Source organism: Balaenoptera acutorostrata, chromosome 1, assembly GCF_949987535.1.
Source record: "Balaenoptera acutorostrata chromosome 1, mBalAcu1.1, whole genome shotgun sequence".
Taxonomy (NCBI): Eukaryota; Metazoa; Chordata; class Mammalia; order Artiodactyla; family Balaenopteridae; genus Balaenoptera; species Balaenoptera acutorostrata.
Window position 1 is genome coordinate 120,731,023 of NC_080064.1, and position 144,179 is coordinate 120,875,201.

General features: G+C 37.6%; 2 protein-coding genes and 1 pseudogene across 2 annotated transcripts in view; 2 read left to right on the forward strand and 1 right to left on the reverse strand.

Annotated features, from left to right (window-relative positions):
• RGS4 (regulator of G protein signaling 4) overlaps positions 1-2,543 on the forward strand; it is a 6,980-nt gene extending 4,437 nt beyond the window's left edge. The window contains exon 5 of the mRNA XM_007191066.3: positions 249-2,543. Coding sequence (XP_007191128.1) covers positions 249-488 — 240 coding nt within the window. The 3' untranslated portion in view covers positions 489-2,543. The remainder of the gene's footprint in view (positions 1-248) is intronic.
• A 45,848-nt stretch (positions 2,544-48,391) lies between these two features.
• On the reverse strand, positions 48,392-100,263 carry RGS5 (regulator of G protein signaling 5). Its single transcript, XM_007191067.2, has 5 exons — positions 100,143-100,263; positions 71,737-71,847; positions 65,799-65,860; positions 57,859-58,025; positions 48,392-53,493 (listed from the first exon to the last, which is right to left on the reverse strand). The coding sequence occupies exons 1-5, from the start codon at positions 100,184-100,186 to the stop codon at positions 53,332-53,334; spliced, it is 546 nt and encodes a 181-aa protein (XP_007191129.1). The 5' UTR covers positions 100,187-100,263; the 3' UTR covers positions 48,392-53,331.
• On the forward strand, positions 92,833-93,324 carry LOC102997571 (biorientation of chromosomes in cell division protein 1-like; annotated as a pseudogene).
• Positions 100,264-144,179: the final 43,916 nt, after the last annotated feature.

The window sequence follows — 144,179 nt, forward strand, 5'->3', positions numbered from 1 at the left end:
CTCAGATGATCTCCCGCCACAAATTTTTTTGGAGGAATATCCCAGGTTTGTGAGAAATCATTGAAGTTATTGCCCTACCCACCCTGAAGCAGATGAACATTTTATGTTCTCTCACATGTGCCAGGATGGAGCCAAATGTCCTTTTTTTCACTTCTGGGGTATAGAGAGTGCACACTTAGTACAAAGCATGCAGCCTCCCATCCTTATGGGGTAAAATGTCTAATGAAGCCTTGGACTCTGCCCCTTAGGTAAACCTGGACTCTTGCACCAGGGAGGAGACAAGTCGTAACATGCTGGAGCCTACGATAACCTGCTTTGATGAGGCTCAGAAGAAGATTTTCAACCTGATGGAAAAGGATTCATACCGCCGCTTCCTCAAGTCCCGATTCTATCTTGATTTGGCCAACCTTTCCAGCTGTGGGTCAGAGAAGCAGAAAGGAGCCAAGAGTTCTACAGACTGTCCTTCCCTGGTGCCCCAGTGTGCCTAATTCTTGCTCAGTGGTGGAGGCTGAAATGCCAAGACTCTATGCCTGGAAAACCTGAGGCCAAATATTGATCTGTATTAAGCATCAGTGCTTTCTTCACATTGTAGCCTAGTGTTCATGCTGCTGGCTATGTGTGAGTCACTCCCGTACAAAAACTAGATTTTGTTTGGTGTTTCGGTGTTCATCAGGGCAGGACCTCATTCCAGTCCAATTTTCCCAAATTTCTTTTAGGGTGACATGTGAGCGAGTATCCAAATAATGGCCTTGTGGGTCTGGATTTTCTCTCCTGCCAACAGTGTGACCTCAGGTTGGTTGGTTGGTGGTTGGGACACTTCATGTGACATCCACAGGCACATGTGTTCTGTTAACCAGCACTTTCTCCAAACTCGAGATGTTTAGATGAGGTTGATCTATTTTATGTACATATGTGTGTGCACGTGTGTGTGTCTGTGTGTGTGTGTATATATATATACATGTATATATGTACACACACACATTCTGTATATATGTATGTATATATACGTACATATATATTTTTGCAAGAATGGCAGGAAAGACCCTAGGTGCTCATAACTAGAGTGTGTGTACATACATACATGCGTGTTCTGATCCCCAGTCTTTCACTCTGCAACTGAACAGGGCAAACTAAACCAGCTGCCCTGCAGGCTAAGAAAGGAATGCTAACCTGTGGAAAGTTGATTCTGTAAAACTCCATGAGTCTTGCTGGAGAAACATCCCAGGGATTTCATGATTAGTTTAACCACCGACAGCCTCCAAGTTGGACAGTATTCTAAGGAGCAATCATAAAGAACCTTATGCCTGCCTGACACAGGACTGTCTTTAGCTGGTTATCACTAATGGCACTTTTGAGTCCCCAAGCTGCTGGTCTCCCCTTCCTTGCTTGGGTGCTTGGTGCATAATAGTGGCAGCCGGATTGGTATGGAGTTGGAGATGAGGTGCTTGAACAGAATGAAGAAACTTAGGTAGGGCCTCGCCAGCTCTACCTGCTATAAGATGCTGGCTGAGTAAAGGCACAGGATTTAAAGGTTAATATTCTTATCCCCTACTCTTTTTTCCTCTCTTGATTAAGGTGCTCTTCTCATTTTGTTTTTCCCTGAGAACTTTAACCATCAGATTAGGCTCCTTAGTTCACTGTGGTTGTTTGTTTCCCCATAATGGCTCTAGGCTATTTGCCTATTCCCTATAAACCAGTATCAGGGGAGAGATTGTATTTTATAAGGGGGGAACATCCTTTCACAAACTGAAAAGCCCTCATAAGTTTCTCTTTTGAAGGTAGAATCTGGTCCATTCCATCCCAAACATCAGGACTAACAGAGACTGAAGGCATTTCTTTCTAGGCTCTGAGATGAAATAAGAGAGAAAAGGAAAAAAAAAAAAGGAAAAAGGGATGCCAATTTTTAGAACTACTGTTTAGAACTTTTCTCGAGGCACATGAAATACTTGAAAATGTCTCCTTTATGTTATTTATGATGTTTTGTACAATGTTTTTATTACTGTATCGTTTTATAAATGGAGGTGCAGGATATCACCTGAATTATTAATGAATGGCCAGGAAGTAATTTTCTTCTCATTCTTTTAAAACTACTGCCTTTGAAGTGCACACACATGCATACCTGAACACTGAAAGGATTTTTCCAGTATAGATTACATGCATGGGCACCTTTGTGGCTTTTAAGCCAATAGACTTGGCTGCAAAATGAAGACACCGGAGTGTGTGTATACAAAGCTCATTGTATTAAATGTATAGGTTTCCTCAATTGTACCCTTTTTGTCTCTCTGGCAGTCTTGCTTTCAATGTTCCCAGAGTTCCTCATCAGTGCCCCTTTCTTTTATATGCAGTTCCACACTTTGTCTCTAGTTAACTCCAGGATCCAAACATGGTAACTCTATTGGTCTTGCCCTATTAGAACTGTCATGACTTTCAGATTGTATCTGTACTCACAGACTGCTGTCTCACCAATAGGTCTGGGAAGTCATTCTGAATGAGAAGTAAATTATTTTATGTAATACTTTTCTCAAGTGTGTTTTTCCATTGTATTTCCCCCTTATTTCGTCACTATTTGGCATGCTGAGCTTACCTGCTTGTGGTCCACGGACAGAATACTCCTTCCATATGCATGCCTATTTTTATCATCATGTGCTTTAAAGGCCTCAGAGCAGATGCTTCCAGTGAAACACACGCATCTTAATAATAAGGGTCAATAAATGCTTCATAAAAAACTATCTGCTTGTAAACACATTAATCATCCACAGAGACATGTTATGAGAGATAGCATGGTGTGGAGTGATTATAGAAAATGACTCAGACCCAGTTTTTATCTCTCCCATGCCAGCTCTGGGAAAGAAAGCAGAAAAAGAATATTGTATATTCTTTGGTTCCTGCCACTGCTCTGCCTGCCTTTATTCACAGAACCAAGGCAGTCTTTGGAGACTTTGCTGAGCAGATTTGGTGGGTTACTTGCAGGTCCTTAGTAAGTTTTCAAGAGATAGGGTTCACCTTCCAGAGCAGTGCTTCTTCTACTTCCAATTCCCTGCCTGACTGAGAGAAGATGGGAGCAGTAGGAGACTGAGGAGGAGGAAGGGAGATACAGATGGCTGAGAGATAGATCCCTGCCAAAACTTCTCAGAATCCTTTCTCCTTTTACAAATTCTTTCCCCTAGAAAAGATGTCATAGAACATTCACATTCACAGTCATGGGTATTACGTCTATTATGTCATGAGATGCCCACTTCTGTCATGTTTACAACGTGTTAGGAACAGAGTGTCTTAAACTATTTTGAGGAACAGATCCTCTTAAGGATCTGATGAAAACTATGGACCATTTCGTGAGAAAAGTACACAAAGAAATCCAAATTCTTCATAAATATTTAAAAGAAACTCTTACAACTTCACTTCAAAATGCACAAAACTATCATCTCTCTCACACACTATAGGTGTGTCAGACTCTCACAGAGAGTGTGCTGTTGCAGCTCATACAACTCAACATCAAAAAAACAAACAACCCGGTTAAATAATGGGCAGAGGATCTGAACAGACATTTTTCCAAAAAAGACATACAGATGGCCAACAGACCCATGAAAAGATGCTCAACATCACTCATGATCATGGAGATGCAAATCAAAACCATGAGATATCACCTCTCACCTGTCAAAATGGATATTAACAAAAAGGTAACAAATAACAAGTGTCAGTGAAGATGTGGAGAAAAGGGAACCCTCGTGCACTGTTGGTGGGAATGCAAATTGGTGCAGCCAAAATGGAAAACAGTATGGAGGTTCCTCAAAGAATTAAAGATAGAACTACCATAGAATCCAGCAATTCCACTTCCAGGTATTTTTCTAAAGAAAAAAACCCCATTAATTCAAAAATATGTATGAACCCCTATGTTCATTGTAGCATTATTAACAATAGCCAAATATGGAAGCAACCTAAGTGCCCATTAATAAATGGATGGATAAAGAAGATGTGGTATATAAATATACAATGGAATATTACTCAGCCATAAAAAAGAATGAAATCTTGGCATTTACAACAACATGGATGGACCTAGAGGGTACTACGCTAAGTGAAATACATCAGACAGAAAAATACAATTTCACTTATATGTAAAATCTAAACATAATATGTAAACAAAACGAACAAACATAACAAAACAGAAATAGAGCCATAGGTGCAGAGAACAAACAGGTGGTTGTCAGAGGAGAGGTTTGTGAGGAAATGAGTGAAATAGGTGAGGGAAATTAAGAGGTACCAACTTCCAGTTACACAATAAATGAGTAATGAGTCAGTCATGGGGATGAAATGTACAGTGTGAGGAATATAGTCTAGAATAATGTAAAATTTTTGTATGGTGACAAAGGTGGTCAAAAGGTACAAACTTTCCTTTATAAGATAAATAAGTACCAGGGACATAATGTACAACATAATTAATATAAGGAACACTGCTGTATGTTACATACAAAAGTTGGTGAGAGTAAATCCTGGTTCTCATCACTAGAAAAACAATTTTTTTCTTTTATTTTGCATCTATATAAGATGATGGATATTCACTAAACTTATTGTGGTAATCATTTCATGATGTATGTAAGTTAATCCTTATGCGGTACACCTTAAACTTAAAACAGCGCTGTATGTCATTTATATCTCAATAAAGCTGGAAGAAAAAAGTACATGATCATATATGTATACGTATGTAAGTATCGGTAATTTCCATTGTTCACTTAAAAAATATCATGAACATTTTCCCAAGGGTATGACTATCTACCAATTATTTTTAATATAGCTTAATTACATTCCATAGTTTGAATGTACCATATTTGATTCAAGAAGTTTTTACTGACTTGTAATTGATAAAAATACATTTTTAACAATTAACTTATATTAACAATATATGTTATCAATAGTAGACATCCTTGTACTCTATCTTTATGTATTGGTATTTTCTGGGATGGATTCCCAGAAGAAGGATAGGATCACTGAGATAAAGAGTAAATACATTTTAGGTGCTAAAAATCCACATTCTTATGAACAGTATAAAAGAATGTCAATTACCCCATATCCTTACTAGCTTTAGATAAGTCCTTTCAGGTTTACCAATCTGATGGGGTAAAGATGACATCTTAATGTTTTCAATTCTGTTATCCTGACCAGTCATGAAGTTGAGCATATTTATAAATTTTCACTGTCCATATCTCCATTTTGCCTACTGTTCATATCCTTTCCAAATTGTTTCTTTTTTCTTTTTATTAATATGCTAAAGCACTTTACATGAAAATTATATTAGTTTTCTGTCTACCATATTTTTGAAAAATTTTTTTGCTTCTGTTTATGGTGTCTTTTGCACATGAGAATGTTTTACTTTTTATAAAACAATCTGTCAATCTTTGTTTTATGGATAAAAGTTTCTTACCAAGATTACAAAGACCAATTCATCAGGGTATTTTACTAACATTCTTCTATGTTTTATCCTAATATTTTTAAATTCGATTGTTTTTAGTTTTATGTATGTTAATATATTTGGAATTTTAAAAAAAAATTATTGAAGTATAGCTGATTTACAACGTTGTGTTAGTTTCAGGTGTACAGCAAAGTGAATCAGTTATACATACACTATATCCACTCTTTTTTAGATTTATATTTCCTATATAGGCCATTAAAGAGGCCTTTAAACTACATGATGACCAACTAAATTGTTCATCATCAAAACCTGTTGTTGTAATATGTATTGCTTTGCTTCTCTGATGCCTAGATGTTACGTAAAAAGATGGCATGAGAAAAGAAAATACTGGGTTTTGTCCTTTTGGTAATATAGAAAAGAGGAAAATTTGAGAGAGATGACTCAGGAAGGGTTCACCTAGAAAAAGAGTCCAGTGTTTTAGAGTTTGTATGCAAAATGATAATAAGAGAGCTGGGGCCAGGGACTTCTTAGTCACATCAGTGGAGGTAAACAATGCCTGGAGAAAGAACTGGGTTTCCAAAAGAAACCTAAAATTTAATAGTAGCATCTTACATTATGCCATGCTTATTAATTGCCAAGTCTATGCTGAGTGTTTCACATGATCTCATTTAACCCTTAGAACAAAACTCTGAAGTAGATGTGCTTAGTATCTTTCCATTGCAGATGGGGAAAATGTGATATAGGAAAGTCCAGAAATTTACCCATGATCATATACCAAAGAAGTGGTAGACTTCACACTGTTTGCAGATGACATGATACTATACATAGAGAATCCTACAGATGCCACCAGAAAACTACTAGAGCTAATCAATGAATTTGGTAGAGTTGCAGGAATCAAAATTAATGCACAGAAATCTCTTGCATTCCTATACACTAATGATGAAAAATCTGAAAGAGCAATTAAGGAAACACTCCCATTTACCATTGCAACAAAAAGAATAAAACACCTAGGAATAAACCTACCTAGGGAGACAAAAGACCTTTATGCAGAAAACTATAAGACACTGATGAAAAAAATTAAAGATGATACCAACAGATGGAGAGATATATCATGTTCTTGGATTGGAAGAATCAAGATTGTGCAAATGACTATACTACCCAAAGCAATCTACAGATTCAATGCAATCCCTATCAAATTACCAATGGCATTTTTCACAGAACTAGAACAAAAAATCTTAAAATTTGTATGGAGACACAAAAGACCCTGAATAGCCAAAGCAGTCTTGAGGGAAAAAATTGGAGCTGGAGGAATCAGACTCCCTGACTTCAGACTATACTACAAAGCTACAGTAATCAAGACAATATGGTACTGGCACAATAACAGAAATATAGATCAATGGAACAGGATAGAAAGCCCAGAGATAAACCCACACACCTATGGTCAATGACATGACGCACCTTAATCTATGACAAAGGAGGCAAGGATATACAATGGAGAAAAGACAGTTTCTTCAATAAGTGGTGCTGGGAAAACTGGACAGCTACATGTAAAAGAATGAAATTAGAACACTCCCTAACACCATACACAAAAATAAACTCAAAATGGATTAGAGACCTAAATGTAAGTCTGGACACTATAAAACTCTTAGAGGAAAACATAGGAAGAACACTCTTTGACATAAATCACAAGATCTTTTTTGATCCACCTCCTAGAGTAATGGAAATAAAAACAAAAATAAACAAATGGGACCTAATGAAACTTCAAAGCTTTTGCACAGCAAAGGAAACCATAAAAAAGACAACCCTCAGAATGGGAGAAAATATTTGCAAATGAATCAACGGACAAAGGATTAATTTCCAAAATATATAAACAGCTCATGCAGCTCAATATTAAAAAAACAAACAACCCAATCCAAAAATGGGCAGAAGACCTAAATAGACATTTATCCAAAGAAGACATACAGTTGGCCAAGAAGCACATGAAAAGCTGCTCAACATCAGTAATTATTAGAGAAATGCAAATCAAAACTTAAATGAGGTATCACCTCACACCATTCAGAATGGGCATCATCAGAAAATCTACAAACAACAAATGCTGGAGAGGGTGTGGAGAAAAGGGAACCCTCTTACACTGTTGGTGGGAATGTAAATTGATACAGCCACTATGGAGAACAGTATGGAGGTTCCTTAAGAAACTAAAAATAGAATTACCATATGACCCAGCAATCCTACTACTGGGCATACACCCAGAGAAAACCATAATTCAAAAAGCCACATGCACCCCAATGTTCATTGCAGCACTATTTACAATAGCCAGGTCATGGAAGCAAACTAAATGCCCATCAACAGATGAATGGATAAAGATTTGGTACATATATACAATGGAATATTACTCAGCTATATAAATGAATGAAATTGGGTCATTTGTAGAGACATGGATGAATCTAGAGAGTGTCATACAGAGTGAAGTAAGTCAGAAAGTGAAAAACAAATATTGTATATTAATGCATACATGTGGAACCTAGAAAAATGGTACAGACGAACTGGTTTTCAGGACAGAAATTGAGACACAGAAGTAGAGAACAAACCTGTGGACACCAAGCAGGGAAAGCGGTGGGTGGGGTGGTGGTGGGATGAATTGGGAGATTGGGACTGACATATATACACTAATATGTATAAGATGGATAACTAATAAGAACCTGCTGTATATAAAAATAAATAAAATTAAATTAAAAAATTTAAAAAAAAAGTGGTAAACTTCAGTCAAACCCAGAAATCTGTTTGAACTCCACACGTTTAATTAGTCTAGTCAAGAAGAAAGAGAAAAGAGGGAAGATAAGGAAGGAGGAATCAAAACAGGCAAGGGAAGAATGACAGGAAGAAATATAAATGGAGAGAAGAGGTAAAAAGATTAAAGGAGTGGAGAAAGGTAAGGAAGGAGAGAAGGGAAAGATGGGAAAGAAATGTGAAAGAAATGAATATGAAAGATATAGTAGAAGAAAAGGAAATAAAGATACACATTGTGAAGGACAAAATGCCAGACACTCACCAGTCCTCATATTTGGTTTTCTACCCTCACCCTACAACATCGTGCTGCTACTGCGTTGTCTTATACCCTGCCTGAGCTGGGGCAGGTGGAATATCTCTCTGGGACTAGTAAAAAGTGAGTTTGGGAAGCAAGCGATAAATACTAGCTGAGGTTCCTCATTAAGAATCATTTCTCCATTTCCTTTTATTTCTTTCTCTAAATTTGCCAGATCCTAAACCATTCTCCAGAGCAAGTCTTTGTTTGTTTTTTAAATACCTGAAGGAAGAAGAAAAGAGGAAACAAGAACAGCTCGACTCTCCTTTGGTTTCAGCTCACCTCTGCTTTGGGGTGACATTGCACAGGAAATCCCAATCATTCAGCCCCTGTTGGAGTCACACACAGCCAGGACCCCAGATAGAAACAGGCATTTGACATGAGGTCCTGGTCACATTGCTCCTGCACCCCACCCCCACCCCCAAAAAGATCTTGTTGTGAGGGAAGCCAGTGATGACCGCAGAATCTGGGTTAAAGGGAACCAACCCTCACATGAGTCTGATCAAGGCAACAGCCTGTGCAAATCAGCAGAGTTAGACTGTGGGAATTAGTGAGCTGTGAACTCTTGAGAGTGACCTTCCAGGGTCGACTTTGGGGGCATTGCTTCTAAAGAAAGTAAAATAAGAGTCTTGTTGATTTATAAAAGTACTAGTTGTAAAATTCCCAGATTATTCCACCAATCCATCTGGACTTTCTGTAGCTGTCTTCTCCTAGGACAGCATAAGCCTGAGATATCTTTTCAGTAGCAACAACAAATCCTGCTCGTTTTTTTCTCTCACCACCATGCCTGTAAGCTCTGCCTTCCTCCTCCTCTTCTCATTTCTTCTCGGTAGGACATGTTATTTTTGCTACCCTTGCCTTGTTGCTAATAATTACATACCTCTGAGGTGTTAGAAAGGCCACCTGTGAGAGCAGTTTGCAAGTTCCAGATCAATTTCTCTTCCAATTCCTCTATTGGAGATGGCCTTACCTTACATGGAGTCCCTTAAACTAGAAACTGCAGAATCATCCCTCTGCAAGTCTTTCTCACTCACTCCACACACCCAGTAGTTACCCAGCTCTGCAGAATTCCTCTGGGTGAGGTCTCTCAAAGCCCATTCCTCCATCTCCACTGGCATGGCCATAGCAGGCCCTCATCACTTGTGGCCTGGTTTATTGCCTTGGCCTTACTCTTAGTCCCTCTACCTCTAGTCTGATACCCTCTACTTCACTCCAAATAACTGCCAGGCTGCTTTAAAATGCACATTTGCTCTCTCACTCTCCTGCTTAAAATTTACAAAGCTCCCAATTCTAGGCTAGTACTCAAGATTCTTTATAGTTTTGAATTCTTTCTATCTTTCTGGCCTCATCCCTTACAACTCCTCCTTTGATCCAGCTATAACGATTCATAGTTCCTAATGTGGCACGTTGCTAACTGCCTCTGTTATCATCCAAGTCAGTCTTCCATCCCTGTCCTTTATCTAGCTAAACTCCAACTCTTTATTTTTAAACTCAGCTCAATACCTACCCACATTGAGAAGTCTTCTCTTAATGATTCAAATGTTCCCTTCATATTCTTTCATGTTTTTATTATTACTAGCACATTGTCCTGTAACCACTGATTTATAAGTGTGTCTTCCAAACTATACTGCTTGTTCCTCGAGGTTGCCAACCATGTCTTGTTTGCTTTTATAACTCCTGCACCAAGTAAGGAGCCTAATACATAGACGGTGACTATTTGTTGACTGAGTGATTGACTTCTGTTTTACATACTCCTGGATCCATCCAGCTCTTCCTATTTATTGAGTGCTTACTGTGTACTAAGTACTTACATGACCTCATACTCTCAGAGACTACTGTACCCTGGACATTTTCCTCTTGGAGAATGCAAGGATATTTCTCCCAGGCTTGTGCTGGAGGCTGGGGGTGAAATAACCAGAGTAAAGAAGAATTGGTTGGAGCCACTTTACAGAGAAAAGAAGATTTAAAAAAAGAAGTTACAAGAGTGCAAGCAGTGCGTTCCTATACCTATTTTATATATACAATTAAAGCTTACATATACTTTATGTAATTTTATATATAATTAAAATCGGTGTGCTCCTTTATATGCACAACTTTCTCATTTATATCAATGGCATAAAATAGCTAACATGTATTGTTTTCTTTCTGCTAATACCTCTCTATGTGTATTAATTTATTTAATGCATGTAACAACCTTATCATGAAGAGGCACTAAAATTTATCACCTTCCTTTTATAGATGATAAACGAAGTCACAGAAAGGCAGGTACCTCGCCCAAGATCGTGCAGCTCAGAAGCAGAGGAGCCGGGAGTTGGCCCCAGGGCCTGGGGTCCAGAACCCATGCTCTCTGCTACACTGTCTCTCACATAATCCTGAAGCTCTGTCTACCTGGTGATCACTCAAAAAAAAACTAGCTTAATTGACCACTCTGCCCTCAAAAAATGTTTCTTTGAAAGTTTCTTCTGCTAATCTTGTATCACACTCATTTCTTGGTATGCCTCTGTTTCTGTTTGTCTCCCCTGTTTCTTGTAAAAAATTTTAACAGCTTGCTTCTGACTGTGTCTTCTAACACTCTACCCGATGTTTCCTTCAAACCCTTCTCCCATGATCTATACAAGATATTCCTGTCCTTGGAGTGACAGTCAAGACTGCTAAAACCAAACTAAATCTAGACCAGTGCTGTCCTGGTATGCCCAACATAACCAGCTCACTCAGCTGCCTCCTTAATTTCTACATCCCCGTTGACATTTGGACTCAGTCTGTGGAATAATTATAGACTGAATAATTACAGACATCCCCCCCTGCCGGTGGGGCAGTCTCCACACCTGCCTCTGATTCTATTCCCTGATTGATGGCTCTTCAGCACACTGATAATTGAGAAATAAGTTGAGCATTCTGTGACCTCAGCACTAAAAATAAATGCTCAAAATAGGCTCTCAGCATTATTAATTTCTTAGGATGAAATCTTACAGAAAGTTTGAGTCAGATGAATAACCTTAAGTATAAACAGAAAGACCAATGCAAAGCAAAGGGAATAATTAAAGCAAATGGGGAAGTAAAGGTAAATGTTTAAGTCCATATTTTCGAAGTAATAATAATTTTCACTTACTCAGGGCTGATGTTTAACTTGGCACTGGAATTTGTGTTTTACATGTTATCCCCTTCAATTCTTCCAGTATTTCCACTTTGCAGATTAATAAAGCTTTTCAGAATTGAGTGAGGTTGAGTCATTTGCCCAAGATCTCATGACCAATCAATAACAGAATTGAGATTAAAGTAAGGTCACTTTGAATCCAGAGCTCTTCCAGTCTTAATAACTCCTAATGGTTGTTCCCCCAAATTATATTGCTTTTAATAATCACTTCAAAACCTCTTTCATAAAGGGATACCAGTATTTTGGTGTGACTTATGTGAACTTTTACTCGGTCCTAGATAACTGATCTGGGACAAAAGAAAATTCTTGACAGAAGCAGAAATTAGGGAAGCTTTACATAAATGACAGATTTCCAGGCTCAACTCCAAAGATTTGGTGTTCTAAGGATGTATACCATAAAAAAAAAAAAAAAAAAAAATCTACATTTAACAGTCTCTCTAAATAGTCAGTTTGGAAACCATTGACCTAGGGTACTCAGCCTAGAATCAGGAATCTGAGATTATACAATCCATTCATATAATAAGTTCCTACCACTCTCTGTATCTTAGTTTCCACATTGGCAAAATGAACTTAATAATACATTATGGAGAACAGTATGGAGGTTCCTTAAAAAACTAAAAATAGAGTTATTATATGATCTTGCAATCCCACTCCTGGTCATATACCCAGACAAAACTATAATTCAGAAAGATACGTGTGGGAATTCCCTGGCTGTCCAGTGGTTAGGGCTCCGAGATTCCATTGCAGGGGGCATGGGTTCAATCCCTGGTGGGGAACTAAGATTCCACATGGCACAGGGCACGGCCTAAATAAATAAATAAATAATAAAAAATTTAAAAAAGAAAAGATACCTGCACCCCAATGTTCATAGCAGCACTATTTACAATAGCCAAGACATGGAAGCAACCAAAATGTTCATCCACAGATGAATGGATAAAGAAGATGTGGTATACACATACAATGGAATATTACTCAGCCATAAAAAAGAATGAAATAATGTCATTTTCAGCAACATGGATGGACCTAGAGATTATCATATTAAGTGAAGTCAGACAGAGAAAGACACATATCATATGGTATCACTTATATGTAGACTCTTAAAAAATGATACAAATGAACTTATTTATAAAACAGAAACAGACTCACAGACATAGAAAACAAATGTATGGTTACCAAAGGGGATAGAAGGGACAGGAGAGAGATAAATTAGGAGTTTGGGATTAACATATATACACTACTGTATATAAAATAAACAACAATGCCCTACTGTATATCACAGGGAACTATACTCAATATCTTGTAATAACCTATAATGGAAAATAATCTGGAAAAGCATATATTATGTATCTATCACCTATCTATATTTTAATAAGTGGTGGTGTTACAACTGGCTACTTATTCTGCAATTCATCTTACAGTCAAAATGAAAACACCAGGGTTTAACAATATTCTCCGAAAAAAATCAGTTTCAATACTTGGTGATATTTCTCTGAATTCACACTTTCACTTTGTTTATTGGCTTTTAAGATTTCTTTTTGTATGCCAACCTTCTGATGCATTTTGTAGGATTTATTTTCTATGTTATTCAGCACTTGTTATCGTTCCTATGGAATATTTGTTTAGTATATCCAGTCCACCATAGGAGAATACACCCATGGCTTTTTATGTGGGCTCGTGGTCTTAAGAGCGTGTGATGCAACAACAGTTAAAGAAACTGACATAAAGCAGTGTTTTTGCAGCAAAGAGCACTCATGCAGGAGGAAATGTAGAGGGTTTTCTTTATTAAATGTTCATGTAATTTATCTACTAGGACAAAGATTAAGATAAAGATGGCTGTAGAATTTGAGTTAATCAACACCAGTTGAATATGCTCAGCATATCAATGAGTAAAGCTATAAATACATGTTAAGAATATAGAAATGAGTCTTTGATATGAATAAAGATTAGTAAATGTTACTTATTATAGTGAAAGTGTTGAAAAGCTACTCTAAAATTTTAAACCAGAAAGACCCAGATGTAGAAAGATAACAAACTGGAAGAAAACTCATTGTCTTCTTGTTATTCTGTTCCCCCTTCTCAACCTGGTTACACCCTCTTTCATCCTCCTTTTCCAATTTCCTAAATTCCTATCTGTATTTTCTAAGCCAAGTGAGGTCTCACTCTTCAAGGAAAATATTAATGGCCCCCATGTTCTCAGTGATTCACTTCTTTATGCACAACATGCACAGCTTCAATAAAAATCAATATTATGTTGCCTTGTCAGTCTTTGATGTTTTCCTAAATCCTTGTTCATTTTCTCTAAAACAAACAAACAAAACAAAACAAAAATGAGTAAGGCTTTTGAAAGCATATCCCACATGAAGATTTCTTCTGTATATCCCAGAGCTCTAGAACAGTGGTAGGCATATAGACTAGTGCTCATAAATGCTTTGGTGATATTTATAGTGACATTTATTCACAAATAGATAACTTTAAAATATGACGTTAATTAAGATGTATCTCATGCAAGCACCAGAACACATCTGAGACATATTCCCTGCACTGCAGGACTCCTTAAACTCTTGGAGCTCAGTTATAGTCTTCTCTGGAAAACCTAACACAGGATCAGAGTAGGTGTTCAATAAATGTTTGCTTGCCAAACAAAGGGAAATTGAATGCAAAAAAAACACAAAAATAACAAAAGAGAGGGAGAGAGAGAGAAAGAAAAAGAGATATAAAGAAAAAGAAAGAGAGAGAAAAAGAAAGAAAGAAGAAAGAAAGAAAGAAAGAAAGAAAGAAGAAAGAAAGAAAGAAAGAAAGGTCAATTGATTTAATTCCTTATTGATTTGTGAAAAGAGAATTTCAGAGAAAAAAGGCAAATTAGGGAATAAGAAAGCTAATATTAAAAAAGAGGAAATATAAGGAGGGTATGTTTAAGTCAGAAACATTATGTGCTTCTTAATCATTTGGTACTCAAATGAACATTCTGATTGCCCTATTGGTTAAATGAACATTAAAGGTGTTCATTAAGAGATGTTGTCAGATAGCCTGCTTACTGGAAATGGTGAATTGGTCATCTGAATTTCACTTTCGCAGATCACTAGAAAAAAAGTTGTTCCAATAGTTCCAATCAAGCAGATGCTCTTTTGTGTACAAGATTCTCTCTTGAATTTAATTAGTCTTTACCTGAATTAACTTATTCCAGGAACTGGACTATTCCAAATAATCTTAAGGCACATTGGGCAGTTATATTGATTATTTTAGGTGACAGATTGTCCTTTAATCAGTTCTTTTTCTCACTGAGGTCTGCTGACTTCAAAGTGGGGAAAAACCCACTCAGGAACATTGTCTTTATCAGTGAAAAAACCTACGGAATTCATTCTGATGGTTTTTCACCATCCATCAGCTGACGGCAATGATGAAGCCAGTATTGTTACCTTAAAAACCTAGGTATATCTGTTACTCAAGATGGTTCTCTTTAAGACATTGAGACATTAAAATGAAGTTTTCCTCCCTATCCATCAGTGTTCAAAATGAAATGAGAGCCAGAGAAACAAAATGAAGAGAGAAAGGGAGCTTATTACCTTTACAAGCTGAAATTGTAACTATAATAAATCCCTTTTATTGTTTGTAGTTCATCAGTTTTAATTTGGAATGGAATGGGGCAAGTGATGGAATAAAGATAAGCAGAACATGTTTAATCTCCAATGAGTCATGTGTATGAAAAATCTTTGCTACCTGGGTCATTTAGTCATGGCCAAATTATCATCCATTCTTGTTAGAAACATTTCTTCACTTCTTTAAATAGGCACAGAAAGTCCTTTGAAATTCATATCCACAAATTAAAGTGGAGACAATGTTATAGAGGCCCAAGGTGGATATTTATATCCTTGTCCTCAGAATATAAAGAGCCCCTTACCTGCAGCCTGAGAAAACAGGAAGAAAAGATAATAGATAACACAATCTATACTTTCCAGAGACTAGTCACAATTTATTAAGAAAAAGATTAGAGGGGTTTCCCTGGTGGCACAGTGGTTAAGAATCCGCTTGCCAATGCAGGGGACACGGGTTTGAGCCCTGGTCCAAGAAGACCCCACATGCCGCAGAGCACCTAAGCCCATGTGCTACAAAAACTGAGCCTGTGCTCTAGAGCCTGCGAGACACAACTACTGAGCCCATGTGCCACAATTACTGAAGCCCACGTGCCTAGAGTCTGTGCTCCACAACAAGAGAAGCCACCGCAATGAGTAGCCTGTGCCCTGCAACAAAGAGTACCCCCCACTTGCTGCAACTGGAGAAAGACCACACGCAGCAAAGAACACCCAATGCAAGCATAAATAAATAAATTTAAAAAAAAAAAAAAAGATTAGAGATGGGCAGGGAAAATAGTTTTAAGGAATTTTTCAAAAATAGTCATCTAAATGGAGCTGGGGGAATCAGGCTCCCTGACTTCAGACTATATTACAAAGCTTCAGTAATCAAGACAGTTTGGTATTGGCACAAAAACAGAAATATAGATCAATGGAACAGGATAGAAAGCCCAGAGATAAACCCACACACATATGGTCAACTTATCTTTGATAAAGGAGGCAAGCATATACAGTGGAGAAAAGACAGCCTCTTCAATAAGTGGTGCTGGGAAAATTGGACAGGAACATGTAAAAGTATGAAATTAGAACACTCCCTGACACCATGCACAAAAATAAACTCAAAATGGATTAAAGACCTAAGTGTAAGGGCAGACACTATCAAACTCTTAGAGGAAAACATAGGCAGAACACTCTATGACATACATCACAGCAAGATTCTTTTTGACCCAGCTCCCAGAGAAATGGAAATAAGAACACAAATAAACAAATGGGACCTAATGAAACTGAAAAGCTTTTGCACAGCAAAGGAAACCATAAACAAGACCAAAAGACAACCCTCAGAATGGGAGAAAATATTTGCAAATGAAGCAACTGACAAAGGATTAATCTCCAAGATTTACAAGCAGCTCATGCAGCTCAATAACAAAAAAACGAACAACCCAATCCAAAAATGGGCAGAAGATCTAAATAGACATTTCTCCAAAGAAGATATACAGATGGCCTACAGACACATGAAAGAATGCTCAACATCATTAATCATTAGAGAAATGCAAATCAAAACTACAATGAGATATCATCTCACACCGGTCAGAATGGCCATCATCAAAAAATCTAGAAACAATAAATGCTGGAGAGGGTGTGGAGGAAAGGGAACACTCTTGCACTGTTGGTGGGAATGTAAATTGATACAGCCACTATGGAGAACAGTATGGAGGTTCCTTAAAAAACTACAAATAGAACTACCATACGACCCAGCAATCCCACTACTGGGCATATACCCTGAGAAAACCATAGGTCAAAAAGAGTCATGTACCAAAATGTTCATTGCAGCTCTATTTACAATAGCCAGGACATGGAAGCAACCTAAATGTCCATCGACAGATGAATGGATAAAGAAGCTGTGGCACATATATACAATGGAATATTATTCAGCCATAAAAAGAAATGAAATGGAGGTATTTGTAATGAGGTGGATGGAGTTAGAGTCTGTCATACAGAGTGAAGTAAGTCAGAAAGAGAAAAACAAATACAGTATGCTAACACATATATATGGAATCTAAGGGAAAAAAAAAAAAAAAAAAAGGCCATGAAGAACCTAGTGGCAAGACGGGAATAAAGACACAGACCTACTAGAGAATGGACTTGAGGATATGGGGAGGGGGTGGGGTGAGATGTGACAGGGTAAGAGAGTGTCATGGACATATATACACTACCAAATGTAAAATAGATAGCTAGTGGGAAGCAGCCGCATAGCACAGGGAGATCAGCTCGGTGCTTTGTGACCACCTAGAGGGGTGGGATGGGGAGGGTGGGAGGGAGGGAGATGCAGGAGGGAAGAGAAATGGGAACATATTGTATATGTATAACAGATTCACTTTGTTATAAAGCAGATGCTAACACACTATTGTAAGGCAATTATACTTTAATAAAGATGTTTGGAAAAAAAAAAAAAAGAAAAAAAAAATAGTCATCTATACTGGAATCAAAGAAGGCAAGCTGGAACTCAGTGGGATTCCCTGAGAACTAAAATATTTATTGGCCATGGAACCCTTGAAAAGTATCAGGTTATATACTTATGTAGGGTGCTATTGATAAGCCTATAAGGAATGGATACAGTACTGGATGACCTCAAGTAAAGATGCAATGGAGTCTAAGTATAAAATCCCGTGTTATTTCTGGACTAGACAATAACAACATTCAAAGCACAATGAATTTATGTAGTCATAAGTAATCTTTCACTATGATTAAAAAATTGTCCCCCCCCAAAAAAATCAGGCAACATCCTGATTTGATGCAACTCTGATGCAAGTTGGAACATGATGCTGTGTCTTAATATTGAGATCTTTGGGTAACTTGCTGATGGAAAATATTGACAATAAGAGAATAAGAATTTATCAAGGCCATTCAGTTGTGAGAAGACTGTTAATGATCAATTGTCCTTCCTCTATTCCACGTGTTCCTAATGGGGCTATCAGTCATAATAACATGGCCGCTTCTCCCCTCCATGCAATTGGACACATGAAATAAACAGGGTTAATCAGGCTCTGTCACTTGAAATTTGAACATGAAAATGTCCATGAGTTCCTGCTGCTAAGATCTGTGAATCTTCCTTGGTCCTGAACTTTTCAAAGCTTGATTATTCAGCTCTTCTTTCGATACTGTAAACCATATAGCACTTTTGATACATTCTCTTTGAGTCTCCTTAAGTTTGCCAAAGGTGTTTTCTAATCTTTAAAACCAAAGGCCACTACTGATGATAATATTGTCACTGGCAGAAATGTGTTCTGGCAGGTGGAAATCTTATATAAAATTTGCAGACTCTCTTTGTTTAGATTTTTGTATGTGTACTTCAAGAAAACTCTGATTACCAATTTAATTTCCTTGTTTCTTGAACCAGGGAGGCAGTTCTCCAGAATGTTTAGAAACTCATTTATTTCTACATCAGTTAACTTTTTCTGCATAACAAACCACTTCAATATTTGAAACTCAATGACTTAAAACAACAATTACAGGCATACCTTTTTCTATTGTTCTTTACTGCGTTTCACAGATATTGCGTTTTTTACAAACTGGAGGTTTGTAGCAACCCTGCGTCAAGCAAGTCTATCAGAGCCATTTTTCCAACAACTTTTGCTCACTTCATTTTGGTAATTCTCTGTGTCACATTTTAGTAATTCTCACAATATTTCAAACTTTTTCATTGTTAATATATTTGTTATGGTGATTTGTGATCAGTGATCTTTAATGTTACTACTACAACTTTCTGAAGGCTGAGATGATGTTATTATATGATGATGATGCTATTAATAGATGATGCTATTAGCTATTATAATAGCTAAACGGTTATTAGCCTTTTTAGCAATGAAAAAATTTTAAATTAAGGTGTATACATCTTTTGCACACTTGGTAGACTACAGGGTAGTGTAAACATAAATTTTATAATGCACTGGGAAACCAAAAATTTGTGTGACTCCCTTTATCATAATATTTGCTTTACTGCAGTGGTCTGGAAAGAAACCCACAATACCTCCGTGGTCTGCCTGTACTTATTCTAACCTGGGTGTCTGTGGAAGTGCTGAGGGTCCTCTAGTCTAAACCAGGCACTGTTAGACTTGTCCTTAGCTTGCGTGTTGTGTCCAGGTCTTCTCCACATACTTTCCTCCTATCCTTCTTGACCAGTAGGTAATCCACATGATATTCTACTCATGCAGATGGCAGAAGTGCAAAATGGCAAGACCCACTTTATAAATATATTTCAAGTCCTTCCTAACATCTTATCTACTAACATCACATTGACCAAAAAGTCACATGGTCAAAGCCATGTCAGTAAGCCATGCTGGGAACTATACTTTGCCCATGTAGAAGAGAGAAGGAAATGAATATTTGTTGTGAAACAATCTAAGTTATCACGTTACACCTTTTATTCATATTTTAATATGCCTTCCACACATAAAATATGCTCACTCCATCGTAAGACCCTTAAAAGTCTTATGCAATTCTAGCCTCAAGCTTAAAGTTCAGAATCTCTTGATCTACTTCATGTTCAGATAAGGTTCATCTTATTCCATAGGTCTATAAATTTACAAGAAGATCTGCCCTCCACACACATCAGTATAAAATGGTATACAGACATAACTATAATAAATACTCCTATTTGGAAAGAGAAAGAATAAAAGGCCATAGTAGTCACTGGTCAGGAGAAATTCTGAAATCATGCTGAGCAAATATGGCCACGTCTCTCTCCACTGAGGGTAGAAAAGTTCATTTATTAAATACGACATCATTGTCTTCCACAGCTCTTAGGACCAGCCTCTGAGACTTTTTCCCTTTTCCATCAAGCTCCTTGGCTATTTCTAAAGAAGGTATCAGTAAATCTATTACCCTCTTTGTCACTGAGCAGCTTTCTCTGCCTGCTTTCCACCTGTAGAGAGTTGGGAACATGGAGGTCTTTTTACATATTAAACAGTATCAACATGTTTATCATCTAAGTTAGCAGCACTTTTACCAATACAACTCTATTAAAACTTTATGGCTTTGGCGGTGAGGGACTGGTTGTGACGAAAGGGAGGGACAGAGGCTGCCTGGGGGGGTTGGCTGTGAAGAGGGGGATGTGGCTGAGAACCGTCCACAGGCATCTGCGTTAAACGATAAGTGAATTTCAGATGTCTGAGAAGTCCAAGATCAAGGTGTCAGCAGATTTGGCATCTGGACTGATTTTGAAACTGTATGAAGAGCCGCCAGATTCTGTCATCACTTGGACAGTGCCTTATAAACAGTTCTCAACTGGCCAACAAAGAGCTGCTTGTTTTATGGATGGCAGTTGTAAGCAGAACTTCTCAAACTTTCATGTTTATATGAATAACCCCAATCACCAGGGGATCTTGTTAAAATGCAAATTCTGATTTGATGGTGGAGTAGAAGGACGTGCTCTCACTCCTTCTTGTGAGAACACCAGAATCACAACTAACTGCTGGACAATCATCAACAGGAAGACACTGGAACTCACCAAAAAAGATACCACACATCCAAAGACAAAGGAGAAGCCACAATGAGATGGTAGGAGGGGGGCAATCACAGTAAAATCAAATCCCATAACTGCTGGGTCAGTGACCCACAAACTGGAGAACATTTATACCACAGAAGTCCACCCATGGAGTGAAGTTTCTGAGCCCCATGTCAGGCTTCCCAAGCTGGGGGTCTGGCAATGGGAGGAGGAATTCCTAGAGAATCAGACTTTGAAGGCTAGCAGGATTTGATTGCAGGATTTCGACAGGACTGGGGGAAACAGAGACTCCACTCTTGGAGGGCACACACAAAGTAGTGTGCACATCGGGACCCAGGGGAAGAAGCAGTGACCCCATAGGAGACTGAACCAGACCTACCGCTAGTGTTGGAGGGTCTCCTGCAGAGGCAGGGTGTGGCTGTGGCTCACCGTGAGGACAAGGACACTGGCAGCAGAAGTTCTGGGAAGTACTCCTTGGCGTGAGCTCCCCCAGAGTCTGCCATTAGCCCCACCAAAGAGCCCAGGTAGGCTCCAGTGTTGGATTGCCTCAGGCCAAACAACTAACAGGGAGGGAACCCAGCCCCACCCATCAGCAGACAAGTGTATTAAAGTTTTACCAAGCTCTGCTCACCAGAGCAACAGCCAGCTCTACCCACCACCAGTCCCTCCCATCAGGAAATTTGCACAAGCCTCTTAGATAGCCTCATCCACCAGAGGGCAGACAGCAGAAGCAAGAAGAACTACAACCTTGCAACCTGTGGAACAAAAACCACATTCACAGAAAAATAGACAAGATGAAAAGGCAGAGGGCTATGTACCAGATGAAGGAACAAGATAAACCCCAGAAAAACAACTAAATGCAGTGGAGATAGGCAACCTTCCAGAAAAAGAATTCAGAATAATGATAGGGAAGATGATCCAGGACCTCGGAAAAACAATGGAGACAAAGATCGAGAAGATGAAAGAAATGTTTAACAAAGATCTAGAAGAATTCAAGAACAAACAAACAAAGATGAACAATACAATAACTGAACTGAAAAATACACCAGAAGGAATCAATAGCAGAATAACTGAGGCAGAAGAATGGCTTAGTGACCTGGAAGACAGAATGGTGGAATTCACTGCTGCAGAACAGAATAAAGAAAAAACAATGAAAAGAAATGAAGAAAGCCTAAGAGACCTCTGGAACAACATTAAACACAACAACATTTGCATTATAGCAGTCCGAGAAGGAGAAGAGAGAGAGAAAGGACCCGAGAAAATATTTGAAGAGATTATAGTCAAAAAATTCCCTAACATGGGAAAGGAAATAGCCACCCAAGTTCAGGAAGCACAGAGAGTCCCATACAGGATAAACCAAAGGAGAAACACGCCGAGACACATCATAATCAAATTGGCAAAAATTAAAGACAAAGAAAAATTATTGAAAGCAGCAAGGGAAAAATGACAAATAACATACAAGGGAACTCCCATAACGTTAACAGCTGATTTCTCAGCAGAAACTCTACAAGCCAGAAGGGAGTGGCATGTTATACATAAAGTGATGAAAGGAAAGAACCTACAACCAAGATTACTCTACCCGGCAAGGATATCATTCAGATTCAATGGAGAAATCAAAAGCTTTACAGACAAGCAAAAGCTAAGAGAATTCAGCATCACCAAACCAGCTCTACAACAAATGCTAAAGGAACTTCTCTAAGTGGGAAACACAAGAGAACAAAAGAAGCTACAAAACCAAACCCAAAACAATTAAGAAAATGGTAATAAGAACATACATATCAATAATTACCTTAAACGTGAATGGATTAAATGCTCCAACCAAAAGACACAGGCTTGCTGAATAGATACAAAACCAAAACCCATATATATGCTGTCTACAAGAGACCCACTTCAGACCTAGGGACACATACAGACAGAAAGCGCGGGGATGGAAAAAGATATTCCTTGCAAATGGAAATCAAAAGAAAGTAGCAATGCTCATATCAGATAAAATAGACTTTAAAATAATGTTACAAGAGACAAGGAAGGACACTACATAATGATCAAGGGATCAATCCAAGAAGAAGATATAACAATTATAAATATATATGCACCAAACATAGGAGCACCTCAATACATAAGGCAACTGCTAACAGCTCTAAAAGAGGAAATCGATAGTAACACAATAATAGTGGGGGACTTTAACACCTCACTTACATCAATGGACAGATCATCCAAACAGAAAATTAATAAGGAAACACATGCCTTAAATGACACAATAGACTAGATAGATTTAATTGATATTTATAGGACATTCCATCCAAAAACAGCAGATTACACTTTCTTCTCAAGTACGCAAGGAACATTCTCAAGGATAGATCAAATCTTGGGTAACAAATCCAGCCTCAGTAAATTAAGAAAATTGAAATCATATCAAGCATCTCTTCTGACCACAACGCTATAAGATTAGAAATCAATTACAGGGAAAAAAAATGTAAAAAACAGAACCACATGGAGGCTAAACAATATGTTACAAAATAACCAAGAGATCACTGAAGAAATCAAAGAGGAAATCAAAAAATACCTAGAAACAAATGACAATGAAAACACGAGGACCCACAACCTATGGTATGCAGCAAAAGCAGTTTTAAGAGGGAAGTTTATAGCTATACAAGCCTACCTCAAGAAACAAGAAAAATCTCAAATAAACAATCTAACCTTACACCTAAAGGAACTAGAGAAAGAAGGACAAACAAAGCCCAAAGTTAGCAGAAGGAAAGAAATCATAATGATCAGAGAAGAAATAAATGAAATTGAAATGAAGAAAACAATAGAAAAAATCAATAAAACTAAAAGCTGGTTCTTTGGGAAGATAAACAAAATTGATAAACCATTAGCCAGACTCATCAAGAAAAAGAGGGAGATGACTCAAATCAATAAAATTACAAATGAAAAAGGAGAAGTTACAACAGAAATACACCACAGAAATACAAAGCATCCTAAGAGACTACTACAAGCACCTCTATGCCAATAAAATGGGCAACCTGGAGGAAATGGACAAATTCTTGGGAAGGTATAACTTTCCAAGACTGAACCAGGAAGAAATAGAAAATATGAACAGACCAATCACAAGTAATGAAATTGAAACTGTGATTAAAAATATTCCAACAAACAAAAGTCCCAGACCAGGTGGCTTCACAGGTGAATTCTATCAAACATTTAGAGAAGAGCTAACACCCATCCTTCTCAAAGTCTTCCAAAAAATTGCAGAGGAAGGAACACTCCCAAACTCATTCTATGAGGCCACCATCACCCTGATACCAAAACCAGACAAAGATACTACAAAAAAAGAAAATTACAGACCAATATCACTGATGAATATAGATGCAAAAATCTTCAACAAAATACTAGCAAACAGAGTCCAACAACACATTAAAAGGATCAGACACCACGATCAAGTGGGATTTATCCCAGGGATGCAAGGATTCTTCAATATACACAAATCAATCAATGTGATACACCATATTAACAAATTGAAGAATAAAAACCATATGATCATCTCAATAGATGCAGAAAAAGCTTTTGACAAAATTCAACACCCATTTATGATAAAAACTCTCCAGAAAATGGGCATAGAGGGAACCTACCTCAACATAGTAAAGGCCATATATGACAAACCCACAGCAAACATCATTTTCAATGGTGAAAAACTGAAAACATTTCCTCTAAGATCAGGAACAAGACAAGGATGTCCACTCTCACCACTATTATTCAACATAGTTCTGGAAGTCCTAGCCATGGCAATCAGAGAAGAAAAAGAAATAAAAGGAATACAAAATGGAAAAGAAGAAGTAAAACTGTCACTGTTTGCAGATGACATGATACTATACATAGAGAATCCTAAAACTGCCACCAGAAAACTGCTAGAGCTAATTAATGAATTTGGTAAAGTTGCAGGATACAAAGGTAATGCACAGAAATCTCTTGCATTCCTATACACTAATGATGAAAAATCTGAAAAGGGAAATTAAGGAAACACTTCCATTTACCATTGCAACAAAAAGAATAAAATACCTAGGAATAAACCTACCTAGGGAGACAAAAGACCTGTATGCAGGAAACTATAAGACACTGATGAAAAAAATTAAAGATGATACCAACAGATGGAAAGATATACCATGTTCCTGGACTGGAAGAATCAATATTTTGAAAATGACTATACTACCCAAAGCAATCTACATATTCAATGCAAACCCTATCAAATTACCAATGGCATTTTTTACAGAATTAGAACAAAATATCTTAAAATCTGTGTGGAGACACAAAAGACCCCGAATAGCCAAAGCAGTCTTGAGGGAAAAAAATGGAGCTGGAGGAATCAGACTCCCTGACTTCAGACTATACTACAAAGCTACAGTAATCAAGACAATATGGTACTGGCACAAAAACATAAATATAGATTAATGGAACAGGATAGAAAGCCCAGAGATAAACCCACACACCAATGGTCAATGACATGATGCAGCTTAATCTATGACAAAGGAGGCAAGGATATACAATGGAGAAAAGACAGTTTCTTCAATAAGTGGTGCTGGGAAAACTGGACAGCTACATGTAAAAGAATGAAATTAGAACACTCCCTAACACCATACACAAAAATAAACTCAAAATGGATTAGAGACCTAAATGTAAGTCTGGACACTATAAAACTCTTAGAGGAAAACATAGGAAGAACACTCTTTGACATAAATCACAGCAAGATCTTTTTTGATCCACCTCCTAGAGTAATGGAAATAAAAACAAAAATAAACAAATGGGACCAAATGAAACTTAAAAGCTTTTGCACAGCAAAGGAAACCATAAACAAGACGAAAAGACAACACTCAGAATGGGAGAAAATATTTGCAAACGAATCAACGGACAAAGGATTAATCTCCAAAGTATATAAACAGCTCATGCAGCTCAATACTAAAAAAACAAACAACCCAATCCAAAAATGGGCAGAAGACCTAAATAGACATTTATCCAAAGAAGACATACAGATGGCCAAGAAGCACATGAAAAGATGCTCAACATCACTAATTATTAGAGAAATGCAAATCAAAACTAAAATGAGGTATCACCTCACACCATTCAGAATGGGCATCTTCAGAAAATCTACAAACAACAAATGCTGGAGAGGGCATGGAGAAAAGGGAACCCTCTTGCACTGTTGGTGGGAATGTAAATTGATACAGCCACTATGGAGAACAGTATGGAGGGTCCTTAAAAAACTAAAAATAGTATTACCATATGACCCAGCAATCCCACTACTGGGCATATACTCAGAGAAAATCATAATTCAAAAAGACACATGCACCCCAATGTTCATTGCAGCACTATTTACAATAGCCAGGTCATGGAAGCAATCTAAATCCCCATTGACATATGGGTGGATAAAGAAGATTTTGTACATATATATAATGGAATATTACTCAGCTATAAAAAGGGAAGACATTGGGTCATTTACAGAGATGTGGTTGGATGTTGAGACTGTCATATAGAGTGAAATAAGTCAGAAAGTGAAAAACAAATATCGTATATTAATGCATACATGTGGAACCTAGAAAAATGGTTCAGATGAACTGGTTTGTAGGGCAGAAATTGAGACACAGATGCAGAGAACAAACGTAGAGACACCAAGGGGGGAAAGCGGCGGGGGGTGGGGGTGGGGGTGTGATGAATTGGGAGATTGGGATTGACATTTATATGTGATGTGTATAAAATGGTTGACTAATAAGAACCTGCTGTATAAAATAAATAAATAAAATAAAATTCAAAAATTCAAAAAAAAAAACAAAAACTTTATGGGTTTTCTATGTATTTGTTTCCAGACAACTCCATGATGCCAAAATTATACCCACTACTACTTTTTAGATATGCCCCATTGTTAGGCCAAATTACTGCTACTTTAGGCACATCAGACTGCTGTAGTACCATGTCATTAAGCTTTCTATCACCCATTTTCTTCAATGATGGAATCCTAATTTCTAGATTTTTAGGGGCAATAATAAAAATCCACAAGTATATATCTACTGCAGTGCATGCCACACAGCACATGCTCTATAAATATTACTTAGCAGTCCATTCTTATTTCATATGGCTTTTAAGTCCATATCTTCAATTTGGTTTAATGTTAACAGGCATGCCCCAAGTAAAAAATTGCTTACAGTCTAGCCATCCAAAGAGAATCAATAAAAATGAAAATTTTGGGCTTCCCTGGTGGCGCAGTGGTTGAGAATCTGCCTGCCAATGCAGGGGACACGGGTTCGAGCCCTGGTCTGGGAGGATCCCACATACCGCGGAGCAACTAGGCCCGTGAGCCACAACTACTGAGCCTGCGCGTCTGGAGCCTGTGCTCCGCAACAAGAGAGGCCGCGATAATGAGAGGCCCACGCACCGCGATGAAGAGTGGCCCCCACTTGCCACAACTAGAGAAAGCCCTTGCACAGAAACAAAGACCCAACACAGCCATAAATAAATAAACAAACAGCTAAATAAATAAATACATACATACATACTAACATCAACATCATTAAAAAAAAAAGTTCTTATAAAAAAAAAATGAAAATTTTATATCTGCAGAGCTGAGAACTAGACCACTATTACAGAAGTGCACCAAGATGTCACCTTTACAGGAGGAACGTTCCAAACTACCTTTCTCATGCTTTACAACACGGCTAAAAGTCAGCAAGACATTTATGGAGGAGTTTCATAAGTTTACATTTTTGTACCCTCTCTGGTTTTACATTTAGAGAATAGCATCATTATCTGCCATTTAACTCTAAAGTATTCAACCCTGAACAAAACAATGATTGCTGATTTGTGCAACTGAAAAGAGGATGCTGATAAACTCCAGAAAGAAGGCACAAGAGTCTCTCATTAGAGACTCATTAATGACTCGAATCAAACCACTTTCTGAGCCTCTGTTTCTTCATCAATTCAGTGGGCATAATGGTACCTACCTTACAGTGGTTTTGCAAAGATTGAATAAGGTTATGCACTAACACGTGCCTAACATAGGATGCATAACTGTCAGCAACAGTTCTCATCCCCTTGCAACTTACCTTCCAGTCTTGATAGCTTGGAAAGCTAAAGAACTACATTTCTCAATTCCCTTTACAGTAAAGTTTCTGAATGTGATTTGGGCTCCACCAGTGAGATGGATTTATATGAGTCTTTGATACAGAATGGAGTTACATAGGGAGACAGGATATAGAGCAGTCACGTTGCTGGCAAAGATCATGGTAGTGGTGGTAAAATTCTGGATCTAGGACCCCTGGTGTGACCTTCCTGATTCAGCAGCTTTCTGTTCATAGCAAAGGTAGTCTTGCCTTGAATCTAGAAGCCATGACAACTAATTTCATGCTTCTGCAGTTCCTTGAAAGTGGGAGAGGTAGCTGCTGCTCCTTGGCAGGCCAGTTCTTTGGTTTGGGATTGGTAGTCATTTTTGGAAGCTCAGCTCAAGTTTGTTTCTTCAGCTCTGCCAATGATTCTGTAAACTATTTGTGACCGTTTGCAAGTCCATTTTTGCTTAAACCAGTTACAGTGGATTTTGTTTCTACATTTTGGAACCCTGATAAACATGCTGCACATAATAATGTTAGTTATATCTGAAGATATGTTCTCATGGAAAGCATCCTTTTAGGGAATAAAGTTTGGTATAATGGAAAAATCGTGGATTTAGGAGACATTGTATACTCAAATCCAGGTGACTTATGAGTCATGGAATAGCCAACAAATTATTTTATTTGTCTGAAATTCAGGCTACTCATCTGTAAAATGTTTCTAATAATGTCAATACAAAAGGTTTTCCATTATTCAAGATATATTATTAACCATTTATTAAATATCAACTGTTTTATACACTTTATTTGAACAAGATAAGCTAATGCCTCCTCTTATAGTTGTTTAGGCTCTAGTGGAAAGATAGATACAATTTAAAAACTTAGCAAATAAAAATATATAGTAAGTGGAAATAAGTGCTTAGAGAAGAAAAATAAGTCAGAGAAGGGTTTGGCGTATGACGGGGGAAGACCAGGTGGACCTTGTTTTACAGAGTGTGATCAGGGAAGACTTCTTTGAGCTAAGACCTGAAGGATGTGAGGAAGAGAGAATAAGGTTATCTGAAGTAAGAGTGTTCTGGCAGAGAGAAACATGCTTTGCACATTTAAGGACCAGCTAGAAGGCCAATCTGATTGGAGTATAATGAATGATGGGAAGAATGGTCGGCAATGAAGTAGAGGCAATGGTTGGCTACCAGATTGGTAACAGGGGGCCAGATCACAGTTCCCAGGCCATTGAAAGGCTTTTATTTTACTGGTACTGAAAATCAGATATAATATGTACATCCCCTGGCCTGGCACATTAAAGTTCTTTTTTCTTTCCTCCACAAAGTAGGTTAGTTAAATCTCTATGATGTAAGGTCACCCTAGTAGGGCTTCCAGGTTTGACGGCAGGATTTTTTTTTTCTTTCTCTGTATTCTTCTCTTCTCTCTCAGAAACTATTAAAAAACTACTCGTCTTCATAGACTACCAATCCTTTGTTGTTAGAACAGACCATTCTTTAATAAATGAATGAATATGAGTTCATTTAAAGAGAAAGAAAAGTAGAAGAAATCAACTTGCAAAAAATTAAAAGAAGAAGTTGATGTCATGCTCTGGGCTTACAACAAGCGTGCTGACACTTCATAAAAGAAGAGCCTGGACGAATATTTGTAGCATGAGAGAAAAGTGATTTAAATCAGCCTCTCAGCTAAAATCAACAAACTTCTCTGAACTGCATGTCTGACATAGAGCAGACCCAGCTGTCTCCTTGCCTTCCCTCTCCTGCTGGACCTCTCTGTGAAACCATTCTGTAGCCCATGCTGTTCCTTCTGTCTGGACTGAACAAAGCCTTTTTATCTGACAAAGCCTTTACCTTTTATTTTTTAAATTATTATGATCTAGCTTCAGTTCCTCCTTCTCTGTGAACTCTCTTCTGATTCCCCAGGGAAGAGTTGATTAATCCTTCTATCTGTGCTCATAGCATTTCCTTCGTATCTTTATTTAAACACTTAATAGTCTTTCCTGTCTCTCACATGAGGCTGTGAGCTCCTCATGACATGTTTATGTCGCTTGACAAATATGTTTGTTGACAGATGGAAGGAAGGAAGGAAGGAATGAAGGAAGGAAAGAAAGACAGAAAATTATATTTTTGTTGCATGCTTCTCCAACATTTTTGAAAGAGGCAGAATATATAAAACTTTAATACAACACAAAATGCTCAGAAAACTATAAACATAAGTGGGCATTTTGATGATGATGAAATGTTGGAGACAGAAAATTCTAAACAGGAATCATATTTTTATAAGAAGTAATATTTATTTTGGAAAATCTTAACATTTTTAATTCACTCCACCTGACCTTATGCTAAATTCCCTAAGATGGAAATGAACAGCAGATCTGCATGTTTTCTTTATGATAAGCAGGAATTTTTTACTTATTCAAATAAAACATTGATTTGAGGGATCTGATTTGCCTATTGAGAAATTGAGTCCTGGTTTATCTAATCATTTGATATACTGGCAAAGGTAATAGAAACAATTTCCACTGAAGTACAGTTTTCTTTTTTCAAGTTTGTTTTGTCTGTTCTGAGCTTTATTTCAACTAAACTGAACCAAAGATCTGAAGAGAGCCAGAACATTGCTAATAATAACAGAGCTCACATTTATATAGACTTCTTTCTGGAAGATTAGTAGATCAGATAGTATTATCCTGGCATTTTTTGAAAAGAGGAACTTGGTTCAGAAAGGTTACTTTATTTGTCTAAATTATATAGAATGATTCTATTCTAGAACACTGCAGTTATGCATTTGTAGAGCATTACTATGCACCTAAAATTTTCATTGACTTTTTAAAATTTTCCATTGACTTTTAACTGTTAGTTTCATAGTAATACATCCCTCATTTTAAACATACTATTTTTAGCAACACATTTTATTGATCTCTAGATATTAGGTACGGTTTAAGCTGGCAAGAGGGGAACTCTGGTGACAGTCTTTAAGAAAAAAGACTGCATAAGAGTGAAGGAAAAGGTAGGTACAATCAGGCAGCCCAACTTTTTGAAAATGGAAATGACTCAAAAGAGATGGGAAGTTCTAAAAATGAGTGCTAACAATGTGGAAGTTTAACAATATCAGACACATGACAGAGTTTTCGAAGAAAGAATGACTAAATTCTAAAAAGTTTCACATGACTAAAATCTAAAAGGTTCCGTATGGTGGCATTTGTCATGGCAAATTCAACATAATTTAAGTAGCTTAAACCCTGTGTAATATCTAGAATTCAATAAGATGTCACTATAAAACTAACAGCTCTACTTTTTCCAGCCCCTTCTGGCTTGCTGATACACATAGCCGAGTGTGAATGTTGGTCAACCATTTTCTATAGCCTCATCCTTTACAAATTGCTAAATGGAAGGATACAATTTTTCCATTTAGGATACTTATGACTCCCACTAATGTAATTAATGGGCTATGAGATTTTTGTGGAGAACTAACCTGTTATTTGAACCAAGAGTCGTAAAGGCAGAGGAGAAATTGGCAGAGAGGTGTCATTCAGTGAGCAACAGGGATAGTAATTTCTCATTTTGCCTTGGTAGCAATCCCACGGCAGAGAAAAATGCTATCCGGAAGCTAAGAAAGAGTTGGTGGTGATAAATCCCTAAGTGATAAGATGAGCTGGAATGACTTTAAGCAGTTATTATGTACCTACAGAAGTGCTAAGCACTTTGGCAAGTATGATATGGTTTAACTATTGCTGTCCTAATGAGGTTATTATTATTTTCTCCACTTTACAGAAATTCAAACTGAGGTTCAGAAAGACTAAATAACTTGACTGAGGTCACAGAAAAGGGGGCAACCCTGAGCATAGCCAGATATGTAGTGCATACTTGAGGAGAGATCATTAAATGTACTCCAAAGGAAAAGTTGGTATGATTTGATAACCCCAAATTTTTTCATGGAAGATGACTCAAAAGAGAAAGGAAGCAAATGAAAGATAGCAGTGTAGAAGTTTAATACCGTAAGGCATATGAGAGGGTTCTCTAGGAAAGAATGACTGAACAGTAAGAGGTTCCATGGTGAATTCAATAAGGTTCAGGAGATGAACCTCAGTTTTATATACAATAAATTCTGAGAAGACTGGTCAATGACCTCAGAGAGTTCAAGTCAAAAAAAGGTAACTCACATTAATAGAATTAACATGAGGTTTACGTTTATAAATTGAATGCCTACTAACGTTTACAATGCTTATTAGAATAAGGCATTTATGCTTGCCTGATTGGCGCATTCTCCTCTCAAAGACAAGAAAAATAAAAATATCATGAAACCCAAATAGCAGCTCAAATCTTCTGTTACCCTCATCTCCACTTTTCTGTGTATTCTAAGGGGCTTATAGTTTATAGTCAGTTCTGTCTCATAATTTATTCTTTCAATAGTTAATTACATACTACTTTTGCAGCATTCTCCGGTACACCCCAGCCAGAAGGGAACACAGTCTCTTTTTCCTGAATTCTACAAAATCAAAGTGAAACAAAAACATAAATAAGCCTAAAGGACATAAATGTGTATTTAAGATTTTCTGAAGAGGAGGCAGATGGGGTTTTCAATTCAAGAATCCATAAAGCTTAAAATTCTATGTTAAGTATCCCTGTACTGAAAAGTCCTATGGCCACTCTGCTAAACTACCCAATAATCTCTCTCCTCTACTGTCCTCTCTTCCCTGACTTCCCCAGTAATCAAATTTTAGTTCTTTGTTTTTGTTAATGCTAATCTTTATTAATTTTTAATTACACAGATTATACACTAATATGTTCATCCTTAAAAACCACAACACAGAACATTAGCAATAAAAATACCCACACCCCAAATCATTTTCTGTTTCTTTTTTAAAAATGTGCATACTTTTTTCTTCTTTGCCAGTGAGTTTTATCCTTTCATAGGTCTTCATATTACTAATTAACATCCTTTTGTTTCAGTTTGAAGAGCTCCCTTTAACTTTTCTTGTAGGGCCAGACTAGTGGTGATGAAGACAAAAGTCTTCAACATTTGTTTGTCTGGAGAACTCTATTTCTCCTTCAATTCTTTTTCTTTTTCTTTTTTTAACATCTTTATTGGAGTATGATTGCTTTACAATGGTGTGTTAGGTGTGTTAGTTTGTGCTCTATAACAAAGTGAATCAGCTATACATATACATATATCCCCATATCTCCTCCCTCTTGCCTCTCCCTCCCACCCTCCTTATCCCATCCCTCTAGGTGGTCACAAAGCACCAAGCTGATCTTCCTGTGCTATGTGGCTGCTTCCCACTAGCTATCTATTTTACATTTGGTAGTGTATATATGTACATGCCACTCTCTCACTTCGTCCCAGCTTACCTTTCCCCCTCCCTGTGTCCTCAAGTACATTCTCTATGTCTGCATCTTTATTCCTGTCCTGCCACTAGGTTCTTCAGAACCTTTTTTTTTTCTTAGATTCCAGATATATGTGTTAGCATATGGTATTTGTTTTTCTCTTTCTGACTTACTTCACTCTGTATGACAGACTCTAGGTCCATCCACCTCACTACAAACAACTCAATTTCATTCCTTTTTATGGCTGAGTAATATTCCATTGTATATATGTGCCACATCTTCTTTATCCATTCGTCTGTGGATGGATGGACAAATTTACCAGGTAGAGTATTCTTGGTTGGCAGTTTTGGTTTTTTTTTCTTTCAATACTTTGAATATATCTTTCTACACCCTTCTGACTTGCAAGATTTCTGCTGAAAAATCTGCCAGTTGTCTTATGAGGGTTCCCTTGTAAGTAACAAGTTGCTTTTTTCTTGCTGCTTTTAAGATTCTCTCTTTGTCTTGAGCTTTTGACAGTTTAATTATAATGTGTCTCTGTGTAGGTCTCTTTAAATTCATCTTGTTTGGTACTTTTTGGATTCCTGGACCTGGATGTCTGTTTCTTTCCCCAGGTTAGGGAAGTTTTCAGCCATTATGTTACTTAATAAGCTTTCTGCCCCTTTATCTCTCTTTTCTCCTTCTGGGATCTCTATAATGTGTATATTGATCCATTTGATGATGTCCCATAATTCCTTGAAGCGATCTTCACTCTTTTTTTTCATTCCTTTCTCTTTTTGTTTCTCTGACCGAATGAATCCCCCTGCCCTGTCATGGAATTCATTGATGCATTCTTCTGATTCTTCCAGTCTGCTGTTAAAGCCTTCCTATTGAATTTTTCAGTTCAGTTATTGTATTCTTCAGCTCTGTGATTTTTGTTTGCTACTTTAAAAATATTTTCTATCTCTTTGTATATGCATTGTTCTCCTGACCTCAGTGAGCATCTTTATGACTATTATTTTGAACTCTCTATTGGGTAAATCAATTATCTCCATGTTATTAAGATCCGTTTCTTAAGATTTATCTTGTTCTTTTGTTGGGAACACATCCCTCTGTTTCTTCATTTTCCTTGACTCTCAGTGTTGGTTTCTGAGCAATAAGTAAAAAGCCACCTCTCCCAGACTTGACAGACTGGTCTTGTTTAGGAGATGAAACTTGGCAATCAGCCTGGCCCAAGCTCCTGGTTGCCTCTCAAAACTTAGAGATTGTCCAAGCCATTGTCCTTCTTCTTAGTGGCTCCCAGTGGTTGAAGGTGGCTGTGACCTGTCAGTATCACAAAAGGGAGGATCATAGTCAGCACCTAGATGTAGGCCAATTAGAAGCCAGGTTTTCAGGCAGCAGTTGGGAAAGTATGCAGTTAAGCCCCTTCCGTGAAAACACTGGGAGATGAATGTTTTTGCCTGCTCTCTCTGTTATCAGGAGTATAGCCACAGGGAGTGCTCTTGTAGAGAAAAGAGATGTAAAAGATGAGTCTAAGGTTTTGGTGTAAGTAAAGGGGTAAGTAGTGATATCACTCATTAAAATGGGAACACTTAAGGAGGGTGGGTTTGAGAACAAAATGTCTGACTATGATTTTGGTTTTATTTATTTTAAGACATCAGTTTTGTATATGTAAAAACAGCATCTCCAATCTGTAGAAGAAAGTTGATTATTGAATAATCACTTGGGGGACAATCAAGCCATATGGCAAAAAATAAAGTCTATCTTGAAGCTTATGCCAGGATAAAATCCAAATGAATCAGAGATTTAAGCAAAAAGAATGAAATCATAAAAGCATGAGAAGAAATGATTGGGCAATTAGATCATAATTTTAAGTTAGAAAAAATTCTTTCTAAATATGACAGATTTTATTTTTAAATTCCCAACACTGCCAAAATCTCTGCTTTAGCAGATGCATTCAACTTGTCTTCTTAGCCTCCATTCCATGCATGTACAGCATAGGAATCAATCACTGACACGGGAAAAATTACATTCAAAATTTTAGGCTCATTTTGCTGAAGTCTTTTTCCCTCTTCAGTGATATTGGTCCCCTCAGGTCCTTGCTACCTCGAATTTTTATCCCTCAGCTCAGTGATAATGGCTGAAAGCTCTAGCCTGCAACTCTGTTTTCAGGATTTAGGCTTCATGCCAGAAATCAGCAAATTCTATGCTGGGCAGTGGGGGTGGGGAATTGGGGGGTGGGGGAGGTGGAAGCACTTCTAAAATTCTATGGGGGATAGAAAAGCAAATTCTATGCAAGGATTGGGGGGAGGTAGGTCTTACCTCAACACATTTTCCTTCACTCCAAATTTTACCCTTCAATTTCTGACTATTTTGGGTGCTCTTTGATGATTTCATACAACTATTTTTATTCCTCCCACATTTTATAATTATTTTCAGAACGAAGGTTGGTATAATACAAGGTACTCTGCCATGCATGGCCCGTCTCTAAGGAATTAATTAATCAAACAAACAACAAAAAAGTAAAGATGTAGATAATTTAGATAGCACACTTTAAACATTTGAACACTTATAAACTTAGAATATTAAAACCAAAGCTTAGAGAATACATATTCTTTTTAAGCCATCTTGGAAAATTGAAAAAATGTACTGTGTGCTAAGATATAAAATGAATCCTAACAGATTTCAATGAATTATTTTTATGAAGACTACAACCGTAGAGAGTAACTTCTGGACCCGCTTGACCAGGGAGCCCAAACAGTGACCCCAGGCAGCCTGGGAGCTCAGTTCATGGAACTTCCGGGCCATGTAACTTAGTCTACAGCCCTGCTCAGTAACTGGATAGTCACAAGCAAAAGAATGAACCTGGACTTCTATTTTACAACACTCACAAAAAATTAATTCAAAATGAATTAAAATCTTAAATGTAAGACCTGAAACCATAAAACTCTTAGAAGAAAACAGGGGAAAATCTCTTTGGCAATGGTCTTGGCAATAATTTTTTTGGATATGATACCAAATGCACAAGCAACAAAAGCAAAATAAAGAAAAACATCAAACTAAAATGTTTCTACACAGTAAAGGAAATCAACAAAATGAAAAGGCAACTTTTTCTTCTAATAAAGGGTTAATATACATATTAAAATATCCTCAAACTCAATAATATGCAAGGAATTGTAAATTAAAACCACAAGTAGCATTTCCTACCCTAAAGATTAACCAAGCATTAGCAATGACTGTCAAGGAGAAAAAGAATACATATATTGCTTATGGGAGTATAAACTGGGACAACCACTTCAGAAAATAATTTTGCATAATTTATTAAATTTTAACATTCACATAACCAAGCCACTGGTTATACACTTCCAGGTCCAAACTTAGGCAAGTTGCTGTGCATGTGCACCAAGATGTGTAAACAAATATTACTCTAGCATTATTCATAGCAGCAAAATAAGTAAATGCACAGATAGATAAGAGAAAAAACTCAAATGTTTAAATTCAAATGGGTAAACAGTACTTTCCATGTAATGTAATATATAGCAATGAAAATCAATAAACTAATGCTACATGCATCAGCATAATCTCTAAAGTAACATTTGAGCAATGGCAAAGCAAAACACATATTATTCCATTTATATAAATTTCAGTAACAGATAAAACTAAACAATATTTCATTTATGGATGCATAAGTGATAAACTTGTAAAGAAAAGCAAAAGAGTAAGTCACAAAATTTAGAGTTATGATTGTTTTCTTTGGGACTTATTTCTGTTCCAATTATTATGTTCTTTCAGATCAATTTCCAGTTTTGAAAAAATTTTCGGTAAGTTTAACTTAGTATGTAATGGGGTTATGTTATAAACTAAATAAGGTTTATCTGTGACCCCCTCCTTCATGAGAAACAACCTATTAGCATTCTTGATTCTTTCTACTTTACTGTGTTTCCTATTATTTCCTGTTCTAAAGTTCATTTTACTTCCATCTACTTTCATTAGTTTTGCTATGCTTTTCTACTTCTTTCCTTTCAAGATATCTGCTTAGACCACTGTTTTTTGTTTTTTGTTTTTTAGAAACTCTTTCATTCTTCCATTCTAATATAAGCATCTTAAGCGGTCAATTATTCTGTAAGCACAGACTTGGCTACATTCCACAAATTTTATATGTCATAATTTCGTAATTATTCATTTAAAAATTCTTTCTAATTTTCACTTGACTCCTTTTTTGACATGTGGGTTATTTAGAAGTGAATTCTTTAACTTCCCAACAACTGGGAATTTCCCAGTTATCATTACTGACTGCTAAATTAATTCCTTATAACTATATGATTTTAAGATTTTGAAGTTTTGAGGCTTGATTTATGTCCCAGCATATATTCAATTTTACTAAATGTTCCATGGGCACTTTAAAATATATATATGCAGCAGTTTGGAGGCATAGCTCCTATATGTGATGATTAATCCAAATTTGTTAAATAAGTATTCACGGCAAATAAGCATATGAAAAGATGTGTTAAGTCCAAATTAAAACAAGGAAATTTTCTAAACTGCAGTTAAGAAAAGTAGAATCAAAACAGAATGCAGTGATTTTGCTAGGTGGAAGAAAGAGAAACTAGAGTTTGAGATGTCTATAGAGGCTAGAATCTGCAGGTCAAGGTGCTCAGGAGGTGAGACTTGCACAAGGAAGGAGCTCAAGAAATCTGCAAAGGAGTCTTCTTGATTTCTAGTCAAATTTGAAGCCGGTCTTATACAAGGAGACACTGTACAAGACTGATAGAGGAAAGCCACTGGGGAGCTATGGTTTGAACAGCTATTGCGGAGATCACACAGGGCTGGGGTTGCTAGAGTTCTGACCACTTTAAGAAAATCCTAGCAGGACGTGTGAGATACATAGGCAAGACCACAGAAGGGCCACACTTTAGGAATGTGCCTAATCCAGCTCAAAGGGGACACTATTTCTTAGGCCCTAACAAAGTGTTAAACAAGCCTCAACAAAAGAAAGTCAACCTGCCAGGAAATTAGCTGCCTGCCAGTAAAATCTCAATACTTTTGAAAAGAAGACAACATTAATTCAGAGTATCAAAAATGTAGTATTCACAATGATAAGCAAACACCTAGGATACAAGTTAATGATAAAAAGGAAAAAAAAAGATAAAGCAATACCACTTGTCCATTTACAGTTTTGCTTGATTAAATAGATTTTTGTATGTTGTGTTCTTTTTTTCTATACCTTAGCAAATAGTGTGCATAGTCCATTTTGTTCCAAGAGTTATCGTGCACTGTTGTTACTTAATTTGTAAGTAGGTAAGACTCTGTTGGCAAGGTTTTCGTAATTTATTTCCAATTTCATTTGTTTCATGATAAAAGCATAATGTATCAATATATTTCTTTCTGTTGAATATGTATATGTGTGTGTATTCAAAAAAAGATACTTTATATACAGGAGAAGAAAGATAAGGTTGACTATTGTTTTCTTATAAGAAGTTAAGTAACCAAAAGTCAATGCAAAAAATAATTACAACCTAGAGTTCTCTTTCAAGAGAAAATACCTATCAAAAATAAAGGTTTAATAGCCATTCTGACCGGCGGCTATTATAACCTTTATTTTTGATAAGTATTTTCTCTTGAAAGAGAACTCTAGGTTGAAATTTTTTTTTTTGCATTGACTTTTGGTTACTTAACTTCTTATAAGAAAACAACAGTCAACCTTATCTTTGTTCTCCTACACACACACACACACACACACACACACACACAGAGAAAGTTTAAAAAAAGACATTTTAAAACAAAAGCTGACAGACTTATTATTAGCAAATACTTACTACAAGAAATGTAAAAGGAGTTCCTTGGATAACTCTTCTAAATAAAGGAATAAAGAGCACCAAAAAAGATAAATATGTGAGCAAATATAAAAGTGACAAGAGGAAATAGAAAACAAAATGCAAACCCTAATCATAAGAAAGCTGGAGTGGATATGATACAAAGTATATTTCAAGACAAAGAATATTAGTAGCTATAAAGAGGGACATTTCATAATGATAAAAAGGTCAAGTTTTCAAGACGACATAACAATCCTAAATATGTGTACAGCTAATAATAAAGATTCAAATCATGAAGCGAACAATAACAGACCCAAAGGTAGACAAATATAGTTTAATACTCATCACTCAGTGATTAGAATAAGTAGAAAAAAAGTCTGTAAAGGTATAGAAAGTTTGGACAATATTATCAATTAAAAATTTCTTCTCAGAAAAATATATTGTCAATGAAATAAAAGTGCAAGCTATACCCCAGGAGAAAATATTTAAAATAAATATAACTGACAAATGACTTACATTTAGAATATATAAAGAACTCCTACATTTCAATAATAAAAAACAAACAACTCAATAAAAACAAGCAAAAGATGGACAGACATGGTGCCAAGGAATATATGCAAATGGCTAATAATTACATGAAAAAAGTGCTCATCATTATTAGTCATCAGCTAAATACATAAAATCACAATACATCCATTAGAATGGCTAAAATTTAAAAATAATGATACTAATTATTGCTGAGAATCTGGAGGAATGGATTCTCTCATACATTGCTGATGCACATCTTAGAACATTTTAGTGAAAGTAAGGATTATTATGGGGCTAGATTTTTGCTTTTAACTACTGTGCAAGAGAACCTGGGAAAAGAAAATGATGAGCTCAGGGTTTTGAATTCCTAGCTAAATATTCATAGGCAAGATCTAAAAATTATGACTTCCCTGAAAGAGACCTTTACCTCCTATAGTCACAGGGACTAAAATTCTGAACATCAAACCTAATCTAACACTGCAGCTGGTTGAATTACAATGCAAATTGAATTTTCAACTTCGCAAGTCTTCGTTGTTAAAGCTAAGGCATTTATTGGGAAGGAATGGGATTCTGAGAATTGGGGTTGGAACATGTGCAGATCCTGATGAAGCCACAGATGCTCAAAATTTCCCTGAACCTTCTTGCTAGTAGAAACCGCCCTTCCACCCCTGCTTGAAGAATTTGGTCTCTCTCACTTAAAGAAACTGTCATTAATTATTACCTTTTAAAAGCCCATTAAAAGTGGTAAAAAAAAAAGTTTTTAAACCTTCCTTTAGTGGTGACCTAGTGTCAAGACCTAAAAAGCCCAAAAGGAATATTTTTAATTGAAGTAGAGTTGACATATAATATTATATTACAGGTGTACAATACAGTGATTCATAATTTTTAAAAGGAATACTCCTTCTATAGTTATTATAAAATATTTGCTATATTCCCCATGGTGTACAATATATCCTTGTAGCTTATTTTATGCCTAATAGCGTGTATCTCTTAATTCTCTATCCCTATATTGCCCTTCCTCCTTCCCCTCTTCCCACTGGTAACAACTAGTTTCTTCTCTGTATCTGTGAGTCTGCTTCTTTTTTGTTATATTCACTAGTTGGTTGTATTTTTTAGTATCCATCAACAGATGAATGGGTAAAGAAGATGTGGTATATATATATGTATATATGAATGCTAACAACTATTTCATATTTATTTCTTGAGGTTATTATGATAATGGACAGAAAGCTGTCTAGCAAATAATTATTTTATTATTATTAATATTAATATTTTTGAAAGGAAGTGCTAAGCAAAAGGAGTTCATCTTACTTTGTAAGGGGTGTGGTCGTAATACCTCCATTAATAATTGGTCCTCAAGCTAAGTCTTTTAAAAATGGCTCAGTTGGGTAAAGATGGGGAAAGGTCACGCAGGTAAAGAGAAGACATAGCACTAGGAGTGAAGAGGATGGATGTGGTTGTCTGCAGTGTAGCACCTGTTTGATTACCTCATTCAGGTAGGAGATAAAAGATACCGACCGTGTGGTGTGAATATACGATCAAATTCACCCACTGTGCTCTACTATACAAAGGTGGAGGCTCCTTCTTCTAGGATTCTACATTCATGAGCTATATCATGTCACTTGTCGCCTCCTTTGGGAACTCTGTTTATGCATATATTCCCCCAACTAGATCCCAGGCCCTTTGGAGGACAGAGGCTGGGTTTAATTCACATTTTTTTTTTTTTCTGAGTGTACAACTCAGACCCATTTCCTGAGTTTTGAGTGGGGTCCAGGGAGGGGCGGGCTCTGCAGCGGACTCAGGCTGCAGTACAAATGGCTCCATCACTTGGGCCTTTTATGATCTAACCATAGAAGCCCTGATAAAGAGTCACAGCACACACACGCAAGCTCTTGGAGCAGTTCTATGCTGTGTTCTGCAGAGAACTACTTTTCCTTTTGATTTAGCTGCAAGCTTGCTTCTAGGACCTGGTAGAGACTGAATGTTTGGCCATGGGCCTTCAAGTGGCCATGTGATCTGGCAGTTTGTATTCCTAACTAGCATATTACCTGGCACATAGGATTCAATAAATAAGTGTATATTAAACAACTGTAGTGAGTGCTATAATCGAGGTCAGAACAATGTTAATGTGCAGAGAAGCAGGGAGCTACTGACTGCTGAGAATGCTGCCAAAGGCTTCATAAACAGGAATGTCCATAAGGATTTGACCAGGATTTTTGTGTTTATGCTACTAGATCACCATTTTCAAAGAGAAAGTTTCTTAGACAGCATGTGACTTGTTTCAGTGATCCGTCAGGGTATAGAAAATTTAACTGTTTGTCCTTCGAAGTTTAGGAATGAATGTTTCTACAGCTGCTGATTTATTAACATTACTAAGGTTATACAAACCTGGTCTGTCTGGGCTGAATTACAGCTTATCTGGACTAAATATATTTTCTAACCCCAAAACCAGAACGCATAGTCTGACAAGTATACTTTTGGGAAAAACAGAATAAGATATTTGAAATGGCAACTGTCTTGGAAAATCTCTGTAATCTCTGGTTGCTATTAGCATAGACTGTTACTTCCTCACACCTAAAGAATATGTGAACTACTCAGGGACCCATAGTTGATGGTCTGTGGTTGATAAAGAGAACTGGAGGTGAGTAGAATTCAGTGGGATTCTACAGAAGTGCGGGGCATCCACAAAAAGTGGACGTGGTAGGAAGAGGAAATGGAAGATGCACTCTGCACTTAGATGCCTCTCAAGAAGTCAAACAGAAAATCCAGGTTTTCTTCAGGATAAAACAACCTGGTTTGTAGTTAAAAGGAGGGAAAAGAAAACGAAAGAGGGAAGGAAAAGGAAAACACCACGCTCAGTATTGATAGATACCATGTATTCCAACGTATCACCTTTCTAGCTGTGTAGCCACAAGCTCATCACTGACTCCCTTTGAGTGTTAGTTCCTCACAGAAAAAAATGGAGTAAAAGTTCTGGTATCATAAAATCATGTGTGTATCCACCAAGAATATAAGCAAATTAAATTTGGAGTAAGAAGGAAGCTGTATTATATTGTATTTTTAAAATATTTTTATTGAAATATAGTTGATGTACAACGTTGTGTTAAGTTTCAGGTGCACAGCAAAGTGATTTAGTTATATTCTTTTCCATTACAGGTTATTGCAAAAAACTGAGTAGAGTTCCCTGTGCTATACAGTACATCCTTGTTGGTTATCTATTTTATATATAGTAGCATGTATGTGTTAATCCCAACCTCCTAATTTATCCCTCCCCCACCCCTTTCCCCTTTGGTAACCATAAATTTGTTTTCTATGTCTGTGGATCTATTTCTGTTTTGTAAATAAGTTCATTTGTACCTTTTTTTTTTTTTTTTTTAGGTTCCACAAATAAGCGATATTATATGATATTTGTCTTTGTCTGTCTGGCTTACTGCACTTAGTATGATAACCTCTAAGTCCATCCTTGTTGCTGCAAAAGGCATTATTTCACTTTTTTATGGCTGAGTAATATTCCACAGTGTATATATGTCTCTCCATTGCATTGCTCCCTTCTTCCAGCCAGTTCCTAACTGTGAGCTGAATATATAAGTCTCAGGGAGTTACTTCTGCTGCCCAAGATGGTATAAAGGAAGATCTAGCCTACTACTCAGATTTTCTGATTCTAAACCACGTATATTGAGCCAACAGGAGAGAAATGATGGTTGTAACTAGAAAAGTCATTTTTTCATCTCTAAAGCCTAATATTATCTACACATGATTTTCTGGAGTCTGCACTTACAGTTCAAAAAGACATTGATTTAGTTTTTACCAAAATATGCCACCTGTATCTTTAAAACTTCTTGCAAATCTGTTGGCTGTCTTGAGGAGCTAAGATCTGAGTAAATACTTTCATTTGGATTTCAAATGCCTTTATCTTCATGATGCAGACACTCGAGAGGTGGACGATAAATAAAATGGAAGGTCCCTCACACAAGCTAAAAATATACATTCTTTTGCCTCTTCTACCTATTCTTATTCATTCTAGAAGGACTCGGCTGGGAAATTTTGTCAAGATAAGAAACATGCAATCCTCAAACACCACTAAACTTTTTTAGAGGAATAAAGTGTACTTTTAAAGGGGTAAGATTAGCCCCCTATTCCTGCTTACCTCCTAAAGTGAAACAGACATGCTATTAGAATGAAAAGTCACAATAGCTACCCACCGTAAAAAATCAATAATTATATCTTTTCTCTATTTTTTTTAATGGTTAGCAAGTTGTCTGGAATTGTGCAGGGATAAAGAACATGAGAGATGTCTGACCTACTTATACAGAAAATGAGCAAAGCCAAAGAGCCAAGGAAATTCAATGCACAGCTACTTTGAAGGAGATGAGTTAGTGGCTACCTGCCTGGAGGTGTCTGAGATGACTGAGGTCCCTCGAGCCTCCTGATTGGTGCCAGACTCCCCTCCTCTCAGGAATGGTATTTATCACATTGGACAACCAAAGTGGTGGGTTGTGGGAAGGATATTTTTTCCTGAGGGCGTAGTTAAAAGCCACAATAATTTCCTTTCATGGTCTGTCCTAGGAACTTGGGAAGAAAGGGGTATCTGGAATCTTTCATGTCCAGACTTCTTCAGAAGTTAAAATACCAGACCTTTGCTTTTCTAACACTTGTCAAAGAAGTGAATTCCTTAACTGTTCCACATAATTATCCTATCCAATGGGCAGGCACATGTCTTTAGTGAAAACATATCAGAGGAGAGGAATGTCACCCACGTTAGTTAGGTGGAGTCTGATGGGTGTAAAGGAAGTCCCCCAGGGAAGATGATATCTCTGCTCTAATTTTTTAAAAATGTGTAGGTGTTAGCTAGGTGATAAAGAGGGAATGTAGTGAAAAGAACTGCCTCATGCAAGGCTCACAGCGTGAGGAAGCATGACACATTGGAGTTCTGCAAGATGTCACCTAAGACTGGCTGGTTTAGAGAATTTTGCATATAAGGATTCAGGGTGCTATTCTCTAGGAGAGTGGCAAACCAAATTTTAGAGTTAAAACAAATTTTTAAGAGTAAGAGTAATTTTGAGGTCATCCATATGAGAGTAGGTGTAATATCACTGCATATTAATTTAAAATATTTGAAATGACAAGCAAATAAAAATTCAGGAATGTTTTTAAGTGAATTTGTATTTGCTTTTAAAACTTGAATATTTAAAATAGTACATGGATATGGAGGTGTTATTCAATCAATGGGTAGTGAACAGTGCATATGTGTCTTTACAGCTCTACAAGACTCCCTTTGTACCCTGGGACTGGAACCTATCAAGACCATGGAAACTCATCGAAAGGTTTTAAAGAAAGGAATAGCATGATCAGATAAGTCATGAGAGAAGTAACATGATCAGATAAACACTCTAAGCTGTTGAAGATTTTGTGTTACTCCTCCTAGGCGAATTTACGTTTAAGAAAGAACAATGATAGACAATGCTTAACAAAAGTTGAAAGTAGAAAATGGTAGTTTGAAATTAGTAGTTAAGGAATTTAGCATGAGAACTTTTCAAGTTCTTCAAATCCCAGAAAAGAGTAAAACAATACCTAATAGTTGCTAGAATAATATATAGGATAAAAGACTCTTCTATGTCCATAAATCTTATTATTCAGTGCTGTCAGGGAATGAGGCCATATATAACATATATGGATGATCAGTTTTCCAAAAATAAGGTTACAATAGACAGACCTCTATTTCCCTCAATCAATGCTATCGTCCCCTCAGTCAAAACACCCTTTCCCTCTGGCTGTCTTCAGGAAAGTCTTAAGAATTAAGCAATGTGTATCATCCTCCTAGATTTAGTCACATTAAAGTATGAATAGCTAATAACTTTCTAACAGGATATTTTACTTTTAAAGGCGTAGTTTGTTAAACATGAAGGATATCTAATTGGGAAAATTATTAGAGGGATAGTGGACAGGAGTACACTTTTGAGAAGCACAGTTTTTCTTGGCCATCCTTATCCTACCATTTCTCTAGTATCTTACAATTCTTTGATATCAACTTTCAGAACACCTATTATTATAGGTATGTGAATAAGGCATAACTCGAATATTGTTCCAAAGAAAAAATACCACAGAATGGGAATCAGATCATTGGTAAGAAGTATGCTGTTATCCAGACATATAACTTTGGACAAATCATTTCCGCTCAATGGGTCCCAATTTCCTTATCTTTAAAATGAAGACAGGGAAGAATAATTTCTAAGGATGGTAGAGTGGGTTTTTGTGTGTGACTGTCTTGCTGGACTGATCAGGGCAGTTCGGCTGATCTGACTGGCCAGGCAAGTGGGTGCCTCCTTTGCTCCCACGGCCTCAGGTGTTTTCAACCCCCATCCCCCCTAGATGCTGGTATCTCAGCTGAAGAGAACCTTTGCAGAGAGAGGAGGACTGGACTTTCATCCTAGGCATATGAGAGCATTTGTATTGTCTATTCCAGCTCTGACATTTTCTGAATCTGGATTTTTCTTATCACCTGGAAACCGTGCCCCATAGCCATAACAGAAGCCGGTGGATAACAGGAATTCTTGAGCTCATCTTGCAGAACAACAGATAGGGGAACAGCTTGTTAACACCCCTCTGCTTGTAAACTACCTTTCCTGATTAAGCTCACTTCAGGTTAATTTTTTCTTCTTTCTCCACCCACCCCTTTAACTGTATACCTTCCCAGCTTCACATAACTTCAGGAACTAGGAGTCAGCTCTTGTCCACCGTGAGCCAGTTAAGGCTGGTTGGGGCCACCGATCCTAAAACTGGCCCTGCACAGTTGTCTAAGGAATGACATTTTGACATCAGAGGGCTGGAAAACTCCAGCCTCAGATCATGCTAAGTGCCTCCATCTTGAACATGCAGACACATGCAAACAAGATGCACCTGTGCAGAACACCGATTACCTCACCTTTTCTCTACATCCAGCCAACTTTCCCCATGTCTAAGACCACCCTGCTTATCCCATAAATATTCCAACCCCCTCACTTTCAGGGAGATAGATCTGAGACTTTTTCTCCCATTTCATCGCTTGGCTGCTTTGAGAATAAACTGTTTCTCTGCCACAAACCTTGGCATGTCAGCATTTGGCTTGCTAAGTGCCAGGCGAACAGAACTGATTCTGTAACAACCCCTGTTCTTGTTGTGAGTAGAAATGTTAGTGAAACTCAAGTAGACATATTATGGCTTTCACTGATAAATTAAAAAGTAGTCAAAATAAATATTCAGTTAAAAGAAATACAGGAATATCCATTTCCATTCATCCTTATTCATTAATGACCCTGGGCTCCAATTCCTATTTAAATATCTGTGATGTTCTATAAGGATTCTAATTAGAAGCCAAGAGGCTTTGGGCTTTTAGTGGCACAATCTGATGCTTTGCCTCAGGTCACAGACAGGTCCTTCTAGCGGCAGACAAGGCACCACTTCTTCAAAACATAACTAAGACTTCCAAAATCACCTGTGGGAGAGCATACCCACCCCTGCCTGTCTGTCACACACTCTGCATCCTCCCAAGGTCGGAGTACTTTGGAAATGTGACCTTATTAACTAAGAGACCCGGCAGCCTGGCCATGAGGCCTGGCTCCCAAGGATTGAGTGAAGACTGCCTCCTCATAAGCTTGGCTTTCTAATACAATTTCCATCCACATTTTAAATTGTTTTTAATGAGTTTAAACATTGAGAAGGTAGAAATTGACTAAAAAGTGGAAAAGCATGGAATTTGGACCAGGAATTTGCTAGATGAAACTAATTTAAATGTAGAATGCACTGAGGCATTGGGAAGCCATCTGAAGAGTTAAGGTATTTGGAAAGTGGTTTGTGAACAAAATAATTTTCAAGATACAGCTGATTCAGAAAATGTAAAATTAGCAAAAGACACTTTGTAGATTGGAGAGCTTGGAGAAGATGGCTTACATCACTAACAGATGATAGAATGGACTCCCACTAGGGCAGGGGTGGATTTAGCCTGTTTTACTCAAATTAGAACCAGTAATCTTAATGTTTGAGGGATAGCATGTGGTTCCTTTGGTTGAGCGGATCAACAGGAGTCTGAGAGGCAATCTGACCTGTAAGCTTTATTCTGCCACTGATTCACATAATGACCTCGAGACATCACTTCTTCTCTGTGGGGGAGATAAAAGTGTTAGTGATCTTTGACTAATAATGCTTCTTGGTGGAAACTCTCAGAAAATCATCCAAGATAATTCAAATAAAGAGGAGAATAGAATAGATGGTACTGAAATGATTCATAGTGATTGCATCTACATTAAATATACCTAGGCTTCATGGGAACTGTGAATGAGAAGTTAGAAACTGTCACAGGCTAAGCAGACATTCTCTAATCTCTCAATTCCTCTCTCCCACTCTCCCTTCACATGGATTCTCATCATTGGTTCTCTCTGTAAACTGATTCTATTTATGTGTCTTTCTGTATACAAACTTTCCCTTTCATCCATTCCCAACCCCACTAGTTGTATAATCTGAGTCCATTACCTAAACTATCTGAGCACCAAATCTAAGGTCATAGAATTGAGTTGCTTGCAGTGGCACATGGATTTCAGATCTTTCACCAGTGCAGGAAGAGAAAAGAATAACTAGCTGAAAGGAATAACTATACTCACTGAATATTGCAGGATCCAAATGGTATAATGTGCTAGTCTATGCTAGTCTATGCTATGTGAATACCTGCATCAATAAGTTGTTGCCATCTGAATCCAAGGGAAAGTAGTGAACAGAGTGTATGAATATTGGGTACTTTGTATCTCCCTTTCTGAGTTTAGCATGTCAGGCTGTATTACAGTTGATGTTTATTAAGAGAGGAATCCTCCCAATTGATCAAGGGCTCACCTGGTATAAGGAGTGAAGTGAACAACAAGCCTACCTTAAGACAGAGTTTCATATCAAGAATATTCAGGAGTCAAGAAGGACTCATATAAGGTTATTATATAGATATATATTTAATATAATATATGTGATTGTGGATACAGATACATATTTGGTGCTTTATCAAGAAGTATGAGTTACATAGTACACAACATATTGGTTACAAAATTAGAAGATAAACACATTGTTTCTAAATGAAAAACTTATGGGATAAATGCTGACAAATGGATTTCCAAACCTTTCATTTCTACACTTTTCTCTTGGCTGGTCTCCTGAAGATGAGTTGCGAGTTGCAGCATTCTTAAAAAATTTAGTCCCCCCAAATTCTAATAACATATGACATGAAAAGAACTTTTGGCAAAAATTATCCAGGTTACTTCTCTCCATTGGAAAATTTTTCAGCATTTCCCATTGTTTTGTCATGCCTTAGTTTATACATTTTCCTAGATAGGGAGTTAAATGCTTTTAATTGTATTCATTATTAGATAACAGTGGTTAGACTCAACTATTTAAAATGTATCCTCACACAGGGTGAGAAAAGAAATGGAGATATAGGTGTGAGACAGAAAGGAAAATTGTCTCAGGTGAAAAAACAAGAGGCTTATCAAACTGGATATAAATGTTGGTTTTGTAGCTTCTCTACTAGAAATGATTATTATTAAACTGTGAGGTGAGGATAATATTCCAAAGTTCGGTTGTCTGTCTTTTTCCCTTTACTCTCTGCTATGAGTTTCCATTCAAAGCTACAGATGTCTGTGTTGGAAGTCTTGATCTTTTCAGTTCCAGTATGCTGGGGAAACCTTTCTTTGGATATCTATTGCTCTGGTCTGCCATATAACCTATTTGAATGAAAATATGTTTAGCACAAGGAGTAGTTGCTAAATTGCTAAAGAGCCTTATCCAAGGCAAGAATTGAACACATTCTTATAGAATGGAGAGCCTGGGAAACCCATACACTGAGATGTATCAAGACATCGTGTCCAGAACCTACAGAGAGTTGCCTGACCCTTGGGTTTGGACATTTGGATATTAGAAACTGGGTTATCCATGCTTGCTCTCTGGCACATGCAAGCCCACTGGGGAAAGAAGATCCTCCATGTTTCTTCTTTTATCTAATCAAGAATCCCTAGGATATTAAAATGGATTTTCACATCAATCTGCATTGTTAGTCAAGAAAAGCCTTCCTGCAAATCTTGGTGGTGACAGCAAAAACTATTTGATTTTCAATCAAGTGGACCTGCTTTTAAATGTCTCCTAGTGAATGGACTCACTTTGTAGGTCTGGGCACTTACTTCGTTACCACTTCCCATCTCTCCTTTCCCCCCTTTCTTTTCTCATGACCCTATTTCTCTCAAACTTGTTAAATTACCAGGAAACAAGGAAAATGGCCTGCTAGAGGGAATGATTTCAGGGATAAAAATGATTCCTCTGAAATATGATAGCCTTTGAAATGATTCTCAAATTATCAAATTTGTGATGGGACAGATAGCTTGACAAAGCCCTGGGAGGGAATGTTTATTAGTTTAGCAATTGATTTACTAATGGTCAAGTTTTTATTGAAACTTCTGGATATCTATTATTCTTTGGGAAATAATAACAAGTCCACCCTGTTGAAAGGGAGTGTATACAGAGAGCACATCAACCAAGCATAATCCATGGCTTTGTAGAGAACAAAAGTAAAAACAATTTCTTTAACAACTTCTTCTCTTTATGCACTAAAAACTGAAATCTGCTTAAAGCGTAATTTATACCATAGAGAATTAGAGTACATAGATGGTATGGGGAGTGGGGCAAAAAATGTTTTCATAAATTTGATTCTATTGATTTGAAAGCAAAGTTACTGAAACATCTCAGTTCTGCATTTCAGAAGGTGTCTATCTAAGAGAAAGAAAATGTGTGTGTACGTGCATGTGTGCATGTGTGTGTAGGGGGTTGTTCACATGAACAAGCATTGCTTTAGCAGATGAACATGGAACACGGCCTCCTAATTTACTCTGAGAGTTGATAGTCTGTCTCTCTCTTCTGGTCAAGTTTAGATCCTAATCAGACACCAACCACAAACTATATCAAACCCAGGTAGAAAAACAGGTTATGGTGGTTACCTGACCTACCTACCTAATCTTAGGTTTCTCTCAAGGATGAGAAGCATATACTCCTATTCCCATTGACCACCTCTCTACATCCCAGATCCACTTATGACTGTTACATTTTCACAAGGGAGGAAAATACCAGCACCACAGGGCTCGCTCTTGCATTGAGTTTCATACTTTCCCAGGCAATTTACTCAAGGGAGAGTGGGGAGGAAGGGGAGGAGGCAAGGGGAGTGATAAACAGATGTTACACATTTTTTTTCCTGGAAAGATCATCCCAGTTTTCCTAATTTCCCAAAATTTAAAAGAATGTTTATTTTGTTTGTGTTACTATAGCAACTTCTAGTAGCTCAGTTTTTTTCCTAAGTTTAAAATCACCAAAGATTTCAAAGAATTTTCTAGGGCAATTTTCATACATTTGCTTTTTCATTTGGGACTGTGATATTTGTATTCCTTTTAATTTTATTATTTAGAAGAGAGTATGTGTGTGTTTGTGTGTGTGTGTACTGCTTTAAATTTAAAATCATATTTACATATATATTACATGTCACTGGTTGACTGCAAGGCATTCATGCTTCTTGTAGCCTTTACAGCGTTGCCCTCCTGGTGCTTTTCCTGCCCTCTGTCTCCTGGGTTCAGCTTATGAAAAGGTGAAGGTCCTTCTTATCCTCCACTGGCAAGTCTACCCACATACATAGGATGTGCAGTCAATTTGTGAATACAGTCAGTCCGAGTCTTTGTCACATCAACCATCTTGGTGAACTCTGTAATCTCTAGTTAATTCTCTGGGTATTTTCAAACATTTTGTTGTTTCAAATAATATGAATAAAATATTTGAAATATTAATGACATCAAAATTTTTCTTAAAAATGTTTTGGCATTGAAGAAAAAAATAACTCACCTAGATTCTTCAGGTCTTAAATTTTCTAGCTGCATTAGCAAGTAAAGCATTGGTGATTTTATACTGATTTGGGGCAGCATAAACAGATGCTGAGGATGGTTGTGCTGGGAATTCTTGTTGTGAGTTGCTTGTCACTCCTACACGAATAGACATGGTGAGAACTTCTTTTTCATGCTCACAGTGTTGATCTGGCCTAGTTGTCAACTGCTTGATGACGGAGTTTCTTTGAAGTGAGCAATACTGACAAATAGGAATGAACTCATACCAGACTAGCAAGAGTTGGCAGTAGAGACCCAGTCACTCCGACCCATTTTCAGAGTTTGAAATGGCAAGTATTCAGGAAGGGCACATTAGCCTTTGAAATACCACAAAAAAAAAAAAGGAAAACCCAACAAATACAGTCAGTGTTTACTCAAAGAATACAGTCATATAGTTGCTTCACTTTCAATATTCTTAGGAATTAGCTGAATAAATGGGCTACAAACATGTGAAACTAGGAGTGTGTGAAAGAAAAAAAGAAACAAAAGGAGTAAATACAAGACTAAACAATGTAGTCTTCTACTTAAACATTTCAGATTTTTATTAATCCTTTAAAAATTACTTGTTTAGTTAACTCAGTGTCCTCACCTTGGTTATACTCATACATAGTTTGACTCTATTACTAGATTAAGTAAATCATTGCTTAATCAAATCTACTAAAGATAAGAAAAAAATTCTAGCGAGACTTATAATAATGAAATACAGAATTAAAAGTTTAAACCTACTAAAAAAATACCATGGCTTATCAATTGGCTGTGTGTAAGGCATGTTAGGGGTATAAATGTGCATTTTGACTATAAATACAATTCATTAATGCAGCGAGCAAAATAGGGAGGGAAGTGAGGGGTTGCTAAAAGATCAGATTATTTTGCAAAATGCAGGGTACTTTAAAATTCTATCTCACTTAGAGCGTCTCTGCATTTAGTCAAACTAAGTTTTCCAAAGATAATTTGGTGTTTTAAAGATAATCGTCACTTACTAAACAAACTGATGGCATCATAGGACAACTAATCATTTTAGGCTTGACAAGATTTTCCCATCTTAGTGTACAGCCCCCTTGATATTGAGGTGGGAGACCACTGCAATGAGTAGCAACTGTTTTATATGATTGGAGTCAGAAATTTTGGAATTTTATACTCACATGAATTTTAACTAATTTGAAAATTGAAACTTTGTGCCTATATACTAGAGGCATAGATACATTTATAAAGTAGTCCCTTGTCAATCTCAGGTCATTGATTTAATACAGAATTTGGTAACTTTATGCATGGGAAGGGATGAGGGAAGTATAGGGAAAGAAGCTATATGGATGGTGTTCAGATCGATTTTATATAAACACAGCATATTTATGTATCTATATCTCTTGTTTATAATCTCTAGCTAACACAAAGATGCTCTCAGAAGAAGATCAATATTTTTTAACAATGTATTTGCTTAAAAATCCAATAGTGGCTGCCTCGTAAAATTTTTAGCAACTTTTACTAACCAAGTTCAGAAATAATGAGAGGGGTGACCCCCTCATGGATCAGAATTTTTTAAAAACTGAGATCAATTAGTCTCAGTTGAAACTGGTCTTTCCACATCCACATTCTTTTTCATACCAATTTAGGGGGAGATCCATTACCTAAACCAAATGGACCTACATTCAATGATATCATATTCTTGTCTTATATTTCCTTTGATAGAGTTTTTTTCTGTCATTCTGATTGAGTTTCACAACAACATACAAGAGTAGAGCTTAATTAAGGATGGGGGCAGGAAGAGGAAATTGGAAAAGGAAGGCATTTGGGCAATAGATAAACATCCAAAACAATGTGGGCAAAGGAGGAAGCAACACTCCCTGGGGTTTTCTGTTTGAGAGTCTTTGAGCAAGCTGCTATAGGAAAATATGTGGGTTGCTGGAAAGTGCAGGGTTATTGTGGAGGAAATAACTCTCAGGATGATTCTCACAGACCAACTACATTGCTACTTGATGAACTCCTGATAAAACCCAGAGCGCACAAAGCGAGGCAGTGAATCCTTTTCCATCAGGGCATGGATTCTTTTCTGGGCCACATCAAAGCTGCTTGGGGAAGGTTCCTCCAGGTTCTTCACTGTGATGTCCTTCGTGAAATGATCAATATTCACCTGTGAGACAGGAAACAGGGTCACTGAGTCAGCCAGGTTGTGGGATTTGAGGAGGGATTGGGAGAGAAGTGGAATTTCTCACCAGTATAACACATGAGGGGAAGAGAGTCATAGAAAGTGAGAAATATTTCTATTTTATACGCAGTGGGGTAAGGCAACTGGTGCTTCAACAAATGCATGACTCAGATTAAAATCAACCAGTTTTAGACACCCACTGTTAGAAACAAGCAGCCAACACATGCAGACCTCATATAATCCTCACAATAACCCTAAGAATGAGTCTTTCCTTTTGTAGGGGAAAGATAGATAGATAGATAGATAGATAGATAGATGATAGAGACTTCTTCAAGATCACAGAACTAATAAATGTATTTGAATGCAGAGACTCTGAATTTGAATCCAAGTATCCTGATGCCTAATCCCACAACCCTCCTACCACAACATTTGGTTTCACACCTAGTGGGGAGAATGAAGAGAGAGAAAGAACTTCTGACCAGGGATCCAAGACCTTTTGCATGATTCTCGAAGAATAAAGAAACTTGGTCTTTTCCTGAAACTAAGTGGGAAACAATGGTTCTAGCACAACAATAATAACAATAGCAGCTGATACTTACTGAGGGTGGAGAGCTTAACTTTTACAGGCACTGTGCTATGAACTCATTGAATCTTACAACTCTAGGAGGTAATACTGACACCTACATTTTACACCCGAAGAGCAGAAATGTTAAGTGACTTGCCCAAGATCATAAGTGCTAGAGAGAAGACTCAAAAGCCCAGCAATGTTGCTTTTACCCAGTAGACTGCAGTGTTGGAAGGCATTATGGCGTATTTGTCCTGAATGCAGGGCTACTACATCAAGCCACTCCCAGGGACACCATTTATGTTAGGGTCTGTGTAAATGGTCCCCTGGAGTTGTACAGTGTACAGCCTGCCTGGGCTTGTCTGAGTATGATTTGAGAGAAATCACTGTACATCACGTTGTATGTTTCAATGACTCTTAAGGTGTCTGCATGTAAAAGAGAAAGAAACAAATCAACCAATAATTCTGAATTGGAACATGAGAAAAATGTTTTAGGTCTCTCCTGGGCTGCTAGAAGTTCTTTTTTTTTTTTTTATTTTTTTTTATTTTTAAAAAATTTTTTTTTTATAGCTACTTTATTTATTTATTTATTTATTTATTTTTGGCTGTGTTGGGTCTTCGGTTCGTGCGAGGGCTTTCTCTAGTTGCGGCAAGCGGGGGCCACTCTTCATCGCGGTGCGGGGACCGCTCTTCATCGCGGTGCGGGGACCGCTCTTCATCGCGGTGCGCGGGCCTTTCACTATCGCGGCCCCTCCCGTTGCGGGGCACAGGCTCCAGACGCGCAGGCTCAGTAGTTGTGGCTCACGGGCCCAGTTGCTCCGTGGCATGTGGGATCTTCCCAGACCAGGGCTTGAACCCGTGTCCCCTGCATTAGCAGGCAGATTCTCAACCACTGCGCCACCAGGGAAGCCCTAGAAGTTCTTGATACTGAGAAAAGCTATTTGGGCTCAGAGAATTATGAAGCAGCTTTAGGTCAGAGTCAGGGACAAAGACATGATTGGGAGTACCAGGCCAGAACAGACAGGAGTGACTGTGACTGAAGGTCCAGGCTGAAGTGAGTTGAGGCTATGACATGTTTTCCACAGGTGAGAGGGGCCAGTGTGCTTTATGCAGGAATGGCAGAAGACTATGCAGGCAGCACTGGAAACAGCCTCAGAGGTGAGGTAGTCTGACTCCTGCCTTCACGGCTGAAGACTCCGAGACCCAGAGAGGTCGTTACATGCCCACAAACAGCTAGTGAGGGACAGAGGTGAGGCTATCACGTATATTTCTCTATTCTCAGTCTGTTATTCTTCCCGCCACACGAAAGCAATGTTTCTTCCTTCTTTTAAATATATACTGAGCTAGGTGGGCAGCCTTACTCAAATAGCTGAATTTCTAAAAATTATAAAATTATCTCCTAATTGTATTTTTTAAAGAAGTGATGTATTTAAAACTCTCTAACACATTGTACACACCAGCAAAAACAGCTATTTATCTTATTATTTTTATGTGCATTATTATCTTACTATTTTTATGGCTCCTCTAATGAATCATTTTGATATATGCTCATCTGTTTACTAGAGAGCCAAGAAAATATTTTTCGTTAATTTAAAATATGGACAGTTGACAATTTGCAATATACGAGTTTTCTACTTATTGAACTACACAGGGTCACTTCTCTTTTTTTAATCTTAGTTCCAATTTTTTTACAACTGTATCTCTCCTTCAGTTCTTTATCTTAAAGAACTGAGGTGAATATTCAGAGAAAGAAAATTTAGATTACTATTTGCCTGGGTAAATTTGTTTTATAGGTCAATCTGCTGGTCATCAAAATGAAATAGTAAATTTTGGGGTCAAAATACAAGATTTGGAGAATTTTAAAAATGACAGCTACAATTTATTAAACATCCTCTAGGTACACATACATATATGTGAGATGATTACAGTTAAAGGAACTGAGAATTAGAGCGCTTTAGTGAGAAACTTACCCAAAGTTACACATTGAGAAAGGTCTGGGTTGGGACATCTGCACCCATTCATCTCACAAATATCACTGAATGCTTATTACGTGTCAGAGCAGGATTCACATTCTCTCTGATGCCCAGCTCAGAGACTGGAGGCCAAGGCTATTTTAATTTGAGCTCACAGGTCCTCATAATGAGGGCCACCATTTGTGTGTTCTAGTAACTCAGCCAGGGTTTTGTTTATTTTGAAACCTCATTTTTAATGTTTCATATTTTCATGATAACCACCAATGTTCTAATAAGGAACCTCGAGAACAATGTTTTCCTGGAGCTCAAAGCAATAGTCCATATGGATCTCCATGATGTGCAGATATTGCAACAAATCCTAGACTTCTGTAAAGAGGAATGATGTTGGTGGGAAGATAGGCTGGAAATGGGAGATCAGTTGAAGTCAGGAAATGGGTGTCAAATTTAATACTAATCTCCTTGGTAACATCACAAATAGAGATTCCATGTGGATAGAAGAATAATGTCCCAGCACAAAAGGCATCAGAAGTAGGAGAAGCTAACATATATGCATAGGGTGGGAGCCTGAGGAGTAGAAGAGGAGATCTGGATAGGATTCCACAGCAAGACTAAGCCCAGTTCCATCTTAGGACTCTCACTTTCTCCACCTTGACCCATGGTGCTCTATACTCTCATGCTCCTGACCTCCACCTCCTGTGTCATGGAGGGAGCTCATCTGTTAGTATTAGGTATATAATTTGTCCATCCATTCAAAGATATTTATCTTTCAAAAAGGATCAGTGATGAGTAATGCATTACCAAAGGAATAAATATCAAATGGTGGGACCTCAAGAGTCTAGAGCACCTGTGAGAGAAAAAGGATATTGGGGATTTTCCCCTCTCAAATAATCTTAAGTTAATTACTGCCTACCTAGAGGGTTTGCTCAGATCACCTCTGTGACTGACCCCAAATCTTGATGAAATGTTTGATTTCCAGATTGGATTATGGGGTGCAATGTGAAATTAGTGACCTGACCAAAACATGATGAACAGGTCTTGCTGAGGCCATCCTGAATTCCACAGAAAGCTTTTTCAATTCAGTTTCATAAACAGCAACGGGCAGATAAACTACCCCAAATCCTCTTTGAAATCAACACACATCTTGTCTTTAGCAGTCAGTTAACGGTATATTGTCTTCTGACATCTCTAGCACTATTATCTTGTAATCATTTGATTTTTGTAAGTAGAAACCCTGTTTCCCCCGACTAGAGTGTAAATGGAAAAGGCCTGGGGGAAACAACAGGATGGGGGAGAATAGAAGGGAAAAGAGAGTTTTCATAAAAAAAGAAAGGGAAGGGAGGAGAAGGGGAAGAGGAAGAGAGAAGAAGTTAAGTGGTAGAAACATTCAGTAAGCATTAATTAGTTCAAATGCTGAGATATATATTTTCATGTCTGCTCTTTAATTTCATCCTCACAACAATCCTGCAAAAATAGTCTTCATTACCCTCATTTTCCCAAAGAAAGAAGCTAAGTTCAGACAGACTCAATAATTTATCTAAGATCATACAACTAGTATCATTCTGACTTGCGATTACATACTACTGAAAAGAGACCCATGATTGCTTAGAAAGTGGCCTAAACAGAGTTCAAGTTCATACCTGCTCGACTGTATTGCTCTGCCTTTGCACTCAGTAGGCGCTTACGAAAGGTGGTCCACTCTCAAATAGGAATAGCCTGTAGCTGCAAAGTGTACTGCAATTGGAAATTCTTCCTGGGAAGTTGTTGAGCTGACCCCCACTGACCACACTCACCCACCTTCCCATCAGGACCAACCTCTTTAGGAGCCTCCGCTTGGATGAATTCTTCATAAATTTTCTTTGCCTTCTCAGCCATCTTGACAGGGGACTTGATCTTCTTGTAATCCTCACAGGCCATCCAGAACTCAAGGTTTTCCTCACTAAATTCAGACTTCAGGAAACTTTTGAAACTGGCAAGTCCGTCTAGCAAGGAAAAAGGTTATTCGAGGAAATGTATTCACCCTATCTATCTATCATCTATCTATCTATCTAACACTATATCCCACGTTGTAGCCTAGGTTTATTTACTATATATTCTTGTCATTTATGCCATAACCTTACAAAAGTTAACTCATTTGCTCCTCATTACAAATCTATTTTACAAATGAAGTCAGAGAGATCAAGTAACTTGCCCTTAGTTAACCAGCTGGTAAGTGGCAGAGCTGGGATTCAAATCCAGACAGTCTATATTTAGGTGATCAAGGTTTACCTGTATACAACATCCAGGGACACTGTGAACACTAATGCCATTCTGGATACTTATCAATTACCAAAAAGAAAAGAATACATTTAAAACTTGATTTGGTAGTGTAAGTAACATTAATGTTGATTCTCGTGTATGAACTACTTACAGTCTTTTTTTTTCTACAGATGATTTTTGAGCAAATGTCATGTTCTGGGAATTATGGTAAGTAAAATAGACATGGTTCTGGCCCTAATGACGTTTATAGATCCTGGGGGAGGTAAAAGAGAAAATGAAGAAACACACACAAATAAATGTACACAACAAAAGAAAACCATACGAAAGATAGTAAGAGTAACAAAAGGGGTCCTAACCTCATTTTAGGTTTAGGGAAAGCCTCCATGAGAAAGTAACATTCCATTTGAGACCTGAAGGAGGAGTGGGAAGGGGCCCGATGAAGTCACCACTTGCAGAGTAGTTACTATGCCCATCAATTATACATCAGTCTATAAACATATTAAATTCAGTACAATTATTATAACTACTGTGATTCTGTTTTCAGTGCACTGTTGCTCATATAGAATATATTTCAGCTTATAATTTAAATATATATACATCTATATATGAATATCTATCTATCTATCTATCTATCTATCTATTAGAGATTCTTGGGCCTGATCCTTTTGTTTTCTTTTTCTTTCCTACCCCTCCAGCTCTAACCTCCAAAGTGGTAGATAAGTAGAAGGCAAGGTCAGGATTTAGGAAGACACTGGAGAGGAACAAAGGAAAAATCACTCTATATCGTCAATATTTTCTTCCTTTTAAAGCCGACTCTCCCACTCTCTCTCTCTCTCTCTCTCTATACATATATATGCTTTTTTTTAAACCCAAATTCTAACAAATGCATATGTACTGAGAGAGAATCCATGTCCATTTACTACGTAGGGAAAGTAGATTTCTAAAGGAAGGAGAGAAAATTCTAGTTTTCCACAGACTGTATCACAATTACAGGCATGCCTGGCATGTCATTTGCCTCTCAGGGCAGAAGGTTGGACTGACTGTAACCAGTACATCAGGGTCCACTTTTCTAACTTGTTCCCCATCAGGAGACACTTCTGCAATTCATTAGTTTTACTTGCAGACATATTCATGTACTGAATTCATTTCCTTTGTCCTAATTTCTATCTATTTCCCTTCCCCTTGAGTATTTCTCCCTACTCTTTTTTATGGACTCTAAATTTTCATTCATTAGTCATTGCTTAATACATCGATTTCATACAATATGCACAAAATGTGATGATTAAGCCTGAAATATATGGTTGTTTTTTTTCAATTTTCCCTCTGTGCATTTTTATTGTCTTCACACCCCTCACAGTTCCCTGAAACGGTATTCAGTTCTAAAGAAACAGAATGGCTAAGTTGTAATTAATTGGATTAGGGTCACCAGTGATTCTGAATCCAAACAAGACACTTTGCATTTTAATCCCCTCTCTCTGTACTTAACCTAAAAACATTTTTTATTGATCAACACCTAAAAATACATTGGGAAGTGATGGTAGGTATGATGAACAATTTTCTCTAGAAACCCAGCTAGAAGAATTACTTTGAAACCACTTGATAATGTTTACCTGGATAACATCAGATGTATTTTCCCTCTCTCCCTGCCCGTATTTCCCACCATATTTCCGGCACTATTTGTTATCATTTAGTGGCACGGGAGTCAATGGTACATGCTGAAAGAAGAAATAACCTCCGAATTCTCTCTCTATCATTCTTAAAGTTTTCATTGTTTCTTAAACAAAAGGTGTCAGGTAGTCTTTGTTGAAATGAGAAAATTCCCAGGCACTTTCTAGCTACCGGGAAATGATGATAGGAATGAAGTCTTATGAGCGCCCACACAATCAGGTCTAAGATTGTAGACAAAGCAATAACTTCACAGAATAAGTCTGGCCAATTTATTTTCATTAGGCCCATGTCCCCACAACATGGTGATTCAGGCACTCTCAATCACCCTCTCCACATCTTTGAAAAAGGTAGAGATAAAATTCTAGTCCTCAGAAACATTGTTATTTATGACCTGAGGATACATTCCAAGATTCCACAGCAACGTTAACATTTACCGTATATTTACCAAGTCGTCCTATCCAGAAAATGCACTTGGAAAATAACTTTCCAGTGTATTGAGTCCATTTCCTGGGTACTGGTTTCATCATTCTCTTGAATCCTATGATGTTATCTCAAGGCTTTTTGTCAATGTACGCACTCTCAATCAAGACTCATAAAGTGGATTTATGGGAGATGTTTAAAGCTGTTCTTTCTCTCATCTGGATTTTGAGGATTCTCTAGAGGGTCCCTTCCTAGGACCCTCTAACACCACTCCCCAGATGATTTCTCCTCCTTAACCTCTGGTTTTCTACTGGTCCATTCCTCAGAGATCCTGAGGAATTCCCATTACCCCAGAGGAAGTACTCTTGGGTCAGAGTCAAATCTACTCTAGACCAAAGTCTCTATTCTGCAAGGAACACACGTCCTCTTTGTCTCACACTATTCCCCTGCCCACTCCACACCCCAGTAGAGCCCTCAGTACACAGCCCTGAAAAATCCCTACATTATTCCTTGCTGAGCCCTCACAGAGCCTCAAAATACCATTCCACACACATCTTCAGGCATCCTTTTCCTAAGAAGTAGATGAAACCCACCTGATCTTCTGGTCTGGTGGGAACACTCTGGGTTGTGACCCACATTATAATCCCAGAGCTGGCCCTAATGAGTGATGTCACTTTTGACATCCCTGTAAAATAAAATAACAACCTTGCCAAAGAATAAAATGAAACCACCTATAAAACCACTTTAAAAATAAAAAGAGTATAAGACAAATCCAAATCCAACTGGTATAAAGGAAAAAAATACTGAAAAGTAGATTAGCACAAATCTCTTCTCCTAGAGGAAAATAGTGAAACATTACTGATAGTTGATAAATATCATTACATAGTTTATTTTCAAAGCATGGACTCTAGAGTTCAGATTGCCTGGAGGTTGATCCTTAACACACCACACTACTACAGTAACTTGGGCAAGTAATCTAACCTCTCCAAGCCTCAGTTGCCACATCTGGTAAGTGGGATACTAATGGAAACTACCTGACAGGGTTGTTATAAGGGTTAAATAATTCATGGAAAGCTCTTACATGATTTTGAACATAATGATAGCTCAATAAATGCTGACTTTCATCATTATTATTCATGCTTAATTTAAAAGTAATCTTTATCACCATTCAAAATCCAACTCAAATGTTGCCTCATATACAAGGTAGACTTTACCCAGTACCTTCAACTTGCTGTTGAGGATTTTTATCATCATAAGAGGAGAGATCACTTTCTCATTTTTTGTTGGGATTATTTGCTCCTATGGCTATCTTTCCCAGGAGGCTGTTGATGATTTGAGTTCAAGGTTTAAGTTTCATTTATCTTTGCCCTTCTTTTGAAAGCATCCCACCTCCTAGTCTAAATCTGTGGGCCTAACATTTAAGAGAGGTTCAAACTGAATAAAATAAGACCCATTGAGACAAAAGTTTCCTCCCAAGTCTCAAAACTGAAGAACACAAACATTAAGGAAAAATAAAATGACTGATTTTGCTATTGTTGTAGTATTTTATTTCATGGGCAAGTTACCTAAGCTCTCTATGTCTCAGTTCCCTTTTCTGAAAAAATACAGAATGTTTTTGTAGATAAGTCCTAAAATTATTGAAATCGTTTGATAAACTAATAAATGCAAAGTGCATAGGACAGTGCCTGGCACATGGTGAATAATAAATGTAAGCTATTGCTTTTATTATTATAATTGTTGCTTTAAAGGGAATTGTGGCTACCAGTGAGTAAGATGATGATTAATATTAGCCAGTAAAGAGAAGGGAGAAAATTGGAAACAAAAGAAGAGAAGCAGAAGGAGAATGCAAAGACGGAAAAAAAAAGAGGAGCCAGGAGCCAGGCTATTCCATTCCCCATGCAAGAGTCCAAATCTCAAGAGGGTCTCAAGGAAATGTTCTGACATTTTGAACCTCCTGGGGCAAAAAGATTCACATAAAAACTTTGCTACTACTGGGTTGTGTTTCATTCTTCATCTGCTCTTAAAGACAGTCATGTGGAAGAGTTTAATGTCACTGTCTTATTTAAACTCCCACGTGCAATCTGTTTTTGTGTTTAAAAAGCAATACACCAGTTATGTGCCCCATGGACCTTCAAAAAGAAAACAGATGCTGCCATATATAAAACTGAAGACAAAAACATAAGAAATTGATGTTCTTTCAGAACAGAGTCAAATACACTGGGCTATTAAAAATTATTTTTAATAGGTTATTAGGTAATGCCTAATAGGTTTTAATAGGTTTAATAGGTTATTATCTTGTAATAACCTATAACAGAATATAATCTAAAAAATGAATCATTCTGTACACAATGCAGTATTGTAACTCAACTATATTTCAATAAAAAAAAAAGATTTTTAAAAACTGAGGAAAGAAAGAAGAATCTTGTGGAAGAGAAAAGATTGAGTAGCAGCTTAACCGTCCTTTTTTTAGAGGTTTGGTACCAATTGATTTCATTTCCACTCAAGAAAATTTAAGAAAAATGTGGATTTAAGAAATGCTTGGGGAACTGAATCAATATCTTACATTAGCACAAGAGAATGCCAAATGTTCCTCATAAATCAGCAAATATGCCATTCCTTGAGGTTAAATGATTTAATTTATCAAATCAAACATGCAAGAAGGGATTGTGAAGTTTTAAATATGCATTTTTCAAATGTATCTTTCTTCATTACCTATTCTGCATCAATCACAGCTAATGTCAGAACTATCATAGTTCTGGTTATAGACCGTTAGTTTTTGCAGATTCAAATAAGAATATCTCATAAGAACTGAGTTGCCAGAGTTTGGCTTAAAAGTTATTCACGCTGCACGAAAGCTGGTGTTTGGGGAAATAGGTCAAAAATTGTTTCTTTAGGTTGATGGTGTTGTTGGGGTAGAATTACTTGGACATGCCTGTCATTCCACTAATCCTCTTCTAGAAAGAGCTGGACAGAGAGCAGCAGAGACAAAGTGGCAAGAGACAGACACAGCAAGAGGGAGAGTCGTCGAAGCAGAGATAGAGGGAAAAACGGAAAGAGAGGAAGAGACAGAGACACAGAACAGAGAAACAGAGGCAGAGGGAGGGAGAAGCTGTCTTGTTCGCTCATGGCATCACCTCCCATAGGGCATGGCGCTCTTTTGTTTCTGTGAGATCTCTGTATCCATATCAGAAACCCTCTTCTTCATTCATGCTAGTTTGAATGGATAGATATCTTCTCAAGGAAAGAATTTTGACTAGAACAGTTATCAAATGCTTTTCCATTTATTGCTTGGGGAAATCGCCCAAGTCTTAAAAGTGTTAATTACTTAAGAGGATAATGATGCGGAACTTAAGAACACACATATATACACACAGACATATACTATATATATAACATATATAGTATATATAATTTAAAAATATATCTAATTAAATAAAACATTGTGAATTTTATATATATTTACACACACTTGCATATACATATTTCCCCTCTAAGAAGCAGAAAATATTACTGTGAGACTCTCAGGCCTCAAGTTCACATCATGAAAATCATCTATTTGCAAGCTGAAAAACTTCAGTCCCTCAACAAATGCTAAGGTGTTAACACTAACTGCCTCTGGCTTAACTTATTCCAATAGTTCTCTGTCTCCTGAAAGCCTGAAATATCTGAACATGTGGCCCTAAGGATTAGTATGACTGAAAAGGATTTTAAATGGCCACATAAATATATATCCTTCTCTTTAATGGTTTTAAAAACATGGAAATGGTTCTGCTAATTCTCAGGTTTGTTGACAGTAGCAATAAATACCTGTACCCAGGGTACTTAGAATTCATAATATATAATATGTCATCTGTCAGGTTGCTACTGGCCCTAAAACCACTGTGTAACACAATAAATAAGTCAATTGATAAACATAAATATTTTTTCCCTAGTTGTCTTCATGGAATTTCTGTGTCCTAGAAGGATAATGAAGTCATTCATTAACCCAGTTATTCAATAAGCATTCGTGGAACACTTTATATGTGTCAGGACTGGGTACTCTGTTTAACACAAGAAATAAAAAGAAAATAAAAAATGGATAATATTGAGAAAGTTCCAAACCGGAGGCTTTGGTGTTCTGCCTCCAAATATAAGCTATTGATTCTGTCACAAGTAAGCGGAAGATTACCTCACCAAAAACAAGAAATAAAAAAATGTTTGTGTACAATTCAACATACATTCTTTGCTATCTACCCTGTGTCTATTAATCTTGATGGTCCTGTGGGAAATATTTTTTAAATCCTTATTTTTGCAAAGCATTTAAAACAAAGTTTCATATTCCATCTTGTGGTGAAAATGGAAAAATATGGGTTAGATATCTTACATTGAATCCTATTTTTAGAGTGAACGATTCAACAAATATTTGTTTTCCTATTACTGTGCACTTCCTGTTGTGAAATTATCCAGAAGAAAAAGACTAAATCCTGGCTGTCAATGAGTTTATAATCTGTCATAGGAGGGAGACGGCTATGATCAGAGTACAATGTAGCAAGTAACAGCGGCATAAAAATGTGCAGACAAGTTGCACTGGAACCTCAGAGGGAGGATACATCATTCCAGAAGGTCAAGGAAGGCTAGGCATTTAGTATTTCGATTAACTTTTATAGGAGAGGAGAATTTCAACAGATAGAGATATGAATACAAAGTATTCCAGCCAAAGGGAATACATGTAGAAATCCTATATGGAGGGGAGAACAGTTCAGTTTGACTGCAGACCAGCCATATCATCATTATTATGGGGAATCCTAAACATTGGAAATTTGAACTTGATACTTTAGGCCTGGGAATCAGTAAGGATTTTGTATTGGGGAAAGGCAAATGGTGCTCAGGTATATTGGTATTAGCTTGGAGAGGAGTTCTTGCTGGCACTTTTTTCATGTCTTGAATGGAGATATAAAAGGCCTGCTGCCAGAAGAGGAAACTGTGGTTAGGGGAGGGTAACAGCCCATGGCAGGTTGCAAAAGCAATTAATAGCAATTTGAACTGGGACATACACCCAATCCATTCCCATAGTCCAGTGATATGTACCCTGCTACACCAAATCCACGGCAAGCCATTATGAGGCCAAGCTGGAAGAGGCAGTATCTCTATGTTACTGATGAAAATTTTAAGAACTACACAGATCAAGCCACTAGCTCTGCTCACACAAGTAAGCAGGACAGATGGGAATACAACCTGCACTCAGGAGTCCTCAGGACACCTTATTTTCACACTCGCCCGCCATGAGCTAGATAACTACACTCTCCTGGCATTCTTCCAAAATTGAAGAACTGTCAAAATTGGGGAAGAAGGACATGGGCAGCCTAAAACTTTTTGTTTTTTTTGCTTCTGTCCTTCCCCTGACCTTTATAAAGATAATTCAGACTTACAGTTGTTCTGCAAGAGCTTGTCCAGGGAATCACGCCACTGCAGGGCCTTGTCCAACGAGGGTCTGAATCAAGTATTAAGAAAGAGAAAGGAGACAGCCATAAGAAAGGAGTTAATCACATACACTAACAATGACTTGGATTTGCTTTTCTTTGAAATGTTACAGTTGATGACCCATTCTCAGGACAAGGGAGTTAGAGCTGTTTTATTCTGAACAAGTGGGTAGGATGAGCTGGGTTTGCTTGCCTACATCTATCTTGCATATTTTCATCTCTTGTTGAACAACTGGGTCAGGCCTCTCCCTTTTCAGAAGCAGAGTCTATTTGTCATGAAGCCATGTCTTGATATTCTTGTGTATCCCATAACAGTGTCTCCAATTGTGGTCTTTTTTTCCAAAAGTAACTGAATAAAATCCAGTTGTCCCGTTATAGGGCTTGAACTCATGTTCCCTGCTTCACTAGTGCTGCACTTTAAACACCCACTTAATCCGCAAAGGGCGTCAGATTCCACATCCACAGCCCTTCGCCACCTTATTGGGGTTGATGGAAGATGCAAGGTGTGAAGTTGCCTCGTGTTGGGAATGTGATTCACAGGAAGTCTACGTTTTAAAAACTCTGGGTGCATTTTCCTGCCTAATTAGAACAGGATAATTTTTTTTTTTTTTTAAGATTTACTCTTTCTGAGAAGAGAAGTGGTTAGACACCGTGAAAAGGAATGTTGTACACAAATGCTCAGGATGCTGAAGGTAATAGTCAACACATAATTCCCCCTTAGGCTGTTTTTATTTTAACGTTTATATATGCAGAAACCCTGCAGCTCTTTCGTTTTAACTACCAATTTTTCCTTTCACAGCAGAATTGTGTCAAGGAGGGCTGGTATTGTCTGGGAAAAATGGCTGACAGGGCTCTCCCGGGGTTCCCCCTTCAGCCCCCGCTCTCACTCTTGTGTTACAATGTGAGTTTTTCGTTGTCAAATCAAAACAGACTAACAAGGCATTGATTAGAACATTAAGGCCAATGAAGGTGTTTTTCCTAAATTGGAATTTCCTTAGCTCGTGACTTGTTGATCAACTGTTCAGACAACCCAGGAAAATTCCTGCTTCTGGCTTTTAAAAAATAATATCTTAGGGCCTTAATTCTTTAGGTTATCAGTGAGATTGATAAGACAATCGCTGATTCTCCTTTTCGTTTTGCTCTCCAGGCTCAGAGTCAGTCTCACTTTATCTATGTAAGGAGTGCAGGATGGCAGTAGATTATTTGGCTAAAATGCTGTGACTAATTCCTTCCATTCTCTATTCCTCACTGTGGAGCACGTGCAGATTTTGAGTCTTAATTATACGACTTTCCATAAAGTTCTACGCTTTTACTATTTGAAGGTTAAAACATGCCAAAACTGAGAGTAACAAACCTGGTGGAATAATTTTAAGTGGTTTCATTTTCCTGGCTAGAAACATAGGTATCATAGATCAAAAACTCAACACTAATTCCTTGGAAATTTATTTTTAATGAGTGAACCACCTTCTCTCCTCCCGTTTTCTTCTGGTTAGTGTAAAGGAACACAGGGAGGAGAAATGACCTGAGGAAGGAATTACAAGCATGCGCATATATTTTTCTGCCTCATTTTATTTCTAACAAGAAAAGGAGCTATTTTCTAGAGGTCAATAACTCCTTTTGGCTCTTCTATATTACTTACGCTGAGAATTTTTCCTATGTATATATTATTTTGTACCTACATTTTTAGCACAGTCTTATAAATCTTAATTTCTTCACTGCAGTGGGTTCAATGTTGTACATATGACACCTGCCAAGTCTTTATTGTTGACAGAAACAACAAGACATTAAATAATTGAACAAAAGAAACAGAGCAAGGGGAAGGCTGAATCGCCTTCTGGTTTTGTAAATACTCCTCGTAAAATGAAATCACCTTCCTGCCCTCCATTTCCTCTGGCTAGCATGGAGGGGCACAGGAAGAAGAAATGGCAAGAGCAGGTGCACCGAACTTAAGCCTGTTACCAGATCCTAGCTGTCCCAAATGGTCTTGCTAGAACCAGACTAATGGTCACAATCAGCAGCGCCTCACAGCCAAGATTAAATTCCTGAAAAGGATATATGCAGAACCCGCTTGGGGGTAATATTAGTCCAAATTGTTTCAAGGACACAGTCAAGCAGAACACATCCTCCACACCTCGAAGCCCAGTGTTCTGATTCCCCGCCTAGGAGGTGCCACAAGTTCATCCTGTCCTGATTCTCAGAATCTGCCATTAAGTCTGACTTCTTTGAAATGAGATAGATGCAGATCTAAGTGACAAATAAGTATCCCGGTTTGCAAGGTCGTAGCTGACCACAGGGAGTGGGCATGGAGTTTCTGTGTGTGGGTGTGGAGGGAAAGAGGAACCCAGTTCCAATGAAAGGCAAAATAAACATTTATAGAGATGATTAACTGTTTTATAATGGCCAGTGTAAATGCCAGTTGGTCCAGGAAATGATGATCTCAGCTGGAAGTGTTCTCTCCCTCTTTACTGTACTCTCACCACATTTATTTCTTGAATCTCCTACAAGGCACTCACTGCCTGGAGGTATAGTTTGTCAGCCATGGAGAACTTTTCCCATTCTACCCTGTCCGACAGTGCGTTCCCTGCAGTATTAATCTACCCAGCAATGTGCATGTCAGATTAATGTGTAAATTAATAATGGTTCAGTTTGCTCAGAGTTAGTCTGGTTGATGAAAGTCACAAATAACCCAACACTTAGAGTACAGAATTTTTAGCCCCATGAACCATGACTACAGCTATAAGCAACTCTGGCATTTACTAGCTCTAACCTTGGGAGACTATTTTAACCTCTCTAAGCACCGGTGGTTTTCTTTTTTGTTTTCTTCCTTTTTAAAAATATCTACACAGTCCCTGGCACATATTTAAACACCCCTGATAATGTTTTCACGTGCTCTCGCCCTTGACAAGGAAAGTGAAATCCAAGTTATTTTTTGGCACTTAAGTGCCTGTTCAGTTCTCCCTTCCTTCCTGCAACGTTTCTGCTCATGTCCAGTCTCAAGTTCATGGACATTTATTGAGCCCTCCCCGCAGGACCAACAGTGACTTAGGCACCATGGATGGGGATGCAGATAAATACACCTGCCACTTTTTGATGTCTATCCACGGGCCAAACATTGTGCATCCATCTTTAATCCGCACAGTAAGGCTTACTCTGCAGTTTACCAGGCCGGAGTTTATGTAGGACAACAGTTTGTAATGGTTCTCCCCCCTTGCACAGGCTAGGGACTGTTTATGTGTGGAGGTCATTCTAGAGTCATAAAGTGGCAAAACAACAGCAACAACAAAAGGTAGTTAAAATTAGTGACATGAACAGAGAGTAAATGAACATCTAGAATATAAAATAAACTATAAAAATATCTACACCAGCTCTTGAGTATTTTGCAATTGATTATATTATGAGCCATGATAATAGTTACTGTAAACTAAATTTACATGGTCTTGTAACATGTTTATTTTTCATTATGAGGACCTACAGCAGAGCCTTAGGGAATGCTCACATATAGAGGGTGGACAAAAGTGGGAGCCCTTAGAGAGAGAGAAGGCCACGGGAGAATTCAAAATTAGAAGTTAAGGTGGAGAGTTTTAAGGTTGGCAACTGGTGAGAAGAGTCAAATGCTGTCCACGAGTCAGGAGTTAGCCCTTGGTGATGATGGTTTCAGTTAGGTAGTAAGGTTTAGACCCGACAAAAGGAGTTAAAGAAGAAATTGAAAGCAGTGACTTTCCATTTCTAGAGTTTTCCAGTGTAAGCAAGAGGAAGAGATATGAGTAGAAGGGGTGAGGGGATGGGAGGGTGTTTTTCAGAGTGGAATATGGTACTTGTTTGTTCTAGTGGAAGAGGGTCCAGAGAAAAAAAGAGCAGTTAAGAATACTAAAATGGTAACAGAGCTGGCCTTGGGTGGTAGGGATATAGGAAACTTTTTTCTGTTTTTTTAAACGGTTCAATTTATTTCTAATAAGAATAAAAATATATTTAAAAAAGAGAAAATGCTTTTTTAAAAAGGGATTGCTTTTTTTAAAAAGATGAGAGGAGTTAAAAATACCTTCCATCCGGAGAAGGTCTATTTTCTCCTCTGAGATTTATGTTCTTCTCCTTGAGAAGAATGTGGGTAAAAAAATACAGAGAAACTTTAAAGTGAGGAGGAGTGAGATCAACCGAGCTCCTGCAGAACACAGTCTTTTCCCGCTTGTTAAAAGGCATGGAAATTTGCCAAATATGAGTGAAATGGGGTTTAGGAGTTTGGAAGAGGATAAGAAAGCTTTGTAATGGTCACTGTTAAAAATGCAGTAGAGATGCACAAATATTCTCTAGGGATAAGAAAGATTTTTTTCCAAAACAATTCAAACTTCTGGAAGAAAAAGGGGGCTGGAAGACAAGAGAAGAAAATAATCCAATAAATGTCAGCCCCAAGTAATCTTCCAAAACTGCTTCTCTCCAAATCCTTGTTAAGCCAAATAGTTCAAGTGTCTGTGTGGGATATTAAAGCAGAGAATCAAAGCAGGAAATGTAATACTGTATTTATTTTTTAAAAGTTAATTCCAACAGATCAATAACCACCACACTGTTTATTTCAAAATAGACTTTTTGATCTTTTGCTATTATGAAATGTGGTTCTTATTCTCTCCCCGTGCCTGGTGCCTGCCACTCCACATTGAATTAACTTCCCTTTTCTAAATGCAGAATACTCAATTATGCCTCATTTCCGGTTTGGGATCACTGTGAAGTAATAAAAAGAGAATGGAAACATCCACTTAGATTGATGAAAAAAATTTTAAAGGAATAACCTGTCTCTCTATCCCCCAACCAATCCAGCTATATTAATCTGAAGATCATTTGGAGAAAAGATGGGCCAATTTACACAAATATTAAATTTTAAAAGAAATGGAGGTTAAAAGGGATTCCTATATTTTTACCACACTTCTGTGATCTCTTCAAAGCTTTTAGGTAGTAGAGTGAAGGGGTTTGAATACATTTGGCTTATCTTCTTCCCACTTTCCTTTTTTGATTTTAGCGGTGTCTCTGTTTTAAAGGGAAGATGGAGTGTATCTGTCTAGTCAATGTCGGGCTGTGTAGCTAGTGGAACAACGGTAAACACCGTGAATGCTGTGAGTAGTGTTATTAAGTTAGAGTAATGCCAATGAAATTGTGGGCTATGTTCACTGCCATAACATCGTGAATATTCAGAATTATAGCTTCCCTCCATGCCTAAATTGATAGAAGTATGTGGGGGGGTGTGTGGCTAGGGACTGCAGAAGTCCTGTCAGGACTATTAATTTATGGACTGGGGAAAAATTGCTTGATGTGCATTAAATAGGAGTATCTGGTCAAGTATTCATTCCTCCACTAAGGAACAGAACTCTGGTCCTCTTTTAGACCTTGAAGGGACACTATCTTGGAGAAGAAACCTTTAGGCTTAATAATCTGCCTTGATCTTAGCCTCTTCTTGAGGGAAATGTCACCACTTGTATCTCCCTGTTGAGGAAGTAGCCCTCAGGATATTTCCTGAGCAGGTGAGCATCCAGGGATCATAATTAATTGCATCAGGAATGCTCACCTGACCCAAGGACAGCAAGTGAACAGGTATTTTTAACCACACTTCCGTGTGATGAGGTGGCTGGTGTCATTTTATAAGATACGGCCTGTTTCTCCAATGATGTCCCAAGATGTGGCCTTATCTTCATTTTTTAAGCATCCTGCCAGTAAGCAATATTATGCTCCATACACGAGAGAGTGAAAAAAATATCCTATTCACAAACCAACTCTCTGAGTACTCTTATGATCTTCAATGAGTCACTGAAGGGGGGAGTTCTACAGAGGAGGGATGGTGCTATACACTTGAAGAATAGCCATCCTCTGGAGGAAAAGAGTGGAATCCATAATCATGACTCACTTCTGGGTCTTGGCTGGTTTCTCCGCCTTCTCATTGTATGGAATGACAAGGTCACCAGCAGACTCCGGCTTCTGGAGGAGAATTCCCAACTTGATCTTAATCTCCTTGGCCCTGAAAGAAGAGATGTATGAGGGGAAATGGACATCATATGAGCATAAAGATATAAAAAAGAGGTTTCATTCTGTGTCAAAGAAACAAAAATGAGCAAAACCCCATTTCACTGTTTTGGCAGAAAGAATACTAATGTAGAAATTGGGACACCTTGAGTTCTAATAACATTTATCAAGCTCTTAACATGTCCCTGGCTAATATGCATTGTCTCATTTTAATCTTAATTATTATTTTATATGTATTCTTTCATGTTATATATGGCAGATACTATAGTAGTCCTATTTTACAGGTGAAGAAACTAACGACAGAGAATTCAAATAACTTACTTAAGGTAACCCAGCCAGTATGTGATGGAAATGGACTTGACCCCAAGCTGTCTGACTTTAAGTTCACAGGTGGAACTCACTGTATTGCCTACCAGTCTTCTGAGGGCTCTGGTCCCAGCTTTGCCATTAATTAGACGTATAACATTTGAAAAAGTAATCATGTTTTATTGCCAGACCTCAGTTCCCTCATCCGTAAGATGACAGAGTTAACCTAGATGTTTTTTTTCAGCCATTTGCACCTATAAAATTAAATTATTCTGCTTGATGATTACTTCTCTGTAAACTGTTCTTCTTTTATAAGGATTTGATTTTTTTCCAACCCCTTGCCCATTGTTCCACAATGGCTATTGCAGTATCTTACATGCAGTAAGCCTTCAATAGATGGGTATTAATTACCAACAGACTGACAGCATCATATTACTCCTTTCTATCTTCAACATTTTAGTGAACAGACATGGTCAGAATTCTGGGCACTTCTCCATCCTAGAATGCAACTGTTTTCATGCCCAGTTCAAAACTAATCTCCTAAGTTACCCATCATTTTATCACAAGTCTGAATTCAAAAACACCAAGCAAATATTAAGCATTAATCCATAAGACAAGCCATTGTATATTGAGAGACCCAAAAAGCTGTCCTTTCACTGTCCCCTTGGCACTTCATACATGCTTTTAAGATAGGGTTTATCATATTGCATTATGGTTACTGATTTATGTGTCTGTTTTCCAAGCTGGATATAAGAACTTTTTGCAGGTGGGAATTGAGTCTTAAATACCTTTCAACCCTGTGCATAGCACAAAGCTTGGCAGCATAGTCAATATTCACAAATATTTGCCAAAGTGAACTAAAAGTATCTTGATTTTTGTTCCTCACAAACCTGCCGACATTTATTTCCCAGTCAATGCTGATCATAACCGAAGCCTTACAGAGCTGTGTCGGGATTAGGATATCATGTTGCTGCCAGATAGAGTTTTGTTACTATAAACACACTTTCCTCATCCATTCACACGGAGACAGTGATGAGACAATTTAAATAAATAAAATGTGTGACATTAGCAATTATGGATATTAGGGAGAAAAAGTTAAGGACAGATACTGTATAACTTAAAAAAACATAAATATTCAATCATATCATAGGTTCCTTTAGTATAGTAAATGTTATTTTGAAACTCTGATTTAGAATTAGTAACCTCCACAATGTCTTTTCCTTTTCATTTCTTCCTGCCTCTGTTCTTTCCCTAGGACTCACTCTCCAGCTTAAGCCAACTCAGGTACCACATGACAGCAGATCAAGCTCAGCTGAGCACATTATGGCTGAAACAGAATGTTCTGCTGAGGGAGCTTATATAAAACATGAGAATAAGAATAAGTGTACTTTGATTCCAGGCTCTGCAATTTGCTTAAATTATCTAATGTTAAGTTTTTTCACCTAGAAAGTGGGACTGATAAAATAGTACATACTTATACAATTTTTGTGATGATTAAATATGTTAATGCATGTGAATCACTTAAAGCAGCATTTGGCATATAATACTGCTTCTTCCAAGTTAGTTCTAACTGCATAATCATTTTTTTCCAGCCAAACTCAAGCCATGTTCCCTAGCTTTGACTACCAAATTAAAACATTCAGAAATTTCCCACATGTTACTAAGAATTAATACACCCACTGCCTCCCATAGTCTACCTCTGGAGACAAGAACTGCCAATTTTATATTTATCTGAAGGATGAAGAAAACAGTATTTGGGGGGGAAATGCATGCAATACGTGTGGCTACCCTCTGCTGGCCAGTGTATAGTACTACAGCCAGAAGCACCAGGTTCATCTTTTCCATCAAGACACGCTGTCCGACCCAGAACTTGAATAATACCTCTTCTGCTTGCTCCACATGCCCCTCAGTTCCTGCCCATAAGGGGAAGTCGTGAAGCAACTGTTTGAGTTTCACTTGACCCAATAGTTCACTCACCAATGTTTAGCTAAAGATTATCTAATGAATGTCTAATGAATGTTTCTCCTGTGCTTGGTATATTGGTTGGTTCTTTAGATTTTTGTTTTGCATTTTTTCCCCCATCTCAACTTCTGTTTCTTTTTTCATTTTCTCTTTTGCTCCATTTGAGCCATTTGCTTTTGTAAAAGGCGGAGAGATATTTGTGTTTGATTGCCTAGTGAAAGAGTAAGTTGAACATGAAGAGGTTATTAGAATGAAGGGGTTGAGCGTTTTTAAATTTCATTTATTCATACTACTTTACTCCTTGATCATGTTATTGGGTCATCAGTACACAGTAAACAGACAAACACTCACAGGGTTTTGTCTTTGCCTGCAGGGTACTTATAGCCTGTTGATGTCTCAAGCTTGTGAGCAATCACAAGCAGGTATTAAAGAAGAAGATGCCCAGAGAGCAGCATCTCTCTGGGCATCCAGTGTCCACAAAGGTGAACAGCAGAGCACTGGGGGAGGACCCCAATGTCCACAAGGGTGAGTCAGTGGGGCTTCTCAGAAAAGGCAGGGGTAGAATAGCAGTTAGCCAGGTGGACAAGAAAAGGCTGGGACTTCCGGATAGGAAGAGGATAATGTGCATATCATTTGAAGGGATGCAAAAGTGGTTCTGCATTGCCTGAGTGTAAAGTGTGATTGGAGAGAGCAGAATTCCATGTTAGATGAAGCCTGCTCACTCTGCCTCCCCTTCCTGATGGGAGGATGGATGATGGAGGACCTCTGTATAGTATGCAGCCTTCAGCAAATTTGGTATGAAAACCAAAACAAGCTAAAACTATTGAAAGATGCCTTCAGAGACTGTCTCTACATGAAGAAGTAGCATCCTGTCTTACAAATCTGTTTCAAATTTTTATTTTGCTAATTCTTTCAGGATGCATTTTCCCATGAAAACACTGTCTATAAATGGTGGTTAAATTCTCCAAGACATCCCACAAAAGACTTTTAAAACCAGAATGAACCAGAACCCTCGTATAATTTTATCTATATCACTATTTAAATTGTCTTTTTGTGGGATAATCTAGAAATCAACTGCCATTTATAACACTGCCCATAGAAAATCAGATTCCACTTCCTCAAAGTAGAGAAACATGCCAGAACATCAGATTACTCTTTTCCTCATACTTCCCCTGGGGATGTAAGGGAGAAAGGAAATGCAGTGCTTCGGAAAATACTTCTCTCTATGGTTTAGTATAGGTTCAAACATAGGACGTTAAAATGTTAACGCACATAAGTCGGGAAGACCATTTGGTTGAATTAGGAGTTTGACAGCATACAGGGAGTGAATAACATTATTGTCTCTCTTATAAAACAGTGAATGTTTAAAAGCTGAAGAGTTGACCAGTGCTGAGATCGAAACTACTTGAAACATTTTACTCTCTCTGTAGGAATAAACTGTGTTACTATGTTTGTTTTTCTCCTTAAGAGTTACTGGAATAATATTTCATTCCCCCCTCTCCCCTTCCTCCCCACCATAGGGACATATCCAAATATGGGAATGAAAAAAAAAAACAACAACAAATGGAAAATCAAGCAAAACAAAAGCTCAAAGCTTCCATTTTATTTCCTCCTTTAAAAATAAGCCTGAATGTATCTGACATTCATTTAATGTCAAAAACAACCCCATCCAGAGAAGAAAACTTTTTAATGTGTTTATGATTTCAGTTCAGTCCTTGGCTCTATTTGACCGCCCACCAAGCAGTTTTCCGGGCTACATTACATTCATGCTTGTTAACAAGAAACGATTTGTATCTCTTCTCATCTCACCCCCAACCTTGTTATCCTTTGGTTTTACAAAGAAAAACTTGTTTTGAAATAAAATCATTGGAAATTCCTGGGTGAAATTTTAATTAAGGGTTCAGAGGAAGATAATCCTTTCACTAGATGGTTCACATTAGTGATTTCAAACTGAAAAGAGTTTGAATAATTGTAGGGTTGTGCAATTTTAAATCTGTGCCCTGTGTGGGTATGCTTTCAAAAGGCCCTGGGCCACCTCTGTCCTTCCGACTAATTGGTGAATTGAGGTGAAAGTTATTACCTTAGGATGAATAAGTGTGGAAAACAGTACAAGCAATCACTAAAACAAAAACATAGCAGAATTTTTAAAAATACAATTTTATTCAAGTAAAATTTATCAGTAACCAGCTATATATAGAGTCCTGTGCTCGGTGTTTCAAGGATTACAAAGATGTTCCTTGCTTCAGAGACACGTGGAACAAGGGAATGTAGGACACATACATGTAAACTATATGCTAGATATTTTTCTAGTCATTGATAAAAGTGGAGGGGATATATTAATAAAAGAACATAGACCCTAGCCTCAAGGAGCTCAAATGTGATAAACATGAAGATAGTGTAATAGGAGACACATGCTTTAACAGCTGCCCCTACTATATTCTCAGAGGCCTCTGTATTTTTCCTTCACGGTCCTCATCAATTTGCATTATGTCTCTGTGTATTTATTTGAGTACTGTCTGTCTCTTCCATTAGAATGTCAGGTCCCCAAGAGCAGGGTCAATATCTGTTTTGATACACAGCTCCAGTCTCAGCACTTAGCCCAGGTCCTGCCACTTAACAGACATGCAATAAATATTTACTATATAAATTGATGAATCAGCAAACGAATGAATGAATTGAATTGCTAGGTTATAGTAAAACTGCATTTTGGGGTGGGTGGGTGAAATATTAGGGTGTAGCACAAAATAAGCCATCGAGGACTAAGACGTCTCTGATTTGGTTAACTGCCGAGAGGTAGTGTCATTAAATGACTACAAGGACTCTACCTGAACTCGATTTCTGTCTGTTAGAGAAGCTGGAAATAGACGAATGGGGGCTGAAACGGAGTATCCTCTTCAGTCCCTCACACCGGACAAGACACACTCTGATGAGAAGAGGCAGGGAGGGTAATTACAATCACTCAGTCTGATCAGAATACATCATGAGACCAAAATTGATCAGGATTTACTTAAACAGAAGTATTCCAGAGGCACAGACTAGTTCTGAGATTGGACGTATGTCGGGAACAGCCAGGAAGGAAGACAGGACGGAGAAAAATTGGGAAGTACATAGGACAGGGGATTTAGGACACATTTCTGAAAGAGGTGTTCCAACCTGTCCCCTGTCAGGGACAATCCAATTTAAACCCAATCCAACTTAAATCTGTGTTGCAGATGCCCCCTGCTGGACATGGGAAATTGTGAGCATCAATGAAAAAGAGCAGATCTGTTCCAGGCTGCTGCCTTCTGAAGAAATACCACAAAGCTTGTTTCTACAGGAGCAAAAAGGACATGCTTTCTCTTGGCTCCAAAAAATGTGATAAATACCCATTAAAGATAAATAAAAGTTCCTAAAACGCTTGTGAGCAACAAGATTCCACAGCTGGAGAGTACTACAGCCGTATCTAAAAAGCAGAGGAAGAAATGAGCTTTCTAAGTTCTTTTCAGCCAAGATCTGAGTCACGTAGACAGAACCCCAGCAGGTGCTGATGGAGAGAAGGGAGGCCAGAGGACTTATGTCCACTGTGCTGGACCCATCTAGAGAGATTCATTTGGTTCAACAGTGGAAAAGCCTTCTTGTTGACTGCTCATTGAAAACTTGAGATCAATGGAGTTTGTTACGGATAGATGGCTCATGAGACACAGGGGTGATCTTGAAAACCCTTAGTAGAATATAAGGAAACATCTGTGGAAAATCAGGTCAATTCTAGAACTGAAATTCTCAACTCCCCAGGATCCTCCATACATGGCCCCTTAAAATCAAGATTGACTCTCAAGTGCAGGGGGAAGCCCCTCCAGGGTCATTTTGGTGGAGAGAGAATGTATGAGTTTGGCATCTACCATTTTCCTGAATTAACCTACTTCTATCTGAACTAAAGAAAATCCACCCATTGCTTCCGTTTTAGCAGAAAATGAAAAAGTAGTTTACTAATGCAATGTGATACCATGTTAAAGTCTGTATTTTTTTATCTGACACATATAAATATATGATACATTATGGAAAATGACTCTAGGTTAGTTAATATGAAATACTCCTCAGTGGTCCAAATGATAGAAAGATGAAGAAAATGCTAAAGAATATACGGTATTATTATTATTCATGCATTAGGATATAACTCCAGAAATGACAGCTCTGTTTCCAAACACAATTGAATCATTCCCTGGTAGAGATTTAGGTTTTCACTTATATTAATCATGAATTAAATAACAAGCCATGTCAAACTGTAAGATGGCTGAAAAAATGGAATTGACGGGGGCTTCCCTGGTGGTGCAGTGGTTAAGAATCCACCTGCCAATGCAGGGGACACAGGTTCGATCCCTGGTCCGGGAAGATCGCACATGTCACAGAGCGACTAAGTCCGTGCGCCACAACTACTGAGCCTGCGCTCCAGAGCCTGTGAGCCACCACTACTGAGCTCGCATGCCACAACTACTGAAGCCTGCATACCTAGAGCCCATGCTCCACAACAAGAGAAGCCACCACAATGAGAAGCCCGCACACCACAACGAAGAGTAGCCCCCACTCTCTGCAACTAGAGAAAGCCGCATGCAGCAATGAAGATCCAACGCAGCCAAAAATAAAAATTAATTAATTAAAAAAAAATAGAATTGACAATGTCAGTTGTGTCAAATGTGTGCATAGAAGTCACTTTTGTCTATTATAACCTTCCAACACAGTATTTTCTAACCTCTTCTTTCAGTAAGTTCTCTTAATGATAGCTATTTTCATTATGTTCATGCTCTTACCTCAACTACCCCAGATTAATTCGTCACCAGGGCCCCTCACAGGCAACCTGCTGTAAAAGACGAGGGATTCCGTGTACAAGCTTACTGACTTGGTTTCATAGGATCACAGTTGAGATTGAAAAGACTGGCCTCAATAGCTTCTCCTTTTGCTCACTTATTTTTTCAACAAATTAAAAGTATGCTTATTAAATGCTTGCCATGTGCCGTAGACTATTACAGGTTTTTAAATCCCCAGTGAAACAAAAAGACAAGAGCCTCTCATGGAGTTTATATTTCAGTTGGGCAAGACAAACACAAAATAAGGAATCCAAACAATGAAATGAAACATTTCAGCTGCTTGTAATTGCTACAGTGTGACACTGGGTAAGCGTTAGCTTCAGCTACTTGCTCTAATCACAGTGGCAGTCAGCAGGCTTGTGAAAAAGGCCCCACTCCAAAGGCGGCTGCTGTAAGTGCCTCAGCTGTCTTTATAGAGAGCAATACCAGTTGCTTTGTCAATTAGCAGAGCATATTAGAAGTGAGTTTTCACGTGTAGGTTTGTTCAATAGGGAATGGGCTCTCTCCAGTCATAATAATGATATTCAAGTCATTTGTACTAGAGACACTATTGTGGAAACTCACACCCACTCCATAGAAAGGTTGTAAGAATGTAAATAGTTCTTCACTCTAGATGGCACCTGTGGCTTGATCCCTAAGTAGTCCTATATCTAGGCCTTGATACAGAGATTTCTTGTCGCCTGATACCAGCTACAAAGATATTAGAATCCAACCTCAGAATATTATTGTCAGAGTGAAACTTTCCTACACGTTATAGTCGGAGCACAAAGAATTATGCCTTTATTGAGATTACAGAACCAGTTGTATAAATATTTTGCACCAATTTGTTAGTAACTATCTGCCTGAATAAGTACGGAACAATTGGGTTTCATTATATATACGGTGGTCTTGCTTTCATTAGCTGGTAGTGAAGTTGTGGAGAAATAACTAACCATCACCCACCACTAACCATTAATAGCTACAGTTATCTACCAAAAAGGACCCAAGAGTTGGATATGAATAAATTGATTTAGGCTAGTTTTCAATAGCCACTTACAATCTATGCGACCTTATGCAAGCTATATAATGTCTCTCGGCCTCAGTTCCGTCATTCGTAAAATGAAGATAACATTAGTACCTGCTGTAAAAAGTTTCCAGGTGGAGTGCATGAGATGATGCATGTAAAAGTCAGCCCAGTGCCTGGCACGTAAATAGCATGTCATACATGGTCACCATCATCACCATCATCATCATTTCTACTTATTTAATACCTATCTCATACCACTTAGTGGTACAGTTTATAGCAGTTTCCCTTAACTTCTGGCGTATTAATACTTGATTGCATTAAGCTCATTTTCTCTTCATTGGATGAGTGAATTATATGCCTTAAACAGTACTTTCCTGGCGAAAAGCCAGAAGCAATTTCTGGAGACTCTGTACTGGGGAAGATAGGAGGAAAACTACATGTTAAAAGCCAGTAAGGTATTGGGCTGCAAAGCAATGACGAAAAAAGAAAGCGAGGCCCTGACTCACTTAGAAGCAGTGGGGAAAAGTCTATCTTCGCAGCACCTTTGTTTACTCCCTGTCAGTCAAATGTAGGCTGGATGTAGGCAGGTTAATAGAGCCTGGCCCTACTTGATGATGTATCCTCTGCCTCCATCACCTGGGGGAGAAACACACTCTGTCTCCCCACATCCGTGATATTCCCAAGTGTCGAAGACCATGTGAGGTCACTGGACTTTCATTTTAATCACAGGATCCCTGAATCTAGGTGCAAGCACGCCAGCTGTGGGCAAGAGTTCACTCCTCACGGCACACAGGCAGAAAACAGGTGGCCTGTAGCAACTCTTAAAAGTAATAATAATAACGTATAAAATATTAAGGTACTGAGGTGTTAATTCATGTTTTCCTCTACTTATAGTTTTTCTTCTGACTTTCAAGAAGGTAGCTAGGCATTTGTGCTTTCTTACCTCTGAGGGAGTTGTGTTGTGAGGCCAAAAGCAGGTATTGATTGAAGATGGCATCCCATTTCTGGCCTTTGTTTTCCAGGACCCTAAACTCACTGGGGAGATATGCTGGCTTCGTCCCAAAGAGAAGGATTGCTTTTGATGAGTGGTAAAGGAAGAGGCAGAAAAAAACAGAGAGGGAAAATAGGGAATCCCTGCGACAAGGTCAGAAGACTGTGGTTTAGGGTTCTCTAACTAATCGACACCCCACTCTCCCCTGTCACACACACCTTTGTGGGACTCCAGGGAGGTGGGGGGATCACAGAGGGGGATAGTTATATGCTGCCCATAATGAGACTTCGCCCTTAGCCCCAGAGCTCCCAGCTTTACCCAAGCTGATACCCAGACCCAAGCAAGAGTTCCTGGAATGACTTTAAGGCACAGTGATGCTTCAAACAAGAAAGATATAAATAATGATATATCCATTGAAAAATTGTTCAAAAGCCAGCCACCTCTAAGGGTGAAAAAGCCCTCACAAAAAAACCAGGAGGGTTCAGGAGAACTTACTAACCGTATGGTGATAAAACCATGGAAATAGTGAACTAAATGTGGCCAACTTTCCATTGCTGAAGAAAATTCATCAAGAAAAGACAAAACCAGCTGTTTTGAATAACAGCTAAGTCATATGACAACTGGATCTGTCCAGATGATTTCATAAGATACTTTCCAGATCTTGAATCCATTATTATAGTCACAAGCAGCATGTTGGATTGTGTTCAATCTCTCCCCGACCTTGGCAGAGAAAATGTCCAACTCTTAATTGTGGCAAAACTCCCGTCTCAGGTTATATAACTGGAAGAGTTTGCAAAGCAAGTAGGATACGGGTCAAAGAGGCTGTTCCCAGAGAGAAAGTGAAGTGAAACATTGAGGTATTCCCCAGAGAATGTAGCTAATGCCAACACTAAGCAATTTTTCCTAAAAGGCAATAGACAGTATAGCACAGTGGTTAAGGGCATGAATGTTGAAGCCAAACTGACCAGATTTCTCTTACTACATGTGTGACTTTTGGCAAATTTCTAAGCCTCAGTTTTCTCATCTGTAAATTGGAGATGATAATGGTACCTAACTCAAAAGGTTCTTATGTTGATGAAATTAGTTGTTATATGTGAAGCACTTACATTAATGCCTAGCATATTAACAATGCACTCCATAAATGGCAGGGTGTGTTATTTACTATTATTATTATTATTATTATTATTATCTTACAGAAAATCCTGTGCCAATGAAGGAACATTTACACACAAAAAAACATAAAACATATTGCGTAACAGTAGGAAGGAAATTTAGGAAAGAAACAGTAAACATGGTAGTATTTGCCCTTAACTAAACCCTATTTTCAACTCAGCCACTAATTTGCTCGGTGATCTTAAGAAAGTTATCTGAGTTCTCTTGTCTTCAGTGAAAAATAAGAAAAGAGAGAGAGGAAGGAAAGATGGAAGGAAGGAAGGGAGGAAAGAAGGCAGGAAGGAGGGAGAGAAAGAAGAAAGGGAGGGAGGGAGGAAGGGAGGGAAGGAGGAAGGAAGGAAGGAAGGGAGGGAGGGAAGGAGGAAGGAAGGAGGAAGGGAGGAAGGAAACAAGTTTAGTGAGAAAACCTCTAATATCTTCTCTAGCTATTATAAACTAAGACTTCAAGATCATCACACTCAACATCTTGAGAATATAAATGAGAAAGTGAGGACCTGAGCTGTGAAATGACTTGTGAATGGTACCATAGATTCCTTTTCTATTCTGTCCTCCTTCCCAACATCCCATGTTTATCTGTAATTACAATATTCTCCTTCCCATAACTTATAAACTCTCTGATTCACATTAAACTGTTTGTCTTCTTCATTCCCAGTAGCTAATCGATCACAAATGTTGTTCTTTCTTCCTAGAAAATTCTTTTAAATGTGCCTTTTCCTCTCCATATCAAAATTTAGCACCTTTCTCCAGGCCTGAGTTACTGGGACATCCCACCTTACCATTTCCTTCTTCCTACTTGAATACATCCTGCACTCACTACCAGAGTACAAGCACTTTCCTACTTGCTTGTAATGGCTTTCTATTATTTACCATGAAGTTTCTCAAACTTGAATATATACCCCAATCACCAGGAAGTCTGGTTAAAACACAGATTTCTCAGCCCCATCCCAGAGTTTCTCATTCAAGAGGTCGGAAGCGGGACCGGAGAATTTATATCTCCGGTCCCAGGACCACACTTCTGAGAACTGCTGATCAACTGATGCAGTTTCAAACATCACTTTCTTGCTTCCAAAGTCCTCCACTTCTAAGCTTATTTCCCTTGGTTCCCCATAACTACTTGTATAGCTAGTCCCATTGGCTTCCTCCTTAGCCTGCCTCCTGACTTCCACCCATATGACAATTAAAACTCTTCTAATGCTCTAGGACCAGAACAATCTCACTTTTTTTCCTGAAACCTCTGTAACTGCAAAAGCCTAGAGTGCTTTCTCTCTCCTCTAACATAAGATCACAAAACAGAGGCATATTTAATGGACCTTACAGAGCTTTTAGTTTGCCCTACCCTTATTTTAAAAGTAGAAAAATTGAGGTTTGTGTAAATTAAAATATTTTTCAAAGATCTCATACGATGTTATTCTTAGATTTCTAGTAAGTTGCAGAGCAAGGGATAGAATACTTTCCTTCTGCTAAAGTTATGGACAGCACATTTTCACCCAATTACTCTACTTTCTCGTGAATGCATGTCTAAGAGTTCCATGTGTATGTACTCCCAGTGAGATAACAAGCCCATTGAGGGTGGGTACCATATTTTACTTCTTTGGTCTCCCAGAGAATCTAGAAAATAACTTTAAAGTTGCTTTAACTCCTAGGATGGTATAGAGGATAAAAGTACAGTTCTATACTGCTTTCGTTTATATTCCAACTCTTACTTACTAGTGGAGTGACTTTGGGCAAGTTCCTTAAATTCTAAGCTTCTAATTGTCTATGTAAAATAGTGACAATATAGTTCCCACCTCACATATATATTATAGAGCTAAATACCTTAAGGCATTAAAGTGTTTAGAAGAGCAATTAGCACATAGTAAATATTCCTTAAAAGTTACCTATTATTATTACTGTTCTACTGTATTTGTCCTACTATCCTATCACAGCATGTTGCACATGGGTGTTGGATAATGTTTATTGAATAAATAGAATAGAATAGAACTCAACAAAGATCTTTTTGACTGACATGCAAGATAAGCTCCTTTCAGAAAGTCTCCACCTTGACATAATGCAACTAATTCTGAAAGCATAGAGGATATGCATTTCTGGACAGCACTCCTACAGAGACACAAAGAAAGCAAATTTGGAGACCTCTGCTGCTGCCTAGCATAGCTCAGAGTTACATTATAATATCACCAGCCTTGTGCTGTTATTTTAAAATGAAAAAAAAAAAAAAAAGTATTGTTTTTCCCAAGCACTGGCTACTCCCTACTCAAGGATTCCCGTGGAAATTGAGATAATTCCCATGCTTTTATGGCCTGTCTCTGACATAGTCATCACTCAGAGTAGGTTATTAGGGGTAATGAAAGAGACAGTGGAGGAACAAGACAGACAGGGTAGAAGTCTTTTTTTCCCTTTGACCTTAAATTCTCTGTCTTATTCAAAATATTGTTGGCAGGATTTCTGGACTTTCTGTAATTTAGTTTGGAAGCCAGATAATGAACAGTGGGAAACTGGTCTTCAAGTTGAGGAAGACAGAAATTTGTGGTTTATTTTGAGCTCCAAAGGTGGAGGGGTCAGAAGGCATTCCCACGAGACCCTCTCTGAACACTGGTGTGACCCATAGTCTTTGAACATCTCCATCTCATTCTGTTTTAAATTATAAAGAAGAACTTTCTAGAATGAAGTTTCTAGTTGTACATGGACTTTAGCTGTTTTATATCTTATAAAAGCAGGAAATAAAAGTGGTAATAAAGAGTATCAGAAAAGAGGGAAAGAAAGAGGAGTAAAGTAAAATTTACCTAAACCTTAATCAACGTGAACATATATTACATCACTTAATAAAACTACAGTTCCCAAAACTTAGTGTGTCCGCTGGCAATGAATTTATGTAATAGATACAAGTTCATTGCCTTGAATGATCAGAACACTTGGTCAACATTTATCTTTGCCAAATTATTACGTGTTGAGCAAAATAATGACATAACGATGAGGAATAAGAGGACCGTTCCTTCTCTGAAGTACAGAATTATATTTCCAACCATTTCTTCTCTCCCTCCCCTAACATACTGTAACAATACCTTATTATTCTCAAGATTTCTATTTTCAAGAATTATCTATTTATTGCTTCATAAATTCACTTATCCATTCACTTATCAGACTGTAATAGAGCAGCCACTGTTTGTCAGGCAGTGTACCAGATAGTATGGGGAGTGCTTTACAAAATTAATAACAGATTGTTCCAGACCTCAAGTAGTTCCCATTTTATAAAGAAGATATATGTACAGTTGTCACTCAGTATCCTCAGAAGATTGGTTCCAGGACCCCTACTCCCCACGGATATAAAAATCTGCAAGTACTCAAACATTTTATTTTCATATGAAATAGTGTAGTACTTGCATATAACCTACACACATCCTCCTATGTACTTTAAATCATCTCTAGATTACATATACTACCTAATACAATATGCATGCCATGTAAATAGTTGGAAATACAATGTAAATGCTATCAAAATAGTTGCCAGCACTTAGCAGATCCATGTTTTGCTTTGTGGAGCTTTCTTGATTTTTTTTCGCATGCCTTTGATCCCTGGTTGGTTGAATCTGCAGAACCCCCAGGGACGACAGGCCAATTACATACATAGTTTTATTCGGATGCAGCTATGACAGATAGAATGAGTCCCAGGTTTGAAATTGGCACCCCAGAACTCAGGCATGTGGAGTGTATTGTCTGACCTTGGACCAGATGTTTAACTTATCTGTGCTTCTTTATTGGTAAAATAGTAATGTTGATAATATCTACCTTGCAGGGTTAGACTAAGAATTAAATTAGATAATGTCAAATACCTAACCAAAGTTGAATCTGAGGAAAGTTGGTTAAGAAGTGATAAGAAATACAGGGACGATGGAAAAGTTCTGTGAGAGTTCAAGGGATGAATTGTTAGCTTCTCCATGAAGGAGAAAAGAGAAAGCTTCTCAGAAGGGTTGAGATTTGGGGATGTATGATTTGGTTGGAATCCTGTGTGATCAGAGAGGAGAGGGTATTGGTTGGATCCCAAAGCAGCTGCTCTCTTCCTGTCTTTCTCCCAGCTCCCCAGGGATCCTTCCAAAAGTTTAATATGGAAGTCCCCATCTTCTTAATATGTTTTCTAAAAATTCCAAAGATGCTTTCAAGGTCCATGCATATGTCACAGGTCAATGCATATGTTATTGCATTCCATGCAATGCTGGAAACTTCTCTCCAGCATTCTTATAGCATTCCCTCATTTTTCTCCCAATGAGCAATGAATTCTGACCTGTGGCACTCACACATCAAGGCTTGGTGAACAGGGATCCTTCCAATTGTGTGGTTATTGGGATAGGAGTTACTAAGTTAGAAGTCTGGGTGCTGGGTGGGGACAGGGTCCAGGAACCAAGCAGATGGTCACCTAGCTGCTGTGCTGCAAGAAAGATGCAAAGCAGCTGTCTTTGAACTGAGCTCTCTCTTCTAGATTGAACACATAGCAATCTTAGACAAATGCAAATGTAATTTTATGTACTGCAGATGCAAATCACAGCTGATAGGAGACCATCAGCTATAAAATGCAACAAGAGAAAAAAGACCCGAGGGTTTGGGGAAGCAGGCCCAGAGAGCGTGCTAGGGATGTCCCACAGAAAAAAGAAGGAAAGAACAATGCCTTCTATAGGGAAAGTATCTAGTTAACCCTTTGAGACGTAGCCTGCAACATGAGAAATTTTCAATTAAGATGACAGAAGAATGGTCTGCAGAGCATAGAAACAGGCATAGAAGGAGAAGGGGGAGCGAGTCACATGACAGAAGTTCCATTCTCATGTCTTCCTTGGTGGTAGGCTAAATAATAGCTCCCCAAGATGTCTACATCCTAATCCCTGGGACATGTGGATATGTTGCTTTATGTGGCAAAAGGAATTTTGCAGATGTGATAAAGTTAAGGAACTTTAGGTAGAGAGATTATCCTGGATTATCTGGATGGGCCCAATGTAATCACAAAGGTCCTTGTAAGGGGAAGGCTAGAGGGTCAGAGTCTGAAAGCAATGTGTCAATGGAAGCAGAGCGAGAGATATTGGAAGATGCTACACTGCTGGCTTTGAAGATCAAGGATGGAGCCATGAGCCAAGGAATGTAGCTGTCTTCCAGATGTCAGACAAAGCAAGAAAATGACTTCTTCCCTAGACCCCCAAGAAAGAATGCTGCCCTAGGACCCATTTTAGACTTCTACTTTCCAGAACTATATGAGAATAAATTTGCATTGTTTTAAGCTACTAAGCTTCTGGCAGTTGTTACAGCAGCAATAGGAACCAAATATATCCTCTCTTAGCTTCTGTTTTTCAGACTGGATTCACTACAGAAAATAGACTTAAGGCAGTCAGACTTTTCTCATCCCCATTTTACTTTTCTATTTTCAGTTAACAGTTAATCTCAATTCTTTTCACCTTTACTGAATGGTCTATATTTCAACATTTAGTTTTCTGAATTTCCTCCCTAGACAGGCTATTCTTTTCTGATCTTTCTCCTTCTCTCCTAGCCCCAGAAGCTCAAACCAGACACGGCATTCTATAGGCTTCACTTTCATGGCATAGCTAGCTAGAAGTTATTCCCTAGAGTCTTGCGTTTGGCAGTTACAGTTGGGCTGTTTTTTTTTTTTTTTTTGAAATCAAATTAATTTAGTAACTATAGAACTATCAGGAAAGTCAGGATAAGGTGTTCTGACTTGACATTATCTAAGAATTCCTAAAGGAGAAGACCTGAGTTCAGAGGAAAAAACTCATTACCTACTCCTAAAAAGAATATCCCCTCCAGGCTACCAAATTCTGTCAATAGTCCATTTATTCTATCAACACCCAGGCTCAGAGGGGTTATCTGTGACCCCCCTTCTCTCCTGCTTCCTGTCATCTATTTGTCTCATTTGCTTTCTAATGTTTCATGCAATGGGCCCTTCCATTTGAGTCCCACTTCCATACGTCCTGTTTAGCTCTGTAGGGAGATGAAGGTAGTTTGGGATGCTTTCCAGTTCCCTGCTCTGACCCCATTCTGAGACATGGCTGCAAGGGTACCGCAACATGAAAATAACTAAGAAACTTAGAAAAAGCACATGTTCCCCAGCTAACTAAATGGTTTACTCAACCCATATAATGCATAACCCTATTTAGTGTTTATAACAACCCTGAGAGAGGTATAAATGTTATTCCCATCTTGCAGATGGGAAAACTGAGTCACAGAGAAGTTAGGTGATTTGCCCAAAAATCATCCAGTAAATGACAGTGGTAGGAGTCACACCCAATCTCACTTCAGCTCCTGAGCTCTTAATTACTATGCAACACCTCTCTCATGTGTTCAGATGTTGTAATTGGCAGTTATAGGCATCTGGTAAATAGAAATTTTGTTCAAACTCATTTTTTTTCTTAAAGACTACTGTTTGTTTCCTAATCAAAACCTTTTGAAAGATGGTGTCTATGGAAGAATAAATATCTTAAAAGTGAAGACACACAAAATTCATAAATTAAAGTTCATCAGATAAAATAAAATGAAGGTGATATGGAAATCCAGAGACCTTGAATTATCTCCAACTCTAACCAGCTATGTGGTCTTGGACAAGTCACCAAACAGTTTGGACATGTTTTCTCATCTATAAGAGAAGGAATTTGTCTGTGACACTGATCCTGTTCTCATTCTGTGATTCTAAGCTGGTCATCTTAGAGAAGGGGAAAAATAAATCACATCCATCTCAAGGGGCAGAACCTATGATTTCGAGTCACTAGACCTTTATTGTGTGTATGCGTGTGATCAAAATTTTGCTAGGTACTCAATTCTACACTGTCACAATTGTCAGTTGTCTTTGTTAATCTTGTCTTTTTTCATGCTCTTAAACTGGTATCCATTTAATAAAATATTAAAATAAGTAGCTAATGAGAGTTACATATTCCTTTCCCTCAGCTGCAGTCCAGCCATCTGCACTCACATTTCATCGTAATTGCAAACATCAAGGCCCTGTCTGAACCAGGAAGGGAGACAAAGGTTAAGTTATTCTTAGAGGATCTGGAAGATAAATGTTAGAGGGCAATTAAAAAAATGTTAAAGGCTTTTTGAACAATCAAATTACAATTTTGAGAAAATCTCAACTTACAGAAAGTATTTTTCTTCACTGTTGCCTGCTAAAGGAAAAGTGTAAAATTCAACCTGAGAAGAGAGGAAAAAAATCCCCATTGATCTACATTCATCTATATGAAAAAAAATATTGCTTCCTCCTAGCCAGCTCAGACACTTTCAAGCTGTCTGTGTGAATCTCTGATTTCAACAAACAGTCCATCTTTTTTCCAAGTCATAAAAAATATCAGGGGGGTGTGTGTACACATGTGCACATGCATGCATGTGTGTGTGTTCAAGTGACATACTGTTTTGGACTTGGGGGATTCAGAAACAAAGTCCAAAACTCTGAAAGCTTGTTATCCAGAAAGCACCAGACCTTAGATAGTGGGCTGTCCTGGGAAAGTCTTCAGTGTGACCTGCACTGTTGACCTTATCTTAAAGTGCACAGGTCATTCAGTCCCATGTTCCTGTTGACCCAGGTATCTCTTGTAAACTATTACTTAAAATAAGTTACCAAAATACAACAAACTACTTTGTTAATGAGACATCTTGATTCTTTCTAAACTTCCTGAATCCCCACAGACAAGTGACTCATCAAGAAACAGATGGTCTGCACAAAAAATGTCAAAAAGTAGTAGCTTGATGAAAACAGCTCCACACACTTCAGTATCAATAATGAGCACTTACACAGAAGAGCACTTCACGTTTTTTTCAAGTATTTTACGTCTTGTTTCATATCTTCCTCAGACTCTAATATGATAGTTCCCACAACTTTCTAGAATGTAAAATTTAGGGATCTGAGTGATATTTTGTCCAGATGGGTTAGGAATTGTTTTGAGAAGTGTCTGGGGAAGCAGTTGGAAAAGAGAAAGGAAAGCACATAGAATACAGAATAATGGTCTTAGCCTTATTTGCTATTTAGGAAGCCAGCTGATTATCAAGTATGTACTGTCCAAAGTGTTCAAAGACTGCTTAGCTGAATCTTTTCAACCCTGAAATATTTTCTTTTTGAAGGAGAAAAAAATGTCAGGGTAAGGTATTTTATCTCAGCATGGCAACTGAATAGAATGCTTTGCAAGGAAATACCTTGTCTGGACTTTCCAGGAGAACGATGGTCAGGGTGAGTAAGCTCGAAGTCGCATGTGCATTAGATGTGTTGGCGGTGCATATATCCTATGATTAGGCTGGCCACATCTACAGATTTTCTAGGGAAGACCCAATTTCTAATGCCTGGTCTAGAGGCAAGCTATACGTCCTCATTCTAGTTGGAAATTGCAGTCATTGTGCATATATGTGTCTGACATGAATTCATGTAGTCAGAGGCAGTCTTCATACCACTTGAAGAATTGTCTATACTCTAGTATCTACTCAACTGGTAGATGAAAATTGGTTAATTATGTAAAAGCCTAGAAACCCCAATTCACCCTTCTTATTCCAGCCTCAAGGATGGAAACTCTTTCACTGTTAAGTTGGTGGATGAGTCTCCTTCTGGGCAGCATTTAGAAGGGCATGAGTGGACCACAGTTTCCACTGACTGAAGAAACACGTGACCTAGTGTGAAAGCAGTCAAGGCGGGCACTGCACACCCAAGGTGAGGCATGTCTGTGTCCTTATTTCACTTTTCCCCCCTGCCCTCAAGGAAGTTATACTCTTGAGATAAGAGAAAACTAAATTAACTGTAAACAAAATACAGTGACCCTTGAACAACAGGGGTTTGACTGGCACAGGTCCACTTCTATGCGGATTCTTTCAATAGTAAATACTATAGTACTACACCATTCAGCAGATGCAGAACCATGGATACAAAGGAGCAAGTGGATTTTCCATTCCAAGGAGGGTTGGTCCCCTAACGCCCCGAGTTGTTCAAAGGTCAACTGTACAAGAATCATAGACTGTTATAATCCATGATCTTTGAAACTAATTCACCCTTGAATTTTACAAGAAACTGAAACCATCTGTTCCTTTCATGGAATTTGTCAAAATAAAAACAGAGTCACCTTCCACTATTTATAAATATATGTTTTTCACAAACTGGGAGTTTATTCTGAATTTGATACAAGTATTTTTAAGACATATAGGGTACTGAGTTTAGTTCATTGAGATCCTAAGTGACTGGAAGAAAATTTCACACTTTTAATCATTGCTTTCAAGCTACATCCAGAAGTTAGTTTCTGGGCCTTCCTTTAGGACTTGGGAAGAGCTGGAAAATTAAAATAAAAATACAATCTTTCTTCAGGGTACACGGTGTCCAAATCAAGAACAATGAAGTAGTGGAGCTAGAAGGAGTGAAGATGATCATATAATTGATTTCTCACCTTTTACAAATACAGTAATGAGGCCTGGGGAGGGAACTGACTCATGACTCACCCTCTGCTATTTAATAGAAGCCAAGTTTACAGCTCAGGACCCTGGATTCCCCACCCAACACCTTTTCCACATGTTACATAGGCTTTTATACTTAAATATAAAAATTCTGTGTTCTGCAAATAAATTGCAAGGAAAAAAGAAATAAAAGACCAGAAGCCCATTGATTAGGAAAGATATAAGAGGCTCTGGACCAATCTCAGTGTGTGACCCTGGGGTTTATGTGGTGTTGGTACCTGGGTGGTGACTTGGGGTTACTCTTTCAGTTTTAAAAGCGTAGGGTGATTGCATGTGAATCAGTTCAACAGAACCTCAGGGAAGACGGCTTAGTTTCCTCACTGTTGTGAAGTAAAAAAGCAGAAAAAGGATCTGTGCCCCAGCGGCTTCCAGCTCCAGGCATGGTGTGTGCTGCAGGCAGTAGGATCTTAGTAAACATGATTTGATGTGGAGGAGCCGGTGGGAGGCTCAGTGAGGGGCTTTCTGCAGTCACTTAAGGGATGTGAAAGGTGGGTGAAAGGGCACTGGAGACAGACCCCTCAGGTTATCTTGTTTATGAACCGTGGATACCTCACCACACTCTATCAAGCAGCTCCAAATTAAGACGGCTAAAGTGCCCCCACCAGATAGAAGGCACTGGTCTCTCAGTCTCTCTGGGACCTTAAAGTGCCTTTGCAATAAGTGCTTTTCCATATCTAGAGCCCAATTAATTGTAGAAAGAACACTAGATTAGTGACTAGTGATTATCAGTCTAATAATAAAATTTAACAGTAGTCCAAAAAAAATCTGTGACCCTCTTTTGGACCCCGAGGGGTCAAACAATCCAACTGCAAAAAGATCATTGAGGATATTTGGATGCTTCCTGAATATTTAAGGATATTAAAGAATTGTTAATTTTTCAGTATAATCATGGTTTTTAATGTCTTTTAATGTTTTGTAAAGAGCTTTTAAACGGTATACTCGCTGAAAGAATTATGGGCAAAATCGTAAAAATACTGTATTATTATACAAACTCATCATTATTTTTTTAAATGAGGCTATGATGAGGAAGGAGGAAAAGAAATAAGCTTTATCAAAAGCCGTGGCACAGGGTTTCCGCCGCCTCTCCCACCACCTCTGCTGCCTCAGAACCTGCCACCGCGGCAGCTGCCACCGCCTCCTTCTCCAGCCCCTCCGCCACCTCCACACGACCCAGGCCCTCTGTCCTTGAGAGGAAGCCGTATTCGGTCTCCCTCGCGGGCCTGGGGCGCAGCCATGGCAGACAGCGCGGGAGGTGGAGGCACCTGCATGGTGGGCGGCGGCCCCATCCACCCGGCCTCACTGCTTCCCGGAGACCCGCAGCTCAGAGCGCTCATCCTGGAGCAGCTCAAGAGCCGGGGCCTGATTGACAGCTTTTGCCGGGACTGCCTGGCCGACGTGGACACCAAGTCAGCTTACCAAAACCTGAGGCAGAATGTGGATAATTTTGCATCAACACATCTGGAGAAGCAGGAATGGAATCCTACGATGAACAAAAACCAATTGCGAAATGGTCTGAGATGTTGGAAGTTGGAGTGGACAGAATTATTTACCAGATGGTGGATCCCAAGCTAAACCACATCTTCAGGCCACAGACAGAACGAGCAATTCATGAGTTTCTGGCGGCCCAGAAAAAAGAAGCTGTGCCAGCACCCGCTCCAGAGCCTGAAAGCCAGGACCCTCCAGCTCCATCCCAGGATGCTTCCTAAGAATAGGCCTGACACGTTTTGGAAGCTGCATTGAATTAATGGTGAAGAATTGGATTCAGTTACATAAGAGTACAACTTCAGAATGAAGACAGGCCAAGGTCATCACTGACTTCAAGATTCAACATTGACTGTGGGGAGGTGTCCAGATAAAATAGGGAGCAAGTGGGCCAGTAGGAAAGTTGACCATGTGGGCCCCCATATTGTGCTGCCATCTGGTCAGCCTGTCCAAGGGGATGACCCCCAGTAGACACTACAGATATATTAAGAAACACTACATCAACTTGGGGTTGTCCTGAAACGAACCTTTGTACTTGAACTTAGAAACTGTGTGTGAATTTTAGGGTTTGTGCGTGGGGATAAGCAAAAGCTACAATGAAGGAACATAACCAGTCCCAGAGATGCAATTTCAAAGAATGACAGTAAAGGTTCGCCAGGAGTAAGTATTGGACAATGCTTATTTGATAGTCTTTCTCAGAGTTGCACAAGTCATTAGCAACAAATAGCTTTAAGATCTTTGTGACCCTCTTGTGCATGACTCTTTGTAGCTTCCATTTCCTTTCCCCTGTAAGGTGTCAAAACATGGGACCTTAGAATGCATGAGAAAATGTAGACTTAAATGTAAGGAAAAACATTTGCATGCTCTCTGTCCAAGGCTTCTTCCTATCCTACAAGGGCTAGTGAGTCTTGGGTGTGTTTATTTTATTGTCATGTTTGTGTTTTTTAGAAGGTGAATAATTAATAAGTGGCTTAAGTTTTGTAATTAAATCATGTGATACTCTGGGGAAAAAAAAAGCCGTGGCACATAACTGAAATTTAAATGATGTTTTTCTGACTACCTATAAAGAAGGAAAGAAGGATGGAAGGAAATTAAGTATTTAATAAGGGTCTGCCTACTAAAAACTACTTACCTTATATATATTATTTCATTTATTTTTTATAGCATCTCTCCCCAACAAGATAAATATCCTCATTTATGGATAAGGAATGAAAGTCAGAGAGGTTTAGTTTCTGGAGTTTATACAACTAAGGAAGTAATAGAGGTGGAGTTACCACCTCCATGTTTTTTTCACTCCACCACATTGCCCATGTTAAGGCAGGAGATAGACTGTGAACTTACATCCTTCCTTACTCTGGCTTTTCTTTAATATCCCTAAAATGTGTAACCTTAGGAGTTACTTTCTCAGTGAAAAACAATCAGGCTTTCACTGTCTTTATCCTCTGGGTGACTCAGCCTTTAAAATAGAGTGCAGGTTTAATGTTATCTGAGACTCTATTTGAATGAACTTTAAAGGAAGAAAGAGATAGGAACCTGTTATCTTCTGGCCTCCAGCCATATTCTGGTTCCTGTTACTAATGATTGATCCTGACTGAACTAATTAAAAGTTTAGTTCCTTTGCTTTCTGGCAGCAGGACAGACAAAAGCCATTAACACACAGCCCCAGAAATATAAACTCCCTCCCTAGATAGCATCTATCCCATAATAGTGTGTAGTCCTTGCTAAAGAAGGAGAAACAAATTAGATAACCTTTCAGGTTAGCTTTCCAAATTTAAGATTCTGGGATCTAAAAGCCTTTTGAATTGATATCTGGTGTTTCAACATAGCTCAGAGTAAATGAAAGAAAAAACAGGAAGAGGCAACAGAATACAGAATGTAATTCATTAAAGAAGCTCGGACAGTACTCCATGAGAAATAGCCAAAGTGATATAATTTCATGAGGTTCATCTTGCATTAGAAGCAAAAAAAGACTCACCTCTTTAACAAGGTTTTCCTGATGAAATTATAGAAAAGCTTTCTTCCTCTCCCAATCTCCTCCACTCCGCCCCCCAAACAGGAAGCCCTCTTTATTTTACAACATACACTCTTTATCCTATTGTAGCCTAAAAGTCACTGCTCTTGTCCTTCTCAATCCCTTTGGAAGCAGAGAAAGCGCCAGGACAACCTGGAAGCAGGTCTGTCTCCACTTGCTATACATTTATTTGTGCATTCTTTTGACAAAATATTTAAGTGCCTACTACGTGCCAAGTACAGATTGTCTTTTTAGTAACTGAAGTCTTTAGGCAAAAGGGGGGAAGATCTTTTTCGTGAACAGATCTTTTCAGTCCTCACAGTTGGAGTGGATGGGCACTGGACAAGTTCCAAGGAAACAGTATGCAGGACGAGGTGCATGGGAGGTTAACTGTGGCTGGAAATCCAAAGTTCCCTCCTTGCTTTCATGAGAGAGACAATACAGACTGCACAAAGATGTCATAACATCAATGCCCTCTCACCTCCCAGCCTTTGCACATGCAGACGTGCCCCTTGGCCTGGGATGACTTCCTTCTCTCTCCTCTTCCTCTCTGGACCTGACCAACTCCTCAGTCCTTTCAGGCTTAGTTCATAAACCTTAGGCATCATCCCCTGTGACTTCTTACAGTTTTCCATAACAACCCAAAGCTCTATGAGCTCCCCACCCATTCCCCCCACTTTTGTGCTTCTTAGCACTTGGTGCATTTATTCCTCTATAGTGGATCTCAACACAGAGGGCTACTTTCTTCTTATTTATCTCCTTACCTGGACTGAAATTTCCCTGAGAGGTCTTTCACCCTTATGCCTAAGGCAAGTATGGAGGTTTGAAAGGCAATCCAGAGAAACAATAGAAATTGTTTCATCAGTAAGAATTGAAACAAAGTTTTTCTTAGGGACATCCCCTCGCTATTTTGTTAAATAGTTTATTCACTTCCTTAAGATTGCAGGGTTTCACTGAAATATTTGCAATTATGTTACAAGACTCTCTATCAGCAATAGCAAGCTTCAAATTCATACTTGTTCCCAGAAAGCATGATCCCAAACCCTACTATCTCTTTAGGCTTCTTTGATGATCCTGTGTCCATTCTGATTCATTTATCATTTATTCAAGTTCATTGCTACAGTCTTTAATTCACTAGGTGCTTATCTTTTCTCTATAATTGGTCCAAGGATATGCTCATGCCTTTGGAAAAAGCTGTATTTACTTAATCCTGTGGACTCAGGAGCCTTGACCCACTCTGTTTGTTGCTTCTGTGTGGCTTGACAACCTTACAAGATTAGTTGATTAGGTACTTTTCTACTCTAAATTGTCCATACTTAGACCCACATAAATTGAAGAAGATGGGGAAAAATTGAATGTTTAGTAAAATGATAATAAACAACAAAACAAAACAACACTTTCCCTATTTACTTTCTATAGCTCCTGAAATTCCCAGCATTGCCACACACTTGAGGTGGCCAGAAGCCCCTGTGTGAACTATGGATTAAACACATTCCACAACTAGCAGCCTTTATAATCTTAAACAGAAATCAGATGTAGGTCAGATATCTATAGAAGAGTTTGTGACACTTTATTAACAGCCCAGGGAAAATTCTTTGCCAGTAGCTGTCTTCATTACTCCTTTACTCCGCTTTTTTAGTTTAGTAGAGACTGTAAATTTGGTATCAGGAGTGGTCAACCCCGATGGACAAAAACAATAATAATCACACTGGTTGCTTTATATAATGGTGACAACTTTGGGGGAATCACAATGATAACACTTTTTATTTCAGAAGACTTCCATCTATTTCCAAAGAGCAATATTTACTTTAAAAATTAAACTTGTTGGGGCTTCCCTGGTGGCGCAGTGGTTGGGAGTCTGCCTGCCAATGCAGGGGACACGGGTTCGAGCCCTGGTCTGGGAAGATCCCACATGCCGCAGAGCGACTAGGCCCGTGAGCCACAGTTGCTGAGCCTGCGCCTCTGGAGCCTGTGCTCCGCAAGAAGAGAGGCCGCGCTAGTGAGAGGCCCGCGCACCGCGGTGAAGAGTGGCCCCCACTTGCCGCAACTAGAGAAAAGCCCTTGCACAGAAACGAAGACCCAACACAGCCATAAATAAATAAATAATTTTTTTAAAAAAATTAAACTTGTTCAGAGAAATTCAAGACACTTAAAATAAAATGAATTTTTTTAAAGAAGCCTAAAACTCATAGCGGAAAATCACTGGTAAAAATAAGACTTTCAATTGACTCAACTCTTTCCTTTTCCATTGACTCTCTAAGATTCCCACCCATACAGCACAGGTTTCAATAGGCTAGAAGGTAAAAATTGTGGGGTGGTGGCCATTTATTGCCCAAATATTTGGGTTATTGGTCTCTTTAAATATATAAAAAATGTGGGGTCAACTTTGAGTTTTAATGAGCAATAGTCTTAAAAATGTAAATAAATAGTAAAAGAATAGTTTCTACAAATACGTCAAAGTTGACTCTGGCTTAATGCTTCCGTAAACATTGAGAAAGGACTATTTTCCAAAGCTCCTCTTACATTAAGTAAATGTTGCTTTCTTGGAAGTCAGATTCTCACTGAGTAGATTGCTTCTGCCACAGCAATGATTTCAACACAGGGTTGAATTCTTGACGATTTTCATTAATTGACTCCCAAACTTTTAGAGAGAAATAAATTAGGAAAAATTTTCCTTTACTTGCATCTCTTGCTAGTCACTGAAACCAGGTGTATTTCACTTTATTTAAACTATGTTATGATTGGAAAGGATGTTAGAGAACAGCTAATCCAACATTCATTTACTAAATAAGAAAATAAAATCCCAGGACAGTGAAATCACTTGCTCGTGGACACAAATTAGTTAATGACAAAACTAAGTCTGTTCTTTACTCCATAACCAGTATTCTTTCCACTATGAATAGAGCCAAGGAAGGCAGGTTTGGAAGGATTTATTCAAGTATCATTTTTCCCTTAGAGTAGACAGTTTTAGGTTCTTTCCATGAGTGTGTGCTAACAGCTCCCTAGCTCTACAATTCCACTTCTCCAAATCACTCATTACAGTCATTGGAAATATGACTATATTTGCAATGGTAACAGATCATGAAAAGAAAAATGTAATAGGACACAATAATCACAGGATTCTACCATATGCCTTAAAAGTTTCAGGCAATCTATGCAAAAAAGCTTGCTCCTTGGTCAGTCTATAATATACTATGTGAACATTAGTTATATCCTGGAGCAGAAGAATTTACTGTGAATTAAAAGATTTGTAAAGTGAATCAATAACCATGTTGGTAGTGAATTAGTGAATCAGATATGAAACAGTTATAGGAATCAATGAAAGAAATGTGCAATCCATGTGCCTCAGTAAACATTATGCATATTTACAAAAACAAATCGGGCAATATTAGTAACAATGCCAAACTTTCAACAAACATTTATTGCTTTTTCACTAAATGCCAAGCAGTGGGTCATAGGATCACAAAATGACTGGCAGACCGATGTTGCAATCATTCTGAGGCAATAGTTCACCAATTAACAAGGTAAGATTTACCCATTACATGACAGTACATGATTCAAACAATAAGTGGGCTAAAGACGTGTTAAAATTGTTGTAAAAGTCAAATCTGCAATTCTCAGAGTTGCAAAAATGGAAAAGGAAAAAATTATGCATCGTCATGTTCAAGGAATTGCCTTTCACCCCTGTATTCCCCCTGTTTCTCAAGCTTTCTCTAGAGGGAGAGATAGGCTGATAAACAGTATCCAGCACTGAAACCTGTCTTCCCCCCTGAGGATGGTCCAATGGCCAGTATTGCCCACCTAGTTACAATCTAGTCCTAGTCTAGTTACTTAAGTCCTACTTTACTTTTTAAAAAAATATATACATCTTTTAAAAATAATCTGTGCTTTTGACAGCACAAAGTGAGAGAGGTCTTTATTTCCAGTCACTAGACAGTATTGTTGGAGACAAATTCCTTTGCTAGGATGTTATCTCTTTAAAAATCATTTTGAGATTATTTCTAGGGTCGAAGTCATCTAAAAGAAAACCTGAACTTGTAAGAGACAGAAGTACAGATCCATTGAACAACACAACCTTCTTAGGCAAACATTGACAGTGCCTTTAGGGATGAAGTTAGGCTGTACAAGGATCACCTTTATTTCCTTTAAATAATGTAGGATCAAACAAAATTTAATCAAATTCATTCTTAAGAAATAAGAAGAGGAGAAATATCCCTAATTCTCTGCATCAGGTAGGATTGCTGGGTTAAATTTCCTAACAAGTCAGATGTCTGTTCTCCTCCTGTTTACTTAGTCTAGATACTTAGGATTCCCTCCAGAACATTGTCCAGTCTGAAGACAACCACAGAGCCTCAAAGGTGCTCCTCTGTATCTAAAAAACAATGCTGGCTAATAAATAATCTCTATGTCCCAAGAGCTGTCTTCTGTCCAGCAATCCAGCTCCTTCTATCTGATGGTATCCAGACACAAAGAACAATGAGAAGTCCTCTCTGCCTCATTGCAAATTTCAGTCTTCCTTTCCTAGTCCATGTACATTAATAAAGGTTAACATTTACACATTTCTCATATGTGCCAGACAGTGTTCTGAGCGTTTCACATACAGTAATTCAATCCTCATAACCAGCTAGTGAGGAAGATACTTAGTAGATCCATTTTTACCAGTAAGGAAACTGAGATACAGAATTTAAATAAATTGTCCAACACCACACAAATAGTAAGTAATGGAGCCAGGATTCAAGCCCAGGCCGTTTGATGTTGGAATCCATGCTCTTAACCATACACTTCTGAGTCTGAACAAGTGCTTATAAAATAGGCATCTCCTCAGAGGAAATGATGTTCTGGATATAAATGGTGTATGATATATCTCATATTGTATCAGTCTGCTAGCTCAGATCTTTCAAAACCTTGCCATTAACAGAGAGGAGGCAATTCCCAGTCTACAATCAACCACCTGTTTTGCCACAAACTACAGTGGCCCTCTATTGCCTCTGGTATCCTCCCCTGAGTGAAGATTCTCCTTATCTCCACCTCTTAAGTCAAAATAACTCACCTTTCCAGGCATGAGTGGGGCAAGGCTGCAAGTCCTTTGCACATTTTGGCAAGTGGCTTAGGTCCTCAGCTTTGAGCACAAGTCCTTATCAGCAGAGTAAGTCTTTTTGAAAACTTCAAAACCGTCTGGGACTGCCTTTTTCTCTGAGGAATATATAGAGGCTCTTTCCCAGCCCTCTGTCACTCTGTGGACCAATCCAGAGCCTTAGAGGAAATTGCAGGCTGGAGAACAGCAGCAGTTGTGTGGGAGGTGGAGGCTGGAATCTTTTCTGCAGGCGCTGCTGCATTAGGCTTTCAACTGCTCTTATCAGAACACTTACTCTGCCAGGGCAAGGGTAGTCCCTAAACTGTGCACAAATCATTCATGTTTTAACTCATAATTTTGAACCAACCACAGCAGAGATGTGGGCTTTGTTATGAAGCAGAGTGCCTTGGGCTACTTCAGATATGTCAAAGTCATAGATTGTTAGGACTGTAAGGGCCTTTGCAGATCATATAGCCCAACTTTGTTTCACAGTGGAGGAAACAGTATTAGAGAAGTCCAGGGGACATGTACATGAGTCCCTAGCATGTGCCAGGCACTCAGCTGGCTGCTAGGAATTCAAAGAAGAAGGTACTCTCTGCTCTCAAGATCCCCAAACATCATATCAGTACGATATAAGTGAGCAATAGAGGCAGGTCCAGGATGTTGTGTTTTCAAGCACCACAAGGGAAGATTTTTCTTGGAGGCAATAACCCCTGAGCTGAGTGATGAAAGAGACAAAATACCTTACATGATTCTATCTACTAGATTTTACCCCCCAAGTTCCCCTAATTCTGTAAGTGGTATTCTGATTGATCTTTACTTTGATGACTAGGTTAGGTAATTCTTTGGAGCACCACCCCCATCAACTCACTCATCCTTAGCTAGGTTTGTCATGCCTTCCCCTTCAACATTTTCCTGCTTCCCACCATTCAAGGATTATTTTCACCAAAATTTATTTTATTTGTGTTTCATCCTGTCAGGACCCAAGGGGCTGATAAATTAATATGTAAATGCAAATGCCTAAGGGGTAGGCATGAATCCCAGCTAAAAATAAAGAGCATCACATAATCTGTAAGTAAAGCTCTAAATTTGGAATTAAATATGATGCTCATAATGTTCCCTGTTATCTGAAATTATTTGTTTTAAGCTGTTTTAACTGTTGATCAGGAACTGTAAAGTCAATATAGTGTATTATGACCTCGTGCTTTAAATTAAATAAATAGAAGATAATAGGAAAATATCCAATTGCATTGCATGAAGAAAGTTAGGCATTTTTTTTCCGAAATTTTTACTTTAATTATCCATATATATGTGTGAAGAGGGTCATTAGATAAACTGTATTTCTAACTATAAATCATAATCAAAAAGGCTTGAAAGCTATAGCTCTATACCATACATTTTTTAAAGTAAGGAACACTGTTGTATTCACCTCTGTACCCCAAGCACTTCATACAACATCAGGCACATAAACATTTATAAAGATTGCTTGAACTAAATGCAACTGTCCAAGTTCTGCTGTTACTGGTTACTTAAAGCCAGAAAACCAATTAATCTGAGTGACGGAACACTCAGTGTTCATAGAGATATAAACCCTGTTGTTGACTATTGAGTCTCATAGTGGGAATATGTGTAAAACAAGCAGAGAAGACTCCTTGGAGCCAGAGCCTAAATTACTGTTTGATACCCAAGGGGCCTTGAAGAGAGAATAATATGGAAAAAAAAACCCCAAATTAATGTAGAACATTGGAGAGTGATGCCTTGCCCAGGGCTGGGGATCAAAGCAGGTTTCTGACTATCCCAGGAGAGTTCATGTGATGGGTGGACTATTCAAAAATCAAAATTATATCAATCATAGTAAATGATGGACTAGAACGCAAAATGAAAAAGAAAAAAAAAAGCAAACTTCAATAGAAATAAATATTAATCCAGCATATATTTGTTTTAAAAACATCGTAAGGATGAGATAACCAGAGGGCATATAAAAGAGCTTGCTCATTGTATTAGGGTTCTACAGAGAAATTGGCAGAGATTTATTATAAGGAAATGGCTCACATGATTATGGAGGCTGAGAAGTCCCAAGATATGCAGTCAGCAAGCTGAAGACTCAGGAGAGCCAATGGTCTGTGGTCCTAGTCCAAAGGCCTGAGAAGCAGAACCGATGGTATAAGTTCCAGTCTGAAGACAGGAGAAGATCCATGTCCCAGCAAAGACAATCAGGAAGAAAGGATGAATTGTCCCTTCCTCTGCCTTTATATTGTACTCAGACCTTCAACGGATTGGGTGAGGCTCACCCATGTTAGGGAGGGCAATCAGGTTCACTTAGTCTTCTGATTCAAATGTTAATCTCATCCAGAAACACCCTCAAAGACACACCCAGAATAATGCTTGACCAAATATCTGGGTGCCTGGTGGTCCAATCAACTTGACACATAAAATTAACCATCACATACAAATGAACTTACCTACAAAACAGAAATAGAGTCACAGATGTAGAAAACAAAGTTATGGCTACCAGGGGAGAAAGGGGAGGGGATGGATAAATTGGGAGACTGGGATTGACATATATACACTACTATATATAAAATAGATAACTAATAAGGACCTACTGTATAGCACAGGGAACTCTACTCAATACCCTATAAGGACCTATATGGGAAAAGAATCTAAAAAAGAGTAGATTATGTATATGTATAACTGATTCACTTTTCTGTATGGTAGAAACTAAAACAATATTGTAAATCAACTATACTCCAATAAAAGTTAAAGTGACACATATATACAATGGAATATTACTCAGCCATATAAAGAAATGAAATCAAGTTATTTGTAGTGAGGTGGATGGACCTAGAGTCTGTCATACAGAGTGAAGTAAGTCAGAAAGAGAAAAACAAATACCGTATCCTAACACATATATATGGAATCTAAAAAAAAAAAAAGGTTCTGAAGAACCTAGGGGTAGGACAGGAATAAAGAGGCAGATGTAGAGAATGGACTTGAGGACATGGGGAGAGGGAAGGGTAAACTGGGAAGAAGTGAGATAGTGGCACTGACATATATACACTACCAAATGTAAAATAGAGAGCTAGTGGGAAGCAGCCGCATAGCACAGGGAGATCAGCTCCGTGCTTTGTGACCACCTAGAGGGGTGGGATAGAGAGAGTGGGAGGGAGACACAAGAAGGAGGGGATATGGGGATATATGTATGCTTATAGCTGTTCACTTTGTTATACAGCAGAAACTAACACAACAATGTAAAGCAATTATACTCCAATAAAGATGTTAAAAAAAAATAATCATCACACTCTGTAAAATAACTTTGTAATTCTTTTTAAAACAAACATTTTTTTTTTTCTCCTCTCCCTCCTGAACACCTCTCAAAATGATAGTAAATGTATGAAAAAGGTATAAAGCTATAATAACACAGAGAAAGGGAGACAGGCCATCACATTCTGAGTGGTTTCAATCTCTTTATCAGAGGAGGAAAGATGGTTAGGAGTGGTAACTAAAGAAACAAGGGAAAGAATTCAGAGAACACTCCAAACAAAAGGTATCCATTTGCCTTGCAGGAATAACCCCACAGGGGTTCAGACCCAAATGCTAGATAATACAGGGGACAGGAATTAGCTGAGGAGATGGAAATGGTGGGAGTAATTGAAAGTTTTCATCAGATGAAAGGGTCTCCTGCCCACACACCTCTCTCCCCACACACAACTGCTCTGTTTCATTTCTAATTCATTTTCTTAGCTAAATCATGTATTGATTTATTTAGCTATTATTAGCAACACATTTATTGAGACACATTTTACAGCCAGTGGCGGCACCACAAGGAGAATGTCCAAGCTGGTGACCTCTGGGATGTGTGGTGGACGGTGAAGAGGCATCTCTCACCCACTGATTCATCTCCCTTATTGCTGCCGAGTTCCACCCTTAGGCCAGCTAGGAGCACACTTTACATGTTGCTTGATTGCTTTCTTTCTTTCTGATAAATTTTTAAAATTATATACAAGTTCAATTTTCAGTTCCACCACCCAGAAGTCAACACTGTCAACAAGTTGTGATATTTGCTTCCAGGCTTTTTTTTTTTTTTTTTTTTTTTCCTTTAAATTAAGCAGCGATAGATAGAGCTAAACTTTTAAAAGACCATTCCTATTTCCATTTTTCCCCCATTTTCACACACACAATCCCTATGAATACTTTGGTATGTGGTTTTCTTTCAGATCATTTTTTTAATGCCTTCACATACATTGGATTCATAAAAAGTATATAGTAATAATTTATGTTTTGATTTATATATATGGTAATATAATCTCCATCTTAATTTTTTATTTAAAATTATACATTCTTGGTTTTTGTTTTTAGGATGCAGTGTTAGCTAACACTTATGGAACATTTTCTATGAACCAGGAACTTTTAAAAACACTCTTCATACATTTGTATATTTAATGTTCACAATAAAACCATGAGATAAGTGGTGTAGTTATCATTTTAAAAATGAGGGAGCACTTTGATCTTTTAAATAAAGATGAACTTGTTGAGAGTTAAAAAGCATTGATATTAACACTGCAAGTGTGGAGCCTATGCTCTACCTCTGGTGTGTCTTTTTTAATTGGTGGAGAGAATTTATCATATGCATATATAATTGCATTTGTCTACAGACCAGCTGTTGAACATTTAGGTCATTCCCCATTTTTCACTTCTCACGAAAGTACTTCAATTAATGTCACTGTTTATGTCTTCTGGAGCAGTTTATCTACAAAGTATTTCATAAAGCGCAATTGCTAGATCATGAGATATAATACTACAAAATTATAAAATGGTCAGACCAATGTAGATCCCCCCAACAGAAATGTATGACTGCATCATTTTCTTCTCATTTTCACCAATACACAACATTTGCCAGGCTTTAATTTTTGCCACTGCCAGGCAAAAAAATATCATTTTGATTTTTGACTTTCTGACTACTGATGAATTCGAACTTCTGTTCATATTTGCATTGGCCATAGCTGTTCTTTTCTTCCATTTGTTGTATATTCTCATTTATTAAACAATCTTACTATTTTGCTGTTTGGCTTTTCAGTATTGATGTGCAATAATTCTTTATATAAAAAATAAAACTAAAAATGGGAAAAGGGGGAAGAAAACAAGGTAGAATTAGATTATTGATTGTTGTATAGGCAATAGGTTAGAGTTAAAGGAGACCAATAAAATCTGATAAGCCAGATAACAACAGGTTAAATAAGAAACAGGAGGGGGGGGCCTTCAAGATGACAGAGGAATAAGACGTGGAGGTCACCTTCCTCCCCACAAATACATCAGAAATACACCTACATGTGGAACAACTCCTACAGAGCATCTACTGAACGCTGGCAGAAGACCTCAGACCTCCCAAAAGGCAAGAAAATCCCTACGTACCTGGGTAGGGCAAAAGAAAAAAAAAAAAAACAGAGACAAAAGAATAGGGATGGGACCTGCACCTCTGGGAGGGAGTGTGAAGGAGGAAAAGTTTGCACACACTAGGAAGCCCCTTCATTGGCAGAGACGGGGGTAGCAGGGAGGAAGCTTCAGAGTCACAGAGGAGAGTGCAGCAACAGGGGTGCAGAGGGCAAAGCGGAGAGATTCCCGCACAGAAGTTCAGTGCCGACCAGCACTCACCAGCCCAAGAGGCTTGTCTGCTCACCCACCAGGACGGGTGGGGACTGGGAACTGAGGCTCGGGCTTCGGAGGTGAGACCCCAGGGAGAGGACTGGGTTGGCTGCGAGAACACAGCCTGGAGGGGGCTAGTGCACCACAGCTAGCTGGGAGGGAGTCCGGGACCTGCCAGAGAGGCAAGAGACAATTGTTGCGGGGTGTGCGAGGAGAGGGGATTCAGAGCACCACCTAAACAAGCTCCAGAGATGGTCGCGAGCCACAGCTATCAGCACGGACACCAGAGTCGAGCATGAAACACTAAGGCTGCTGCTGCAGCCACCAAGAATCCTGTGTGCAAGCACAGGTCACTATCCACACCTCCCCTCCTGGGAGCCTGTGCAGCCCGCCACTGCCAGGGTCCCGTGATCCAGGGACAACTTCCCCGGGAGAGAACATGATGCGCCTCAGGCTGATGCAACATTACACTGGCCTCTGCCGCCGCAGGCTCACCCTGCATTCCGTACCCCTCCCTCCCCCCAGCCTGAGTGATCCAAAGCCCCCTAATCAGTGACTCCTTTAACCCCCTCTTGTCTGGGTGGGGAACAGAAGCCAGAGGGTGACCGACCTACAGAGGTGGGGCCAAATCCAAAGCTGAACCCCGGGAGCTGTGCAAACAAAGAAGAGAAAGGGAAATTTCTCCCAGCAGCCTCAGGAGCAGCGGATTAAATCTCCACAATCAACTTGATGTACCCTGCATCTCTAGAATACCTGAATAGACAATGAATCATCCCAAAATTGAGGCAGTGGACTTTGAGAGCAACTGTAGACTTCGGGTTTGCTTTCTATATCTAATTTGTTTCTGGTTTTAGGTTTATATTAGTTTAGTATTTAGAGCTTATTATCACTGGTAGATTTGTTTATTGATTGGGTTGCTCTCTTCCTTTTTTTTATATTTTTTTTTCCTTTTTCTCTTTTTGTGAATGTGTATGTGTATGCTTCTTTGTGTGACTTTGTCTGTATAGCTTTGCTTTCACCATTTGTCCTAGGGTTCTGTCTGTCAATTTTTTTTTTTTTTTAGTATAATTTTTAGCACTTGTTATCATTGGTAGATTTCTTTTTGGATTCATTGCTCTCTTCTTTCTTTCTTTTTTAAATTACTTTTTAATTTTTTAAATAATATTTTTTAAAAATTTTATTTTAATAACTTTATTTTATTTTATTTTACTTTTCTTTCTTTATTTCTTTTTTTCCTCCCTTTTCTTCTGAGCCATGTGGAAACAGGGACTTTGTACTCCAGCTGGGTGTCAGGCCTGAGCCCCTGAGGTGGGAGAGCTGAGTTCAGGAAATTGGTCCACCAGAGACCTCTTGGCTCCATGTAATATCAAATGGTGAAAGCTCTCCCAGAGATCTCCATCTCAACACTAAGACCCAGCTCCACTCAACGACCAGCAAGTTCCAGTGCTGGACACCCCATGCCGAACAACTAGCAAGACAGGAACACAGCCGCACCCATTATCAGAGAGGCTGCCTAAAATCATAATAAGGTCACAGACATCCCCAAACACACCACCGGAGGGGGACCTGCCCACCAGAAAGACAAGATCCAGCCCCACTCACCAGAACACAGGCACAAGTCCCCTCCACCAGGAAGCCTACACAACCCACTGAATGAAACTTACCCACTGGCAGAGACACCAAAAACAACAGAAACTATGAACCTGCAGTGTGCAAAAAGGAGACCCCAAATGCAGTAATTTAAGCAAAATGAGGAGACAGAAAAATACACAGCAGATGGAGGAGCAAAGTAAAAACCCCCCAGACCAAACAAATGAAGAGGAAATAGGCAGTCTACCTGAAAAATAATTCAGAGTAATGATAGTAAAGATGATCCAAAATCTTGAAAGTAGAATGGAGGAAACACAAGAAACATTTAACAAGGAACTAGAAGAACTAAAGAGCAAACAAACAATGATGAACAACACAATAAATGAAATTAAAAATTCTCTAGAAGGAATCAATAGCAGAACAACTGAGGCAGAAGAAGGGATAAGTGACCTGGAAGATAAAATAGTGGAAATAACTACTGCTGAGCAGAATAAATAGAAAAGAATGAGAAGAATTGAGGACAGTCTCAGAGACCTCTGGGACAACATTGAATGCACTAACATTCAAATTATAGGGGTCCCAGAAGAAGAAGAGAAAAAGAAAGGGACTGAGAAAATATTTGAAGAGATTAGAGTTGAAAACTTCCCTAACATGGGAAAAGAAAAGAGTCAATCAAGTCCAGGAAGCAGAGAGTCCCATAGAGGATAAATCCAAGGAGAAACTCGCCAAGACTCATATTAACAAACTATCAAAAATTAAATACAATGAAAAAATATTAAGAGCAGCAAGGGAAAAGCAACAAATAGCATAAAAGGAAATCCCCATAAGGTTAAAGCTGATTTCTCAGCAGAAACTCTGCAAGCCACAAGGGAGTGGCAGGACATATTTAAAGTGATGAAAAGGAAAAATATATAACCAAGATTACTCTACCCAGCAAGGATCTCATTCAGATTTGATGGAGAAATTAAAATCTTTACAGACAAGCAAAAGCTAAGAGAATTCAGCACCACCAAACCAGTATTACAACAAATGCTAAAGGAACGTCTCTAGGCAGGAAACACAAGAGAAGGAAAAGACGCACAATAACAAACCCAAAACAATTAAGAAAATGTTAATAGGAACATACGTATTGATAATTTCCTTAAATGTAAATGGATTAAATGCTACAACCAAAAAACACAGACTGACAGATTGGATACAAAAACAAGACCCATATATATGCTGTCTACAAGAGACCCACTTCAGACCTAGGGACACATACTGACTGAAAGTGAGGGGATGGAAAAAGATATTCCATGCAAATAGAAATCAAAAGAAAGCTGGAGTAGCAATTCTCAAATCAGACAAAATAGACTTTAAAATAAAGACAATTATAAGAGACAAAGAAGGACATTACATAATGATCAAGGGAGCAATCCAAGAAGAAGATATAACAATTGTAAATATTTATTCACCCAACAAAGGAGCACCTCAATACATAAGGAAAATGCTAACAGCCATAAAAGGGGAAATTGACAGTACCACAATAATAGTAGGAGACATTAACACCCCACTTTCACCAATGGACAGATCATCCAAAATGAAAATAAATAAGGAAACACAGGCTTTAAATGACACATCAAACAAGAGGGATTTAATTGATATTTATAGGACATTCCATCCAAAAATAACAAATACACTTTCTTCTCAAGTGCTCAAGGAACATTCTCCAAGATAGATCATATCTTGGTTCACAAATCAAGCCTTGGTAAATTTAAGAAAATTGAAATTGTATCAAGTATCATTTCTGACCACAATGCTATGAGACTAGATATCAATTACAGGAAAAAAACTGTAAAAAATACAAACCCATGGAGGCTCAACAATGCACTACTAAATAATCAAGGGATCACTTTGAAGAAATCAAAGAGGAATTCAAAAAATACCTAGAAACAAATGACAATGGAAACATGATGACCTAAAACCTATGGGATGCATCAAAAGCAGTTCTAAGAGGGAAGTTTATAGCAATAAAATCCTACCTTAAGAAACAAGAAACATCTCAAATAAACAACCTAACATTACACCTAAAGCAATTAGAGTAAGAAGAACAAAAATCCCCCAAAGTTAGCAGAAGGAAAGAAATCATAAAGATCAGATCAGAAATAAATGAAAAAGAAATAAAGAAAACAATAGCAAAGATCAATAAAACTAGAAGCTGGTTCTTTGAGAAGATAAACAAAATTGACAAACCATTAGCCAGACTCATCAAGAAAAAAAGGGAGAAGACTCATATGAACAGAATTAGAAATGAAAAAGGAGAAGTAACAACTGACACTGCAGAAATACAAAGGATTGTGAGAGATTACTACAAGCAACTATATGCCAGTAAAACAGACAACCTGGAAGAAATGGACAAATTCTTAGAAAAGCACAACCTTCCGAAACTGAACCAGGAAGAAATAGAACATATAAACAGACCAATCACAAGCAGTGAAATTGAAACTGTGATTAAAAATCTTCCAACAAACAAAAACCCAGGACCAGATGGCTTCACAGGCGAAGTCTATAAAACATTTAGAGAAGAGCTAACACCTATCCTTATCAAACTCTTCCAAAATATAGCAGAGGGAGGAACACTCCCAAACTCATTCTACAAGGCCACCATCACCCTGATACCTAAACCAGAGAAAGATGTTACAAAAAAAGAAAACTACAGACCAATATCACTGATGAACATAGATGCAAAAATCCTCAACAAATTACTGGCGAACAGAATCCAACAGCCCATTAAAAGGATCATACACTATGATCAAGTGGGGTTTATCCCAGGAATGCAAGGATTCTTCAATATACACAAATCAATCAATATGATAAACCATATTAACAAATTGAAGGAGAAAAACCATATGATCATCTCAGTAAATGCAGAAAAAGCTTTTGACAAAATTCAACATCCATTTATGATAAAAACCCTCCACAAAGTAGGCATAGAGGGAACTTACCTCAACATACTAAAGGCCATATATGACAACCCCACAGCCAACATTATTCTCAATGGTGAAAAATTGAAACCATTTGCACTAAGATCAGGAACGAGACAAGGTTGTCCACTCTCACCGCTATTATTCAACATAGTTTTGGAAGTTTTAGCCACAGCAATCAAAAAAGAAAAAGAAATAAAAGGAATCCAAATCGGAAAAGAAGAAGTAAAACTGTCACTCTTTGCACATGACATGATGCTATACATAGAGAATCCTAAAGATGCCACCAGAAAACTACTAGAGCTAATCAATGAATTTAATAAAGTAGCAGGAGATGAAATTAATGCACAAAAATCACTTGCATTCCTATACACTAATTATGAAAAATCTGAAAGAGAAATTAAGGAAACACTGCCATTTACCATTGGAACAAAAAGAATAAAATACCTAGGAATAAACTTACCTAAGGAGACAAAAGACGTGTATGCAGAAAACTGTAAGACACTGATGAAAGAAATTAAAGATTTGTTTGTATCCAAACAGATGGAGAGATATACCATGTTCTTGGATTGGAAGAATCAACATTGTGAAAATGACTATATTACCCAAAGCAATCTACAGATTCAGTGCAATCCCTATCAAACTACCAATGGCATTTTTCACAGAACTAGAACAAAAAATTGCACAATTTGTATGGTAATACAAAAGACCCAGAATAGCCAAAGCAATCTTGAGAAAGAAAAACGGAGCTGGAGAAATCAGGCTCCCTGACTTCAGACTATACTACAAAGCTACAGTAATGAAGACAGTATGGTACTGGCACAAAAACAGAAATATTGATCAAGGGAACAGGATAGAGAGCCCAGAGATTAACCCATGCACATATGGTCACCTTATCTTTGATAAAGTAGGCAAGAGTGTACAATTTAGAAAAGACAGCCTCTTCAATAAGTGGTGCTGGGAAAACTGGACAGCTACATGTAAAAGAGTGAAATTAGGACACTTCTTAACACCATACAGAAAAATAAACTCAAAATGGATTAAAGACATAAATGTAAGGCCAGACACTATAAAACACTTAGAGGAAAACATAGGCAGAACACTCTATGACATAAATCACAGCAAGATCCTTTTTGATCCACCTCCTAGATAAATAGATATAAAAACAAAAATAAACAAATGGGACCTAATGAAACTTAAAAGGTTTTGCACATCAAAGGAAACCATAAACAAGACGAAAAGACAACCCTTAGAATGGGAGAAAATGTTTGCAAATGAAGCAACTGATGAAGGATTAATCTCTGAAATATACAAGCAGCTCATGCAGCTCAATATCAAAAAAACAACCAACCGAATCCAGAAATGGGCAGAAGACCTAAATAGACATTTCTCCAAAGAAGATATACAGATGGCCAACAAACACATGAAAGGATGCTCAACGTCACTAATCATTAGAGAAATGCAAATGAAAACCACAATGAGGTATCACCTCACACGGGTCAGAATGGCCATCATCAAAAAATCTACAAACAATAAATGCTGGAGGCGGTGTGGAGAAAAGGGAACCCTGTTGCACTGTTGGTGGGAATGTAAATGGATACAGCCACTATGGAGAACAGTATGGAGGCTCCTTAAAAACCTAAAAATAGAACTACCATATGACCCAGCAATCCCACTACTGAGCATATACCCTGTGAAAACCATAATTCAAAAAGAGTCATGTACCACAATGTTCATTGCAGCTCTATTTACAATAGCCAGGACATGGAAGCAACCTAAGTGTCCATCAACAGATGAATGGATAAAGAAAATGTGGCACATATATACAATGGAATATTACTCTGGCATAAAAGGAAACGAAACTGAGTTATTTGTAGTGAGGTGGATGGACCTAGAGACTGTCATACAGAGTGAGTTAAGTCAGGAAGAGAAAAACAAAGACCGTATGCTAACATATATATGGAATCCAAAAAAAAAAACCAAATGGTTCTGAAGAACCTAGGGGCAGTACAGGAATAAAGATGCAGACGTAGGGAATGGACTTGAGGACACGGGGAGGGGAAAGGGTAAGCTGGGACGAAGTGCGAGAGTGGCATGGACTTATATACACTACCAAATGTAAAATAGATAGCTAGTGGGAAGCCGTCATATGGCACAGGGAGATCAGCTCCGTGCTTTGTGACCACCTAGAAGGGTGGGATAGGGAAGGTGGGAGGGAGACACAGGAGGGAGGGGATATGGGGATATATGTATACATATAGGTGATTCACTTTGTTATACAGCAGAAACTAACACACCATTGTAAAGCAGTTATACTCCAATAAAGATGTTAAAGAAAGAAAGAAAGAAAGTAATAAAGTAATCAAACTCCTAGAAGCAAAGTAGAATGGTGGTGGCTAGGAGATGGTGGTGCGGTGAGAGGTAAATTGAGAGGTATTAGTCAAAGGATACAAAGTTTTATTTATAAGATGAATAAGTCCTACAGAGCTACTATAGGTCACAGTGCCTATATATGGTTAACAATACTATATTGTATACTTAAAAATTAGCTAAGAGGATAGATCTTATGTTAAGTGTTCTCATCACAAGATAGTAAAAATGATAATGGTAATAATAATAGATAAAGAGGATGGGAAGAAATTTTTGGAGGTAATGGATATATTTATGGCATAGATTGTGGCAATGATTTCATAGGGGTATAGTTATCTCCAAACTTATCAAGTTGTATACATTAATTATGTACAGTCTTTTTAATGACAATCATACTTCAACAAAGTGATTTTTTTTATTTAAAAAAAAAAATAAGAAACAGGAGATGAAAGGCACTAAGAACCACATAAGGGGATTCCCTCGTGGTGCAGTGGTAAAGAATCCATCTGCCAATGCAGGGGACGTGGGTTTGAGCCCCGGTCTGGGAAGATCCCACGTGCTGCACAGCAACTAAGCCCGTGCACCACAACTATTGAGCCCACATGCAACAACTACTGAAGCCTGCATGCCTAGAGCCCATGCTCCACAACACGAGAAGCCACTGCAATGAGATACCCATGCACCGCAATGAAGAGCAGCCCCCGCTCGCCACAACTAGAGAAAGCCCACACACAGCAACAAAGACCCAACATAGCCAAAAATAAATAAATAAATAAATACATTTATTAAAAAAAAGAAAAAAAGAACCATATAAGGATAAAGGTAACCATAAGGACAAAACTACAAACCTCCTAAGTACCAAAATTAAAGAAAAATTGTAGATGAAAGAATACAGATTTTGTACAGAGCAAAAAATAAGACATATTACAAAATACACTTAATTATACAATAGTCTGATAGAGTTGAGACCAAACATGTAAGTCATATCAAAAATGTGAATAGGCATTAATCATCACTTAAAAGAAAAGTTCCCATTAGGCTTATAAAGTAAGACCCAATATTGTCTAGGAAGGTCACACCTAAAACAAAGTTATTTAGGTTAAAAATAAAGAGATGGACAAGGGAATAATGGACATATGAAAACAACAAGAAAGTAAGAGAAGTAATTCTGACATAAGACAAAGAATTCAAGTCAAAAAGTATTAAACATGACAAAGATATATACTTTTTAGGCTTAAAAACCATAACTCTTACTGGAAATTTTAAAAATATAAATATTTTTGCACCAAATAACACAGGAACCACCTTTCTGATAGACAGAAACACACGAGTAATCAGAGACTAACACATTACTCTTAGTACAAGAGAAAGGGCAAAAAATAAATATGGAGATAAAAGTCCAAAACCACAAAAACAAAAGGTAGTTCTTATGAATATATATCAGACTCTACATCCTGATGACAGAGAATATTCCTTCTTCTCAAATGCCTATGGAATATTCACCAAAAAATAAGCAAACAGTAATTTACAAAGAAAATTAATAAGTTCTATTAAATAGAAACAAATATTGCAACACTGTGATCACAATGAAATAAAATTAGAAGTGACTAACAAAAAGGAGGCAGGCCTTCCACCTGGAAATTTTAAAACCTTCTATTAAAGCACTTCTGAATGAAAAGGGGAAATACAAATTGAAATTACAGAATGTCTAAAAAGTAATAATTTGAAAACACTACCTTACTCTAATTACTGAGATACATTTAAAGTAGTGGTCAGAAAAATCACAGAGAAAAAAATCACAGCACCAAATACTTTTAATGGTTAAAATGAAAAAAATCACAGCACCAAATACTTTTATTGGTTAAAATGAAAAAAAGTGAAAATAATTAATTAAATACTCAGCTCAGAAAACTACAAAAAAGATCAATAAAAGAAATAAAAAGCTCAAAAGGAAATAATAAAAATAAAAGCAGAAGAATGGGGTGGTGAGAGAAAAAATAGTAAACCCAATTTGTAAACAAACTCCTGTTTTAGAAACAAATGAACAAGAAAGACAAATAACTAGCAAACTTAATCAAGAAAAAGGGAGAAATCACAAATAAATAATTAAGAATTGACAGGAGGAAAGAACTAATGAAAGAGAAGAAATTTTTTTTAATGAGACTTTTTTTAGACCTCTGTACAAATAAACTTAAAAACCTAGATGAAATGGATAATTTTCAATGGAAACACTGATTATTAAAATGAACCCCATTTAAGTTAGAAATCTTAAACTGTCCAATTTCCATAGAAAAAAAGTGGCATAAGTTATTAAGCAGAAGGTCCAGATTATTTCACAGGGGAATTCAACTAAATCTTCAAAAACCAGACAGTCCCACCGCTCTATAAATTGTTCTAGCACATTGAAAATGAAGGAAAACTTTCCAATTCCTTATATGAAGTACGTTTAATATTAATATCTAAATGTAATAAAGACAGAACAAAAGAGAAAATTATAGACATGTATCACTCAAAAATATAAATATGAAAATACTAGATAAAATACTAACAGAATCAACATAAGAAAATAATACACTATATCAAAGTGGAATTTATTCTAGTATGCAACGTTGGTTCAATATTAGTAAACCCATTAATATCATTTGCCATATTAATAAATCTAAGTGGCAAAATTCATATGATTACCTCCATAGATGCTGAAAATGTCTTTGGCAAAATTTTAACACTCTTGATAAAAATTGATAGATAACTCACATCTCCTTAACAAGAATATATATGCATTTATATATTTTTATATATTTATATTATCTAAATATAAATATATATACATATTTATAAAGACATATCCTCCAAAAGTAAATTACAGATCTAATTAACTACAAATCGAGGGTTTACTCCATAAGGAAACAATAGGAAATTTCCACTAAAATAAGAAATAAGGCAAAAGGATGCCCTTCTCAATATTGTACTGGAAGTATTATATAATGTAATCAAGAGAAATCATTTTGAGGCGTAAGAGTTGTTAAAGAAAAAGGAAAAAGGATCTCTTTTTTGCAGAAGACATGGTAGTAGGCTTCAAATACCCTAAAGAATCAATGATAAAACTAACTCAAACAATAAAAATTCAGTAAGTTGTCATAATATACAATTAACAAGAAATTGATTAGAGGGCACAATGTTACAGAGAAAATCCACTTATAATAGAAACAAAGAAGATTAAATACTTAGGAACAAACTTAACAAGAAACGTATAAAACTAACACAAGGAAAATTTTAAAACACTTCTAGCAGACACAAAAGTTGAATCAATCAAGTGAAAAGACATCCTTCTCTTTGATTAGGATGACTCAACATTATAAAGATGTCAGTTCTGCCTATATTAACTTCTAAAAGTAACACAATCCTCATAAGAATTCCAACAAGCTTTTTTATGGAGTTAGCTAACTTGATAATAAAGTTCAACTTGGAAAAATAAGCATGCATGAATATCAGAACATTAAATATTGTATAATTAAAACAATGTAGTACGGGTATATGAGTAGATAAATATATGGGGAAAACAAAATAGCTCAGAAATAGACCCAACTATGTATGAAAATTTAGTATATAAAAAAGATATCTCAAAACACTGAGACCAAAATAGACATAATAAATGGTGCCAGACAGTTGGTTTGCCATTTGGAAAAAGATAAAATTAGATCCATACCTCATATTCAAGAATATACTTCATATGGATTAAAGATCTAAAAGTACAAAATGAAACCCTGAGCACTAGAAGAAAACATGGGTGGATTTCTCTTTAACCTAAGTGTAGGGAAAGGCTTTCTAGCTAGCACTCAAAATTCAGACAATAAAGAAAAAAATTGGTAAATTTGATACATTAAAAATAAAGTCATGACAAAAATCAAAAAACTGAAATCAAAAGAAAACTGGCAAACTGAGAGAAAATTTGTAGCACAGATCCCAGACAAAGGGCTGATATCCCTAATCCCCATAATGAACTTTAAAAAATTGAAGACAAAAAGATCAAAATCAAATAGAAAAATTGAGGAAAAGACATACTGGCCTTTGCTTTTCAAAAGCATTAAAGTCATGAAAAGCAAGAAAACTGAGATACCGTCACAGACTGGAGGAGACAGGCCATGTGGGGTCCTGGCTTAGTTCCTAGATAAGGAAAAAGGCATTAGTGGGACAACTGGCAAAATTCAAATAGTCTGTAGATTAGCTAATAGAATTTTATCAATGTTAAAATCCTGGTTTTGAACATTGTACTTGGGTTATGTAAGTTTTAACATTAAGAAAAGTTGGGTGAAGAGTATATAGGAATGCCACAGTTTTGCAACTTTTTCATAAGACAGAGTATTTCAAAATTTTAAAAATTTAAATTATTATTTATATATTCTAATCTTAATTCAGTGTTTTGTAAATATATTCTCCCATTTTGTAGTTTATTATTTTACCTTGTCTATGGTACATTTTGATTTTGTCAAGTTTACCTAGTTTTTTCTTTACCATGTGAGGGTTTTGGTCTTATGCAAAAGAGCTTTTCACTACAACAAACTCACAAAGATATTCTCCTATATTTTTGCTTAATAATTTGATATTTGCTGTTCACAAGAAGTTTACTCTCCCTTGTTAGCCTTTACAAAGAATTAATTTGTATTAGTGGTGACCATCTCTTTTGTTTCCTATTTTATTACTTTGTGTGTTTTTATCCTTATTGTTTCCTATTTTCTATTTTTTAATGTTTATTCTATAGTGTGTATTTTTAAAATTAGTTTATAGTTTAAACACTTGGCTAATTTATATTCAGTTTTCCTTTCATTTGAAGCCATAAATTACCTTCTAAATACTTGTATTATCTTCATTATACAAGTGTTGATATGTTATTTAGTCTAAATATTTATAATTTTCTTTTTTTTTTTTCCGGTCACGCCACTCAGCTCATGGGATTTTAGTTCCCCCACCAGGGATTGAACCCGGGCCCTCTGCAGTGAGAACATGGAGTCCTAACCACTGGACTGCCAGGGAATTCCCTATAATTTTCATTATAGTATTCTTTTAATCCATGATTACTAAGAAATGTGGGTTTTAGCTTCCGTATTTTACCTTCTAAATGTATAATTTTTAAAGAAAAATTTTCTATTGTGGACTTGTAATTTAATTGTATTGCAGTCAAGATAAATTCCTTATCTGCTTGGAAAAATGTATATTTTCTTTTTGTTGGTTATAGACAAGGTTCTATACATCTCTTTATTGTAATTATTCATTGTATTCAAATCTTTGCTATGCTTATTTATTATTTCTGTTTATCAGTTCCTCATGGAGATATTTTAATACTTTTCACTATGGCAAGGATTTTTCAGTTTCTTCTAGTAACTGAGACAGTATTTACTTTGCATATTATGAAACTATATTTTTAGATGCCTGCAAAGTCATGATCGTTATATCTTTTAATTGAATGGCTTTTAAAAAAATCTGTATATAATATCTGTCACTGTCTCTTTCAATAAATTTTGCTCCAAAATCTGCATTATCTGATATTAACATTTCTATCTGACCTTTGATTTGGTTAGTAATTGCTTAGGTCCATCATTTCTGGGTCTTTCTTTTAAATTAAAAAACATATCTCTGTGTTTCAAATCCAATAGTTTATGTCCTTTAATAATTGGCAAGTATAGTTTTTTTTCCATTTATTGTGACCAATAATATATTTGGATGTATTTTTACAATCCTATTTTGTGTTAACATTTCCTCCCTTTTTTAATCTTCTCTTTGAGGCAGTGATTTTTTTTTCATTTTTTCTTTCTATTATGCTTTACTTGCTTAACAGTTATAGACTCTATTATTTTAATGGTCACCAACAGATTTTTAATATGCATATTAAATGAATTTTAACAGTCTAAACATTACTTAGTATTTCTCTCTTCCCCCCCAAAAAAATAAAAACCTTAGCTTCCATAAAATACCTTTCTCTCATGTTATTATTTTCCTGCTAAAAGAAAAAACAAAACAAAACACAAAACAGTAGGCTATTGTTTCTTTCAAAATATTTTATAGTCACTATATACTATAAGTTTATTCTCATGCCATACTGATTTTTTTTCTACTGTGGCTTTTCATCTCCCGTTTTTTCTTTCTCATTCATTTGTCTTCTTTTGGTAGTTCTTTCAGCAAGGATCTGTGGGAGTATACTTTAAGAATCCTTGTATTTCTAGAAAAAAATGTTACGCTGGTTGTAGAATTTTAGTTCACAATCTTTTGCACTGAGCACTTTGAATATATTTACTGTTTTCTGGCACCTATTTCTTGCTGATGCAAGCTCTCCTGTCAATGTGCTTGCTCTGTTGTGAGCAATCTCTCTAGGAGCCTTTAGGATTTTCCTCCATTTTTCAGTACAAAGGGCATACTGTGTCTTTGTTTTTAATTCTGCTTGATATCAAGGACTTTTCAAAATGAGATTCCATGTCTTTCTTCAATTTTAGAAATTCTCAGCCATTCTCTGCACATTGCTTCTTTTTTCAATAGTCTCTATTAAAGTCTTGAAGCTTCCAGTAAACAATGTTGAGCATCACATTCTATCATCCCTTTTATTAAAAGAAATATATTTATTTATTTATGGCTGCTTTGGGTCTTTGTTGCTGTGTGTGGGCTTTCTCTAGTTGTGGCGGCCGGGGGCTACTCTTCGCTGCAGTGCGGTGGCTTCTCTTGTGGAGCATGGGCTCTAGGCGCATGGGTTTCAGTAGTTGCAGCACACAGGCTCAGTAGTTGTGGCTCGTGGGCTCTAAAGTGCAGGCTCAGTAGTTGTGGCACACGGGCTTAGTTGCTCCGCGGCATGTGGGATCTTCCCGGACCAGGGCTTGAACCTGTGTCCCCTGCATTGACAGGCAGATTCTTAACCACTGCGCCACCAGGGAAGTCCCTATCATCCCTTTTTTAACTTCATTTTTATATTCTCCATCACTTTAAATTTCTGAGTAGCATTCTGAAGTACTTTATCAATGTTATCTGAATTCAGCTATGACAATTCTACTATTTACTCTTAAAATGAGGTGTTTTTTTCCTTAAAATTATAATGGTGATAAATTTAATTTCTAAGATTTCTATTTGATCTATTTGAATAACTTTGTTCTAGTTTTATGGATATAATGTCCTGTTTTATTGCCTTGCAGTTTTAAAAACCACTTATTGTAAAGTGTTTCAATGGCCTTTCAGGGGAGCAGTATAACATAATGGATAAGCACAGACTGGAGAGAGAGAGAGCCTCAGTTCAAATTATAGCTCTACCCCTTACTAACTGTGACACTGGACTAATCACTTAAAATTTGGGCAGCTTGATGTTTTCTATAAAGTGAAACTTAAAGAAGACCGTGCCTAGTAAGTACTTATAATAGTGCTGTAGAGTAAGCACTCAGTAAAGACTCACTATTAAAATTGTCTCTTGTGTTTTTAATTTGTTTTCCATGACATTGAATCTCCTCATGGTTTTTAATTCCTGTCTGGGGTTTTATCTTTTGTAAATATTACCTCCTGTGGGAGTTTTCTACCAAGAGTTTCCTGGGGTTTAGATACTGCATTATGGCCAGGTTTCTACATTGTCTGCCAGGCTGTGCTGTATGGATTGGTTTTGAACCAGGTCTTGTCTTATTATATTGGTAAACCTGGAGGATGGGCTGGGGACAAGAACAGATTCAATCTGGATCATGCGTATGGAAGACCCACACTGAAACGGTAGTGTTCCTGAATGAGTCAGGAGGAAGCAGGAGTGAAAGCCGTATACTTTGCTTGTTAGTCCAGCTAGTTGACTGAGAGAATAACTTGAAGTTCACCATTTCTGAGAAGTTGTGGGTTCAGAATTTTAAGAAATTTGCTAGTGAATGGGAGTTGAAGACATTGAAGCAATTAGTAAAGACTATTCTTTCAAGACGTTTGGGGGTGATCGGAAGGAGAGAAATGATATGGTAACTTGAGCAGCAATAAGTAAGTAAGAATTACTTTTAAAAACATGAATGAGATGTGAGCATGTCTACAAGGTGACTAGTGGGCAGGCTGAGGTTTGGAAAGAATGTAGATCCATCTGAGACTAAGTAGAAAGAAAATAAAAGGATGATATTTCTAAGGATATTTATGGCCAAGGGAACAGAAGATACGGAGGCTTCTTTGATAGCCCCAATCTAACCATTTAGGATGAAGTGAAAGCATAGAATCTTTGGAAAGATTCTCACTCACTCTTTCCATTAGGTTCATGTTTTGTTAAATTATCATATATTTTGGTAAATGGAATTGTCTTTTAAGGATGGCTTCAGTGTATCTAAACACTAGATGATTCCTGTGGAAATTCTAGGAGGCTCTCACTACATAAGTTAAATTAGAAGTAGAATGGAGTCGGGTCCAGACTACATGCTTTTCCGCATTTAGAAGACATTAAAAACAAGGAGTCCTATTTTGTTAATAAAGGGAACAGACAGTCAGCATGGTTCTGTGAGAGCTGATTTTCTGGTATAATTACCCTTAGGTAGTATTTATCTTCAAGGTCAGTAGTGGCTGTTAAAAAGGTTGTCCCTTTCCCTGGAGAACTGCATCCTCCTCTGACAAATAATTTCTGCTGGAAGAACATTCTGTAAGTCCATGTTCTCATTACAAATATTATCCAACTTAACACTGGAGGACATTTAAAAAACAAAGCCTTTTTTGATCTTTCTGAGCCAAATGTCTTGGACTTAATTCTTAATTCTCTTTCCACGAAATAAGCAGCATCTTTTAGATGGAGGATTAATCTTTCAATCCTTGATCTCCATCTTCTACACAAGTGTTTTTTGTTTTTTTGTTTTTGGTTCACACATCTGAATGAGGGATTTAGATAGATGACCTCTAAGTTCCCTTCCATTTCTAACATGCTAGAGCTCTTTAAATCTGGGTGATTACAACGATTTGTGTCATATATCCATACTATAGTCTAAGTTTCTTGAGGCTAAATAGGGAACACACTTTGTCTTTGGATCCCCCAAAACACATAGGATGGAGTGCTTGTATCAATAAATCTGCTACTGGAAATATAAATGAGTTAATTAAATAAATGACAATACCTCTAAATATCACAGCTTTGCCCAGGGATATCATCATCATAAGAATTAGAAAAAAGAGGCCATTCTGGGTGGATGAAACACTTAACTGCATGGCTTAATTGGTGGACCATAGGCTGAGACTCACCCCCAGCCTCCTTTCTTGGTCAGAATATAACCTCTATGGCTGTACTGGGTGGCCCTGCTAATGCCTTACATCATTCTACATCTCATGAAGCCAGAGGAGCTGGCTTCTTCATAGCTCCCTCATAGGTCTGCATATAACCTTAGGGGACAGCTGTCCTGAGAACCATCATGCTACTAACCTAAGCGTCTAACCCGCAGCCACAAAGAAATACACACCCTCCTCAGAGTTGCTATTAGGGATCAACATCATGATGCCTCCTATCTCTCTTTACCTCAGGCACCTCCAGAAGTAAAGCCTTGCGGTTCATCACTATTAACCTCATACTACTCTGACCCAATCCCTTTTTCTCTTACAGCCCTATCACTGGACCCTTTGTAGCTCTGTCTTTATAAATTGCCTTACTTTCCTTAACTTAAGCCTCTTCTCTTACCATTAACTGAAATTGAACTTGTCCTCAAATATGAGGATTTTTATTTTTGCTATTGTTGTTTTGTTTTGTTTCCTTATATGGTGTTTCATTTCCTGTTCCTGACTGCAGGATCAGGAGGTATCTTCATTTTCTTCCTTTCTATACATTGTCACTTCAAGATTCATATGCCTCCATGCTCTCACAAAATCAACTTATCCTCTAAGACTCACATCCCCTGCATATAACATATGGCCGATACTATTAATTGCCTATACACTACACATTCTCTTCTATTTTTCCAAAACAGGAAACTGATTTTGTATGGAACAGCAATATGCTGAGATTTTTTTTTTTTAATTAGATTTCCCTTGCAGCTGAGATTAGCCAAGTCACATAGTTTTATCTAATGTAGTGGAAACAGAAATCACTGGATAGGATTTGCAGAAACTCACTTGAAAAAGTAGACTCAACTGGATCTCTACTTTTGTCCCTCGCCTTTCCCTTCTTGCTGACTGTAGTGACAGCTTCATGCTGTATGTAGCATTAAGTTGGCATTTCATCCTGGTAAGCATGGGGGAGCAAGCATGAGGGCAAAAGCCACAAGCTAAAGATGGTTTAAAGGAAAGAGAAAAAAAAAAGCTGTTGGTATCAGCCTAGAGAGCCTACATCCAGACTTCTTGTTATGAAACAGAAATAGAACTCCTCATTTATTTGACCCATGTTTGAAGCTAAATAAATATCTAACTTCTCTGGCTACTCCTACTCTCTGAGGACTTTGACAGCGAGATCACAGTTTTCCTCTAGCACTCCATTCCTTGATTTTTTTTTTTTTTTTTGGACGTGGACCATTTTTTAAAAGTCTTTATTGAATTTGTTACAATATTGCTTCTGTTTTGTGTTTTGGTTTTTTGGCCATGAGGCATGTGGGATCTTAGCTTCCCAACCAGGGATCGAACTGCACCCCCTGCACTGGAAGGTAAAGTCTTAACCACTGGACCGCCAGAGAAGTCCCCTGTTCCTTGATTCTTGCCATCATTCATTGTGGTATCAGTATCCAAGTTGGGGGTGTGTCCAATCAACATTTACACCTAAAGATTATTTTTAAACTCATTTCTGATTAGCATTGTCTCACTCCACCAAGGACTCACACAGGATTTTGTCATAACCCGAAACTGCACCACCTCCAAAATCTAAAATCCAAAACTTCTTGTAGAGCATTTCTTGTTCTACAAGATTAGTCGATCAAGTAATCCCATTAAAATAATCTTTTGACCTTGTCGAACCACCAGGCTATTGAACTTTCTACTGTATCACTAGCCTTAAAATCCCTCCTCTATTTACTTCCCTACTTTCCCAGGCAAGACTCCATGAAACTGAAGTTTGATCCCTCACACACTCTCAACACTATTGACTCCTGCTCCCTCCAATTTATTCACAAGGCAAAAACCTACATCTAGTTTCACCAAGCAATTGAATATTCTAGAAGAGAATTCACAAGTTTTCACACAGGGGAGATAGGTTTCATGTTAAGTTTGTGATCAACAACGTCAAATGCGTACTCAACTCTCCCCCAAAATTCCAGTAGGTTGTTGTAAGAAGTTTATGTTCCCATTTATTGAAATAACTGAAGAACTGTCTCACACCTCCTCCTCAAGGTCTTGGATCTTATTTCATTGGGGGAAAAATAAAAGAACTTCAAACCTCCAAAAACTAACTCCTTCATATTTCCATCAGCAAATACTTCCTCCTCACTGGCAGCTCCCAGGGGTCTTCCTCCTTCAAATAATCCCCCTCTGTCCTCCTCACTGACAGTCTCTCCCTCCCTCCTGGCTCACTCTCCATTATCGTACAACCATACTCTACCTCTCTCATCCTCACAAACCTACCCTTTATCTCAACCCCTGCCCACAACTACCTCTATCTCTCTCCTCTCCTTTTGGGTCAAAGTTCTTTAAAGAATTTTCTTCACATCCAATCTCCATACCTTCACCTCCTATTTTCTATTCGCATGTGTATTTCTTTAAATATTTTTTCTTGCCGTTTGTTTTTTGAAAACGGGCTTAATTTATTTTTTTTAGTGCAGCAGATAATATAGCAAACACTCATATACTCATGACCTAGAATCAAAAATTGCTAACATTTTTGCCTTTTTTTTTCAGATTCTTCCATGTTTTGTTGTTTTAAATGAATAAATCATCACAGGTAAAGTTGAAATCCCCTTTGCTCTCTTCCCTACACATATTCTTTATATTACCTAGAAAATTATTACGATACATTTAGTTTACATCCAAATCATTTTTTATACTTTAGTACATATAAATATATATCTTTTAATTTTTATTTTATATACTTTACTATATAAAAAGAAATATCTATATTTATGTATACATATATCCATAAATAATCTAAATCTAGTTTTGTGTATTTATTTTAAAACATACATAAAATGGAATGATTCTGAAACTTTCTTCTTTTCCTCAAGTTTAGGCTTTGAGGTCTCTCATGATGATTCATATTTATCTATATCATTCACTGTAAATATTGTATTCCATCATGTGTGTTCAAAATCATTTATTTGAGAGGCTGCATCGTATGGTGATTAAGAGCAAGGGCTCTGGAACTAGGCTGCTTGAGTTTAACCCAAGCACCTATCACATACTAACTGTGTGACTTTAGGCAAGTTATTTTAACTCTCTGACATCAGTCACTTCATCTAAAAAATGTAGTCAGTACATGTAGCTGCATTTTTGGATCAAATGAGGATTAAATGAGTAACCTACGTGAAGCACCTAGTTCTTTCATGACCTATAATAAGCATGCAATACTGGTGTGACAGTAGGAAAACAGATGGCACACTCAAATTTGGATAATTTGACAAAGGCTTACTTATACAAGGACTAATTACAAAAGTGTAGGCAGAGAGTAGGGATGCCACAAGGAACAGGTCAGTAACCCACGGCAGCAGGAGAGAGAGCGAGCTGTTAGTACTCCTAGGCCAGAACAAAAACAGATACATCATTAAGAAACAAATAAATCATTACAAATGAATTGAAATATGGCTCTGCTCCCTTTCTCAGTCTTCTTCCTTTCTCTTTTCCAAGGGAACCGCTAATAGGCATCTGGTTTGTATCCAAACTATATTTTTAAACTTTTATATACACACAGATGCAGATACCTAAACCTCTTCAAAGAAAGAGGTTACCAGAACCTAGGGTAGAGCTGTGTAATAGAGATCTCCTTCTAAGAGGAGCAGGGTCCTTTCAGTGAAGGACACAGCTTGGGATGCCTTCAAAGGGAGGGAATCAGGGGACTATATACCCTGACCTCTTTCTTTTCTTTTCCACCAATCTCTTTCCAGGGTTCTCTATTGGCCAAACTCAACCAGAAGCCAGAGGGCAAGGGAATCTCTTTTTTTTTTTTTTACTTCTTATTACAAAATATTTGGATATATACAAAAGTAAACAAAATAGTATAATAAGCCCTCATGTATCAGTCATCCAGCACCAATACCCATTAAACCATGGGCAATTATGCACCCCCAACATCTTTAAGTATTTCTGTATGTACAAGGGGGTCTCTTCTTAAGGGCCAATCTCCCAGGGCAGATTGCTTTTGGAAAGTGAGTAGAGTAAGCAAATGGCTTTTACTGTATTTGTCCTTTCTTCCTTTCCTCCTGTTTGTAATGCCAACCTGATACTGGAAGTAGAGCAGCCATCCTGCAACCTTGAAGCAACGAACATGAGAACAAAAGCCACAAGCTAAAAATTGTTTAGTGGAAGGGAAAAGCATCTGTGTCACTGTTGGCATCACATGGCCATTGTATCAGCCCAGAGAGCCTACTTCCAAACTTCTTGTTATTTAAGAAAAGCAAAACCCTTAATTTATTTAAGTTACTGTTTGAAATCAAGTGGAACAACTACCCTTACCCTCACCCACCTGGTATCTCCTTCTTAATCTGAAAGTCTTTCAACTCCTGCCTCACAATTTCCTCAAGAACTCTGTAACTGGTTCTTTTCATCATTCATTATGGCCTCAATATTCATGTGACATTCCCAGTCAACATGCAGTACTTATTGAGAAGGGTGCAATGTGGATCTGGAGGGGAGAGTGTAAGATATCAAGCACTGTCCACGCATCTTAAGTCTTAAGTCCACCCCTCGAGTCTGCATTCACTCTCGTCCTTTATCTAGGAGAAAAGTTTGTGAGCTGAACACAGGGTACAAAGTCCTATCAGCTGCCATATCATCATGGGGAGAGGTCGATTTATTCATACTCTGACCTAAAACATAAAATGTTATTTGACATTTATATGTTTCATGTAAGGAAGTAAAGAGAAAAGGGGGAGAAGGAAAATAATTGTTTAACATAAAACATAGGTTCTACAATCTTTAATTCTGTAGCTGATCAAAAATCTAAGTTTGCATCATAGCTGCCTTCAACTACACATTCTATCTTGCATGAAGGAATAATAGAGGATGTCTTATTGGTGCCCTGCATTCCAATTATAGTCATTTCTGCCCCCTTTGTAACAACTCATTCTCCCCCTGATCATTAGGACCAATCACTAAGTCCAGTAAAGTGACTCCCACTCTGCCAATTGGTTTAGCATCGTAAGAAGCCCCAAATGACCAACAGGCAGTCTCAGCTTCCAATTTCTTGGAGCCATGGAGATATTTCCTAGTAGAAGCAACCTACTCTTTGGCACCAGGATTTCCAAACCTAACAAGCCTAAGGTCAAAGTACAGAAAACCAAAATTATAAGCTGAGATGTTAGCTACAGCAGCGGGTGGGGTCATTTCTGCCTTTACTTCTTGGCTCCTGAACTCATGCATTCTATTTGTGGTGAAGCTGGCTTACAAATGGGCTGCTGGTTTGAAACATGCATTGTATCTATTAGCACAGAAGCCCAATATTCAGGTAATCAACCTCCAACTCATGTTGTAACTATGCCCTCACCATGCCATTTAGCTGTTTTATCAAGCCAGTTACTTCTGGGCCCGGTGACCTACAGTAAAAACCAGTGATTTTCATGAGTATGAGCCATTATCACATACCTCCTTTGTCATACAATGTAATCTCTGATGGAGGGGCAGTGCTCTATGGCACGTTAAGGTGATAAATAAGGCATTTTGTAAGACTTTAAATGATAATGCTGGCAGAAATGCTGCAGGCAGTAAAGGTAAGCCCATACCCAGAATATGGGTCTATCTCTGTGAGGCAAAGTGCTGCCCTCTCTCCCTTCTACAGTTATGGTAATGACCATATCAGGGCATCAACAATGGCCTCTGCCTTTGACAAGTTGAATATTTTCACTCTGTGTTTGGAGAGGATAGTATACTTCAAAGTGCACACTCAAAAATGCCATCTTTACCCCCTATATTCATTTGAAATGTAAACTCTTTGTAGGCAAATTAAAAAAACAAACAAACAACCTGACGGATTATACCAGTTGCATCATCTGACTGAAGGAAGAATAAATAATCTTTGAAAAGGTCTTAAGGTCCCATCTTTCTACATGGAGGCTTATCTTTTTCCTCTTCTTTCCTTTCACTTATCCATCAATGGAGGAGCAGATATAAATCTGATTGGCTAGATTCCAAAGCATGGATTAGTATGTGTATTAGTGGTCATGAGATCTCATATGTGGTCCCTGCCTCCATGTGGTAAGCTGACTTAAGCAAGACATGATTTTGCAGTGAATGCCAGCCTTCATCCCTCGTCTCTCATTCTGACCTCAGGCTTGTATGAAGGGTTTACTGAATTAGGGCCTCTCGTGGGGCTGAGGTTTTTTCCCTTCACTATCCTTCATTTTGTTCTCTTCTCTTTTTCTGGTCTCTTATCTCTTCTCTCTCCTTTTCTCCTCTTCTCTTCATATTCTTTCTCATATCTCCTTCTCTTGATGGGATGCAGGACATGCTACTTCAAAATATGGCCCCTTGGCATATTGACTGTTTTAAGCTGAAGGAGTTTGAGAAACTTGCAGAAGCAGGATAGTCTCTTTGACCTTCCCTCTGCCCTTCTCCCCTGAAGCTGGTCATAAGACCCTCGTATGAGAAGTGCCCTCCCTGTACCAGGAAGAATGGAGTATCCTTATCTCCAAGATGGAGGGACACCAAGAAGAACCCAAAGCAAGAGACCTTGCAAAGTTTCTCCCGGTTTACTACACTTAGCTCATACTCTTTGCCCTATCATATTTCTCCATGACTTTCTACTTTTCATCGAATCTAGCATAAAAACACTCAGTTTCATTGTTTCTTCAGATCTTCACTTCCTTATGAAAGATCCCATGTTACATAAAACTTGTATTAAATAAATTTGTATGTTTTTCTCTTCTTAATCTGTTTTTGTCAGTTTAATTTTCAGATCCAGCCTAGGACTCTGAGTGTCAAGGAAAACTTCTTCCTCTCCTACATTCTTCACTCTCACCCCTCCCCTTCCTCTCTCCATCTCCATCTGACCTCAAGATAGGTGGTGTTACCCTCATACATCAAGTCCACAGGACACCTTGCTAGCTGCTTCTCTTCCTGTTCTCTCCTCTCTGCTATATATGTGTGTGGATAAGAGTTTTAAAAATCCAACTCTTTCTTCTTATCTTATTCTCTGTATGGCCAGCCAAAAAACAGTAAAATTCAATATTTAAAATGTTCCTAACCAGGTCTTTAACAAAGTTTTCACTGAGGAACCAAGAGCTTGCAAAGTTATTAGCAAAATAATACTTCTGGTTTCCTTTTTGCTAATGATTTTGAAAAGCCTGGCCAAGGTAGGAGTATTTGCCAGAGTATTTTTTGGACAATCCTGGGTCTTCTGTCCATAAGAGTCCTAAATCCCCATTCTAACCCCACACAATTTTCAACATGAATAAATACCACTCTCTAATTACTTTGTGAAGGATTTATTTTTCTTGCTAAATAGTTCATGAATTAATGAACAAACAGGAAGATTTCTGATGATGATATTATACGAAAATGAGGTAGGGTCACCCATTTCATCACTGATGGATGTCAGGCAAATTCTTCACTATCACTACCTGGAGTAAAACAGAAGGGAAAATATTTCTCTAACAAAAACCAATGGATTTCACCTTGATTCCACCCCCAGTTCTTCAGCAATATCACTGCCTCCTACGCAATCCACTGTGCTCAGAAGATACAACTGTTTTGAGGAAACAAGTTGGTTTTACTATAACATAGGAGCATTTCAAAGTCTAAACTAAATGTGGGTGGAATAAATCATAAATATAATTTTACCTGGTTTAGTTCTCGTAAGTCAGTTGGAAACACTGTACTCTCATCACATGTCCTTGAAATCATACCAGGTGGATCCCTGTCCAGAGATCTCCATGCAGCTAATCAATTCTTCCAATGGACACACATAATTCAGGTAAGAAATGACAGATAATTCAAGCCGTATAGGAAGCTCCATTCTCAGAAAGGCAGGAAGCTTAGATCTAATTCAGGGCAGCTCCTGAAATAACTGTGTTCTTCATAGTAGGCTGGATATCACAGTTGGCTAAGGAGTGCAGGTTCTACTGCTGTCTCCAAAACTGTAAGATTAGGATACTTATAGTTCCCACTTCACAGGGTTCTTGTGAGGCTTAAATACAATAATGCATATTAAATATAACATAATGCCTGGCACAGAATAATGACTCATTAAGTGTTAGTCATTGTTATTCACTTTGTACAAAAACAGAAGTAATTATAGTAGTCTCTAATCAAACCCAAATATCATAAAACACTTTGTCTTAATATTTTAGAGGCATCTACACACATTTATATATACACTAAGATTTGGAAATATCCAAAGTGTTGGACCCTTACAAGCATTTGGCTCTTTATTTACCTCTGTCTCATTCAACAAACAAATTTAAGAAAATGAAAGAATCATTAAGACAGAAATGCCAAGCTGTTTACCTTTTCTGCTTGACTGTTCATCTTTTTTTTTTTTCCCACTTACTTTTTCCACTCCCAAATCTCTTACTCCAGATTTCTGCTAACTGAACTTGGTTCTCTAGATTTTCTGAAAAAAATTTCAAAGAAGATTTATTTATATTTCTTACACATTTTGGAGAAAAAAACAGTCACAAACAATTCATGATCTAGTAAATGCCAGGATTGTCATGGAGATGAAAGGAAATCAGCATTTATGACAGGACTGGCTAACAATAAAGAAGACATTGGCTCCTTTTCTCTTTCTGAAAAGACCAAGAATACAAAGGTCAGGTGATCTTTTCTTTTTCTCAGATTCAGTAAAGATTTAATGAGTCCTTATTGCATGCCTACCCCTTCCCCAAATTGCTTAAAGTTTTACAAGTGGTAAAAAAAAATTGAAAAAATTTACATGACAGAACAAACTTTACCTAACACTTCATGAAGCAGGCAGTCTATGTTCACAAGAGTCCAGAGAACTGTGAGGCAGGAGAGAAAACAGCAAGTTTTTAGGGTAAATGAACAAGGAAGAGAAAGATGAAAAACAAGCAGGAAACAAGGAAAACATTTGAGTTGCTGGGAAATTAGGGACTTGTCACCTGGATGGCATGATTTCTGGGCAGGTGGAATACTTAAAAAAACGTGGGACTTTAAATGTTAGTTTTTGGTTTGGGGATGTAATCTCCCAGTTTACTGAGGAAAGGCCACTTTCCTTGTCTGCTTTCTACCAGTGTTTCCAAAGTGTGTTCAGTGGAGCACTGGTTCTGTAAGATGTCAGTGGGCTTCTTGTCAAATAACTTTAGGAACAAAGTTTAAAATTAAATTGACCAAATCTTTTCACCAAGACATCTTAGAGCTTTAGTTGTGTTAGAGTAGGAGTCAGGGATGGGTCCACAAGTTCACATGGGGATAGATGGGCTAGCTAGATCAGATGCCAGAGTTAGAGACAATGTCTTCAGATGAAAACATTGCTCAGTGCTTGCATACCATTCCTTGCAACTGCTTTGACCACTGCATCCATTACCAACTACATGGACATTACTTGCTTGACCAACAGGTTTTTGAGTTCCACATCAAAGACAAACTCCTTGCAGAATAAAAACAGAACAGACAGAAAATGGAGCTCATCACATCTGGCTTTTTATTATTATTTTTTAGTCGCAAAAATCTATGCAAACAAAAAACGCTTAAAACTCAACAAGAAGACAAACAACCCAATTTAAAAATGGGCAAAAGATATGAGCAGGCACCTCACCAAAGAGGATATATAGATGGGAGATAAGCATAGGAAAAGATAATCTACATCATACAAAACAGTGAGATATCACTGCCCACCTATTAAAATGGCCAAAATTCAAAACACTGACAATACCAATGCTGGTGAAAGTGTAGAGCAACAAGAACTCTATTTCATTGTTGGTGGAGATGCAAAAAGGTAAAACCACTTTGGAAGACAATTTAGTAGTTTCTTATAGAACTAGACCTACTCCTACCATATGATATAGCCATCATGCTCCTAAATATTTATCCAATTAAGTTGAAAATATCCCTCCACATAAAAACCTGCATATTTATATTTATACAACTTTATTCATAATTGCCAAAACTTGGAGGAACCAAGATGTCCTTCAGTAGGTGAATGGATAAATATATAAACTGTGGTAAACATCCAGGCAGCGAAATATTATTCAGTGCTAAAAAGAAATGAGCCATCAAACCACAAAAAAGACATGAAGAAATCTTAAATGCATAATACTAAATAAAAGAAGCCAACTGAAAAGACTTCATAGTGTATGATTCCAACTATAGGACATACGGGAAAATGCAGAACTATAGAGACAGTAAAAGGATTGGTGGTTGCCAGAGGGTTGGGGAGAGAGGGATGAATAGGCAGTGCACACAAGATTTTTAGGGCAGTGAAACTATTTGGTATATATATATATATCTGTCATTATACATTTGTCAAGACATATAGAATGTACAACACAAAAAATAAACCTAATGTAAACTATGGACTTTGGTTGATAATATTTCAGTGTTGGTACATTGATTGTAACAAATGTATCATACCGGAGAAATGTGGAAACTCTGCTTTTTGTTCCAAACCTAAAACTTCTCTATAAACTAAAGTCTATTAATTTTAAATATATATATACAGCTTTTAAAAATGGTATTTTTAAAAAATCAAATCAGTCATGTTTGCTGTCATAAAGAAGTCTACGTGATAACAAAATATTTCACATATTGTGTGAACATTATCATAGACCACTTCATCCGTTAAACATTCATCTGGGATAGGTATACCAGGTAAGATTATTAGATAAAAATATGTTGATTAAAAAAAACCCCACAAAAAACCACTCATCTGTGTAAGGTACCCTGCTAGGTAAAACTTTAATTAAAACAAATATAATCCCTACACTTTGGGAATCAAGTTCACTCAGATAATCCTATCTTAAAAAGAAAATTTAGTGATACTTTGTTTTAAATTTAAAGAATAAATTGAACAGCTGGCTCCTATTCTATTGACACCACCATTAACCTTCATAAATTATCAAGTGTACAAGGTGAATCCTAAAGAACATTGATTAAACCAAGCTTGTATTTGTCATTTGTTAATTTAAACTATGTCTAATTATTCATATTTATAATGACTTTTAGATATTCTTTAATATGATGACTCAACATTTTGTCATGGATTTCAGTTATATTTCTACCTTTATCATTTGATTTTCAACTTTTTTTTTTCTCCAAATAATTACATGAGTGACAGTTTTCAGTCTTTTGATTAAAGTTTCTGTCTTGATGTAATGCTCTATTTTCTTTTGGTTCCTTATATGGTTTACTCTTATAGATTTATATCTTCAGTTCATCTGTAATTAATTTTTTGGATGGTATTTTTTAAATGTTTTGCCAGTTATCTTTACTACACAGCTTTTTCGGTAAAAAATCTGTATGCACCATTTTTTGTAACATTGACAAGTTGCTGCCTCTTTCACGTGATAAGACTCAACTATTCAATCCATTTTCTCTGTGGAACAGAACAAAACCCCTCATGACTTTACACTTATGCCTTTTTTGGATGAAGAAACACAGTTGCTATAGGATGTCCCCTGGAAGATATCATCACTTGGCACTTATTTCACTGCAGAGGGAAGAAATTTGGGGCCTGGATCAGAGTGCAATCAATATCTTTCTACATGTTCTCTCCTATAAATTATAATATTAAACAAAATCATTATTTAAGACTAATATTAGTACATGCATATATATATATATATATATATATATATATATATATATATATATGCTGATTAGCATTGTGAATCTATAAAATGAGAATACTCTGTGAAATGTTTCCTGAGCATTCTTGTTCACTGGGACTTTTTTATTTTTTTCTATGTTTGCTTTATTAGACATCTCCTTCCCGGGATTAATACCACCCCATACAATTCACTTTGGGAAATAATGCTGGGAGAGGTGCAGAGAACCTGGAAACTTGATGACATCATGGAGCCTCTGATGGAAATAATTCTGAACCTGAATTCTACCATTGTTTGAGACTTCTCATGTGTGATTAATTAATTCTTATTGCTTAAAACTGCTTGAATCAGGGCTTATGTTATTTGTAATGCAAACCAACGGGTACAAGAATTGGTACTGAGTACAGTGCTGTGAATAACAAATCCTAAAATGCAGAATCGGGTGTAAGAGGCTGGACATGGGGCAATGAGGAACACACTATTTATAATGTTGGTTTGTGTTGACCATTTGTTGTACATCTGTACAAGATAAAGAAAAGCTGACTCTAAAAGTGTGCAATCTAAAGAGTGAGGTGGGAAATGTGACTTAGCTATAGTCTGTAGACCAGGTGGACTGAGAGTCTGGTAATTTGGAGCTATGCAAAACTGGTTAGAAAAACTGAATCTGACCCATGAGTTCTTAATCTGATCTCCATATATCTCAGGTGCTTTGAGGCTCTGTTAACAAAATTCAGAGCATATATGTATTTGGATGGAGAAAAGAAATTACATCTTTCTTTTCACTAACCTCTAACTGAAATTTAGCATTTCCTTTAATTATAAATGTAGACCAAACAAACAAACCAGCTCACAGGTGGGTCTGTGTGATTCCATTTGCTATCCATAGAATTCACAGATACTTTCATATCATATTATAGTTATTACAGATGTCTCAAAATATTATTTAGTTAACTACTTTGAAATTTCAGTAGACTCACTGCTAGATATTGAATTAATTTTGAATATCCTAAATATTAAATTTAATGAATTAGTAAACAACTATTTATTAGAAATATGTTTTTATATTTTCATGTCTATATTTCAATCTCATTTTTCTTGTAACCCTATGCATTTTATTTTATGGACTTAAACACATTATTCCATGTCTGTAAGTGTCACCAAAGTTCCAAAGGAGTTAGTGGCATAAAAAAGGTTAAGAACAATTACCCACAGTAAAATTAGTGAGAGAGAAGATGGGAAAGTAGGAAATTTAGGAATGGGATTGTGGTAAAAGACAAACATTGCCTCAGGCTACCTAATAAATGTTCTCCACCTTACAAAAGGGACAAAGGTATTTATTGTGAAGATGCATCTGGGAAACAGCTGGGGACCAAGAAGTGGATTATGGCGGTGCTTCCACACCCAAAAGTATTGTTTATAATCCCTCAGACTGAGGTCATTCATGTGAAGGTCAGAGGGATGGGCTGAGGTCAAAAGCTTGTTGCCGGGAGCCTGGAATTCTCAGACTCTATCTGGACAGACTTTATGACTCTGAGTGGTAAATAGATTTGCAGCTCACTAAGTTTTTATAATATTTTTGATTATTTGTTTTATTCTTTATTGAAGTGTAATAAGTATAAAGAAAAGTGTTACAAGGCTACAGATCTATAAATTTTCAAACTGAACACACCTATATAACCAGCATCCAGATTAGGAAACAAAGTGCTAAGAGCGCCCCAGCGGCGTCCCCTTGAGCTGCCTTCCAGTCATACTCCCCTATTGTCACTTTTTTTTTTTTTTAAAGATTTATTGATTGATTGATTGATTGATTGCTATGTTGGGTCTTCGTTTCTGTGCTAGGGCTTTCCCCAGCTGCGGCAAGCGGGGGCCAGTCTTCATCGCGGTGCGCGGGCCTCTCACTGTCGTGGCCTCTCTTGTTGCGGAGCACAGGCTCCAGACGCGCAGGCTCAGTAGTTGTGGCTCACGGGCCCAGTTGCTCCGCGGCATGTGGGATCCTCCCAGACCAGGGCTCGAACCCGTGTCCCCTGCATTAGCAGGCAGATTCCCAACCACTGCGCCACCGGGGAAGCCCCTGTCACTTTTAATAGCATAGTTTAGTTTGCCTGCTCCTGTACTTTGTATATAAATGGGATCATACAGTATGTACTCTTTTGTCAGTCTTCTTCATTAAGTTTGGGAAATTAATCCACATTTTTACATGTTTGTTCAATTGCATTGTTGTGTAAGCAGAGGTTTTCACAGTGTTTTCTATGTATTCCGGGGGTTTCTGGGACCTCTTCAGGGTGCCCATGATGCCAAAAGCTCAGCCTCTGTGCATAGGTGCCGAATCAAAACTCAGAGACAGAATTTTGGGTGAAGTAGAAAAGAATAACTTTATTGTTTTGCCAGGCAAAGGGGGACACAGCAGGCTCCTGCCCTCAAAAACCTGGAAGGTTTTGGTGAGGAGTTTTATAGCAATAGTTCAAGGGTGGGGTTGCTGATAAAATTAGGGTGTGTGCAGGGCCTGCATTCCTTTAATCTGGCCTCAGGTAATGTTTTGATGAGCTTATCTGGTTACTTTAATCTGGCCTCAGGTGGTCTTCTCTGGAATGAAGAATGCTACATCTTCTATTTGGGAGATTTCAGTTCCATAAAGAGCTCAAAGATATTGTTATGTGTATCCCTTGAGATGGAACAGGACCCTGCCCCGAGGCTGCACTATTGTTTCTTGTCTGCTCCTCCCTTGTCTCTGCATCCCCTCCCTTCCCTGATTAGCAACTATTTGAACCTGCCCTTTGGAACTCAGGGAAGGTCATGGAGGCTGAACAGAAAGGCTTCCTTGCTCAGGAGCCCCACAGGGTCCTGCTCAGTTTCATCCATAAAGTCTCAATCATTTTCTTAGTAAAACTAAAATATCATTTGCCTTTTCACTGACATTCTCTCATGAGTGTACTGTGGAGTTTCCTAGAGGCTATATGACATGTAAAGGTACTTACATATTCCCATTTTTTAAAATTTCTCAGTCTTAATTTCCAATAACATAAATATTGATAGATATAACCCACATAAACAAAACCTCCTTGGGTTTTGCAGTAATTTTTGAGAATTTAAAGAGGTTCTGAGACCAAAAAGCTTGAGAACCATGACTGTAATTGTGAGATTATACCATAATTTATTTTTTCATTCAGTGTTGATGAGCATTTGGGTTGTTTCCAGTTTTTAGCTGTTATGAATACTGCTTCTATGAACATGACTTTTGGTGAATATATGGACTCATTTCTGTTGGATATATATACCCGGGAGTAGGATTGCTGGAACATAGAGTATATATTTAGTTTCTAGTAGATACCATCAGTTTTCCAGAATGTCTATATCCACTCCCACCACAAGTTTATGAGTTTCAATTCTGTATTCTCACCAAAAATAGGTACTGTTTATCTTTATCATTTAAATTATTCTGTTGGTCATGTGGTGGTAGTATATCAAGGTTTTCAACATGCATTTCTCTGATGACAAATGAAGTCAGGCACCTTTATATATGTATGTTGATTATTTAAATATTGTTTTGTAAATTGTTCAATTATGCTACTGGGTTGTGTGTTTTTTCTTATTGATTTGTAGGAATTCTTAACATTTTAAATGTTTTTTCTGTATCTATTGAAATTATCATATGTTTCTCTGTCCCATTTTTTTTTTGTCAATGTACATTACACTGATTAATTTTTTAAAATTAAACTACCTTTGAAAAATTGGGTTAGTGCTACTTGGTTATGATGTATATCTATTTCTGTATATCGCTGAATTTGATACGCTAATTTTTCAAAAGGTTTTTGCATCTATGTTCATGAGAGAAATCCGTCTACAATTTTCCATTTTTGGAATGTCCTTTTCAACAAGGTTATGTTGGATTCTAAAAATGAGTTGTAAAATGTTCCTTCTTTTCTAATTCTCAGGAAAATGTTGTGCAACATTGGTGTTATTTCTTCCTTAAACATCAGAAAGAATTAACCCATTAAGTCATCCAGGTTTGGGGTTTTCCTCTCCCCCTCCAGTTTTATTGAGATATAATTGACATGTTAACATTTTATTAGTTTCAGAAGTACAGTATAATGAATATATATGTATATTATATATATAAATGATCACCACAATAAGTTTAGTTAACATCCATCACCTCACATAGTTACAATCTTTTTTCCTTGTGATGAGAACTTTTAAGATCTACTCTCTTAGCAAATTTCAAATATACAATACAGTATTATTAACTACAGTCACCATGTTGTACTTTACATTCCCCAGAACTTATTTATCATATAATTGGACGTTTGTCCCCTTTAACCACCTTCACCCATCCCCACCTGTGGCAACCATCAATCTGTTCTCTGTTTTATGAATTCACTGTTTTTAGATTCCACATATAAGTGAGAGTATACAGTATTTTTCTTTCTTTATCTGACTTATTTCACTTAGCATAATACCATCAGGGTCCATCCATGTTGTCCAAAATGGCAGGATTTCCTTCTTTTTATGACTGAATAATATTCCATCATATATATCATATATATATAATCATATATATATATATATATATACATACCACATTTTCTTTATCCATTCATCTAACCTAAGCCACTTAGGTTGCTTCCATATCTTGGCTATTGTAAATAATGCTGCAATGAACAAAAGGGTGCATATATCTTTTCTAATTAGTATTTTTGTTTTCTTCAGATAAATACAGAGGATGGAATTGCTGGATCATATGTTAGTTTTATTTTTAATTTTTTTGAGGAATCTCTATCCTGTTTCCCATAGTGGCTATACCAATTTACATTTCCACCAACAAGGCACAAGTGTTCCCTTTTTGTCATGTCCTGGCCAATACTTGTTATATCTTGTCTTTTTGATGATAGCCATTCTAACAGGTGTGAGGTGACATCTCATTGTGATTTTGATTTGCATTTCCTAGATGATTAATGATGTTGAGTGCATTTTCATATACCTGTTGGCCAACTGTATGTCTTCCTTGGAAAAATGTCTATTCAGATCTTCTGCCCATTTTTTTAAAAATTGGACTGATTGATTTTTGCTATTGAGTTGTATGAGTTCTTTATATATTTGGATATTAGCCCCTTATCAGATGTATGATTTGCAAATGTTTTCAGATGTTTTGTGATTTTCTTTATAGCAGGATCTTATTTTATTTTATTTATTTATTTTTAAGTTTTTCTTTACTTTTTTGGCTGTGTTGGGTCTTAGTTGTAGCACACGGGATCTTTCATTGCAGCACTTGGGCTTTTCTCTATTGTGGCATGCGGGGTTTCTCTCTCTAGTTGTTGTGTGCAGGCTCCAGGGCACATGGGTTCTGTAGTTGTGGTGCGCAGGTTCCAGATCACGTGGGCTCTGTAGTTTGCAGCACATGGGCTCTCAATAATTATAGCACGTGGGTTTAGTTGCCCCACGGCATGGGGGATCTTAGATCCCTGACCAGGGATCAAACCCACGTGCCCTGCATTGGAAGGCAGATTCTTTACCACTGAACCACCAGAGAAGTCCCTATAGCAGAATTTTAAATAACAGATTTAATGTTTTAGTAGATATCAGTCTTCAGATTCTACTTCTTTGTCTGTTTTAATAAATTGCCTTTTTGTGGAAGTTATTTTATCAAAATTTTCACACGTATTTGTATAAAGTTCTTCACAGTATCCTCTTTTCATCCTTTCGATGTTCATAGGATCTATGGGAATATTGTATTTTTATTACTGTTATTGATGATTTTTTTACCTTTTAAGTTTTATTTCAAAACAGTTTCAAGCCTACAAAGTTACAATAATAATAAAAGAATTCCCATATTTCTTAATCCAGATTCCCTAATTGTTATTTTTTCACACTTGCCCTCCATTCTCTCCCTCTACACACACACACACACAACTTTTCTCTGCAATGATTTCCCATCAATGTAAATACTTCAGTATGAGACCAACCAAAATAAGGACACTTACCGACTTTATCACTCTCCCAATCAGAAAATCAATTTTAACATAAACCCATTAACCAATCCACACACCCTATTCAAATTTTACTAACTATCTAAACAATGTATTTTTTCTTTTTGTTACAGAATCCTTTGTGTGTGTCAAATTTAATCATCATGTCTTATTTATTTCCTTTAATCTGCAACAGTTCCTCTTTTCCTCTTCTCATGTTTTTGACAATCTTAAAGAGTTCAGCTCTTTCATTCTGTAAGGTGCCTTTCAAACTTAGTCTATCTGATATTTTCACATGGTCAATTCTATGGAAAACCATAGAATTAATGCTGTGCTCTTGTGGTAGTCTGAATAATGTACCCTCAAAGATGTCCATACCCCAACTCCCTGTGAACCTGTAGCTTTACATGGGACTTTTCAGATGTGTAGCAGACATTTGGTATCCTGAGGCACTTGCCTCAGTAGGTGTATCAATCCAATCAATGACAGGCAATAATTTAAGTGTGATATCATTGCATTCTATAAATTACTAACATTCCATTTACCATGGTCAGAAGCTCAGCACTGAGTTCAAGCCCAAAGACATGACCAAACCAATCTCAAAATTCTATCTTTGAGCAACTGTTTCTGGGGACAATCAGTTTCAATTTCTGAGTAAATTAGGGTTCAGTTAGGAGGTAAGAATCACATGTAATTTTTAAAGAATGTGATATGAAAAACTGTTAAATAAGTTTAAAAACTGTTCACAAGGTATATTTAGAGACAAGAAAAAGCAAACAAAATTATCACTGAGGTAGAAACTGCAGGAAGCAGCTACCAACTCTAAGAGGACAAAGGGGTAAGGCTGGAAAGATTAAACTGAACAGCTTAGAGGAGTAGTCTATAACTGTAACCCACACATCTGAGGAGGGAACACTGCTCAATTGGTGTTTGTGTCTCCGAGCTCCACGGAGGGGCACTTAGGACTCGGACCAAGACCTCTGAGGAGCAAGCCTGTCCCATGGATCTATCGTGGTTTCTGAGATGTCCCTCCACTCTACTAAACATGCTCAATATGTTGGCCACGGAATGTTCTGTGACTTGATTTTGCCCATGAAACAAACACCAATCATGTGTACAAAGAACAGCTAAACTGCAGGATTACTCTCTTCTAATCAACAGTAGAAAAATGATTACAAATGGTGCTGAACTTTATGTGATGTGAGTCTTTGAAGATGATTGATGTCCTATCCAGCTGAAAATTGGGTTTTATTGTTACCTGTGCTTAATTCTCCTAAGAGAGAAAACTAAATAAGCTTCTTGCTTACTCCATAATGGCCCTTCAAGGACAAAATTTGTTTTGCTTTTCTCATCTGCTTCAGTTTTTTTGAAAAATCATCATTATAAACACTGGTCATTTATTTAAGTGATGTGAGTGACAGGACAGCAGGAGTGATAGTCCTAAGTGATAACCAGAATATACCACTGTCACTCTTTCCACTGCTAGCAGCCTGGTCCAAGACACCAGCATCTCGCATATGAATTAGTAACTTAGCCTCCTAGATGTTCGCCATTTCTACACACTTCTAAGTGTCCCTTTCAATCTGTTCTTAACACAGCCACCAGAGCAATCATGCTGTGTTAAAAGCTAGGTCAGAGTATGGTTACTCCTCTGTTAAAAACATCCTGATGACTTCCTATCATGCTGAAGAAAAGACAATGCTGGGGTTATAATAGCCTTTAAGGTCTCGCGAGACTTGCAGATCTCCCCTTCATTCCCTGGCTTAGTGACTGCTACCTTTCTGACCTCGCTTTCCGCTCTTCTCTCCTCACTCACCTGTCCTAGTCACACTATCCTCCTTGCTGCACACTGTCCACAGAGACAGGCATGTGTGAACCTCAGAGCATGTGACCTCGCAATGCCCTCTCCTGGAAAACTCTCCCCAGATATCTGCATGGCTTTCCTCCACATCCTCCTTCGGAATTTTACTCAGATATATTTTCTAAGTGAGACTTTCTCTGTGATTCTAATTAAAATTTTAACACACACACAGACCTTCTGTTCCTATCCTCTTCCTGCTTTATTGTCTGACTTCTCCCACAAAGATCTGAGTTCCATAAGGTCAGGGATTTCCACCTCTCTTTCTTTTTTTTCATCACTGAATTCCCAGTATCTTCCAGATACCTGGCTCATAGTATGGCATTAACAAATATTTACCAAATTAATAATTAGATGAGAAAATATATAATAAACTAACAATTATTGGCTGGTTGGAAGCAAGCCTCTTCCATCTCTCTCTTTTTAAATTTTAAATCATAACAGGTGGTACTGAAGAAATTTACCTCTTAGGGGGCCCTGACAACCATATAATCCTGTGCATTTGTACAGTGTTTTAAAATTTGTAAAATACATTTACATATATTTATGTAACTAGAGCCTCAATAACTAGAGCAGTTATGTTTATTTTTCTCATTTTCCAGGAAAGAAGATAGAAGCACGGCCATGAGGGGGCTTGCTGAAGTTTGTGTACTAATAAAAGACAAAGCCTGTGTTCATATTATGAGGAACTGGGAGGGAAGGATGACTTCTGGGAATGAGGGAAGGAAAACCTCAGATTTTGTGATCCCCAAATGTAATCTCTTGGGGAAAAACACTTTGCCTGGAGTACTTAACAATAGTAAAGCAAACAATGTTCCAGGAATAAACATTGGGTCTATTTTTAGTCCAGTGGTATGCACAAGGCTACAGTAAGTCTGAAGGAATGTGTTTTGTATGATGAAGAATAAACTGAACTTATTTGGTACTGTTTCCTTTTATCCACTCCCTCACCCTTGAGTCCCGAAGACCATTTATGCTTATTAAAGCTCTGTTATCTTATGCACTGGGAATAAACAAATGGTAAAATGAGACAAAGGCTGAATGGGAAATCTCTTTGGTGTTAAAATTGGTGACTTAAAATACATGGAGAATATCAGAACTTCCACCTTCCCTTGCTATTGCTACATGTGCAGAAGCAGAGTATTTCCACAACTATAGTAGTTGATATAACCTAAAAGATGTATTTTTCATATTCAAGGGCAAAAATCAGAGAAGTTGAAATGCAGAGAAAGTTTTAAAAATAAGTTATGAGACCTAGATTCTAGACCCATCTTTCCTGCTAATTGTGTACCTTGAGTAATTAATTTACTCTTACTAGACTTCCATTTGTTTTGTTTTGTTTTGTCTTGTTATACTTCACTTTGTTTTGTTTTCCTGTAAAATGGGGTGGGGATGGGGGGACAGTGAACTAAGTGTCACTTAGTTTGATTTAAGATGTACCACTATAATTCTTTGATAGGTTGTTTTATGGAAAAACTATGGGATGGAGACTGGTCAATTTGTCTAAAATTTAAAGTAGGCACACAGCTTTGGTATCTCTTCATTCATTGTTCATACTCAGTGATATCTTCCTGTGCCTTTTGAAGGAAATATGTCTGATATAGTTCTGGTATTGTTTTCTCCAGACTCTTAAAGATCAGTACAAACTGGTTATGGGACACCTAGTTTTGTACTCAGTAAGTCTGGGTACAATAATGGCTGTGGTTGGAAGTTTGTCATGTGTATTAGTATAGATAGGTATATGCCTCTTGAGAGATTGGGAGTCAGTGGGCAACAAGGGAGTCCACTAGAACAAAGTGAAGCAACATGTAAGAGTGAAAGTCATTAAATAGAAGACATGCCCAGGCACTGAATCTTACCTCTTCAGTCTGCTGGTACACTGTGACTCCCAGTTGATCAACTAACCAGTCAATACAATAACGTATTGCACACAATTGATACTACAAGAGTTCTGAGGAGGGAGAGATGATTACGGACTGAAGTCATTAGAAAAGCTTTCAGAGAAGAGGCAGAATTTAAGAAGGAACTTGAAGAAACAGGAGAAAATGCATAGATGGAGAAAATAATAATAATGTTTCTGATGTGAAGGACAGCATAAGCCCAGATGGAAAGAACAGAAATGTCTCTGGGAGTACTGGGGCAGATCAGATTAACTAGCACCAAAGATTAAGGTTGGAAAGCAAGAGGGAGGAGATATGGGGATGTATGTATATGTATAGCTGATTCACTTTGTTATACAGCAGAAACTAACACACCATTGTAAAGCAACTATACTCCAATAAAGATGTTAAAAAGAAAAAAAGAGTGGGAAGCATTGAAGACATGTCTGTAAAGGTAAATTAGGTTGAGACTGAGGATGGTTTAGAAAAGAAGTCTGAACTTGAGATTGTAGAGTTCAAGAGGTTGCAACCTGGTGACCCATGACTTGGAACTGACTTTCTGATATCATTTCTTCCTTCCTTCCTTCCTTTCTTTTGTTTTCTTTCTTTCTTTTTTATTTTCATAGGATTTTTAAAAACAGGATTTGAATGCAGTAGGCTAAGCATGTGTTATCCTGTTTATGATAGTTTCTACCACTTTTTAGAAACACTTTTTGTTTTGAAATTATTTGAAAGTTATGTAAGAGTTATAGGAACAATAAAGCACTTCTTCATATCCTCCATCTGTACACACACATAGAGACATCTACTTTTTTCTGAATCATTTGAGAGTACGTTACAAATATAATAACCCTTTATGTCCTAAGAATTCAATATGCATTTCCTAATAACAAGGGCATTCTCCTATAAAACTACTGTACATTGATCAAATTCAGA

Coding starts and splice junctions, on each gene's coding strand:
- RGS5 (XM_007191067.2), bottom strand. CDS start 100,186: ATGTGCAAAGGACTTGCAGCCTTGCCCCACTCATGCCTGGAAAG. Junction 71,848..100,142: donor CCCCACTCATGCCTGGAAAG/GTGAGTTATTTT, acceptor CTCTTCTTTCAG/GGCCAAGGAGATTAAGATCA. Junction 58,026..65,798: donor CAAGCTCTTGCAGAACAACT/GTAAGTCTGAAT, acceptor TTTCCTTGCTAG/ACGGACTTGCCAGTTTCAAA.